The following is a 144179-nucleotide window of genomic DNA, read 5'->3' on the forward strand; positions in this document are numbered from 1 at the left end:
GAGAATCCTGTAGACGAATGTGTGTGGCTGTGTTCATAGCGGACATAAACTCCGGGAGTAAAATATCCCATTTCTTCTGTGATTCTTCCAGGTATTGTGCTATCATTGTTTCTATAACTTTTGTTTGCCCGTTCTACGGGATTTTCCTGCGGTGTATAGGGGGGAGTGAACTTATGTCTTATTCCTAGTTCATCTGATAGCTGAGAAAACAATTGGCTAGTGTATTGGGTGCCGTTATCGGAAATTAAAATTTCAGGGGTCCCAAAGCGTAAGATAACCCTTTCCTTAAACGCTTGCCCCACTGTTTTGGCGTTGGCTGATCTTGATTGTCTATGAGGATTTCCTGTATCTTTTCCCGTGGTATACAGAGTTTCCAAGGTGAAGTGGTAGTTTGGTTATTCCTTCCCACATTATACCGGTAACATATTCTCAAAAATTTTGGTTTTAAACTGTTGGACCGGGGAATACCTTCCATGCCGTCGCATTAGTGTCTGAATAGCCACCGTATAATCTTTGAAACTTTCATTTTGACCCTGGGTCCTACCTCTAATCTCGATATCTAATTTTTCTCTGAACCTCCTCGGTAGGAACTGTAGTTCAAAGCACTTCAAAAATTCGTCCCAAGTATTCCACATGGATTTAGAATTACGGGTACCACAGGAGTGCTTTCCCTTTTAATAGTTCAGGTAAAGCTACAAGGAGATGTTCCGAATTAGTATTATATGCTTCTTTGAGCTCATTCAGTCTTTCAAGGAATAGCATTACATCTCTATCGCCATCATAATTCAAGTTCCATTTCCGTACCATATTGCATATACTTGTGCTATCACTGGAGGGCAAAGAGCTTGAGTTTTGTTCCGAAGTGCTTGGATAATTGACTCTAGGTGCTGAAGTAATGTTTAATTGATATTCTCCTTTTAGGAATTGACTAAGGATCTTTCGTTGTTCCTTTACGGTGTCAGCGGAGGGAAGGCGAAATTTTTTCAATTCTTCAATTAGTTCGTCTTTCTTTAACTGATAAATCCACGAGATCCGTGGATCCTTTTTATTTTGGGCGGTCGCGACACTCTCAGAGTCCGAGTCACAGTCTGACATTTTTGATAAAAGTTTTAGAGATTTCACAATTTTCATATAACTAGCAGAAAACAAATCTTAAAGTTCTTAAGTTTATGTGTGTTAATATTATAGGGGCAATATCCTATAATGTTCTTACGTACCAATAATAATGTTCTTATATGTACAGCCAGTGTTTCATTATAAATCTAATATATACAACTAATCACAATTCAAACCAGTGTTTCAACAAATTTTTAATAGTTTTTTTTTATAAATTTAGCAAACACAATGTCTCACAAACTGCACCCAAAATACTTTAAACAGTCCCTGTTCGGGCGCCAAAATATGTAAGGGGGTTTTCCTCTCTCTCACTAAACACTTCTATCCCGCGGGAAAAAACCCACCTCCGCACTAGTCTTTTGTAAGGGGATTCTATCCTGGGTCACTAAAGTAAAATGAGAAACACAGTTTAAGTGAAACACTGGTCTGCTTTATTACATCTATCCCCAGTCTATGTACACTATATACAAATGAGCTCTGATTCCTTAATTCTAATATTTACAACTTGGTGTTCCCTTGAGAACTCCCGCACTGGACCTGGAGCTGGATGGCCGAGCTGGGTATCGAACCACGATCTCGTCAGGTGCAGTCCTGGGATCGACTGGTAGCCCCCGTAAGCTCCTTAACCTCCGTTGAAGTGCTCGAGGTCTAGTAGCAGGCTTCGGAGATCAGCATAGCTGTCATGACTCTATGGTCCCCGGTTGAAACAGCAGCGTATGATGTCCCCTAGCTCCGTGTCCTCTCGACTGGCTGGCAGACCATCACATCCAAAATCACGACTCCTACGAGTACTTCTGATCAGGTAGCGATCCTGCATCAGAATGAATCTGAGAACATACAAACTCTCTTTATATGTATCAGATAACATGTGGAAGGAGTGGGGGGGCCATCCCCATCCAACCACATCTGTTATTAATGACATCGGTGGCTCAACACACGCCCTTCCGATGTTCCGCGGGCTCAACACGCCCCTGCGGAGATGCCGGTGGCTCAACACGCCCGTCCGACGAGTACCGGTGGCTCAACACGCCCGTCCGGTGTCCCGCGGGCTCAACACGCCCATACAGGGGTGTCGGGGGCTCAACACGCCCGTCCGGTGTCCCGCGGGCTCAACACGCCCATGCGGGGGTGTCGGGGGCTCAACACGCCCGTCCGACGAGGTACCGGGGGCTCAACACGCCCATACGGGGGTGTCGGGGGGCTCAACACGCCCATACGGGGTGTCGGGGGCTCAACACGCCCGTCCGACGAGGTACCGGTGGCTCAACACGCCCGTCCGGTGTCCCGCGGGCTCAACACGCCCATGCGGGGGTTGTCGGGGGCTCAACACGCCCGTCCGACGAGAGGTACCGGGGGCTCAACACGCCCATCCGGTGTCCCGCGGGCTCAACACGCCCATGCGGGGGTGTCGGGGGCTCAACACGCCCATCCGACGAGGGTACCGGGGGCTCAACACGCCCATCCGATTACCCGCGGGCTCAACACGCCCATGCGGGGGTGTCGGGGGCTCAACACGCCCGTCCGACGTAGTAGTACCGGGGGCTCAACACGCCCATCCGGTGTCCCGCGGGCTCAACACGCCCATGCGGGGGTGTCGGGGGCTCAACACGCCCGTCCGACAAGGTACCGGGAGCTCAACACGCCCGTCCGGTGTCCCGCGGGCTCAAAACGTTCATGCGGGGGTGTCGGGGGCTCAACACGCCCGTCCGACGAGGTACCGGGGGCTCAACACGCCCATCCGGTGACCCGCGGGCTCAAACACGCCCATGAGGGGGGTGTCGGGGGCTCAACACGCCCGTCCGACGACGAGGTACCGGGGGCTCAACACGCCCATCCGGTGTCCCGCGGGCTCAACACGCCCATGCGGGGGTGTCGGGGGCTCAACACGCCCGTCCGACAAGGTACCGGGGGCTCAACACGCCCGTCCGGTGTCCCGCGGGCTCAACACGCCCATGCGGGAGTGTCGGGGGCTCAACACGCCCGTCCGACGAGGTACCGGGGGGCTCAAACACGCCCGTCCGGTGTACTGCGGGCTTAACACGCCCATGCGGGGGGTGTCGGGGGCTCAACACGCCCGTCCGACGAGGTACCGGGGGCTCAACACGCCCATCCGGTGACCCGCGGGCTCAACACGCCCATGCGGGGGTGTCGGGGGCTCAACACGCCCGTCCGACGAGGTACCGGGGGCTCAACACGCCCATCCGGTTGTCCCGCGGGCTCAACACGCCCATGCGGGGGTGTCGGGGGCTCAACACGCCCGTCCGACAAGGTACCGGAGGCTCACCACGCCCGTCTGGTGTCCCGCGGGCTCAAGGACGCCCATGCGGGGGTGTGGGGTCTCAACACGCCCGTCCGACAAAGGTACCGGGGGCTCAACACGCCCATCCGGTGTCCCGCGTGCTCAACACGCCCATGCGGGGGTGTCGGGGGCTCAACACGCCCGTCCGACAAGGTACCGGGGGCTCAACACGCCCGTCCGGTGTCCCGCGGGCTCAACACGCCCATGCGGGGGTGTCGGGGGCTCAACACGCCCGTCCGACGAGGTACCGGGGGCTCAACACGCCCATCCGGTGACCCGCGGGCTCAACACGCCCATGCGGGGGTTGTCGGGGGCTCAACACGCCCGTCCGACAAGGTACCGGGGGCTCAAACACGCCCGTCCGGTGTCCCGCGGGCTCAACCCGCCCATGCGGGGGTGTCGGGGGCTCAACACGCTCGTCCGACAAGGTACCGGGGGCTCAACACGCCCGTCCGGTGTCCCGCGGGCTCAACACGCCCATGCGGGGGTGTTGGGGGCTCAACACGCCTGTCCGACGAGGGTACCGGGGGCTCAACACGCCCGTCCGGTGTCCCGCGGGCTCAACACGCCCATGCGGGGGTGTCGGGGGCTCAACACGCCCGTCCGACTGGTCAGGCCGCTAGGGCCCGACTGCTTTGCCAGCTCCACGCCTCCTGCTTATCTAGTGAAAGAGTTGTGGTGGGGGTTGCCTGTTATGGTGGGGGCTGGCTAGCAGTAGGGCATTGCTTGATTTATTATACATTTCTAATCCCACCCATACAAATTGTCTCATCTCTTTCGACCTTCCACGTCCAAGTACGGCCTTTCCCCCCGTTACTACTTGGGGACCCAAACACTTCGTTACACTCTCCCATTTTTTTTCTAAAAAAAATTAAAAGGATAATAAAGAACTCAAAAATACTTTTTCTCTTTATAAAATTGTTTTCCCTTTTTTTATTTCTTTTTATACACACACAATCTAAGAACTTTTTGTCTGTCTAAGAAAAATAGAAAACCAACATAAGATACATAAATTAACCAACTTTTGCTTAACAAATATCAAAGAATAAAAAATAACATCTTAATAGTAATAAAATCAACAACTTCTTAATAATAGTAATAAAAATCAATAATAACTTTTTAATACTATAAACACAAAATAATAACCAAGAATGTAAGGTTATTTCTTCCAGTACTTGGATCCTGTTTGTCGGTCCCTGTACTTCCTAGTACCTTTCCCCAGCCGCTTCACTTTTCTGGTCCGCTGCTTCCTGTCTCTTAGCCTCTTCTTCGTTGTTTTCTCCGTTGAAGATGGATCTCTGGGTTGGGTTGCGTTGGGTACCGTGATGGCCATTGTATCCTCGTCCAAAACGTCCTGCCTCTCCTGAGAAGGTTACCTCTCTGGGATCGAGCGATGTTTGCTGAATTACGGTTGGTCTGTTTGAGGATGCCGTATGTCCCCCGAGCACTTCAATTGGCTTCCCCAGTTGAATAACTGTTGCTCGGTGTTGTGGGTTGACCTGGTCTTCTGCTTCCTTGAGGTCAAGGGACTCACTGTCGTGTATTGATAGGACGTCCCAGTCTGTCCCCAGTTCTTCCTGGATGTTGGAGGGTTGATGTTTGGGTTCTCCTGTGGTCACTTCCTCTATGATTTCCTCTAGGTCCTTTAGAGTCAGAAGCCTATCCTCTTCCTGAAGACACAATTCCAATGTTGCGGCGGCATTGTTTTCCTTCCTCCTCATCTTCTGACGATGAGATTTCCATATAACGTTCCTCCATTTTAATCATCGGTTTTCTTGGAGATGGCCCTTCTGTATTTTTTTATTTTTATTACCTGTAAACTCCGGTTTGGGTGGATCGGCGTCTGTCGGAGTCTGGGAGGGATTGGGCACGAACATCGGTGAGGTGCTGCGTACTATTTTCTTTCGACCCTTCTTCACTGGTGGGGCTTTAACTCCAGGGATATGGGGAGGTGGTTTTTGGTGAGATTGCAGTTTTGCCGCTCTTCAGCTCCTCCGCAATTACTCCCCTTAACCAGGGGATGTCACTTTGTGTGAAAGTGATTGTGCGGTCAGCTGTGTAGGCCTCAGCGGTTATACACAAAAATACTCCGCAGTCCACTGTGTTATATTGTTTGGGGCCTGCCTTCCCCAGCAGTTTCCACTTCTTGGTTAGTAGAATTTCGTTTCTTTTGTTCAGTGCTTCCGCACTTAAGTATTCTGTCAATTTCTCTATGGCTGCGGTGTGGTCCCCATGAATGCTGTCGAAAACGGTAATTTGTTTTGTTCGCATGTCTATTGTTATTAATACCCAGTGTCGAATGTTCTCTACAAAATAGGGCACCAAGAGCATCTCGAAACGAAAAAAAATGTCTACCTTCTTAGTCCACCTGGCGACTGCACTGTACTTCTCGGAGAGAACTTTCTTCATGAAGTTGGTGTTGTACACAAAGATGGTGGGCCATTGGGACCTGGTTCCCCTCACTTGTAGTAAGTTAAGGTAAGCCGTAATTACCTTATCGCTAATTCTCTCGTTGTTAACGATCGCCGCATAATCCTCACTTGTTAGCTCCATTGATGGTACTTGTAGTAGCTCCAGACTTAGACTGACTGTATTTCGTCTATGCTAGTTTTAATCAATCCTAGATTATCAGTTTCAGGTCTGGACAGGAATGTTCTTATCTGTTAATGCCATGATAACCCAGATGCCACTAGTTAAAAAAAAGCTTATACTTTAAATTGATTTGAATACTTTCTGTTTTCTTTTTGCTCCATTTTTTTTGTTTTTGTTTTTTTTTTTACGTGGATTTCAAATCTTTGACATGTATTTTCACATGCTTGCTATTTTTATTGACTTCGACTACTACCGGTGAGAGGATTTTGGTAATAATGTGGGGACCTGTATATTTTGGTAGAAGTTTGGCATTAATTGACTGTTCCGCTGAGGACAGGTGTCTTTCTCTACAATAGACTGGGTCTCCGACTTTCGGTTTGTACGGACGCCGGCGTAGGTTGTAATAGTGTCTTTGGTTATCATAGGACCTTTCGAGATTCCTTCTTACCAAATCATAGATGGTTTTCATTTCCGGTGGTAGTGATGTAGGCTCAGTAGATTCCCCGTAAAATTCTGGTAGCGTCAACATTTTTGGAGTCCTTAGTTCTCGACCGAAGTTCAAATAGGCGGGTGAGAATCCTGTAGACGAATGTGTGGCTGCGTTCATAGCGAACATAAACTCCGGGAGTAAAATATCCCATTTCTTCTGTGATTCTTCCAGGTATTGTGCTATCATTGTTTCTATAACTTTGTTTGCCCGTTCTACGGGATTTTCCTGCGGTGTATAGGGGGGAGTGAACTTATGTCTTATTCCTAGTTCATCTGATAGCTGAGGAAAACAATTGGCTAGTGTATTGGGTGCCGTTATCGGAAATTAAAATTTCAGGGGTCCCAAAGCGTAAGATAACCCTTTCCTTTAAACGCTTGCCCCACTGTTTTGGCGTTGGCTGATCTTGATTGTCTATGAGGATTTCCTGTATCTTTTCCCGTGGTATACAGAGTTTCCAAGGTGAAGTGGTAGTTTGGTTATTCCTTCCCACATTATTCCGGTAACATATTCTCAAATATTTGGTTAAACTGTTGGACCGGGGAATACCTTCCATGCCGTCGCATTAGTGTCTGAATAGCCACCGTATAATCTTTGAAACTTTCATTTTTGACCCTGGGTCCTACCTCTAATCTCGATATCTAATTTTTCTCTGAACCTCCTCGGTAGGAACTGTAGTTCAAAGCACTTCAAAAATTCGTCCCAAGTATTCCACATGGATTTAGAATTACGGTACCACAGGAGTGCTTTCCCTTTTAATAGTTCAGGTAAAGCTACAAGGAGATGTTCCGAATTAGTATTATATGCTTCTTTGAGCTCATTCAGTCTTTCAAGGAATAGCATTACATCTCTATCGCCATCATAATTCAAGTTCCATTTCCGTACCATATTGCATATACTTGTGCTATCACTGGAGGGCAAAGAGCTTGAGTTTTGTTCCGAAGTGCTTGGATAATTGACTCTAGGTGCTGAAGTAATGTTTAATTGATATGCTCCTTTTAGGAATTGACTAAGGATCTTTCGTTGTTCCTTTACGGTGTCAGCGGAGGGAAGGCGAAATTTTTTCAATTCTTCAATTAGTTCGTCTTTCTTTAACTGATAAATCCACGAGATCCGTGGATCCTTTTTATTTTGGGCGGGTCGCGACACTCTCAGAGTCCGAGTCACAGTCTGACATTTTTGATAAAAGTTTTAGAGATTTCACAATTTTCATATAACTAGCAGAAACAAATCTTAAAGTTCTTAAGTTTATGTGTGTTAATATTATAGGGGCAATATCCTATAATGTTCTTACGTACCAATAATAATGTTCTTATATGTACAGCCAGTGTTTCATTATAAATCTAATATATACAACTAATCACAATTCAAACCAGTGTTTCAACAAATTTTTAATAGTTTTTTTTTATAAATTTAGCAAACACAATGTCTCACAAACTGCACCCAAAATACTTTAAAACAGTCCCTGTTCGGGCGCCAAAATATGTAAGGGGGTTTTCCTCTCTCTCACTAAACACTTCTATCCCGCGGGAAAACCCACCTCCGCACTAGTCTTTTGTAAGGGGATTCTATCCTGGGTCACTAAAGTAAAATGAGAAACACAGTTTAAGTGAAACACTGGTCTGCTTTATTACATCTATCCCCAGTCTATGTACACTATATACAAATGAGCTCTGATTCCTTAATTCTAATATTTACAACTTGGTGTTCCCTTGAGAACTCCCGCACTGGGACCTGGAGCTGGATGGCCGAGCTGGGTATCGAACCACGATCTCGTCAGGTGCAGTCCTGGGATCGACTGGTAGCCCCCGTAAGCTCCTTAACCTCCGTTGAAGTGCTCGAGGTCTAGTAGCAGGCTTCGGAGATCAGCATAGCTGTCATGACTCTATGGTCCCCGGTTGAAACAGCAGCGTATGATGTCCCTAGCTCCGTGTCCTCTCGACTGGCTGGCAGACCATCACATCCAAAATCACGACTCCTACGAGTACTTTCTGATCAGGTAGCGATCCTGCATCAGAATGAATCTGAGAACATACAAACTCTCTTTATATGTATCAGATAACATGTGGAAGGAGTGGGGGGGGCCATCCCCATCCAACCACATCTGTTATTAATGACATCGGTGGCTCAACACGCCCTTCCGATGTTCCGCGGGCTCAACACGCCCCTGCGGAGATGCCGGTGGCTCAACACGCCCGTCCGACGAGGGTACCGGTGGCTCAACACGCCCGTCCGGTGTCCCGCGGGCTCAACACGCCCATACAGGGGTGTCGGGGGCTCAACACGCCCGTCCGGTGTCCCGCGGGCTCAACACGCCCATGCGGGGGTGTCGGGGGCTCAACACGCCCGTCCGACGAGGTACCGGGGGCTCAACACGCCCATACGGGGTGTCGGGGGCTCAAACACGCCCATACGGGGTGTCGGGGGCTCAACACGCCCGTCCGACGAGGTACCGGTGGCTCAACACGCCCGTCCGGTGTTCCCGCGGGCTCAACACGCCCATGCGGGGGTTGTCGGGGGGCTCAACACGCCCGTCCGACGAGGTACCGGGGGCTCAACACGCCCATCCGGTGTCCCGCGGGCTCAACACGCCCATGCGGGGGTGTCGGGGGCTCAACACGCCCATCCGACGACGGAGGTACCGGGGGCTCAACACGCCCATCCGATTACCCGCGGGCTCAACACGCCCATGCGGGGGTGTCGGGGGCTCAACACGCCCGTCCGACGTACGTAGTACCGGGGGCTCAACACGCCCATCCGGTGTGTCCCGCGGGCTCAACACGCCCATGCGGGGGTGTCGGGGGGCTCAACACGCCCGTCCGACAAGGTACCGGGAGCTCAACACGCCCGTCCGGTGTCCCGCGGGCTCAAACACGTTCATGCGGGGGGTGTCGGGGGCTCAACACGCCCGTCCGACGACGAGGGTACCGGGGGGCTCAACACGCCCATCCGGTGACCCGCGGGCTCAACACGCCCATGAGGGGGTGTCGGGGGCTCAACACGCCCGTCCGACGAGGTACCGGGGGCTCAACCACGCCCATCCGGTGTCCCGCGGGCTCAACACGCCCATGCGGGGGTGTCGGGGGCTCAACACGCCCGTCCGACAAAGGTACCGGGGGCTCAACACGCCCGTCCGGTGTCCCGCGGGCTCAACACGCCCATGCGGGAGTGTCGGGGGCTCAACACGCCCGTCCGACGAATGGGAGGTACCGGGGGCTCAACACGCCCGTCCGGTGTACTGCGGGCTTAACACGCCCATGCGGGGGTGTCGGGGGCTCAACACGCCCGTCCGACGAGGTACCGGGGGCTCAACACGCCCATCCGGTGACCCGCGGGCTCAACACGCCCATGCGGGGGTGTCGGGGGGCTCAACACGCCCGTCCGACGGAGGGTACCGGGGGCTCAACACGCCCACGTCCGGGTGTCCCCGCGGGCCTCAACACGCCCATGCGGGGGGTGTCGGGGGCTCAAACCACGCCCGTCCGACAAGGTACCGGGGGCCTCAACGAGGTTGGGGCTTCACGCCGTCTCGCCGTGGTCCCGCGGGCTCAAGACGCCCATGCAGGGGGGGTGTCGGGGGCTTCAACACGCCCGTCCGACGAGGTACCGGGGGCTCAACACGCCCGTCCGGTGTCCCGCGGGCTCAACACGCCCATGCGGGGGTGTTGGGGGCTCAACACGCCTGTCCGACGAGGTACCGGGGGCTCAACACGCCCGTCCGGTGTCCCGCGGGCTCAACACGCCCATGCGGGGGTGTCGGGGGCTCAACACGCCCGTCCGACTGGTCAGGCCGCTAGGGCCCGACTGCTTTGCCAGCTCCCACGCCTCCTGCTTATCTAGTGAAAGAGTTGTGGTGGGGGTTGCCTGTTATGGTGGGGGCTGGCTAGCAGTAGGGCATTGCTTGATTTATTATACATTTCTAATCCCACCCATACAAATTGTCTCATCTCTTTCGACCTTCCACGTCCAAGTACGGCCTTTCCCCCGTTACTACTTGGGGGACCCAAACACTTCGTTACACTCTCCCATTTTTTTTCTAAAAAAATTAAAAGGATAATAAAGAACTCAAAAATACTTTTTCTCTTTATAAAATTGTTTTCCCTTTTTTTATTTCTTTTTATACACACACAATCTAAGAACTTTTTGTCTGTCTAAGAAAAATAGAAACCAACATAAGATACATAAATTAACCAACTTTTGCTTAACAATATCAAAGAATAAAAATAACATCTTAATAGTAATAAAAATCAACAACTTCTTAATAATAGTAATAAAAATCAATAATAACTTTTTAATACTATAAACACAAAATAATAACCAAGAATGTAAGGTTATTTCTTCCAGTACTTGGATCCTGTTTGTCGGGTCCCTGTACTTCCTAGTACCTTTCCCCAGCCGCTTCACTTTTCTGGTCCGCTGCTTCCTGTCTCTTAGCCTCTTCTTCGTTGTTTTCTCCGTTGAAGATGGATCTCTGGGTTGGGTTGCGTTGGGTACCGTGATGGCCATTGTATCCTCGTCCAAACGTCCTGCCTCTCCTGAGAAGGTTACCTCTCTGGGATCGAGCGATGTTTGCTGAATTACGGTTGGTCTGTTTGAGGATGCCGTATGTCCCCCGAGCACTTCAATTGGCTTCCCCAGTTGAATAACTGTTGCTCGGTGTTGTGGGTTGACCTGGTCTTCTGCTTCCTTGAGGTCAAGGGACTCACTGTCGTGTATTGATAGGACGTCCCAGTCTGTCCCCAGTTCTTCCTGGATGTTGGAGGGTTGATGTTTGGGTTCTCCTGTGGTCACTTCCTCTATGATTTCCTCTAGGTCCTTTAGAGTCAGAAGCCTATCCTCTTCCTGAAGACACAATTCCAATGTTGCGGCGGCATTGTTTCCTTCCTCCTCATCTTCTGACGATGAGATTTCCATATAACGTTCCTCCATTTTAATCATCGGTTTTCTTGGAGATGGCCCTTCTGTATTTTTTTATTTTTATTACCTGTAACTCCGGTTTGGGTGGATCGGCGTCTGTCGGAGTCTGGGAGGGATTGGGCACGAACATCGGTGAGGTGCTGCGTACTATTTTCTTTCGACCCTTCTTCACTGGTGGGGCTTTAACTCCAGGGATATGGGGAGGTGGTTTTTGGTGAGATTGCAGTTTGCCGCTCTTCAGCTCCTCCGCAAATTACTCCCCTTAACCAGGGGATGTCACTTTGTGTGAAAGTGATTGTGCGGTCAGCTGTGTAGGCCTCAGCGGTTATACACAAAAATACTCCGCAGTCCACTGTGTTATATTGTTTGGGGCCTGCCTTCCCCAGCAGTTTCCACTTCTTGGTTAGTAGAATTTCGTTTCTTTTGTTCAGTGCTTCCGCACTTAAGTATTCTGTCAATTTCTCTATGGCTGCGGTGTGGTCCCCATGAATGCTGTCGAAAACGGTTAATTTGTTTTTGTTCGCATGTCTATTGTTATTAATACCCAGTGTCGAATGTTTCTCTACAAAATAGGGCACCAAGAGCATCTCGAAACGAAAAATGTCTACCTTCTTAGTCCACCTGGCGACTGCACTGTACTTCTCGGAGAGAACTTTCTTCATGAAGTTGGTGTTGTACACAAAGATGGTGGGCCATTGGGACCTGGTTCCCCTCACTTGTAGTAAGTTAAGGTAAGCCGTAATTACCTTATCGCTAATTCTCTCGTTGTTAAACGATCGCCGCATAATCCTCACTTGTTAGCTCCATTGATGGTACTTGTAGTAGCTCCAGACTTAGACTGACTGTATTTCGTCTATGCTAGTTTTAATCAATCCTAGATTATCAGTTTCAGGTCTGGACAGGAATGTTCTTATCTGTTAATGCCATGATAACCCAGATGCCACTAGTTAAAAAAAAGCTTATACTTTAAATTGATTTGAATACTTTCTGTTTTCTTTTTGCTCCATTTTTTTGTTTTTGTTTTTTTTTTACGTGGATTTCAAATCTTTGACATGTATTTTCACATGCTTGCTATTTTTATTGACTTCGACTACTACCGGTGAGAGGATTTTGGTAATAATGTGGGGACCTGTATATTTTGGTAGAAGTTTGGCATTAATTGACTGTTCCGCTGAGGACAGGTGTCTTTCTCTACAATAGACTGGGTCTCCGACTTTCGGTTTGTACGGACGCCGGCGTAGGTTGTAATAGTGTCTTTGGTTATCATAGGGACCTTTCGAGATTCCTTCTTACCAAAATCATAGATGGTTTTCATTTCCGGTGGTAGTGATGTAGGCTCAGTAGATTCCCCCGTAAAATTCTGGTAGCGTCAACATTTTTGGAGTCCTTAGTTCTCGACCGAAGTTCAAATAGGCGGGTGAGAATCCTGTAGACGAATGTGTGGCTGCGTTCATAGCGAACATAAACTCCGGGAGTAAAATATCCCATTTCTTCTGTGATTCTTCCAGGTATTGTGCTATCATTGTTTCTATAACTTTGTTTTGCCCGTTCTACGGGATTTTCCTGCGGTGTATAGGGGGGAGTGAACTTATGTCTTATTCCTAGTTCATCTGATAGCTGAGAAAACAATTGGCTAGTGTATTGGGTGCCGTTATCGGAAATTAAAATTTCAGGGGTCCCAAAGCGTAAGATAACCCTTTCCTTAAACGCTTGCCCCACTGTTTTGGCGTTGGCTGATCTTGATTGTCTATGAGGATTTCCTGTATCTTTTCCCGTGGTATACAGAGTTTCCAAGGTGAAGTGGTAGTTTGGTTATTCCTTCCCACATTATTCCGGTAACATATTCTCAAATATTTGGTTAAACTGTTGGACCGGGGAATACCTTCCATGCCGTCGCAATTAGTGTCTGAATAGCCACCGTATAATCTTTGAAACTTTCATTTTGACCCTGGGTCCTACCTCTAATCTCGATATCTAATTTTTCTCTGAACCTCCTCGGTAGGAAACTGTAGTTCAAAGCACTTCAAAAATTCGTCCCAAGTATTCCACATGGATTTAGAATTACGGTACCACAGGAGTGCTTTCCCTTTTAATAGTTCAGGTAAAGCTACAAGGAGATGTTCCGAATTAGTATTATATGCTTCTTTGAGCTCATTCAGTCTTTCAAGGAATAGCATTACATCTCTTATCGCCATCATAATCAAGTTCCATTTCCGTACCATATTGCATATACTTGTGCTATCACTGGAGGGCAAAGAGCTTGAGTTTTGTTCCGAAGTGCTTGGATAATTGACTCTAGGTGCTGAAGTAAATGTTTAATTGATATGCTCCTTTTAGGGAATTGACTAAGGATCTTTCGTTGTTCCTTTACGGTGTCAGCGGAGGGAAGGCGAAATTTTTTCAATTCTTCAATTAGTTCGTTCTTTCTTTAACTGATAAATCCACGAGATCCGTGGATCCTTTTTATTTTGGGCGGTCGCGACACTCTCAGAGTCCGAGTCACAGTCTGACATTTTTGATAAAAGTTTTAGAGATTTCACAATTTTTCATATAACTAGCAGAAAACAAATCTTTAAAGTTCTTAAGTTTATGTGTGTTAAATATTATAGGGGCAATATCCTATAATGTTCTTACGTACCAATAATAATGTTCTTATATGTACAGCCAGTGTTTCATTATAAATCTAATATATACAACTAATCACAATTCAAACCAGTGTTTCAACAAATTTTTAATAGTTTTTTTTTTATAAATTTAGCAAACACAATGTCTCACAAACTGCACCCAAAATACTTTAAACAGTCCCTGTTTCGGGCGCCAAAATATGTAAGGGGGTTTTCCTCTCTCTCACTAAACACTTCTATCCCGCGGGAAAACCCCACCTCCGCACTAGTCTTTTGTAAGGGGATTCTATCCTGGGTCACTAAAGTTAAAATGAGAAACCACAGTTTAAGTGAAACACTGGTCTGCTTTATTACATCTATCCCCAGTCTATGTACACTATATACAAATGAGCTCTGATTCCTTAATTCTAATATTTACAACTTGGTGTTCCCTTGAGAACTCCCGCACTGGACCTGGAGCTGGATGGCCGAGCTGGGTATCGAACCACGATCTCGTCAGGTGCAGTCCTGGGATCGACTGGTAGCCCCCGTAAGCTCCTTAACCTCCGTTGAAGTGCTCGAGGTCTAGTAGCAGGCTTCGGAGATCAGCATAGCTGTCATGACTCTATGGTCCCCGGTTGAAACAGCGGCGTATGATGTCCCCTAGCTCCGTGTCCTCTCGACTGGCTGGCAGACCATCACATCCAAAATCACGACTCCTACGAGTACTTCTGATCAGGTAGCGATCCTGCATCAGAATGAATCTTAAACATACAAACTCTCTTTATATGTATCAGATAACATGTGGAAGGAGTGGGGGGCCATCCCCATCCAACCACATCTGTTATTAATGACATCGGTGGCTCAACACGCCCTTCCGATGTTCCGCGGGCTCAACACGCCCCTGCGGAGATGCCGGTGGACTCAACACGCCCGTCCGACGACGGGTACCGGTGGCTCAACACGCCCGTCCGGTGTCCCGCGGGCTCAACACGCCCGTCCGATGAGGTACCGGGGGCTCAACACGCCCGTCCGGTGTCCCGCGGGCTCAACACGCCCATGCGGGGGTGTCGGGGGCTCAACACGCCCGTCCGACGAGGTACCGGGGGCTCAACACGCCCATACGGGGTGTCGGGGGCTCAACACGCCCATACGGGGTTGTCGGGGGCTCAACACGCCCGTCCGACGAGGTACCGGTGGCTCAAACACGCCCGTCCGGTGTCCCGCGGGCTCAACACGCCCATGCGGGGGTGTCGGGGGCTCAACACGCCCGTCCGACGAAGGGGTACCGGGGGCTCAACACGCCCATCCGGTGTCCCGCGGGCTCAACACGCCCATGCGGGGGTGTCGGGGGCTCAACACGCCCATCCGACGAGGGGGTAATGGTACCGGGGGCTCAACACGCCCATCCGATTACCCGCGGGCTCAACACGCCCATGCGGGGGTGTCGGGGGCTCAAACACGCCCGTCCGGTTGTCCCGCGGGCTCAACACGCCCATGCGGGGGTGTCGGGGGCTCAACACGCCCGTCCGACGAGGTACCGGGGGCTCAACACGCCCATCCGGTGACCCGCGGGCTCAACACGCCCATGCGGGGGTGTCGGGGGCTCAACACGCCCATCCGACGAGGTACCGGGGGCTCAAACACGCCCATCCGATTACCCGCGGGCTCAACACGCCCATGCGGGGGTGTCGGGGGCTCAACACGCCCGTCCGGTGTCCCGCGGGCTCAACACGCCCATGCGGGGGTGTCGGGGGCTCAACACGCCCGTCCGACGAGGTACCGGGGGCTCAACACGCCCATCCGGTGACCCGCGGGCTCAACACGCCCATGCGGGGGTGTCGGGGGCTCAACACGCCCGTCCGACGAGAGGTACCGGGGGCTCAACACGCCCATCCGGTGTCCCGCGGGCTCAACACGCCCATGCGGGGGTGTCGGGGGCTCAACACGCCCGTCCGACGAGGTACGGGGGCTCAACACGCCCATACGGTGTCCCGCGGGCTCAACACGCCATGCGGGAGTGTCGGGGGCTCAACACGCCCGTCCGACAAGGTACCGGGGGCTCAACACGCCCATCCGGTGACCCGCTGGCTCAACACGCCCATGCGGGGGTGTCGGGGGCTCAAACACGCCCGTCCGACGAGGGGTACCGGGGGCTCAACACGCCCATCCCGGTGACCCGCGGGTTCAACACGCCCATGCGGGGGTGTCGGGGGCTCTCAACACGCCCGTCCGACGAGGTACCGGGGGCTCAACACGGCCCATCCGGTGTCCCGCGGGCTCAACACGCCCATGCGGGGGTTGTCGGGGGCTCAACACGCCCGTCCGACGATGGGTACCGGGGGCTCAACACGCCCGTCCGGTGTCCCGCGGGCTCAACACGCCCATGCGGGGGGTGTCGGGGGCTCAACACGCCCGTCCGACAAGGTACCGGGGGCTCAACACGCCCGTCCGGTGTTCCCGCGGGCTCAACCCGCCCATGCGGGGGTGTCGGGGGCTCTACACGCTCGTCCGACAAGGGGTACCGGGGGCTCAACACGCCCGTCCGGTGTCCCGCGGGCTCAACACGCCCATGCGGGGGTGTTGGGGGCTCAACACGCCTGTCCGACGAGGTACCGGGGGCTCAACACGCCCGTCCGGTGTCCCGCGGGCTCAACACGCCCATGCGGGGGGTGTCGGGGGGCTTTTCAATTTCAATTTTCAATTTCAATCTTTTTATTGTCGTAGACATGTATTACATGTATGACAAAAGTCCAGTAGTACATTATTAATAAATAACATATAAAAATACAATATTTGTATGAAAGTCAAGCTGTAGTAGGAACTAATTTTACATTAAAATAATAAAAGAATACAAATGATTATTAAAATTAAAATAGAGTTTAGGCTAGGAACTCCCCAACCGAATAAAAACAACCCTCTAATAGGTATTCTTTTAGTAGTTTTTTAAAAATTGTTTTTTCAGTTATATTTTTTTAAATGACTAGGGAGCTTTCCAAAAAAAACCTAGCCCCTGAATTTTGAGGCAGTCCACCCGCCAGAGCCGAGCGATGTTGGGTTTGTCGCAGATCTACTCGGGCTCGCGTGTTTGTGGTCATGTATAGCAGCTCCATCTACTACATTTTGCACAATGAAACCTTGCATAGATAATGGTCTCGTAAATATACAAAGATGGAAAGGTCAAAAATGCTGTGCTCTTTTAAATGCATTTCTGCATGAACTTCTGCGAGATATGCCAGCCACAACACGCACAATTCGTTTCTGTAATACGAAAACCCTTTTTAGTAAGTACTGAGGTGCCGAGCCCCAAACAAGAAGTCCATACCGCAACCGTGACTCTACCAAAACCAAAGTATATTATTTTTAATAACTGAACATGGCGATATTTTACAAACTGGGAGATCAGGAAGGACGATGAAGACAAAAGAGGCACACACCAAAGTTTATGTGGGATCGCCAAGTCAAGTCATCGTCCACCTGAAGTCCCAAATATTTTACTGATAATTGGTGTGTTCTATTTTTTCTTCGTTTATTTCAACACATGGAGGCTGAAGATGATTATTTTTTTTAAATTCTGTTAAATTGTGTTTTTTTGAAATTAAGATGTAAATTCAGATTATTTTAAAAATTGATAGGCCTGTGATAAGACTACGTTTACTGTTAATTTCGAGTTCTTCTGTACTGTAATTTAGAAAATACGAAGGCAATATCATCAGCGTACATAACGGTATTTTTCGTGGTTTTATAGTGAGCACTAAATTATTTATGTTAAAGGTTTAAACAAAAATTGGTCCAAGTACTGATCCTTGGGGGGACTCCAAATGTAATCTCAATCAGTTCCGAGCAGTGGTTATTGAGTTTGACAAATTGTTTTCGATCCCTAAGATACGACTCTAGCCACCTCAGTATCTCATTTGCAAAACCTAGGCGTTGCAAAACCCTCCATCAGTCTGTCATGACTGACACAGTCGAACGCCTTAGTCAGATCCATCATTACACCAAGTGTCCGCTGTCTTCTCTCCAGTCCCGTGACCACATGGGATATAAAAGTCGCCAATGCCTCACCAGTAGAGCGGCCCTTGACAAAACCGAACTGCTTGTCTGTTAGAATATTGTTTGTGAGCAAGTACGGTGATAATCTATTTAAAAAAATAAGTTCAAATACTTTACTTAGACTTGAAATTTGTGTAATTGGTCGGTAACAGTCAAGAGACGTACTGTCCCCTCCTTTGAATACAGGTATCACTAAACTAGTTTTTAGTAAAGGATGGAAAAGTAGCTTGCTGGAAAGAAGAGCTTATTATAACAGACAGGGGTTTACATATTGCATATGCACAAGCCTTCAATAATCTATTGGATATGTCATCAGCTCCACTTGAATTCTTATTTTTTAACATTTTGATGGCATTTACAACCTCAGCATGGGCTCACAGGATGTAAGAAGAAGGGATATTCCAATCTCGCCAAGAAATGATCATTATTAAGTGGTGGTTCAGTTGATTTTTCATTTAAATTAGCTCCAATTGATACAAAATGGTTATTCAATATATTACATACTTCCTGTTTATCTGATTCTATTCTGTCGTTGATACGTACATAAATGTTATTATTAGCATTGCTACTATTGTACTTTTCCTTTATTAGCTTCCATGCATCCTTGCTTTTATTAGTTGATTGCGATAGTATGTTTTTTAAATAGTTAGCTTTAGCCTGCTTAATTGTTTTAGGAATATACGTTCTTGTTACTTTTTATAATGAGCTTTATTCGCTTCACTGTTATCCAATTTTAAAATTTTCATGTAATGTTTTCATTGTTTGAACTTGACACTTTAATACCTGTTGTTACCCATCCTTTATCCTGGTTTCTTCGACCTTTGCGTATTGTGTTTCTTAGGGCAAGCAAAATCAAGAGCATAATTAATAATACTTATGAAAGAATTAAACTTTCAAAAGGCCACATTGTTTTGTAAACTAATTTAGAATGTTATAAAAGACATTTTCCCGTCGCATCTGGTTATGAGAATACATCTTCAACGAGATTACACTATATTTTGTTACATATTTGTCTCTGACGTCGAAACGAAGTAAATAGTTTATTTGAGCTTCTTCTTTGATAATTCTTAGGATCAATTCAAGACGGACATGATTCCCCGTATTTTAGGAGTCAAGACAGTGACAGCGTCAGATACCAGATACTGCAATAAGAGGAAGGTGAAATGGAGGTAAACTCAACATTCACATAAGTCTGTTGTTGCACCAGAGTAAGAAAGCCAACAATCCCTAATAAAAGTATTGTATATGTAACGTGTTAGATTATTGATTTTTTATTTGTTCAATAAAATTATAAACAAAATTGGTGCGTATGGTTTGAAGCACATTTAGGCATTTCACTTGTGCTTCATGTAGACTATGCTTGTACTTTGAAATAATTATTGGTTGTGTAATCTTTTTTCCATTATGAACATTATAGAAATATTATATATGGGGTTAATATCTTTCTCACCTTAAGGTCAATACTTTTATGCTAATTACTTACGGTCGTATTACAACATATACATCTCCCTTAACATGTTGCACTTTTATACGTTGCATGTGGTTGGAAGATACACGGATTGGTAAAAAATACTGAAAGTTCAGAAAGTGTTTAGAAAGGTCCAACAAGTGGATTTGATATGAAATTATGAAAATATATTGGTGTCAAACTGTACACTATAAAATCCTTAGAATTCTTAGAAACCATCTATTTCGCTTCATTTTGAAGTATTAGTTTATTTCACTCCCATTTTTTTCTATTATAATCAATGGTTAAATATTTCCAATATGTTGGTATATTTCTATAGAGAACGCTTTCATACAAACTGAGAGGAGATTGTAAAAGTATATATTTCACATCACCTACCGCGTGCAGTTGTTGATATATAAGGGGGATTGAGAAGCTTCTCTGCTATTAGAATGATCAGTAAATGACGTAATGGAATCATTTGTTATTTATGTTTCACCCTTGGCTTCTGAATTGCCTTTATATTTAAAACCATCTTGTCCTCTTACGTCAGCGTTAGTGTGTCCTCTATTATCTTCAAACTCATTATTCATGTATATGTATAAACATTGTCTTATTGTTAATTAAGTTATTATGATTTTCGTAAGATAAAAATATACCTCCTTTAAGACTTTTATATATATATATATATTATATATATATATATTATATAGTATATATATATATATAAAGTCTTTAAAGGAGGTACATTTTTATCTTAAGAAAATCATAATAACTTAAATTAACAATAAGACAATGTTTTATACATATACATAATGCACTCTTGTAACCAATTCCCTTGCGGCCCCCTCTGCGGTGATTTGTGTTATAGTGCTGACTCACGGGGCAGAACTCCTATCACGAATAAAATGAGAGCTATAGTGTGACAGCTATTAATAATGTACGAGATTCAAGACTTCTGCAATTCTTTGAGAATTAATGTAAGCTTTGACGCGCCTCTAGATTTAATAGTGAGATGCACCCTTGTTATTGTTTTAATGTTGTTGACAACATTTGATGATAGATATTCTATAAAGAATATTGGGCTGAGTACGCGCACGTCAGAGACATTGAATATGTCGCGCGCAATATAAATTTCTCTACTAATTCTAAGAGAAGCTAGTTAGCAAGCTAGTTTGTCAACATGAGATATTCAAATCGCGATTTCTGTCTGTGAATTTGACGATAACTCTTTTATTATTGAAAGACTATGGATTTTTTATTAGTTTTAGTATCTTGTATTACGCAAAACTGGTTTTACTTCATATCCATAAACAGATAATTCATGTCTCGTCTGTAAGTTTCGCGCTGTTCAGTCTTTATGTCATAATCATCATTAATGTGTCAAAAGGATGCAATTAATTGTAAGTAACACAAAGACTATCTGGTGTCGCTATGCGCAGGAGTAAACAAGTAAGATAGTCGCGTCTTACTGTGGCCCATTACATAACTCTCATAAGTTTGAGTAGTATATAAAATGCTCACTAGAATCTTGAATGCTATCTAGCATGACTGTAAAGGTCTCCGGTTTACTATTATATTCAGATGTGATGTTTTATCGGTGAGTATTATGCTACACTCTAGGTACGTTTATAGATTGTACAGTAATATTTATTTCTGTAACTGTAAGAGCTCAGAAGCTTGCAAAAGGCTGAAAGAGAAGGCAGTCATGATACATCTTAATATGTAGAAGAAAACTTAAATATGTGACATTTTTGTTGGATTTGGTAATAGTCTGCAATAAATGAAAAGATTAAAAACTTGAATTTGTAAACTCATATTAGCTAAATAAGTAGAATCCTTAAAAACTATGTTGCACGGATCTTAGTAGATGCATGCGCAAAATAGACTAGACGGTTAAAGAATTCATTTATGCACTATTACCTATCCTTGTCTCATTTGAAGATAGTACTGCCCCGAAATAGGTAAGAGATGGCGATACAGTATACTAGAAGTGGCTGACCGATCTATTGCCATCGTCTTCGCTAGAAGTAGACGGGCTTCGCTCTATGGGAGACATCTGAAGACATAGACGCGATGTAATTGCGCCATATGCTTGAGTACATTTCGATTCCTTTCACGGTATGTATGCCTAGACTTTGACCTCGCCCTGCATCTTAGTAATTGAATGGAAGAGATCTAGACGATTATGTGTAAAAACTCTGATTTCCATTCCTTGTGTAATAGAACTTACTGAAGAATTGTTACCTAATAGTTCGCAGTATCCATACTCTCAGTTCTATTATGACAGATAACTCAGCAAAGATACTCTAATGCAACTGATATTTGGCACTTCTTTGCAATATGTTAAGAACCAACGACAGGACCTATCCCAAAGGAATTGGATAGTGTAATGTGTTCACTCATTCTATTTATGTGTCCGTATACGATGAAGGTCAAATTTTGTGAAGAAGCCGCCTTTAGCTACAGATACTAGGCATTAGACACGGACCAGTTGCTGTATGCTATATTACTAGACTAGTTTGAGTATAACGAATCCTAACTACTCTTCTACCTAATAGAGGTAAGATACACGCTAACGTGTATAAATCAATAATCGGATGGAAGTACATGCATCACTTAACCGTCAGACTCACAAGAAAGTCTAGGGCGTGTATTGTCTGCAACCTCTCGCATTGAAGTTTGAGATTCCAGCAGACTATTTAGAGATCAGACTATGTGATATTAGGTGTTGATACTCGCAAAATCTGATTACAGAATGAGAGCATGGTAAGTTTAAAGGGAAGTCAACTTATTCCAATATGCATTATTGTTTAGTGTTAAGGAGTATTGATGTTATGGTAGATACATGGCAATATTTCACACCACTTGTCATATGTGTCCACCTCTGTATTTCTAGAATCGAGGGTGTATGTACCACTCGGCAATTTATATAATGTGTGACTCAGGTATTGTGCCCGCGCTTGACTGTATGATCTTCAGCTAGGTAATCTAAAAGGTCACTCGTAACAATAGCATAGCGAATTGAAGTACTCTCCAACTCGGTATGATGCATCTCAGTCCTGGCTACTTCTACTGTATGACTCGACCATGGCATGATGACTAAATAAAACCTGTCCTTATGTCTGCAGCTGAGTTATATTGAGAGCCCAGGCATCGAATGTGAAAGAAGGCGCCTATATAGATAAATCCTTATTTGCACCAGTATAGATGACTCGCATGATAAAGATTAAGTGCTACTCAACTCAGTACTGGTATTGACGTTTATTTCTTATATGTCAATTATTAACGCGATGGAAAATATCTCGCGCTAAAAAGAATTCAGCAAAGGTAACATATAAATGCTATGCATTAAACAATAAATTATGTGCTTTAAAAATCACCTTCATAAAAACCTTCACAATCAAACCGTTTTAGTCCCAAAATGAACAATATCAAAATGTTGCAGTTGTTCAATAGTGAGTGTGCGTGAGCGGTCACAACTACTAGAACACATGGTTGTAAAAATTGTCTCCCATGTCTTCCCACGCAATATGTTTGTGTAGGTCTATATGTGAGAGCGAGAAACTGACTATCTTGCGTTCACACGCGGGGTCGTTCACTTGTTCGATTTGAAAAGTATAGCGCGAGTAATATATATGGTTGTATATCTTGTGATGTGAGAATGACTCTTCGCTCGCTAATTTTGTACCCTTCTGTGAATGTGTGATCCTTAAAGTCCTTGATCTCATTCTGGTGCACCTTTCCTCCGAGCCAAATAAATATGAGCCTCTATGGAGCAACTCGTGCGTGCTAGTTTTTGATATAGTTGTGTTTTAGTGGTCTTACCGATATGATCTTATTTGTAGTGTTTAAATGGGTACTCATAAGTTAGTGATTATTTCTAATCTTTACTGCATGGAGAGTATCTAATAGACCCTATTACAAGTAAAGAGAAAGCACTCATGATCGATAACATAGTCCAGTATAGTGCACTTTATGTCGAAGCCATCTACTTTTACTTCCTAGCACTCGTGCGCCATGTATAGGAAGCATTGGGGAGATGTACGATGATATAGAGTAAAGAATGCGTATGTTAATAAGCATGAGAAAATGTGTAAGAAATTGCCATGTAATCGTTTTGCATGTATTTCATGCTGGTAATTCTCAGAATGCTCAAAATGTCTCGGAACTGTAAGACTTGAAAGCCTTTGAACCTTGTCTCTCTCAACGATAGTATTGTATTCTGGTAGATGGCTATTATAGTTACTGCTCTCGATGTCTCTCACTCCATGCAGTGAAATGTACTTGTTAACCGGATATTCTGTCTTGATGAGAACGCGCTGTTTCCTTGATGCTAAGATTGCCCAGTAGGGCTATGGTAGGAGTTTTTGCAAAACCGTGGGTAAGTGATACGGACAGAATCGTTCGTGAGGGGTTATTGTTGTTAGTAAGTAGACAGAACTCAGGATCAGCGCGAAATCATCTAATGGCATGCAGGTAGCGTCGGTCGAGCGACAGATTGCTGCACTGATTGTCCGCAGTCTTTCAAGTTAGTGCATTGTACGCCGTTTTTATCGACCAGTTCTAGTCTTATGTAGTAAGGTTTATGCGAGTTATGAGTTTATGTTTCATGCGATCTGTCAAAGGAAGTAGCGCTCGCTGTCTGAGATCGATTAAAGTGTATAGGAAGCCAAGAGATAGTGACATAGTTTAGGTGAGTTGCACGTTCATCCACGCTGTAGCGAGATTAGTATGGGTCTGCCTAATAATACACTAAATGCGAAAACCCGAGGAATAGCTCTACCTATAGTCGAGGACGCGTAAACCTGTGCATTACCAGAGATTGTGATGTACTCGTAACTTTGAAGTCAGGTGATTCTAAGCGTTACTGCTTCGGTATTAGACTGCTGTTATTTATAGGCTGATTGCACCAGACAGTGAGTTACAGTTCATGACGTGAAGTGCCCTGTGTGCTGGTAGATTGTTTGCGACTAGACTGTTCTGGTTATCAGAGTTTAATGGAGAGGACTGGATTGTGGTTCCACATCATCCTGGCTGATATGAAATTCTCGATCTCTTGGAACAGCTCTTACTATTGTATTCAGTAGAGAATCATTCGCTGGGCCGAGATATATAGTGTCCATATTCATCTCTCGCTCTTGTATGGTGTGTATTGTCTGATTGTTGCACGCGATTGGCTGCCTTGCTCTTATATCTAACTGCCAATCGTGTCTCTCTCACATGTCTGTCTGGAACTCTATCCTGAGCTCTGATGGGTTCTCCTATGCATTAATGAAGAACTTCGCACTATTCTACTGCACGTGATGTTGCGTTTTGTTATATTTGTCAGCACTCAGCCACGCCTTCCTCTAAGACCTAGGAGAATTGTACTTTGATTAGTTCACGCTGTTTTGGGCAGGTTAGAGACTCAAAGTTATTGAATTGCTTAGTTATTTATAAATGATGTCGGCGCGGCTCGATTGTGCCAGTATGTGAGAAGAAGAAACTGTGAGTCATTGCTGAGCGCATCAACGTCTTCAACATAGAGACGAGGAGATAAGTCTAGTGAGCGTTATACTGTGCGCTGCGACTATGTTGTAGTATTGATCTGACTTGTGTTTAATGATGATATAGACGGTCTTTATCTTTCTAGTGCATGATAGCGAATGTGCAAAAGCTGGAAATGTAGAGTTTCGCAGGATTGGCAATGGGGACTGTGAGGATGTTTTAACGAAGGAAACGCTGGAATGAGTCAGTCATTAACGTAGTAGTGCTAGACAGAGCTCGATACAAGCGCAGATGTTTGATGAGATAAATATTTGTGCGGCATGACGGCGAGGAGAGGAGGTACGCAGACTCGGGTGTATGGGGCATTAGAGCTAATGGCCGATAGATGGAACCGTGTCTATCTCCCTGGTTATCATCGTACCATCTGTTCCGCTAAGCATGGTGTGCTGCGCATCGCACATGTATGTTAATGTTGCATATGAATACACTTGACACTGTTTTAATAAAGAGACAGTACTTATGTAGATTGAGTATTGACAGTGTGTATATATTGGCCCTACGACTATCTGATAGAATTCTATAGATAGTTGCTCATCGATATTGGTGGGGGATATGCTTCATCTACTTAGAGTGGTATATCATACTAGTCGGTGTCTGTAGTAGTCAAGCTACTAGCAAAAGTTCGCCTATGAGATTGGTGTTGTTATGGCTCAGGTGTACCCTACTACATGCGTCCAATAGAGTCAAGTATCACCTCGATTGAGAAACAAGATTGTCCACAGCAATATCGTTGTCACACCAAAAAGGATTCTGGTGAATTTATAGAGTTTGCCACAAGCTTCAAAGGCTGTGAAATTTCCTCTCCTCCAAAGCAATAGGGGTCTGGCGATTAGCTGTTTCTAAGTCAATAGTGGAATATAATTTGAAAATTGTTGAACTAGGATATCAATTTTCGGTAAAGGACAGGCGTTTTACAAGGTGAATTTGTTTATTGTTTAAGAGTAGTCGATAAAATATCTTTCTTTTGATTTACACTCCTCATAACCAATACTTGCGCACGTCATTGAGAGTAACTTTCTACAATTATTCCTTCGGATAGTAATTTGAAAATTTCAAAATTCATGAATTTGAAATCTTTCTGCGAGAAGGATCTTGATAAAGTTGCGAAAGGCTTGCAATTTGGTGTACAGTTAGAACACAACTTTGTAGAATGATTGAAGCTGGTATGGAATTTGAAATTTTAAGAGTTGAGTTTACCGCCAAAAGTAATTTCAATATCTCGGCTTTTCCAGAATTCGTGGCCAATCATCTCGTCTGGCGCATAATTCTTTTAAAGAACTTAATTTTAGGGTAATGAAAACTCGATACCTTTAAATCTGTATGACACAACCTTCAAGCCTGGAAGATCAGTGGAAACTTTTGAGACTCGGCCGACTTATATTGTTGCGTACATTGCAAGTTAACGTAACTTTGGGAACCGCCTGTGATAATGGGACTGATAGCTCGGTGTTACTCAGTTATACTCCAAAAAGGGCCTTGCATAGGAAAAAGGATGTCTTGATCTCATAGCGGTCATTTAAGGAATAGGGCTTTTGGAATTAGCTTGAAATACAATAACCTCCAATTTTTATCACACCGGTACTAGTGGCGTCTCTCTTGCAGAGCATCTGTTACTTGGGTGAATAACAACATTTCAAGTAAGAAGAGGGTGGGTGAGTCTTTGGACAACATTTTTTATCTTCAGAGAGATAGTGCAGATCTACGATAATATGAAATCGGTCTGGAGGAGCGGTGGCAAGGCAAAGGTAACTGAGGGCTAATGTTCGACACATAGCGTGAGTATAGTGTACCCAGACTGTACAGTTGTGTAAACATGCGGTGGAACAGTGTATTTATCCGCTTGCCTGTGAACATACCTACTCTAAGGAGAGGGCCTGGTTTACTGTATCACTAAGATTTAGAATTTTATTTTCTAACAATTTGTGCTTTTTGCAAGAGGATTGAAGTCACTGATAAAGGAGTCTCTAACAATGTTTACAGAGTTACAGCCTTCGTTTAGCGTTTGCAAGGATTTCAAAAGTATCGAGTGTAATAGACTCGCCATTTTGTTGTCCTCAAATGGCTGACTGGGTGTCTAGTGAATACCTTACTTTTCTTAGTAATATAAACATGATCATGTTTAGTCAGAGCCTCTTGAAAAGAAGTGCATTTATCCATTCACTCGTAAGTATCGGCTGCGACATTGCAATCCTAGATTATTCACCCTCAATGTATTTGACGAGTTCTAGAAAGGTGGGACAAAAATATTTCTCCAAAGTTTACATTTCTTTTCAGCGTTAGGTGAGTTGTTATCAATTTCGAAACATTTTGGCTTGATATACTTGTCTATTAGCTTATACGAAAATATAAGGGAGCTTAAGTTTTTTAATTTAAGTTCCGATACAAAATGTGAACTAACTTTGTCATTTATTTTCAAGTATGATTTATTATTTTGTGATTGAAAGTAAAACATTACTTGAACTTTATTCTATTATGAGAATATATTTTATTCTAACTGAGCCTTTGATTGTGTAACAGTCAACGAGAAGATATTCCATATAATTCTAAAATATGCCGCTACCGGAAACTTTGAAGTTGTGCACCGTATTATCTAGCTTCAAATGGAGGATTATAAATAAATTGAAGAAAACTATTAAACATATTACATTAAATCAACTCTAAAAATACTCAACCACTTACATTTGGTTCATAATGAGGTAATTACAAGATTAAAATGTATTCTTGTACAATTCTGATCAAAACCTTTAGCAGCGCTATATATTTGCTTTAAAAACAGAACTAGCTTCACTGAACAAACTTTCTAACACAAAATGACCATTATGGATGTAAGGTCTTGCCTATTTCTGAAAAGCCAAAGGTGGAGTTTTCGTTTTTAGTTTGTTTGCTCATGTAAGAAATGTTTTAGTTGGTTTAATATTATAAGCTATAGTTTGCATTAAAATCGTATTTTCTTATTAAAATTTACATGAATTTTTTATTTATTTTTTTTAAATAGTAGAAAATATAACAGGGACAATAATATACATTGCAGTAGTGTAATCTTTTTGGTGTTCTCTGTGAATAATATAATAAGTACTCACAAGAGTGTCATAATGCAAAAGAAACCATGGCTAGTTCGACCGAGGATCAGTGGATTATTTAATATTGCTTGTTAGTTTCACACTAGAACTTAATGTAGTTCACAAAAAAAATATTGATGCTCGTAATAACTGATAATAATGGGTAATTTTAGGTTCAGTTGTGGATTATTATCGCAGTTGGCATTGGCAGCATTGCATAGCCAAAGACAAAAAAAATCTAGATTAGAGATGGTTTGGAACATAACATTTTATCAAAATCAAATCAAATCAGTGACGTGAATGGAAGTTGTTAGAATGGTAGTACGTTCATAGATATTTACTTGTTAAAAATGTGATGTTTGGTAGTTTGATGATTTATAATAACTGGTAAGTTACCAAGATTTGGAGCCAACATACAATTTTCAAACCAGATGTTTGTAATAGTTGCTTTGTAACGAGGTTATGTTTTACACATAGCCTAACAACTGAAGGCATGTTTTTCGTTCAGACCAAGACAATACGGTAAATTGGTGACGATACATTTTTAAGAAATCCGAAATCATGTATAAGCGATGGTTTTTTTCCGTAATTTTAGGACACCACTAGATTTGAGTAATAGACTAATTATCTTTCTATGCTAATGTAGAAAGGGAGCATTTAGGGTGAGGAAACAAGTTAAGCACTCCGGTTGTTCTGACAGACATGTAGTAAGGTTAGATGAATTTTTGATTAGATTAACTAAGTTAAAATTAAAGTAATGAACCCTGGTTTGCTCTCAGGTCGGGCAATTGGTCCTTGGGTAGGTCCAAGACTAGACTACAATAAAGGAAGGAGTGCTGCCTCCCACTAATAGTTACATCACTATCTATCCAACTGGAGCAGCAGTATAATAAGCGGCCACCAACACAATCGGATTTTAATTATCAAATTTCAAGACTCCAAAGGACTAAACTGTCAAAGACTAAAAACAAAGTGTACCAAATAACGTAATAGATATTTCAATGAACATTATGGTTTTGCATGTTGTCAATCTTGGAAATTAAAGGGGTAGGGTACAATAAGCGGACCCTGTTTTTTATATCGAAGAATGGTACTTTGGGATTATACCGACCACACCAGTATGAAGAACACAAAAATATAAATTTATAGAAACAAACATGATAGAATGAAAAAAACAACTCTTTAATTACAAACTTATAACGATTATCAATTGTTAATGGGGTCACATTCCGTTTTATGCCCCCAACGCTTAAACTTTTTTCAGTGAACTTTATAAAAGAAGAAGAACGTTATAAAACAATGTAGTTGAGTAACAGAACTAACATTCCATCAATCAACAAGCATTTCCAGGTATTGTGATCTGTATTGTTGTCGCTGTTATCTTATCTTTCTCTAGAATCCCAATTACGGCAGGCCGCGCGGCATCACATGATTATTAAAAATTTTTGCACGGTACATAATTGCCTTTCCATTACAATTCAATTTATATTTCTGATCAGCCCGTCTAGAATTTGATATTTTACTGATAGGTACTATCTCGAGGGATGTTTTTCTTTTGTTGACATCAGCGCGGGGCAGCTGATGGCCGGAGGCACTTGCATTTTGGGTGGCGGAGTGTGATCAAGAATAAAAACAAGTTTTGTGTTTTTTTTTTTAATAAAGAGTTTAGTTTTTGTTGGGTAATGTTTGTTTTTGTTTAATTTTTGTGTTTGGAGAAATGTAGAGATAAAAAACAGAAGTACAACAAAGCGACGCACCAGCTGAACGGGCGGCGAGACTCTGCAATAACGTTATCTACTAGACCGCTCGACTTTGACCTCTGTCTGCGGATGGGGAGGGGTTGCGATAAGACAATTCCTGTTTTATATTGACGAAATATTGTTCTAAGCTAATCTAGTAATCAGTAGAAGCAAAATGTCAAATACGATTCATGTCTGGGTGTGGTCGGTATAATCCCAAAGTACCCGAAGAATATAATCATCGATACCTAATATTCGCATATCGAATCATAGACTATCAATCGATATATAAGTATCTATAGTCCCCCAATAACAATCATATGTTTTAAATTAATATATGAATTTAATGATATAACAAATAATAAATGAACATAACCAAAATCAGGGAAACTCATAATTTTAATTAAATGAATCAGAACGAGAACAATCAAACAGCAAAACTCATAAATAATTAAGAATTGAATTAAGAAAAACATGGTACTTTGGGATTATACCGACCACACCACACCCAGACATGAATCGTTATTTCACATTTCGTTTCTACTGATTACTAGATTAGCGTAGAACAATATTTCGTCAATATAAAACAGGAATTGTCTTATCGCAAACACCTCCCCATCCTCAGACAGAGGTCAAAGTCGAGCGTCTAGTAGATAACGTGATTGCAGAGTCTCGCCGCCCGTTCAGCTGGTGCATCGCTTTGTTGTACTTCCGTGTTTTACCTCTACATTTCTCCAAACACAAAAATTCAACAAAAACAAACATTTACCAAACTAAACTTTTTATTAAAAAAACACTCAAAACTTGTTTTTATTCTTGATCACATTCCGCCACCCAAAATGCGAGTGCCTCCGGCCATCAGCGCGGGCTTCGACAGCACCTTCGGTGCTGCCCCGCGCTGATGTCGACGAAAGAAAAACATCCCTCGAGATAGTACCTATCAGTAAAATATCAAATTCTAGAGGGGCTAATCAGAAATATAAATTGAATTGTAATGGAAAGGCAATGATGTACCGTGCAAATCACGTGATGCCGCGCGGCCTGCTGCCGTAATCAGGATTCTCGAGAAAGATAAGATAACAGCGACAACAATACCGATCACAATACCTGGAAATGCTTGTAAGTTTGTAATTTTGTAATTGAAGAGTTGTTTTTTCGTTCTATCATGTTTGTTTCTATAAATTTCTATTTTTGTGTTCTTCATACTGGTGTGGTCGGTATAATCCCAAAGTACCAAAAACATTGGGAATAGAAAGATAAATTAGAACATAACAATAATTAGAATAGAAAACGGAAACTTGTCGAACTATCTAAATGTTTTCGCCTGGGTAGCAATTTTTTACTGCTTTTAAGAAATGGTTGAACGCGTCCTCTTCAGAAAATCGTACCTCTCTTCTATATAAATATTCACAGAGGTGATCTGCGAGAAGGTCGGCTGGGATACCACTTCTTAGACTGCGTTTTACGGCTCTCCACGAACTTTCAACTGTCTGAATGTTGGCACCAGTTGCTGGGTTTTGAAAGTTTTTCACTATGGTTGATAGTAAAATGGACAAAGCCACAATCACTTAATCCAAAATAAGCTTTCCACATATCTGGTTGTTCCAGGCTATACGTGTTTTAGTACGAGAGGAATGAGAGTTTTAACATCTCGTTTGTTTTCAGGACAAATCTCTATCCTATATCTACCCCCACTTTTTGTCCTTCCGGTATAGTTTCTATTAAACATAGAATCCAGGTTCCTTCTACCAACCTCCCTTTGTTATTTTTTACGTTTTCCAATTTTACACTCATCAATTTCCACCACCACTCCAGGACCTCCATTCTTTTCTTCCCTATTAAACTGATCATCAATCCAAACAAAACACACTTCCCTGCAAAACAACAGCCAGTCAGATATCGTACTTCTTGATGGACTGTGTAAATCCAAACTACACTCAAGAATTAAAAAATCGTAATTTGTCTGATTTCTGGAAAAGAAGTACATTAAAGTCACAATATTGCACAGTCCAAACTTTGACCTTTCAAAAAAACTATTCTTCAGTGCGATTTTACTATAATTGTGTCCACCATTACCTTTTTTTTTGCATCTGAAGACGACCATGTTTGCTCCTATCACAGTTACATTTGTTTCCTTTCCACTAATATCACATAATGGATTCTTAGGCACTAACCCAACATGTTTTATCGTCTTTTAAAGCAATTTCGTGAAGCTTCCTAAGATTGACAGCCATTTTTTAATAAACAATGTTACTTATGTGAAATTAGAAATATTACCTTACTTGTATTATTTGAAAGTGTTTACAGCTGTTCATATATACATTATTTAAGTTAATTGTTCAAAATAATTAATTAGTGTCGATTGGTTATATCGATGGTTATGATTAAGTAATATTGTATTTCGATATAAAAAATTGGGTCCGCTTATCGTACTCTAACCAATTAAAGTATATTATTTGGTAATATTAATATAATTACAAATTAAAATATAATATATAATTTCGACAAAACAATAGCATTTAATTACCTTTAGTATTTTCAAGGATAAACGTGACTGTTTGTAAAACAAAGAAGACACGTACGTCACTGTTCTTGCCGTTCACTAGTTAATAACGACACATCATTTTAATTACAAATGTATTTCCAAACACGATTTTACTTTGAATTACTTTTGAGCGAACTGAATTAAGTTTTATGCTTTTAAAATTATATTATAGCGAAAAAATAAATGTATTCTTTTTAGATTGTATTAAATAACTAACTATATTTAAACAACGTTTGAGCAGCGTAGTACTTACGATTACTTTAGCCAATCTGAAATGGCATTTCTGCAGGTACTGATGCCGTCAAAAGTACATTCAATAATAATTAAAAGTAATAGTTGGTTTGATTTCAGCTAAAATAGTATACGATTTTTCATTATATTTATAACCAAATTCAGAATGTTCAAAAAAGTCTTCTCAAGGTTGTTTTTACATACATCATGTTTGTTCTTACTTTTTTTCTAGTTTTCATCTTGTCAATACAAACTGGATAATTCGGATTTAAAGGAGCAAGGTAACCATTTGGGCATCTTGTAACCATTTAAAACATTGCTCAGTGTTTATAAGACTATTTTGAGCCAATATCTGCATATTCATCACCATTGTGCCTGTCATCATTAGCCTTCTCTTACATAAACAAAATAACAACAGCTGGTAATGACGTTACTAGTCTAAATAAAGAAAGCTGGCAATGGTTGTTTATGAATATGTATAGGTCAAATGTCATATTTGATGGTATCGATAATCATAATCCGATTGTGTTGATGGCCGCTTATACTGTAGCCCCAGACGTCCCCTCTAATCCTCGTGTGTTTATTACAACTGATTGATCATAAGCATGCAAATCATTTGTTAGTTGTATTGTAACATATAATTGTTGTGTCATCGGATATTCTAGCAATTACAAAAGAAAAAGTGGTATATTTTGGTGTGTTGTGCAAAGGCCACTATTTTTGGAAGAGTTTTTCATACTGCGGACCTACAAAAACTACATTATAAAAAGAACAGGCTTTATTTGACTTACTGTGAAAATTACATCTTTTTGTTTCTTATTTTCTGCTTCCCAAAAGTAAACGATGTTGGCGAGAAGGAGGCCATTCTGTTCCTATCTACTATTTACTGCTACACTATATAAGTACGTATCTAGGTATTAAAAATATAAACATTTTATGGGTGCTCACGTGATCTGAGTTTGAATTTAGGTAGTATCTTGATGAATGTGATTCTTTTATCGCCAAGAGTGCGGTTCGGCGCTACCAAAGCCCACACTGATTACCTGAGGCATTTCCGATTGGTACTTTTCCGACTTCAGATGACATGCTAGATTGTCCAACATAATCTAACGTCAGAAAAGTTGAACAATCTGGGACATGATCTGATATCGGGAAAGTACCAATCTTAAATTCCCCCTGGCCATCACTGCAGGCTTCAGCACCACCCAGTTCTTCTGGTGAAACATGAAAAACATCCATCGAGATAATACCCAATTTCAAACTCAGATTACGTGAACCTAACATGAGCTTTTAGGATAATGTTTAATTGATTCACATTACCTAAAACTATTTAACCATTAACCCTGCAACTGGCTTTAAGCGATTATCGACGCATTAACTACATTTTCAAATGGCACTAGGCCTAAGTCTTTTTCAACACATTAACTATGTTGTAATATGATCTATGACACCAAGTCTATTTTTACATTGTTTGAACTAAAACATATGTAAATTTCAAAATAAAGATCCACAATTTCATATTATACCGTAAAATATTCTATAGTTCCATTTATCATGTATGGCGTGTATACTTAATTACAGCGTTAAGAACAAGGTCAGCTCTCATGCTTATATGCCTTTACACCACTGCAAGGTTTTAAAACCACTTTTAACATTTTCTTAAAATAGTATATTTTCATTTTTAGAGTAAGTGGTCATAAACCATATATTGCATAATAATTTAGGGGAATCGGGTTTCTGGGTGGGGGCAATAATAAGTGAAGAAAGGGTAGGTGTAGGAAAAGGGAATAACAGGTTTATCAACATTCATGTAAGTTTAGGTAATATCTTATTGCCCGCAATGACGGTCATTTGCATTTCCGATTGGTACCTTCCCCGACCTAAGATCACGTGTCAGATCGTCCAACATAATCTGTACCGGAAAAGTTGGACAATCTGGGACGTGTTTTTACCTAAGTACCAGTCGTTAGTGAGTGATGCGAAATTTTACTGCATATTAAATATAAAAGTTAGTGCCACAAGTTCGCTTTAAAGTCAACAATTGTGTCAGAATGGACAGAAAAGATGTGTTTTCTTTTATTTCGTAATGAGAATTTAAGTTCATTGTCAACCATTGTCCTGTTACCTAGTCCCAGGTGAGTTTGTAATATTTAGTGAATATTGGTGATCAGCCTTTTGGAATATTATATTTTACTGATGGGTACTATATCCAAAGATATTTTTCATTCATTGCCATCAGCGCATATCTAAATGTTGAAAAACTAAGCATATTTACACCAGCATCTGTAAAACTGGACCTCTGCATTAACAGCCAGCATTATGTTTATTTACGTTTTCAATAAGAGTTAAATAAAAAGAAACAGACCACGCTGATAGCTGGAAGCAATAACCATCAGCTCATTTTACTAATAGTTTCTTTTACAACATTTTTCACCTTTTCTGAAACGTAATTTTAGTAACCTATTCACTTCTTATGTCTTTTCTTTTTGTAAAACATCCTCGGTGATGTCCTGTACTGATGGTAACAAATGAATAACATTGTATTTATCAGTAAAAATTCAGAATTCTTAAAAGCCTGATCACAAACCCAAATGCTTGAGAGGTATAAAAACTCACTTAACCATTACATCACACATAACACTCCCATTATGCAATTTCCAAATACAAGACAAAATTGTCAAATTTTGTAAAATAATAGTTATATTTTTGGTTTTCTTTTTTTTTTCCTACTTTTCATTTGACCTAATTTAACATTATATAAGCTTATCAGCAAACAATACATCTCAATATGAAAATCATTATGGGTGACAAGTGTTTCCAATTACCCCCAATTCGTGCAATTTAAGTTTTGAAGAATTAATTATTATTTTTTGTAATGTTGTCATATAAATTGTATTTGCAAAATAAATAATTTGCGCTAGTTGTTAAAAACGCCCATAAACATTATATTTATAAAGTTATTTCCATAACTTTTTCCTTGGTTCAGAAATATCCTTATTGTAGTCTATATCAACTAAGCTTATTTTTTTGGAATTTATATTGAGTTGGATCTTCAATGCTCTACATAAAGTCAAATTCTAAAGCAAAATAATCCTAACAATAGGGTTAAAAAGTTCCTTAGAAAAACAACAAAACAAATTTTAACTTTATATAATCATAAATTTATATAAGATTATATTATGAATTTTTATGTAAAACTTCTATAAACGTGCTGGTATTTTGAGACATGCCTCTGGTAAAATATTTGGCAGTATTGGAAGAGACAATGAGCAAATTATTTAGGATAATTACAGATGTTAGGAAGAATAAAAATAAATAAGAACGTAAGTTAAATTCTAAATTCAAATAAAGAAAAACAAAGCTACCTATTCTCTGTCCTTATCTACTATACTTATTACCAACTACATTGAATCATTTACATGGTCTCAGCTTGAATTTTGGTATTATCTTAAGGAATGTTCTTTTTCTACTAGAATTGCAGGATACCAACGAGGCTTGCACTTTTGGCAAGGGACATTGGTAATCAGTATTTCCTGCGCCAAATCGTCCAAAAAGTAATGATCAGAAATGCCGTTGGTCGGTACAGGAAGAATATATTGCATCAGTTTATACTTTAGTGGTACAACTACCCTCACACTTCTAGCAAAGAATGAAAACATCCCTTAATTATCTAGATAATATATTTGTACTAAATCAAAATTCCAAAATATAAAATTTATTTATAGATTTCTCTGGTTTCAGAAAATATATAGCTTGACGGACTTATTTTATATATTTTTGTTTTTTTTATATACTTGCAAAAGAGAATTGTTTATGATAATTGACATTACCCAGTAACATACTATATTACAACAACAATTTTTCCTTACATGAAACAGTATTATATCACATCAAGAGTTAGTAATAACATATATTGTATCAATAACAAGTACAAGTACAGTCCAATTTTTTTAACCATAGACTTGGCCGCGGACTACTAACCTGCATGAAAAAGTCAGTCTCGCTGTGTTAAAACTGTCCCGGCGGAGTATGAAAACGGACTGCAAAATTCAGTGACCTTTAAGAATCAAGATCTTTATTAGCCATTAAATAATTTTTACAAATTACAATAGGCTTCGTCAGAGTAAGTCTAGATTTCCTAAACCTATATTATGTACTAGAACAATGTTAACAATTTAAAAAAGGTTAACTAAGATATAAAATTTTCACAAGACATATACTCTTCAATTGTATAAAACACATTACACTTAAGCCACTTAGATACAACTTTGTAAAACTCATTATTTGGCAACAATCTAATTGAAACAGGTAACTTATTAAAGAATCTCAACTGTTGGTATTGGTAACTTTTCATTGTTTTACTTAATCTAATATTTGGTGCAACCAGGTCTTGTTTGTTTCTTGTTTGATAATTATGCACTAAACTGTGAGTATTAAAATTATTTATATTTACTTTAACAAATATTAAATTGCTATAAATATTATACAAGTTGGTAAGTGTCATGATTTTATATTTACAAAAACTTGCTCTGCAGGATTCTCGATTAGATAACCCAGCCAATACCCTTACTGCCTTCTTTTGCCATGTAAAGGATTTTTTTGCAGCACTAGAATTACCCCAGAGGCGTACACCGTAACTTAAATGGCTGTGAAAGAGACCAAAATAGGCCATCAATAAAACATCCGGGCTCACACAATACTTTAGTTTCCTTAGTAAGAATAACACTCTTGACAATTTCTTATAAAGGCCATCGACATGTTCATTCCCAGCAGAGTGTACTGTCTAGGGAAATACCAAGTAGTTTAACCGATTTTAAAAAGTTGTCATTAATTGTGTCTAAATTATTTTTCAATGAAAAAAGTATACTCTCAGTCTTACTATCGTTTATAACCAGATTATTGGCAGAATACCACATTTTCGCTAGTTCAAATGAATTGGTGAGTTGAGAATTAACTTGTGAAACACTAACATCAGAGCATATCAATGTTGTGTCATCAGCATATAGCACTGATGTTGAAGGTACATTATAACTAAAATCATTTGTAAACACTAAGAATAAAAAGGGTCCAAGGACTGAGCCTTGAGGTACCCCTGTACTTACATTTAACACATCAGAAGAACAGTTATTTACACATACAAATTGTTTTCTATAGCTAAGGTAACTTTCAAGTAGTTGCAATTCTTTATTCCTAATACCGTAAAATTCTAACTTTTTACACAACACTGAATGTGACACTAAATCAAATGCTTTGCTCAAATCAATTAAACTACAGCCAGTAACAAGTTTTTTTTTCAAAGCTCTTGAGAATAATGTCAATAACAGACTCAACGGCCATATTAGTGGAGTGATGAGGTCTAAAACCAAACTGAAGGGGATATAGCAAATTGTTAGATACAAAATAATCATACAGTTGCTTCAAAATGCAGGATTCAATTACTTTACTTAATATGGGGACAATTGCAATTGGACGATAGTTCTCAGGGTTATTTCTGTCACCTTTCTTAAAAATAGGTGTCACCTTGGCAAATTTTAAACACTGAGGAAAACTACCTTCAAGAAACATGCGGTTTACAAGATAAGTAAGTGGAACTAATATTACATCTATTATACCTTTGATTACATAATTGGATAAACCAAATACATCCTCACTTCGAGAGTTGCTCATCTTGTTAACTACATCTTTAACAGTTTTTTTGTCAATTGATTTCCACCTGAAGTCATTTTTACATATTTCAGGGGGGGAAAATTCCTCAACAGATCCGCCCAATTAACATTATTTGACATGTAGTTTACTGTGTTAATTTGTGTATTTGTAAAATAATTGTTCAATACATCTGCAGAGAGAGAATTTTTTATTGTGTGTTCAATATGCCCTGATTCTTTCTTAACAATTTCCCAAGCCTTTCTACATTTATTTTTTGCATTTTGAATCAATTTATCATTGAGACTTATTTTAGCTTCACTGATAGCTTTGTAGTACAATTTTTTAAACTGCATGTATTTATTCTTGTCAAGTTGGTCTGAACTTAATTTCCACTTATCATATAAGGCGAGCAAGAAAGTGCGCATCAACCGGAGTTTGGGAGTAAACTGACTTCTTGTTAAGTGATCACCTGGTTTACAACTTAATTTGACACTAATCAATGGACAATAATAATTAAAATGAGTTACCAACATATCTACAAACATAGAAAAAACACCATTTACATCATCGAAATTACTTAAACCTGACCAATCAACACCTTTTAAGCACTCTCCTAAGTCATACAATCTATCTTGTGAAATGAGACGCTTTTTATATGGTTTGTTCTCACCCTTCTCTTTTGAAGTGATTGAAAGAGAAAAACTAACAAAAACACCTGCATGGTCAGAGATTATGTCCTGTTTAAGCAAGGAGCAACTATACAATTCCTTGTTGATATTAGTATACAGATTATCCAAACAGGATGTGTTTCTTGTTGGCAAGCTATTCGTGTTGTATAAATTTACTGATCTAAGAACGTTTAAGAAGTACTGCACATGTGGCGTATTCTGTTCTAAGATATTAACATTTAAGTCACCAGCCAGGGCAAAAAACTTGTGGGGCTTGGTCATTAAATATACTAATAGGTTTTCTAAATTATTTACAAAAGCATAAAAATCAGAATTGGGAGTTCTATACATACATACAATAATAAAATTATATTCTATCAGCCTAATTACAGAGGGTTCACACACAAAATCAAGACAGTATTCAGAGACATCAATTAGGCCTACTTCATATTTCAAAGATTCCTTTAATAAAATTGACGAGCCTCCGTGAATGTGAGGAGGTTTGCGAGGTTAAACGAGGTTAAGCGAGGTTAACGCTTCCTCTCGCGATTTAAAAGTGAAGCCAATGTCGTACAATTCTGTAAGATGCGTCAAATTAAAGCTCTTAATATTGGCAATATATTGGTTACATTTTTAAATATTAAAAAAATTTCGAAATAATTTTGATTATTGTTTACATTTTACATAGCGTTTAGAATGACAAGAAAAAAGTAGTAAGCGAGGATTTTTTTAATTTTTTGGTCAGACAAAATTTGTCAGCGAGAAAGTTGTGTGAAAATAGATGAATATTCTTTTTGTAATTTTTTCATTTTTTTATTGGAAGTTTAGTTTAGCCTGTAGTAGCATATGAAGTGATGAGTGAACGTTTCTGCCGGAACTGTAGTTGGCGCATTGGCTCACTGATACCGTATTAACTCAATAAATTAGTTTATTGTGCAATAAAAATACCTTTACGAAATAACCAAGTTAATTTAACTAATTTATTAGTCTTAAAATATTGTGGGTTTAATTGTTATTGCAATTATATACTTTACCCGTAGCAATAACTGTATTATTTACAACGGTGTTAACTCACTTGTATTCTATGTTTAACTAACTATTAATATTGAGCAATTACAACAATTAGTATAATGATTGCATTCAACTTTTTTGCATTAAAATAATATTCTTTAATACTTACAGTACTTTTTTACAATGGAGCGGCGAGTTCCTCCACATCACTGGCGTCACTATCCTCTTCACTATCGCTGGTCTCAGAATCACCGATGTTTATTATAAAACTTTCGGTTGCGTCATCTACTAAATACTCCAAATACTCATTTTCCACTTTTATTACCTTATCACAAACTTTTTTCCACTCTTCTACAGATATAGCATCCATTTTATTTTTACACAACTGAATTGTATCGGCTATTTTATTGGTAACATTTTTCTGGGCTAAAAAGTTTTTAACTATTCCCCAAATCATCTCGATTGGATTAAGGTCCGGGTGGTATGGCGGTAATCGAAGAACTGAATGACCGAATTGATGGAGGAGGTTATCAAAAACAAAAATTTTGTATCTGTCCTTATGGAGTTTTATTAGTTCGTACAATTCAGGTTTTAGTAATGAAGAGTCGTATTCAATTTCATGTTCATCCAACCATTTAGTCATATCAGCCTTTTTCGAGTTTGAATTTGGAGCTTTATTTACTTGTACGTTGTGATAAGAAGCATTGTCAATGACAACGACCGAATTTTGTGGAAGGTTGGGAATTAACTGTGTTTTTGTCCAAGTCACAAAGTTTTCATGGTTCATTTGCATGTGATAGTCACCTTCGGTTGTTCCAGCCTTCCAAACTAGATATGCATTGCGAATGAAACCCATGTCCCCTCCTGCGTGGACTATAATCGCTCTATCGCCTTTACTTATATTACTTTTGTAACCCTCTAAGCTACCATCACACCAACCTTTTCGAGTAACGTGAGTAGACAAAACATAAGACTCGTCCATATATACGACTGATTTGTTTTCTTTTCTGATTTCTTTTATTTTTTTCAAATAATCAATCCTCTTAGCTCTTATTTCATTCCGTTCAATTAAGATTTTTCTGTTGTTTTCAATTTTTTTTCCATTTGAATCCTAATTCTTTAATAATTGTTCGAAGACTTGATACACTACCTTTGAAATTTAAATCTTCTGCGAGTGTGTTTTTTAATAACTTTAGTGTTCGAAGACTTGATACACTACCTTTGAAATTTAAATCTTCTGCGAGTGTGTTTTTTAATAACTTTAGCGAAGGAAGTGAATGCTCGGATTTGTAAAAATTGTAAATTTTTCTTCTTATTAAACATTTGTCAAAGTCGTCAATATCTGTGACGATTTTACTTCTTTTCTTTCTCTTGGGTGTAGCAAATGAGCACGTTGTATCATCCGTGGTGTCAAGATCTTTCTTCTCTTTACGAATTTTCTTCACTACTCCAACCGAAACTCCGCAAGCTGCCGCTGTTCTTTCTATACCTTTCTTTAACGGTATGTGGTTTGGCTCAATAGTTTCGTTAAGCATGAACACGCTCACACATCGCCAAATTATTTCTCTTGCCTGACTGTGAAGTTTTTTCCCTGAAGTTACCTTCGATACGAATGTTTCCATTATATAGAAGCCCGCACTAACCTAAAACACACTCCAGTAAGCAAAACTTAAAATGTTAAAAATAAAATTCGCACTAAGTTATAGGCTAAGCAATTTTCACGAAGCGCTCGTCGAGGTCGCTGCAAGTGAACTGGCAGGCAGGCAGGCAGTCGATATAGAACAATAAATATACCATAGAGTTCTGTGTAACGGTATATAACTTTACTGACAGTATGAGAGGTCCGACCGTCTATTCGCATCTATCCCGCTAGTCACAAGCGTGTGACCTTGAGCGTACGTTTGCAGAAAGCCCTTTACAATCCACCCGCACCGCACCCCTCGCCTACCACCGCTCTCCCAGCTCGAGTCTACGGTTAAAAAAATTGGACTGTACAAAATTATGTGGTATAACTCATCATATTTATGAATCTGGAAAGTGTCAATTTTCTTACATGTCAAATATTTACAAGTTAGAAGCAATTGTTCACTTAACTGCCTATATGGACAAGATGTGGTGTGGTAGTTTTGTAGTTTTTAATTCTTATCCATCATGGAAACAATACTGTATTTGAAATAAAGATGTTGAAACTTTCAAAGAAGGTGCATTGCAATGATGAAACATATCAAATAATCAACAAATCAATAATACTCACAAAATTGATTTATAAGGAGTTTTGTGTGTGTGATGTATTGGGATTGAGATAATTTTTAAAATAGCTTTGTTCAGGTAAAATAGAATGATTAGATTCTTGGAATGCGCTTTAAAATCGTAAAAATTATACGTGACTAGCTTCTCTCCACTGGTTTATTATTTTTAACATAAACAAACTAATTCAAATTCATAGGCATTTTAGTTCATACTACTGAAAGAGATCTAAGAATTACTTGATCAACAAGCCTACTAAAGAATATAAAATGTTTCAGGAAATGAGTAACACAAGAGATGGCCGCGGAAGAGGTAATCCTTGGTCAAGAGGTCGAGGGAACAACTCGTCAAGGAACCCAAGTCAAGGCGATGGCCCCAATACAAAGAAATCTAAACCAGGACATGATGCACAAAAACAGAATCAAAATTTATCTGGTTCAGCCAGTGAAGATAAATTTACTAAAGCAAAGTTACAGATGAAAGAAGCAGCTGCAAAGCACAAACTAACTGGTTATGAATCATCTTCAGAAGAAGAAGAACTTGAAAGCGAAAATATTTTGGGTAATCGTAGATTAAAAATACTCTTAAAAGTAGATTTATAGTGATTTTTTTTTTTTTTTTTTTTTTTTTTTTTTTTTTTTTTTTTTTTTTTTTTTAGTGCCTGCGTTATAAGATTTTGGTTATTGTGTGTATGAAGATCCACTATATCCCGCTTTATAGGTTTTTTGATATACTGTATATATAGCAAGACTCTTTTGAATGAAACAAATTTTCAGTATAATGTCCAGTTTGAATTATTCTGCAGTAGAATGTCTGATCAACCCTAACTAAGAACAGTCAGTTGAGTCAAGCAAATAGTGTGGTGTCACTGGGTTCCTTGCCCCCGTGCATAAAAAATAGACATTGTACCTTCAGCATAGTTTTGTTAAATCAATATAACATCTGTTGATTAGATACTTTATTATTACTTTCTTATACTACTAGATTGAACTAAATAGGAGAAGACTTTAATAAGCGGCCTACACTCGTTATTCAATTGCTATTATCGAACAATTCGATATATTATCCAACTTCCATGTATGTAAAAATCGTACACAATAAGAGTTACAATAAATCACCGTAACAAGAAGAATCTCGTACATTACAATTTTATTTTAAATACACAAATTTTACAATAACATTACAAAACAACAAAACCAACTATGGTCTAGACTTTGATATTAATGGAACCTTACAATATTTATAACTTGCCCAGCGTGATATCAATAAGTCGCTTTTGTGAAATGGAGGAAAGAATTCTCCCCATGGGTTACTAGGAGCCGAATCCATATGTTGAAGCTACTTAAACAAATCTCGTCACTTGTGAGAAATATCTTACGTATTTTCCTCACATTCATCGCCATTTTCAAAGTCTCAAAATATTAGTTACTTCTTGTTGTTTATTGTTTATATTAAAATTACTCTAACTAATAAGTTGAAATCATATAAGTTAAATAAATTGTAATATCGAATTATAATTCCAATAAAAACAATCGAACCATTATTGATAACGCCAATCAAATAACCAGTGTAGGCCGCTTATTAAAGTCTACCCCTAAATAGTTCCTATCCATTTCAAATGCATATAATGTTGGTAAAATTTTACATATCAAATATAAATAAAACTTACTAAAATACAAACTTGACACTCCTAACACTAAGCTTACATAGATTACGAAACTTGGGTTATTTTGAAACAAAACACTAATTATTTGTTTTATTACGTAACTCCTGTGAATGAGAAATACTTATCAAAAACATGTTTAAATGATAACCACTTGACTAAATAATAACTTCAAATAATATTACGTACTTGCAACAAGTAGCGTGAACAAACTAACCAATACGTAAACAAAAGCAAAGAAATTACAAAAATTAAAATGGAATATGAAATTCTTCTTCTCTTCAACTTGTATCAAAGAGTTAAAAGTACCATACTTTATACTAATCGGTACATTGATTTTATCTGCTATCAAATGCTATCATTGCTTTTGTCGAAAATCATTATAGTTACTTTATAAAGTGGCTGCAGCGACGGTCACCAGTGTTGTTGACAATGATAGACCGTTGCTGCAGTGATCGTCACCAGTACCTCAGTTAATACAGGTCAGTTCAAGTTTGTTTCAAACAATGTTGATTTTAGAACATGTATAATTTCATCAAAGAACAAAAGCCTATTATTTTTCCAGGTTTCTTTTTTAATTTTATATTTTATTAAATATATGAAGGACATCTGTATGACCATCTAAGCGAATTTCATTAGATATTAGAATTTATATTGATCCTTATACTATTCTAATAAATAAAATAGGTTTTATTATCAACAAGTGACTAAAGCACAAACGTCCAAACTATTACAGAGGTAATATTTACAATTAGGTTAATTCCAAAACCTACTCGTATCTCATAACCATTCATTGTCCTCATTTGTTCTTGGAAAGTATGAATATGTGCAAACCTGATACAGTACAGGTATGTCCTTGTTTTCCGATCTCTATTCACTATATTATCCCTGTTTCCTTGATTCGGTTTAGGGATTTTATTAATATTTGTATGCTTAGTCGGTAGTGTATCTCTCATCAGTACAAAACGGACTCCCTGCCTCTATATCTTTCATAGTCCTCAAAAGAGTTGATCTTTGTGTCTGGTGCCTTGCTTTGCGATTGTATTTGCAAAGGTCACGGTTGCAAATGTGCTTGCTTGTTTCCCAACACTGTAAACAGTCCCTCTATTTATACTCCTTCAGCTATTCTGTAAATATGCTTGGCTACAAAAAGTCAATGAAAACTCATGTCAAGTAACATGTGCATACATTAAATTTTTGTTTATTCAACTTAATTTTATAGTTTTTTTATAGCTTCTCTTTTAATTTTATATGTCACATGGGGTAATTTGATGTTTGAATTTTTAACCCTTTGTACACTGTAGCAAAATATTCTGCTGGTCAAATCTAAATGTTCTAAGTGCAGTGTATTTCAGTATATCAGAACAATGCATCATAATGCTATATTAGTTCTACAGAATTCCGTCAGAATGCATGAAAGTGCTTCAATGGTGTTTTAGTGTGATACAATGTGCAGCAGCGTGACTCATCATAACATCTGGTGACAACTCAAACTTTTGTTTGTTTATTTTGTCAGTCTGGGCACGCTCTAAGTGGAATACTCACTCGTAAGCTTAGTTTGTTTGTAAACTGATACTAGACATTGATTGACTGTTGTGTGATGTTATCTGCCTTGAATAATGTGTCTATTCATAGTTTGATATAGCTTTTAAAGTTATATTTGATTGGTTTTTTTTTTTTTTTTTTTTTTTGTTATTTTACTATGCAACCGTAGCAAAATATTATCTTATTATCCTGTATAAGTATTTTATAATTGTTTAACTAGTATAATGTTACTATAATTCCTACTATATTAATAATAGCAACTAATAAAGGTTAAATATGATTGATTCATGCAAAAATCTTATTTAAAATGTATCATACTTCAAGGCAATTTTAGTGTGCCTATCTTGAATTTGTATTTTAAACTTTTAAACAATATAAAATTACTTCTATGCCAACCTGTAGCAATAGTATAGTTATGTAATTATAATGATACAGTAAAAATCTGAATTTTGGTTTTTTTCAGTTACTATATAGTACCCCTGCAGTGAATAGATATTAACATTTTAAAAATAACATGTTTTAATTAATTAGGAAAACAATTAAACTAAAATAAAAAAACTTGTATAATCTGAAATTGTTTATTGAGCGTTACATAGATATTAAGTTATTTCTTTAATCACTAAGCATATAAAAGCTGATCTGATCACACAGGTCAGCTCTGCAATTTTAACTTGGCAAGAGCGGATGGCCCAACCAAAATCCCACCATTGAATGCAGTAAATTTAAATAAAAAAGAACCTTCTTCACCTTTAAACAGACTTAGCCAACAGGAAACTGGCGTGAAGCTATACACTGTGGAAGAAGTAAAACACAGCCTTATAATAACTTCAACTACATCCTGACAAACGCATTGAATGATACCTGTCCTTGATTATAATATAAGAAAATGAAATCTAAGACCAAAATAAAAGGTCCTTCGTGCGATTCATCTAAAACCAGATTTGTGGGAAGCTAGGGTACAGGGTACAATATAAACTGAGACAGAAGAAGATAAAAGGAATGCAAGTCAACTGAAAAGGACTATGATTTATAACCTGATGGAACACTAAGACGACAAGCCACAGCCATAGATCAATTCTGAAAGCCAACGACAAAGCAAAAAGCAGTGTGGAAAAGATAATACAACACAGAAAGAAAAATAAAGTAGAAATGAGAGCCACATCACTACAGTACTCGTGAGCATCAGTAGGGCAAACGCACATCTCTAGACCCATAAACACATGATGGCGAGATCATTTTAATTATACTTTTTTATAAGTGTTGCAGATGAGACGTGTACAAAGAACGTAAACAGCCTTGCAACCACAACAACTGTCTGTAGAGACAGAGACCTGAACTGATCCTCACTAGTTCTTGCCGCCACAAATTGTGATAGAGCGCGTTTATAAGACTATTAGCTCTAGAAACCTAAAACCTCATCTGGGTATTGACGGACTATATCGATCATAAATTAATTAAGTGACCTGCAAGGTGAAGAACTAGTTTAGAACCCATCATGGTTGAGTTTATAAATAAATCATATCCTCAGGGACCTTTCCCAAGTCGCCTTAAAACTGTCAAAAAGTATAATCCTAGAGTTTGTAACAAGGGATCTACTTACTCATAGCACTCAAACTACAGGGCCGCGATTTCTCTAATAGCGACGCTTTTCTAAACTGATAGAAAAAACTGACGTCTTGCTGACTAGCTCTTTACACCACCTATCTAATAGAAATGGACTTCTCCCAAGCCCAACATACAAACATGGATTTCTCCTGGCAGATCATGTAAACTCATCGTATCATCTTCATGTCTAGAAGTCATGTCTTTAAGTGATACAACTTAACAGAATATATCAACTTACCTGTTGTCGTGTAGAGAACAACTTGAAGTTTGGTACACACCACGCCATTTTCCTGGGACTATATGCAAGGCTTTCGACTCCCTTAATCTGACCTCTTATGAGAAATTGTGCCATGCTAGGAATATCGAGGCTCAAGGCTCATGACTGTGTCAAAAGCTACCTCGAGGAAGAAATAAATAGTGAGATGAGCTATGTCTTCGCCATGCGCAAAAACCATTCAATCAGGTCAAGTCTCAGCCAGAGTAATCATCCGAGGAGTTCCACAAGGGGGGGTCCGTACTGGGCAGCAGTTCTCTTTATCCCTTTTACACCAGTGACTTGCACGAATGATATGCTGTAATAGCTAGTAGCAATGCATTATGTATGCAGACGGACACTGTCCTACTCTTAGTGATGAAAACCCTAATCAGCTGGGATCAGTAGCATGGTACACATAGCTTTTAACATGGCAGTCCAATCAATGTCATCAAAAATGACCTTGTTATTAATGAGAAAAAAGACTCAAACAGTTAATCCTGTGAAGGGGGGGGGGGCACAAAGACAAGACACATGTCGACTACCCGAATCAGAAGATAACAACAGTGACAAAATATTTAGCGTATACTAATTGACCGTACTCTCTGTCCTGGACACCCTCATTATAGACCACCTCTGTAACAAGCTGAGTTACAGGCCTCTTTGTAGTGAGAAGAATAAAGTTGGATAAAGCCAATGCAGACCTGCAGAACTGCATACCACTCACTATTTGAGAGTCATCTTGCGCTATGGAGCTTCAGTTGGGCTTGTGATGTTGTGCTGCTGTGCTGCTGCTAATGCTGCTTGTTGCTTGCTGCTGTGGTTGTTCTGTGTACTTGTGCTGTTGCTTGCTGTGCATTTGATGTGCTGCTGCTTTGTGCGTGTGTTGTTGGGTGTGCTGCGTGTGTTGTTGTGCTCTGCTATGTGTTGCAATTTGCCTGTTTGTGCTGTGTTGGTTGTTGCTGTGCTGTGTGCTATTTGTGCGATGTGCTGTGCTGTGGTGCTGTGTGTGCTTGCTACTGCTTGTGTGCTTCGCATGCTGTTCTTGCCTTTTGTGGTGTGCGTTGCTTTGCTTTTGCTAATTGCTTTCTTGGTGGTGCTTTGTGCTTGCTTGCGTTGTTGTTGTGTGCTGCTGCTATTGCTTTGCTTGCTTGTGCTAGGCTTGTCTACAATATCAAAGCACAATCTGGATCGACTATTGATCATACAAAAAACGTGCCATAAGACTACCTGGCCGAGCTTCAGCCCAGCAGAAAAGCTGTTAGAGAATCGTCAAAACCCTAAAACATTCTCACAGTTAGTAAAACTTGTGTGTGTTTATGGAAACAATTAATTACACCATCATCTAAAGTCATCTAGACAGCCTTTGAAAACAGCTAGGCCAGATGCATCACTACAATACCCGGACATAGAGCAAACTACTGTCTCCTATCCACCGCCGCTCCACTTGACAGAAAGAAAGACCAGCTATCGCTGGAGCGAAACATGTGGATACGCCTCTACCTTGCGCAGCTGAAGGACATGTGGGAGGGGACGCAACGTTTCCATGATAAGAGGCTCAAAAATGGCTAGTGGCCAACCGATTCTACACGATATCAGAATTATGAACGGGGATAACAGCAAAACAGATTTATCACCATTACAATCAACCTAATGTATAAGTGCATATCACAATTTGTTACTACCTCGTAAAACTATGTATTTATGACGCTAACCACTGTTTTGAATGAACGTGTAAAATAAAGAAGTATTGTCATATTGTCTATTGTCTAGTTAAGTTAGGCGTGATGGGGTGGGAGGGGGGAAGGGTTTAACTTTAATGTAAACCATTTACCCTCATGTAAGTAAATGTTTGCTGTAAATGCCATAATATCTTATTTTATTTCTATTATATATAAAAATGCAAATAATAAATAAAACGCCCTAATATCTCACTAATGATTTATTCGATTACATTTTTTTCTTTCGCCAATTAGTTTCTCTTTTAATCTTAGAAAAGTAAAGGAAGCTTCTAGTTTAAAGTTGTCTAAAATAACAGTTCAGATATAGATATTTTAGATATAGTAGACATTAGAAAGTTTTTATATGGAAAAGCTTTTGTAAGTGTAACTGAGTAACGCACTTTTAATAACGGCATTTTATTGATTTAAGAGGGTATACTCAGCCAGATATTTTTCAGACTAATGTATTGAGTGAAGCATGCACCTGTCTAGGAATAATTAGTGGGAGAAGAATTTAGTAGTCTATACAATACAATACAATACAAATTCACTTTATTCATAATTTGTACATAACATGTAACAAACATAAAATGGCGTCAGTTTATAATACCATACATTACAATAACCATGGTATCATAAGATAATACAAGGTGCATAATGCCTACTCAATCTACAAAATTTTTTATTCTAGGCCCATGAAAAATCGGTCATTATAACAGTTATCATTATGTACAAGATTACTTTGTGTATTTTACATTTCAGTCCTTAACACATTCACTGCTGAAAAATAATATAAAACTCATGCACTATGCTAGAATATTTTGTTACAAATTATCATACCTTGTTTGTCATTAGAATCCAGAAACAGCATGGAAATAATTCTCCGGCAACAAAATGGCGGCGCCGGTGACGTTAAGTTTTTGCCTCCTATCGGAGGCGTCCGCACATCGCACTATTCTTCATGTGCCTCCGATCGGAGGCGTTCCGCACATGGTACATAAATCCATAGGCCTCCTATAGGATGCTTACCCCCAATGACACGTGAAACACGATATATATTCACTATTGTTTAAGTAATCTTAGAATAAAATGTCACTAACCTAAATACAAAATTACTATTTACATATCTACATGTTCATGAACTGGTTTAGTTCTTCACGGAGTATGCCACTTATCGAAGCAAGCCAAGGCACATAATCCTGGCTCTCCAGGACACTGAGCACAGATATATACAGTCATTGTTTTTTTTCTTGTCCTTTGCACACTGCCTGCACCTCTTTCTCAAGAACCTAGTTCCTTGTGTGTCCTCTTCTTTCAGTTTTTGATAGCACATGTCTGACAGTAAGAGCTTGTCGGGGGCGAAGTGGTGGTGTAGCAACATTTGTTGTCAGCAATCTTTCAATGACTGCAATTCTGAAGGAATACAAATTTGTTTTTTTTCTGGGATTTGCTACAAGATACAATTTGAAACTGTTTATCATGACCATTTGTAGAAAATGAATAAACATTTTCTTGTACCATCGTAGGCTTTTGTGCTCACAAGGGTAATAGCTCATTAGCTGGTCATGTCTATCAACACCTTTCATGTGAGCATTGTAATACACAATGGGCAATGGCTTTTGTCGTGGTTCACCATACCTATTATTAGACATTGCCCAATCATTTTCGAATCTGGTAGAAAATATACAATACGTTGCGTTTATCACGCCATTTTCCTACCATTACGCCGTCTGCGTAACGCTCTATTTTTTTCTCCTTTTTTCAGTTTAGCTCCTACTACTTCTGCAGGGAGATGACTTCTATTTGTCAATAAAAATTCCTGTGCAGTAGGTATTATGAAAAAGAAGCTCAGAAGCCAGTGGAAAACTGTTATAATAGTTGTCCATATATATAAAATGTGGCCAACCCCTAATTTTCCCTCCATAAGGTGCATCACAACTTTTTCCGGCATGCCCTTTTGCCACTAAGCTCTCCCCCTTTCCCAGAATAGACCGTAAATGCTAAACAAAGGCCATCAGGCTCACATAAAGAGTACACTTTGATGCCGTACTTATGACGCTTTCCAGAAATATACTGTCTGAAAAGTAGACGGCCTCTCCATAGCACAGTACCTTCGTCTAGGGAAAGTTCACAGCCAGGGTAATAAACTTGTTTCATTTTATTATTGAAATAATCTATTAGAACCCGGATTTTTGATAGTCTGTCATCAGTTTGTTATTTATTGTCTGAGAAATGGAGACATCTAAAAATTAATAAAAATCTATCTCTGGACATTTGTTCTCTTACGTATTGGAAATTGAACATTTTATCAGTTTTCCAATAGTCATTTATCCTATTGAGTCGGACAGTTTCCCATGTGAAAAACCAAACCTATAAATATTTTTAACTCAGCCACAGTGAGGTCTGACCACTTGTTTATTCTGGAATTAGGTTGTAAACTGTCTGAAAAAAATACTTCCCAAGCATACGCATTTGTTTTGTCAACTATTGTTTGTAAAAAAATCATCATCTAATAAATAATCCCACCAACCAAAAGGTGTATTATCTTCAGGAAATGGAACTAGTATTTTATTTTCCTTTGTAAAAGGTATATCTTTCAAACCTGCAGTTCGGGGTTGCCACTGTGGATCGTATACTACATCACCGGGATCAATGTCATTGATGGTGTCGTCCTCCTGGTCAGACGCGGCATATTGTTGGGCTTCGTCGAGGTCACTGTCATGGCGGATCGGGGTATCCAAGTTATCCGAAGCTTCTGACTCACTAGAATAGTCAATATCGTCACCACTGTCTAATAGCATTCGGTCTATTTCACTACTTCGTTATACTCGTTCCATGATCACAAATAACAGAAACTAATACACTAAATATATACACTGTGCATCATCAGTTATCTCAACCAGCCTAAACAAAGAACAATACGCATGTCAACTACAAGCTAACAACGAAACAACTGGCTCACACAACCTCTGAGGGAACAATGACTATTGAAACATGCTATTGCCGAATGCCTCCGATCGGAGGCGGACGCACCCGACGAGAGGCCTCCAGGCCTCCGATCGGAGGCACCCGCAGTGAATGTGTTAAGGCTACTAACTAAAGACAAAAAAACTCATCAAATGAATAAAGTGGTCAACTAATCAAATACTGCTGTAGCTTATTTTTTAAATTTTTGAAAATTGTCAATTGCTAAAATATCTTTAGGTAAATTATTGTAAAATCTAATGCCTGCAACTATTGGTTTTTTCCTTGTGAACTGCAAATTAATCTGTGGAGCTGCCAATTGATTACGGTGTCTAGTTAAATAGTTATGGAAGGTGCCTAATCTAGGTAAGCTGTAATTAGCTTTCCTTACTTCTAATATCGTGTCCATAATGTAAAGCCCATAAATAGTTAAAATACCTAAATCCGAAAATATTTTGTTTCACTGACTCCTGTCTCTGTAAATTTAACATAACCCTCATAGCCTTTTTTTGTAACAGCAAAATACTTTGCAAATTAGCATTACTGGTTGCTCCGTACAAAGCAACACCAAAACAAATATGCGAGTGAATATGTGAGTAATAAACCATTTTTAAAGTTTCCAGATTACAATATTTTGAAATTGATTTTAATGCGTAAAGACCAGAAGATATTTTTCCTTTGAATTACCTGTATGTGACCATCCCAAGTTAAGCATTCATCCAATGTCAAACCTAGAAATTTAATTTTATCTACTCTTTCTATTTGTGTGTTCTGAACCTCAATTTTTGGCTGTGGACTGAGTTTTTTTTGTGTGTACAAAATGAAATATATTTAGTTTTTATCTGCATTAAGTGACAAATTTTTTTCACAAAAATAATTATATATTGATGTCATATTTTGGTTTGCTATATTTTCTATTTCGTTTAGAGATTTATGAGATATAACTAGGTTTTACAGTCATCTGCATACAAACACATCTTACTATTTAAATTTAATACAGTATTCGGTAAACCTTTAATATAGCACAGAAATAATAAGGGGCCAAGTATAGAGCCTTGAGGGACTCCATATTTAATTATTTTCATTTTTGATTTAACAGAGGTTAGTTGCCCATTCTGAATATGAGGAAGTTCAACGTATTGTTTTCTCTCTTTAAGATAGGAAATAAACCAGTTTCAACGGCACACCCACAATTCCTAAATGTTCTAATGTTCTAATAAGAGTAATATGGCAGACTCTGTCAAATGCTTTGCTGAGGTCCATAAATATACCGAAAGCACGATTACCCGAGTCCACAGAATCCAGAACTGACTCCACAAACTCAATTCCAGCAGTGATGACAGATCTACCCGACCTAAACCCATGCTGCTCCTCCTCAAATAACCCATTAGTTTCTAAGAATTCCACGAACCTAATATGCATTACACGCTCAAATATTTTGGAGAAGGTTGGCAGTATTGACAATGGACGATAATTAGTAGGATCAGTTGTACTACCTTTCTTAAAAAACTGTTTTTATTTTAGAAATTTTCAGTTTTTTTGGAAATATTCCACTCACAAAAGAAGAGTTAATAACATGCATCAATAGTTTAATCAATAGATATTTTGCATTTTTTTAATAATAGGCATAGGGACATCGTCATACCCCGCAGAGAATTTATTTTTAAAAGATGATATGACTTTATCAAGTTCGATTTCGCTTAAAGGCTTTATACGAAGCTGTTTGATGGGTGGATTTTGAGTATTTAAATTATTACTATTATGTTAACACAGATAGGGAAATTTTGAACTATACTGTCATCTACAACATTTATGAAGTGACTATTAAATATTTCACAAACTTTGTATGGATCGGAGCTCATTTGGCCATCTGCAATCAATCTAATGTCATTGTTTTCTTTCTATTTTAGGTTTTATTTCTTTATTTATTATTTTCCAAGTAGATTTGCAGACATTATCAGAATTCATGATTTTATTATTTATAAATTCCTTTTTTGCATCAATGGCATTTAAATATCTTTTTTTTTCTTTCATTAAGTAATTCTTTTGTAGCTCTATCTTTTGTTAACCTTTACAGTCTGACTTAATGCAATTAATTCTTCCTTTTCTTTTTTAAGTTCATAGTTTATCCAATTGTCCTTATTAATGTTATCAACCCTGGATTTTACTAATGGAAAACACAAATTAAAATAATACATAAATATGCCGTAAAAAGTGTCATATTTATGTTCTACTGGAGCATTGTACAGATCTAGCCATGTTTCTGAAGCTAATTTTTTTAAACAAATAAATCATTATTTTCTTTTGTAAATTTTCGTTTTAGTTGTGAAATTGGCTGGTTTTTCTTTTTTATTAGGATAAGCTATTTCTAACAGCTGAGCATCATGATCAGATAGCTCCGTGACCAGACCAGAAACCGAAAGTTGTGACATCATATTAGTAATAATATTATCTATACCACTTTCAGAACCAATGGTAACCCTTGTAGGAAAAATTGACAAGATATTGTATGTTGTGTTGAATTAAAGTATTCTTCAATCTATTATGGGCTGAATTCTCCTTTAAAACATCTATATTTATGTCCCCTGCCAGAATTATATTTTCATATTTAGTAAGTAACATACCTAGAGCAATGTCAAGCTTATTCAAGAACACATTATCATACATTATGCCAGGAGTTCTGTACAATCCAACTATAATTATTGACAAATTGCCTAGTTTACCATCTACTGCACAACACTCAAATTCTTTTTTCACTTATTAATTCTGTAATTTTTGGAATATTAACAGTTTTTAATTGTGTACTACTTTTGCTGTTAATAAGTATCATAACTCCTCCTCCTCCAAAAGTTTTGCGACAGAAAAATGACTTTATTGCGTAGTTGTTTACTGTTGCATTTATTACTTCAAAATCTTGCAATTTATGTTCCGAGAGAATAACAATATCTGGATTAATTTCTTCAAGTATTATTTCCAAAGCAAGTTTACGGGAGCTGAAATGTTGAATATTTTGGTGGAGGATTGATATTTTAGATTTATTTTGAACTTTAGTTTTTATTTTAGAGAGAGAGGAGGGAGTTATTCACATGGAGGTGAGTTTTTAAGTTTGAGGCAAGAGTTGGAATGAATTGGTCCAAAAAATCTGATTGCTGTTGCTGAGGACTGACATCCCGGATTGAGGTCTCCGTAGGGAAAGACGTAGAAGGTGGAGTCTCTGGGTGTAATGGTGTCGATATCAGAGGTAGGCCCTACATCAGATGCTGCACCAGGATTCCAGCTGGATGACAGGAGAGGACTCTCGTAGGCAATAATTATCAATGCCTTGTTGAAGAGTGTTTTGTTCATCTGTGGGAGCTGAGCTGCTTCTTTTAGATAACATACTTGCAATCTTCCTGGCAACTTCTGCTTTCCCTCGTCTATTTAGATGGAGCCCATGAGTCGTGAACAGATGTCTAGGCAACAGATGAAGAGGAAGTAGGTTTAATCCTGAATTTTTCATTGCATTCATTTCTAGTTCTGAGTTAATTGTAGATATCTTTACGTCCAGATGAGAAACATCATGCCTCATAGGAATAGTGCCTAATATTAAATTAGTGTGCTGGGTTTTATTCATGAGACTAATCATATCTTTAACGAGGCTGTTTACTTCTGTAATTTTCCACACTATTGGTCCCTGCCAGAACCAAATGTAGTCGCCACCTCCCAGGTATTCTCCTAACTCTTGCACATCTTCCGTTACTTTTCTTAAAAGCCAGCCCCTGCTTCACAAACGAACAAACATTGTAAGTTGTTCTTTGTTTCAATAAGATGTCCTAAGTCACGGCCATGGCTGTCCGATAGAATGATTACATTCGGTCTGTTGGATTTACAGTTATGTTTGGGCAAAGTCTCAGGTGAATGATTATTTACTTTGTTTTTGTTTTGCTTTTGGGAAAAATTTTTTCTGTCTAATAACAAGTTCATCCTTATCGCTGAGGGTCAATGGTTGCAAGCTGACTATAGCGGTTTTCTGAGAAAAAAGTCTGAACTAATAATATTAGGAGTTAAAGTCAAATGTGATGTTGTCCTGATTGGTGATTGCTTCACAATTGGTTAGGCCTTAAGGGTGGAAAACAATTGAAGCATTTTTTATTGAGATCTCTCTGCTTATTTATTTCTATTTCTGTGTTTTTTAGATCTTGTTGAAGAAGTTCAATGATACATTGAAGCTCTTTATTTTCTGCTTTAAATTTGCACAGCTCTTCTTTCAAAATTTTTGTGTGAAAATCTTCATTGTTTATCAGATATTGTACTTTACTATGGGTTTCATCAAATTGCGCTAAAAGATTGTTTTTTTTTCAATTAGGGATTGTTCAAGTGAGATACATTTATCAGTCAGGGCATCGATCTGGTACTTTAGGTCCCAAATAAGAAGGAGTATTCACTGCTGCATCAGTTTTACCATTTCCCGTATTAAGGTTTTTTGAAATAGTTTTTATTGGTGTGGATTTGCTGTTTTTTGTGTGATGCAGGTGTTATTTGATAGGAAGTTGAGTTTGTTTTATTTTTCGTGGTAGGAGTAATATATACTATTCCAGCTTTGTTTTGTTTTATTAAGTTTGGTTTCCCAAGCTTTATCAATGTCTATCAAGGCTTGCTTATAGTCTTTTTTGGTGTTTATCTGTCACTGCTTCAAGAGTAAACTTCATTTTGTATTCTTGGAAATGACAAAGATCACCCTTATTGAGGTGTGCAACTTCATTAGTGGCAAAAAATTTTACTTTATATTTAACAACAGTTTTGTATGATTCTGTATCAATTTCAATAACTTTTGCAGGCCAGTGAGGAAAACCTTTAACTTTGCCAAAAACCAAGTCATTCACAGCAAAAGAAATGTTAATAGGCATTTTACTTTCTTTTTTTTTACAACTAAGTTAATAAATCAAAGTCAATAATTATAACATTGTGAACTTACAAGTTCACTAATAACTTGTAGTAAGCAGTGTAGTTAGCTATAGCAAAAGCCTATATGGTTTGAAATGATAGCATCATTAATAATGGGTATAGTATAATAGGGTTGACCTTGAACTATGTTCAGATGTTCAAACAGCTCAGTCAAGTGTTAGACAACAAGAATCATCTGGATGCAACCAATGTCAAATGTAGTGTACCTTTTCCTGTCAAGCAACAGTCTTTATTACAGATAAAAATATTTTTTTTTAGTGTCCAACTTGTGTTTGTTGAATAGATTGTTTAATTTAAGCATTAAAACTAATTATGTTGATTTTAGAAATGATGCTTTATTAGTGTTTTCAATCAATATTCAGCTATGTCAAAAACATGTGCTTTTGCTAAACTTGAAGTAAGTACTTTTTAATATTTAAATTTAAAAGCTTATTTATAGATAAAAAATAATGTTCTTTGGATCAAATTGTAGATAATACTCATCACAACATTCCGAAATACACCCAAAGTATGGAAAGGTTATTAATAACATAAAAACATGTTTAGAAAAGATCACTACTTATTAGCCACTATCCACTGTCATTGTTAACACCTCATTCATTTTCTTATCAGTCTTATCTATTTTTCTTATTCAGTCTTATCTCCATAATGATATTGACAATCAAGAGCTTACATCACAATTGCACACAGAGTGTAATATTTTTAACAAAGAAAGTTCTTGATACTATTGATTTGTTGGTTGTGCTTTGTTGTGAGTTTAGCATTTTGTTGTTGAATAGGTTCAGTATTGAAGTCATATGCATCACTGGGAGGAACCAATGAGGATCTTGGACGTACACAAAACTTTCTCGAAGATGCATTCCAGTCTGGAGCTGCTATTTGCTTGGTCTGCATTGCAACAGTGAAGAGGAATGATCATGTATGTACACGCCTTTAATTTTTCTATGAAATGGGAATAAATCTTTTTGAGAACCGGGAAAATTTAAAAAACAAATTTTTTCCTTTCCAAGAACTTATAAAATCAAGACATAATTTGATGGCAGTTTCTTGAATCAAGAACTGATTAATCTCAAAACATCATTATTGTATGCGACGTGGATCGTGAAATTATGAGTGAATATAGACATATGTTAGTGAGCTTCATCTGAGGGTAGTCTCCACTAGTGTAGTGGAGTTTATCTTTTTTTTGTTAGTTCTATTCCTGTGCCATGGTAAACTCTCCCCCCCCCCTACATAAAAAAAACATGCAATAATGCATTGGACAATTAAAATCATTCCAGACCTCGGCACTAAATGAGCGGGGTACGCATTAAGCGGTAAAGTGGCAGAGCAGTAGTGACCGCAATACAAACTTTTATGTGTTTAAGTATTATTCAGTCACCAAAGTGGGGTCACCGGATGAAGTTGACCAACTCATATTCTTCTGTGAAAATAGTATTTTGAAAAGACGTGTTTTAGATAGATAGCACAGGCCTAAAATGTATAGTGTTCACCATATAAACCGGCTAAGAGTTTGGTTTGTTGAATAATATAATATGTTTGACGGTTTGATAGGAGGTGCAACCCGGTTTTTTGAGTACACCAGAATTTCAGTTGAATTTTTATCAGGCCTGATAAGATACCTTTTGGAGAAGAAAATAGAGTAGGGGAGCTTGGGATGCTAAATTTGCAGTTACTAAAGCGTCATGGGGACCTATTGGATCCCCTATATAAACTGGTTTTTGTTTGGATTGTGTGGTCCTATAACAAAAAAAGTTCATGTTGAGTTTGCCATTTTAGTGGGGTGTGAGCGTGTACAAATTTTCAAAAAGGTAAGAAAAAACATTCACATGGAAATATTGAGCCTGTCAGACATTCATATTGTATACGTTATATTATTCTGATAACAGAGAGATATTAATCTGACGAGTAATGAGTGGAACGTTGTTGTAAAAGAAGTAGGAAAAGAAAGTTATTTGACCGTGTCAGATATTCAGAGGGAATGTTAAGTGAAATAAAAAAAGTGTCCTATTCAGATGTCTGACAATTTGGGCGCGACCAAAAGTCATGACAGATTTTTTAAGATGTAATAAAAATGTGACCTTGAAATACTCGAGCGCGTCAGACTTTTATACAGACTGTTCAACTCCGAGCCACTATACTTTTAGGAGATTCTAACCAGGGCTACCATCAAGGATGAGAATCTGTAAAAGCGTGCATTATGCATGAATTTCGGATTCCGAGTAGCATACATGGGTATGCGTGAATTTTTATATTGTCCCTGGAATTTTTATTAGGGACAGATCGTTTCCAATACTCAATACCGTGGCTCTTTTCACTCGATTCTGATACCAACAGAAGTGCTTAAATACACTTCAAAAATCACGATTTTACAGTAATACAATCACTGATATGGGATAGCTGAATCTCTAAAACAAAAATAAGTCTTTTCGCAGACGACAACTGATTGGCAGTACGCAACTTACCGATTTCATGTTTGTACTTTCTGTATGAACCTTTTAAGGTTAATAAATAATACTCTGACTATAATTAGTATTTTTATATTTATTTTGGAGCATCGTCAAGAGTCTGCTCCATCTATTCGTGTACAAAAACAATCGGCAGTGCACAAATTACCGATTGATGAAACATGTTTATGTAGTTCTTGGTGTATAAGAATTATTTTAAAACATATAGTAACAAAATACCTTGATTTATAAGTAATATTTAAATTGATATTCATATTTCTATGTCTATATTTGTCAACGCGATCGAGTCTGCTGGTTCTATAAGCGGACGTTAGCTGCTCAGCGGAAAACAGGGAATCGCTAAATTTTATTTTGTCTATACGTTGTACTTTGTGTTGTAAATAAATAGATTCTCTATAAATGTATATTATATCCATACATGTTTACGTACATTGAATATATTCCGAAAGCTTCTTTTATATTCTACAATTTGAGTTATTTAAAAGAAGATTTAAATTATCATTTAAATTGTAAATAATTCAATTAATAATTTTTTTTTATAGATTCATTCCCCGAATCTCTGCAAATAACTTTGAAATAGTGAAGGAAACAGGATTTTTCCGGACATTCGCCATCGTTCAGTGAAACAAGAAATCAGTAACACTACGTTTCGAGATCTGCAATCTGATCTCTTCTTCAGGTAAAGAACTAACCTAATACATAATTACAAACTAGGTTAAAATAAACAAATCTTACCAAAGCGTTGTGGCACGCCTAAATTTAATCGGATCTCAGAAGCAATGGATACCCTCAATTAGTAATAAATAAGTGCAAACGAACCAGAAGAATCATTCCTGAGTCAGGAAAATAGAATTGTGATAAATTTTCGTTTATGTCAATCCCTTATGTGCCGGGATTATCGGAGAAAATTAGAAGAGTAGGTAGAAAGTACAACATTAGAACCGCGTTTAAAACACACAACACTCTTAGACAAAGTCTCGTAAAAACAAAACCAAAAAATGGCACACAGCATTCCAAAAACTGTGTTTACAGTATAAAATGTAGTTCCAATAGGGAATACATAGGCGAGACAAAAAGACCACTAAACGTAAGGATAAAAGAGCACAAGAAAACACGAGAAAGGGTCTCACAGAAAAGTCAAAAATTGCACACCATTGTTGGTCGGAAGACCATCATATGAATTGGGATGAAGCCAACATAATACATCGGGAACCACATTTCTTCAAAAGGAAATTAATTGAGGCAACATACATTAGATTGGCAGACCAACCAATCAGTCAACCATCAGTCGAGATTAGGCCGCTTTGGTTGCCAATTCTAAAAAATTAAGTAAAGAGAAAACCAAAAGTATCAAACGGATCAGATATTTGTAATAAACCAATGCAGAGTCACAATATGGTTTTAAGAAGTTCATCTCGCATGAACCAATAATAACGAAAGGGCCCATTCCTGTACCCCTTCCCTTTTATTTCCGCCATCTTGTTTTAGCCAGCCGTGACGATTACCATTGGCTAGTCCCTCTGGTCAGTCGTAGGTGGTTAGTAGACAATTGAAGACGTATTGTGACCTGTATTCCGTAGTTCAGTTTTAATGATTAGCGTTTTGTATAGTTTTTTATTAAGTGCATGTTTATAGAGTTAGTGAAGTTGACAAACAACATGTAGGTTGTGATTCCTGACTTAGGCGTGCCACAACGCTTTGGTAAGATTTGTTTATTTTAACCTAGTTTGTAATTATGTATTAGGTTAGTTCTTTACCTGAAGAAGAGATCAGATTGCAGATCTCGAAATGTAGTGTTACTGATTTCTTGTTTCACTGAACGATGGCAAATGTCCGGAAAAATCCTGTTTCCTTCACAATCCTTCCATCGTCAAAAATAACCTTCAAACAAAGATTTTGAAATAGTGTGGTATTCTTAGGCTTAGGCTTGCCCCACTTCCCAAAAGGATAAATTAATTAAGTAAAGTTCAGATGAAAGTATTTCATGAAGTGTCAAATGGATTGACCTTATGTACTGGTGAAAATCATTGTCTTTTACCGACAGTTCGTCCACCGCAGACCCCTGACCCGCAATGCTGGACTGCAGTCTGCCCCACAGTAGTGCTTTGTTGATATTTATGTGTTATCTTTTTTTCCCGTATTGGATACTTGAATTTTCCAAACATCACAGAAAGGAAAGTTATTAGATTTAAATGATGTTATTGCATCAACACATCGAAAGACGCAGAGATAAAAACTAAGGAGCTTAAATTAAGTAATAGCGATAAATCGTCACCGAATTCCTCGCCTATCGCTAGCGACGAATATGCTAGAGCACCTCAGCTTTGTGGCATTCTTGCAAATAGAGTATGTTGGTGATGATAAACCGTCACAGTTTCACTCAGCGTAAGGGTTAATGACAGTATTACAGTTTTTGACGTGACAACGTCTTAAATTAGGTTGCGGCTTGGAGTCACTCATGAAAAAAGTGTAACGCCCGGTAACGTTACGATGCCCGTCCAGTGGTTCCGCCGCACGGGATCCGCACGGGATAAAGCAGATAACTGTGGGTCCGCCGCACGGGATAAAGCAGATAACTATGTTTATTCGTGAAAATGTGGAGTGCTTAGATTCGTCATTTACAACAACTACAACAATAAAGGTAAATAATTGTACACTGATATTTCATTATCGTAAACTATGATTGATTGATTAATTGTTAGATTGACACAAAAGTTGAGAAACTGAGTTTATAGGTTATGTCATACTATTGACAAATGTTGATAGTGTTAAGTAAATTATTAGTTTAAATCACTCTGCAATCAATCGTAATTCAGTCGATTGAGAAGAAACAGCGCGTATTGCTAGTCAAACATTTAAAATAACAAATTATAACCTCTAACCTGTCATAACAGTGCGACCAAACAAACGAACTAAACCGACCAATCACCACGCGCGGAGTTAGAATTTAACTGTGTTTAGCAAGAATTTCAAATTCCAATTTTAGTAAATGTTTTATTCAACTTTACCATTTACAATAACAAATTTTAATTAATTTCAAATTATGTACAATGTTTTAGTAAACAAAATATATTTCTATAGTTAAAATTTGTGCAATTCTTATTTTCATTCAATTCCTTGTTCCTATTGTGCAATTTAATAATATTCATATCAATAAATATTCTACCGAGAAAAAGACGTTGTCACATAAAATCTTCGCCCGTAAAACCGACTTTACAGGCAACCATAAATTTTTTTTTGTTTGGTTTGAAAATAGACATGAGAATCAGAATTTGTTTACCCGGAAAACCGGGAATTTGAAAATAGGTTTTTAACTATTTATTTTAATTCTATAGATGAGTGTTTTCATTTTAGAATCAGTGTGAAATGGTTTGAAAATTTAGGTCCTATCAACGACACCTGACTACTGGTTTCATTACTTCAACACTCATCTTCAGGTTAATAATAGTATGATTTCATCACTCTGTGGAGCATGTCTAGTATTTTAGAATCAAACACTTAAATTAAACACTATGGTACATTAAAAAATATGAAAATTTATATCTAAAGAATAATGCACTTTTTGAACAATATGTATTTAAAAAACGGTTTTCTTAAAAATAGTTATGTGTTGTTCAGGACCTCAAACAAGTTATCTTACTTAGTAAAAGAGCAGATAAGAAATAAGGTATAAAACAATAAAATTTGTTCACAAATCATTACGTAATTACCATCCAAGTTTTTTTATGCTGGATAAACCACTCAATGTTAAGGAATATTTGCAATAACAACAAAGCTTCATTTCTAAGTTTACATACATCAACCAAATAATCAACAAAAATTAAAGTTATAAAATCAGTTGAACTGTATTTTTGAAATAAAGGGAAGTCTTTCGCTGAAACATTTTAAAATCTGTAGATCTGTCTACAAGGAAATTTTCAACCTTCTTATTCAACAATTGTACAGGAAAACTCTGCAATAATAATAATAATAATATCTTTATTGTAAAATACAATAGAATTATTTTACAAAATCTAATAATTAACATATACAGAAGTAAAATCACCTGAAATTTATTTCCTATAGTCAACACTACTTTTTGCTACTATATTATACATAGTACTTTAAAAAATATTCCAGTTACTTCATCAAAACTGTAATAAGGAAAATAACTAATCAATTTCTAATGGAATTCAATTTATATTATATATATATATATATATATATATATTATATATATATATATATATTTACATTCATTAAATTTGTATAAATGGCAATTGCCATTTATACAAATTTAATGAATGTAAATAGAAGTAATTTGACAGGTATTTGGTCTTCCGATCATATGTTAGTTTGGTTATTTAAACACATATGTGAAAGAAACGGCCAAATACAAAATAATTGAATCGTAAAAAGTGAGGGCTCTGTGGTGTAATGGTAGCACATTCACCCGGCAAGTGAGAGATCCGGGTTCGAGTCCCGGCGGAGCAAGTACTTTTTGCGATTCAATGTTTATTGAAATAAATATTGAAATATATATATATATGTATATATTTCTTGTGTGCGTGTGTATGGAGCTGAACACCTCCTAAACGGGTGGACCAATTTTAATGAAACTTTTTGTGTGTCTTCAGGTGGATCCGAGAATGGTTTAGATTCACAATTCGGTCCAATTTAAATTGTTTATATAATTAATTTTTATTTATAAATAAATTGTTGTTGATCTTGGAATATTTTACATTGGATCCGCCAGACTGCGCTACGACACCTAATACAAAGTGAACTGTTACTTAACAGCTGTTAACACTTTCAGCTTAAGTTCAAGGAAGAGGCAGAAAAATTTGCTTACATTTAAATTGTAGAAAATATTACGTTATTATAAAGTGCTTGATCAGTAGTGTAATGCAGATTGCAAAGATGAAGTTTCACCAATTGTTCTATGTAAACATTATAATATTACAACATAGCCATAATGATTTTCTATTTTAATTCCAGATTTTCCTGACAGTTTGTGCTGCTATCAAATTTGTGTGTTGTTTTGTAACATCATGTAATTATTGTGTGAGTGCTAATTGTAATAATACATAAATAGAGATTGAAGATGTTTGAAGTGCATAAAAAACTATAGTTATTTATTGAAGTTATTGAACTCATTTTGCAAATTTATTGAAGTGAGTATATTGGTCGCATAACCTCAAATAACCTAAGTAGCATACAAATCAAAAGGTTGTTTTTCTATGTGTGAATAACTATTTTTAACAGTTTAGATAATCAAGGTTTAAACTGATTGGATTTAAAATAATTTGTTGTAATTTACATATTTAATCTGCAGTCAAAATTGGTCACATAAGTTCAAATTAAGTAGCATACAAATCGCATGTGTGAATAACTATTGTTAATAGTATAGGAATTGGTTTTAAATTAAATTCTGTTAGCCAGTTCCGATACTATACTGTAATTTTAAATAACTATAATGAAATTCGGTAGTTTAGATAGGTTAATCAGAAATATCAATAATTCGATTTTGATGGTGGGCGCTTTTTATACTTCAGGCTTTAAATAACTATAATCTAATTTGGATCATCATTTTAGTAGTTTAGATAGACTATTCAGAAATATCAATAATTCGATTGTGATGGTGGCCACTTATTATACTTCAGCCCTATAGGGAATACTTATTTAGTATTTTAGATCATTTAAATTCTGTTGGCCAGTTCCGATACTATACTGTAATTTTAAACAACTATAATGTAATTCGGTAGTTTAGATAGACTAATCAGAAATATCAATAATTTGATTGTGATGGTGGCCACTTATTATTCTTCAGCCTTTAAATAACTGTAATCTAATTTGGATCATCATTTTAGAAGTTTAGATAGGCTATTCAGAAATATCAATAATTTAATTGTGATGGAGGCCACTTAATATACTTAGGGAATAGGTACTTATTTAGTATTTTAGATAGTCTACGTTGTTATACATTTTTATCTTTATGATCGAAATTGGTTTTCGTTGATACATTTTCTTGATTGGAGCACAAGGCAAAGTCCTTAAAAATACTGGAAATATCTTAGACAAAAAACTAATTTTAACAGACCGAATTTGATTCTTTATAGCCTAATTAGTTTATGTAGATTCATCCATATAAATTAATTGTACTGAATAACTTATCAACACCTAGCAAAAACCACGAAAGATAGAGGTAGGAAATATGATACACACTTGTATATGCACTCGAGAGGGTCACGAAGGAATGACTATCAATTATATCAGGAGTGTTTAGAATATGATAGAAAAAGAATACGTGATTACAGTGTACTGTTTTTCAACAGGAAATTGTGTGCAAAGCCACAGGCAACTGCTAGTTATATTTATATTCAATTGTATATTATTATGAATGTACTTGACGCACGCATGCAATCTTATAATTCTTTACGCAGTAATGATTATTATTATCATTATTGTTTAAAACTGAATATGTTTATCATTTTTAACAATTTTATTAAACAAGCACAAAAAGATGTGAAAATATGAAATTGGTAATGTAATGGCAGAGTTCATTCTCTTGCCACAATCATATATATTTAAGATCTTCCCTCAAACCATTGCAACATAATTGCCTTAGTTTCCTGTGAAATTGTTTAAAGTATAAATTTTAATGTCTTTAGTTATATTTATATGTTGGTTTAAAACACTTAACATGCCCTACAGAGTGATGACATTTTAGTACAAGGCGTGTTTTTTAAGTAAGAACCGTTTTGAAATTTTGCTGCTGTTGGTGTCCTGCATCTGCACACTGTCTACCTACAACTGTTAACAAACCCCAAATGTGATTATGGCAAAAATCAATTGTTTTTACATTTGTTAATGCATATTTCAAATTCCCCTGTCAATTGAGAATCCTGTAAAGTATGTGTTATTTGTTTTCGTAGCGCTAAAGACATGAAAGCAGTTGAAATTCACCAATAAGAATTGCTAAGTGTATGGAAAAAACATTATGACTGGCATTCAAATAGGTAAGAGCTTAAAAAGATGGCCAAAAGAATGTTCATGATGAGAAACGGAGTGGACGGCACTCAATAACAATGTCTGTCCACATGCGGCAAAACAAACACAAGATCTCATCACAGCGTTTTGCTAGGAGCAATTTGATAATCCCCCAAACAGCCTCAATTTAGCGCCCAGTGACTATCATTTATTCTTTCATCAGAAGAAGCAGCTTGAAGGTTTGGGCCGTTACAACAGCAATAGTGTCAAAATGATCGTGTTGCAGTCGCTGATAAATCAGGTGGCAATCTTCTGCAGTAACAGTGTACAAAGCCACAAAAGTGGTCAATTCAATGTGGTTGGTCATTGAGTGCAGAGCTATTGTGACCTGTATTCTTAGTTCATTTTTAATAATTAGAACCCACAAGTGACTCAAAACCAGTAGTCAAATGAGAAACTGCATTGGACCACTTGGCAGTTAAATTAATCAGTGATCCAAAGTCTAAAAACATGAAAAAGAGCTACAATATTGTATTATAACTAAATTTTGAATTATCTTTGTGATATATTGTTGTATATTGATGGCACAAATCTTTTTGATGTACAAATAATATAATTTAATTGATAATGAAGTTGAAAACGGGACTAAATTGTAGTAGACATACAACCAAAATATCTATGATGTGGAATTTGGGGCTGTCCCAGCTATTACAACATGACTCTGGAAATAGCCAAAAGTTAATAAAAAAAAATAAAATGTTTTTGTAATGAACAAAGCTCTACTATATTGAGAACTCTCCACCTATCTGAATTAAATTACCTTCTTGTGAATATAGCTAGTATAAGCTTAATCAATATACAGTATGTTAGTAATGTGTATACAAGTGACACTATTCTTTATGTTGCATGTATAAAAAATTAATAGACTATTTACTACCCATGAAAATTCGCCAATCTTTTTTGTAATTAATTACCCCAGGTTAAATAAGAAATTGAATTACTTAATTATTTGTAATAACATAGATAATTTTAAATCCATCAAGTTTCTGGCCATCAATATTCAAGATAATTTAAGATGGATTACTCGTACTGATCATGTTGCTACTCAAGTGGCAAAGGGTTTGTTTTTGTCAAGAGTGTTAAAAAATAATGTATGTGTTGATGTTTTTTGAAGTGTGTACTATGCTCATATTTTTAGCTGTTTAAGTTATGGAATTTCTTTAAGGGGAAATTCTCCATCTGCCAAAAGACTCTTTATTTTACAAAAACAGGCTGACAGAATAATTGTAATATTCCTTCCATTGAACATATTGTAAATCACATTTTATCAAACTTGGAGTTCTTACACTGCCATCTATGTATATTTTATCTGTTTTTGTTGTTTGTGAAAAGTATTATAAGTAGTTTTCATGATCATACTGCTGTACATGATCATGACACTAGGAACAAACATAGGCTAATCAATGATAGCTGTACATACAGATGGACCCAGAAGAGCTTTCAGTATCTGGATATTAAATTTTATAATGTTTACCTTTGAACTTATTCAAGTAATGTATTGAAACAATATTATTAAAGAACTGTATCTACAGTGTAGAACAATTTTTAGACTTAAATGGCTATGCCTAAAAATAATGTAGCCTAATTTAAAATATTTTGACCATTGTCATACATTATTAAAATAATGTGACCAACAAATAAAGCTTTTGCTTGATTGATTGATTTATTGAATTAAATCAAGTTAGTGATATGAAAAATGCATCTGTGAGCATCTTCATAGAATCTGATTTCTAGTGGCTCTGTGGACAAATATCAGACTTAGTAGTATCAGACTCCATTATCTAAATAGCAGTGATAAAGATCAACTAGTTCTTTATTACTTGGAAATTCACTCTATTGCATAGATCTATTTTGGTTGATTTAACTGAAAAACTTAAATTACTTTGGTTTTATTTGAAATTACTGCCAATTGTTCAATAACAAAAAAGAATTAGTTATATATTTAAGGGGATTTTCAATGCCAATGACAGTTTTAATTAATTACACTATAGTTTTTGAAAAAAATCCCATTCTAATTAAAAGTTTTATTTATTTTTTTGCTATTGCGGATGCACATCACTACTACTCCGGCTGTTCTAAAGTCAATAGATGAGATGTGTCGCAATGAAGTTGTTAACAACGTGTAATATCACAAGATGTGTATCATAGTTTAACACATTGGTTGCGTCAGACGCACATCACTACTACATCGGCTGCACTAAAGTCAATACATGACAATCAGACAATAGACAATAGACAAATTCTTTATTTACAAATTCTTTGAGAATTGTAACTCGTCAAAATTTGTTACAGATCATATAAATACAATTGCGTAGTTTACAAACAATGAATTTACAGGTAAATGTCCAGTTTGGTTGTTAGTTTTGCTCTCTGTTCAGGTATTCTTCTAACGAGTAGAATGGATTTTGCAGCAGCCACAGCTTCACCTCCTTCTTGAATTTTGCCGCACCATGTCCCTTCAGGTCTTTCTGGCAGGTGGTTCCACAGTTTTTAAACCCATGTAAGAGGGCTTCTCCTCAAATAGAGAAAGTCGATGCCCAGGAAGATGAAAATCAGTCGCTCGTCTTGTGTTGTAATGATGTGTGTTACATCCTCTGGGAAAACCTCTCTCGTGCACACAGGTTACTGCCTCCAGCACGTACAAGGATACAACACCGTCAGAAATTGAGAGGTTGATAAAAGCTGGTCGACAACTCTCTCTTGGCTGTAAGTCAGCAAGTGTTCTCACTGCTTTTTTCTGTGTTGCCAGCACACGTTGGAGATTTCCTGCAGATGAATTACCCCAGACCAGGAGACCATAGCGAAGGTTCGATTCAAATAAAGCAAAGTAGGCTGTTTTTGCAGAGGGTACATCACTTATTTGATTTTATTCTTTTAACAACATACAGTCCAGTACCTAATTTCCTGCACAGGTTGTCCAATGTGCGTTGTCCATTTGAGATCTTCATCTATTGTCACTGACTCCCAAGTACTTTGCCTCTGATGCTGCTTGGACGTTAGGCAGGTGCACAGTTTGTTCCTTTTTTGGGGCCCAATATGAGTTGCTGGTTTTAGCTTCATTAACTACCAGGTTATTAATATGGCAGTACTGTACCGCCATGTTCATTGCAGTGAATGACTCTATCTCCAGGTTTTCTGGGGTTCTATCGGCTAAAAGTAGAACGGTATCATCTGCATACATCAGAGTTGTAGCAAATTCATCTAAGTACTTAGGTAAATCGTTCGTAAATAGAGTAAAGAAGTACAGGACCCAGAACTGATCCTTGGGGGACGCCCCTTAGAACTGGAAGTGGACTGGATCTGATGTGTGCAGTTTTATTGTTTTGAGTATGCCGGATTTCAACTACCTGTTCTCTATTGGTTAGGTAACTCCTGAACCACTCAGCTTCAGTGCCCCGTACTCCCATGGTATTTAGTTTGGTCAGCAGTTGTTCATGGTCAAGGGTGTCAAAGGCTTTGCTTAAATCTAAGAATATTGCTGTTGTTGTATTTTTTTAGCTTCTATTTGATCTATTACGTATTCAATAAAACTAATTAAAGCTGTCGATGTAGATTTTATTTTTGGTGAAACCGTGCTGTTGATCAGTAAGCAGATTATTGTATGTCATGTAGTTTAGGAGACGATTAAGCACAATCTTTTCAATAACTTTAGAGAATGTTGAAATTTGCGAGATTGGGGCGATAGTTTTTGATGCTTCAGACTGATCACCTTGTTTAAAAATGGGGATTACTTTAGATAGTTTTAGTTGATGTGGAAATCTACCAGATTGGAAGGACATGTTTATTAGAGTGGTTAAAGGGTAGGCTATTTCATGTTTACAAGCCTTCAATAACTTTGGTGAGATTTCGTCAATTCCTGCAGAGACTTTAGCTGGCAGTGAGTTGATCGTTTTGATGACTTCTTCAATTGTTGTGTCATATAGATAAAAAAGAGCGAGTGTCAAGCTGCTGAATAGGACTAGGAGTTCTGTTCTTTAGAGGTTGTTGTTTAAAATAGCAGAGTCAGCCATGGTCGTAAAAACAGTGTTGAAATGTTCCACAATTTGCTGAGGATCGTTGATAGTTTTATTGTCAATTTTAAGTTCTTTCAGTCCTACAGACGATTTCTTGGTTCTTCTTTCATTATTTATAATATTCCAAAGGGCTTTAGTTTTATTTTCTGAACGTGCTATTTCGGTGTCGACCGTTGACTGACGTCTGAGTTCTTTTATCTTCAAGTCATAATTCTTTTTCTTAGTAGCAACTTCCTGCTTGTGTTCTAATGAGCCCATAAGAAGATAACGATCATTGGCACCTAAGAATTCTTGCCTCAAAGTGTGCAGTTCAGGGTCCCATAGTTTTTCTTTGCCTTTGCATTGCTTTATATTTTTTATAAGGACATGTTTGGTTCAGTGCTGATGTAACGATGTTAGAGAAATTTTTATAAGCGATTTCAGTGTCATTACAGTTGATGACTCTTTCCCAGGTTTCATTAGACAATGCCAGTTTTAAATTGTGGATATTGTCATCATTAAAATTTCTCTTTTGTCCTTTAACATTACCAGTATCTTCTGTAAAAAACATTGAGCGTGCAAATTTGGGCTGTGTGGTCAGAAATCCCAGAATTTAAGATCTTAATTGACACGTCATCCCTTTTTTGATTAGTACATACACAGTCAATTGATGTTTGTGACTGTGGTGTTATTCTAGTTGGAGGAAGAGCGATTCTTGTCATGTTGTAGCTAAAAAGTGTCTCATCAAATAGCACTTGGTCATGTTCGAGTTTAAGGCAGTCGATGTTAATGTCACCTATTAAAACAATTGGGCTCTTCCAGGTTGGCACCGTGTCTAACACTGAAGCAATCACACCCATGCTCTCAGTTAGTGAGCTCTGAGGAGGACGGTAGATGCCCATTATATAGACATATTGGTTTTAAAGTTTTCACTCGCACCAATGGCTAATCTCGCACACAAGTTCAATACTGAAATTCTGCACTTGTACAATTTTCCACCTGATCGCTTAGAGATGCTTTACAATAAATTGCAACACCTCCCTTCAAATGATTTTGTCGACTATATTCTGCTATCAAACAGAAATCTTCAAGTCGAGTGTTACTGAATGTGATCTTGAGTCAGTCCATGTTCTGTTAGTACAATTAAGTGTGGCTTCACTATTTGGAGAAAATGGTTTAAAACGGTCAATTTTATTACTAATTCTATCTACATTCTGATGAAGGACTGTTAAATGATGTATAGACGGTCTTTTTGAGAAGGGATTTCAATCAAAGGACTGGTTATGATTTTAATTTGCTGTTTGTCATGTTGCTGTGGCATAAAAAATTGTGTGGTTGGTGGACTTCAGCCTGCACAGGAGATCGAGGATGAAAGATAGGCATGAGTTATTTTTCTCTGTCAAGCAGTTGTAATGCTTGATCATGTGGTCCTTGAAAAACACGATGTTTTTTGGCAAAAAACTCCTCACATGTCTCATCCTTGGCTCGTGGCTTTTGAAGTTAAGAGGCGGGCTTTTAAGTCAGTTTTGAAGACAGTAATCCGAGCAAACCACTGACGTATTTTCTATTTGCTTTGTTAGCTTGGAGTTAGATATCTGTGTTGCAGGAGCTACAACTTGATTTTGATTACTTGACCTATTTTTAGCCATTTGTAGGGATACACTAAAATGGGTCTTTGTTTTTCTTTTATTTCTGCTAGAGTGTATGCGTGCTGTGGCCAGTCCTTGAATTTTGTTGGCATAACTCTGAAAACTGGTTCTGTAGTGCTTTCACTGAGTTTTCCGTTTGGCTCTTGGCGGCTTTTTCAGGCTTATCATATCCTGAATAAGAGTAAGGTTGTTTGATTTCCAGAATTTTGTACCAGTAACTGTGATTGTATGTTTTTCTGTTTGAGTTTCCGAGTTTTATAAATTTTTGATTTCCTTATCTGAGTCAGGATTCTCTTGATGAGACCGTTTAAAAGATTTTTTTAAGGTTGTATGTAATTGTTTTATTTCTTTCTCATAGTTTAAAATTGCCAATTCTTTTTCCCTATCCTGTTCTTCGAAGGCTTGTATAAGATTGGTGTGTGATTCTTTTTCTCTACAAAAATTGAAGTTCAGCTTCCTGTAAAGATTCAGCTAACCTGGAATTTCTGTTTTCTAGGGGTTTGAATCTGACTTTCAAGTTCTTCAATGTTGGCCTCATATTTTATTTTCTCAAGCTCAAAAGTGACCCTCATGTGCTGAGTTAGTTGAGAATTCTTCTGTGTCATATCATACAATTCTCTTTTAAGATTTCTATTTTCAGCTAACAAAGCATTTCCAGCTTCAGCAGCTAGTGTGAGGGATGTTTTCCAAGTCGTCAGGATCTTGAAGATTTTTTAATCTTATCATGAACTTCCTCTATCTCATTATGAAGTTCAATTTGACTAGTCAATGGCAGAGATTTCGACTTTGGAGACGTTTGTTTGAAGAGTCTTTTTTACAGGTGACGCATTTCCAGTGATTTATTTCAGTACAAGTTTATTTTTTTCAGAGCTTTTTCGCTGATACTTTGGCAGCCAGCATGGTACCATAGCTGACCAAGGACCATTGCATTTTAACCCAGAGTATCTCACACCAACTGAACATGTGCCACAGGGATATTTTGTGGGCATTCTGAAATGTCAAAAAGAAAAATGAAAAGGTTAAGGTGTCAAACTAAAATCAATTCTTTAAAGTGTGGCTACTTCTTTATGTCGAGAACTTAAAATTCAGATGTATGGATAAATCAGTTTTTTAAAGTTTGGCTGTTTTCTTTATGTCAAAAATCTTAAAATTCAGATGTGGATAAATCAGTTTTTAAAAGTTTTGGCTGATTCTTTATGTCAAAAATCTTAAAATTCAGATGTGGATAAATCAGTTTTTAAAAGTTTGGCTGTTTCTTTATGTCAAAAATCTTGAGGTTCAATTGTGAGGATAAATCAGTTTTTAAAAGGTTGACTGTTTCTTTATGTCAACGAAGTCCAGGTCTAAAATATACAATATAATTTAGGTTGATTTGAGGTAGTCAACAACCATGTCCGAAATGTAACATACTGTGAGCCAGTAAATTACTTAGTGTAGTTTGTCATACAGCTGCGTCTGAGGTCAGAGGTTGCAGTGTCAGCAGGTGGCGGGCAATGCTCCCGTCTGTGTGGCACACTTGCACTATCTGTCTGGCTTGCCAGCCGTATTATTCAATTGGAATGTAATACGTGACTGTCAGGTGTTGACGTCATATGAGTGATGTCATATGGTTGACTAAATAAGGTTATGTGCTTATACTCTATATTTCAGTTATGCTTGAAGTTAGTTTAGCTTAGTTGTAAATATAACTTTATTTTGTAAAAAGAGCTTTTCATAAGCTGTGATATCTAGATGTGTATGTGGCTGTAATATATCAGCCAGCTCGTTGTCCAGGTGTTTGTGGCATCACTATCCAGAACAGCTGTGTGAGTGTGTCAGTAAAATGAAAAATTATCTTGAGTCTTGAATCAGGATGTGTCAAATCATATGTAAAATGACTTACAGTACTCCAGGTAAGGTGTTGATAAGAGGCAATTTGTTGATTTTACCTAAAACCTTCACTATTTTACTGTTTCCCTGGGACCACTTTCACTATCAGTATTGGCAGGTAGCCATTTTGTTTTTTTTTCACTGTTGACCTGGTGTTGCATTGAAGGTGTTAACAACATGTAATATCACAAGATGTGTATCATAATTTAACACATTGGTTGCGTCAGACGCACATCACTACTACATCGGCTGCGCTAAAGTCAATACATGACCTGTGTCGCATTGAAGGTGTTAACAACATATAATATCAAAAAATGTTTATCATAGTTTAACACATTGGTTGCATTAGGCGCACATCACTAGGCTGTCCTAAAGTCAATAGATGACATGTGTCGCAATGAAGGTGTTAACAACATATAATATCACAAGATGTGTATCATAGTTTAACACATTGGTTGCATTAGGCGCACATCACTACTACATCGGCTGCGCTAAAGTCGGTACATAACTCATTTCACAGTAAAGGTGTGAATTATGCTGTGTAGTTTTACATTTAACTCATATAATATAACCTTGTTAATATAGAAAATCCTTTTTCTGCAAACTTATCTTTTGATTCAGGTTTTTTTTATTTGCCAGAAAATGTTAAAGCAGCAATAACATTCATTGTTGAGATTTGATTGGTTGCAATAGATTTGCAATCATAACATTCATCAATCACATTCATTGAGTGTGTCTATTCTGACTGATCGTGGTTTTTTTATTATATTATTTTTATAATTCAATTCTTATCAATTTTCTTCCTTACATAGTTACTTTTATAAAATATGCCCATTAGACCTTTAATATAGTGGAAAATTACTTTAGCCCAAATGATACATGCAGTAATGATTTCTTATAAATAGTGATATTTAAATTATATTTATAAAGCAATAAATTATTAATTAGTAAATTTAGTTATGTGTCCTATAATATACACGTCGGAGGTTGAATGTAGAGTATAGATTGAGGATAGGTGATATTGGAATCAAGTTTCCGAGTCATCTTATAACCTCTGTCGACCTGCAACTGGAAATGGTGTCCACATATTATATTACATAGACAAGACTGGAAGAATATTTAAACAAATATTTAGAGAATAGACTCACACATTAAAATCAAACCTAAATAAATATAAAATAAATTTTATTAAATATTTTGGTATACCAAACCATTCATACCAAAGCCTTGAAAATAGTTATGAAATTTAAATTTTGAAAGAAGAGATAACAAAGTGAGTACCAAAGAAAACTAGCAAATTTTAATTATTTATCTGAAGGAACCTTAAAGTTTGCTTAATATTATCCATATTAATTATAAAAACCCTGTATAAAAATATACATGTACATTAAAAATGACTTTGGCCGAATTGTACAACATATCAGTAAATACATTTAAAATGTTTCGAGTTTACTTTGTTATAGACATATTTTGTAGAATGTAATTAATTTAATACAACTTCATCAGTTGGAGACATACAGTTGTCAGATATATACATGCTTAATGATTAACTTTGATTTTCAGATATGGAGTTGTGGAAACTGTTGGGGATTCTTCCATCTGCTCTGTGTACAGAGATGGGCCAAAGACAGCATAGCTCATCAGAAAGCTGCCCTGGATGATAGACCAGCTGGCCAGTCTACTGCAAACATTTCTTGGGCATGGTATTAACTTTGGTTAATAATCTACCATCTTCAGTCAATAAGTCATAAAGTTTGAAAGAGAATGAGTTTATCTTGATTGGCTGTATCTTAAACAACCAACGACCAACTATGATCGACATGGCTTCTTTATTACAGTCTGCCAGTTTTTCAACAATCTAATGCTATCTTATTTGTGTTTATGTTATTTTCCTTATTGATTGTTTCTAAGGTTTCTGTTATAATCGTTGGATAGTAGTAGATAATTTTCACAAGTACTTTTGTTTTGTCAAATTATATTGCATGTTTAATTTTGAAACTGTGTTCTGCTATAGTTTTTCCATATCTCGATGTTTTGTACTCACTCACATAGATATTAAACATTTTGTCTCCCCAATAGAAGCTGAATCACAACTACATGGAATCTCATAGACTCCCGGCGTAACCGTGGAATCATGTCCACCACTGGTCTCAAAGAGTTTTTCAATTTTTGAGCTGGCTTAAATACAGTTTTAATATTGTGTCTTCTTTATAGGCTCCCTATTTGATCAATCGTTCCTTGAATGTAAAGAAGATAGGATGGTTTTTATGTTCTTCATTTTAACATGGATCTGAACGTGGTACATTCCAACATGTAACTGTTATAATTTGTTTTTTTTAATGCCTTATTAACCCTTTCCACTCAAATTTCCTGGACCCTGTTGTTTCCTTGTACTTGAGCAAAAATGCATGGCTTTAAATATAATAAAAATAAACTTATTTGGATTAATATATATATATATATATATATATATATATATATGTTTTGAACATAGATTCTTGTTGGTCATTTTATTGAACACAAATTACCAAACAAAAAGAAACTAAAAAAATTTATAATTTTTATTGTACTATACCAAAAATGTGCAAACTTTTACTAGAAGTACATTTATATGAATTGTAGAAATGTTTATGTTAACATTAAGATTTAAATAGCCATTAATGGTTTTGGAGAGCACCATTGTCACAGGTGCAGATGATCAGTGGTTGGATGGCAGGTTAGAGCGTTTTACGTTCAAACGGTTAAGTTTAAGCAAATTTAATAATTTATTGTAATCAAAGAAAGCTGCAAATTATTACAAACAGAACGGTTTATTTTAATAGAAGAATTCAGATATTATAAATAATTAAATGATATTATAACGATATGATTCAAATATTGGAGAATATTTTCAAATATTTATTTTGAATTGCTCTGTCACAATAAATATTTAAAAAAAATATTTATAGTAATAATTTTTTTTTTCTTTTTTTTTAAAAAAAAAAGGAGAGGCCGATCTCCTTTTAAGCCTTATTCTGTCCGCCCTCATGGGCCACTGGCCTGTGCGAGGATCTTATCAAACAGAAGAAGGGGGAGAGTCGATACAGTACAAGGTCAATGGTACTGATAAAAAGTGCAATGGTCACAGACAGGATTTGAACCTGCGTTATCTCTAACTCAGACCCAAAGTCCAACGACTTAGACCGCTCGGCCATCGGCACTCCCACCAAATTAGCTTAACAGTAATAAACATCACCTTAAAGGACCTTTGGACAAGAGTAAGAATTGTTTGTTTTGTTAAAGAAATGGGCTGTAGATAATAAATTAATTTAGGAAAAATAAAAATATAGTAAAAATATTTGCAGAATAAAAATAAATTTCAAATGCTTCATGTTTCAGCCCCAAATGCCGTAAAGCCTATTCACCAAATGAAATTCCTCATCGTTACTTCTGCTTCTGTGGTCGTACTGAAGATCCCACATTCCACCCGTGGTTGGTGCCTCACTCTTGTGGTGAAACTTGCAACAAACCTCTACAGCCAGCTTGTGGTCATTACTGTCTTCTTCTTTGTCATCCAGGTAAAGCACCTATCTAATTTGTCTTCTTTTTTGTCAAAATTGATTTTTTTTGTATTGTCATTGTAACAATACCAATTAATGAAAAAGTAGATTTGTATTAATGGCTTTATATTTACATGCCAAACTAAATTTTCTTATAAAAATTGTAAGACTCCTGTCATTTACAATCCCTCCTTGTTGTAAATAAGTAGAGGGATTCTATAATTATTGTAAACAGGTAGAGGGATGCCAACATTGTTATGGACATAGGGAGAGATGCAAGCATTGTTATGGACAGAGATAGGGATGTCAGCATTGTTGTAGACAGGTAGTAGAGATGCTAGTATAGTTGTAGGCAGATAGCAAGACCCAACTGCCATACAGACATTTGTGTTTTTACTAACTCGTTATGTTAGAAAGTCTATTTTCCTGCAATAATTTTTATTTAGTTTTTCACATTTAAATAGCCTTTGATATCATCAAGAAAGATAATTTGTAATTATTTCACTTAGAATAATGAAGCTTATTTTTATAGGCTAAATTTGAAGCTCAGTAGATCTGAAAAACAGTACTAATTTTGGTACCTGTGTTCATAGAGAGACGTAAAAGTCTTATTTTTGCTCCCATAATACACGAAAAAGGCAATGTGTAATTTACAACGTCACAGCTCGAACCTCCAACAGTAAATTGATTATTGATAAAATAGGTTGAGTTAATATTTTTAGGGTTGTTAATATTCTAAAATCAGGAAATCGAGCTTTGCTCGGTATTTTTTGCTTGTAAATCGTGTTATGGGGTTCGTTTTATTATATACTTGTCCGCAAAAGATAAAACTATAAATGCCATGGCTATTTATTGTTCTGTCATCTTCTGCATTAAAGGATTCTAGAACAAAAGATATGTTTATGTTTCTTATTTTTTTATGAAACTCTTCCGAATATGGGTGATGGTTTAAAAGAAAGACTGATTTATTTGAAAATTTATTAACCCTTTTAGCCCCGGCGTCCGATATATCGGACAGAGGTGGTCTAGCTAAAATGCCCAACGTCCGATATACCGGACGTCTCGAGAATTTAATGTAGCTGGCTAATAATATGTCCAAATGCCATCAGTTTCGGTATAGTAGTCGGTGAAGAAACGGGCTACATGCAAAAAACAATAAACCTTCCAATTGGCATCGTATTTCGTCGTCATTGACCGTAGTTTATTTGTCGATGTCAGTTGTCAGACGACTTCAGTTGCATTGTTGTTGTATGCTGACTTATAACCTCAATTAGTTTGCGTGATTGAAAGCGGTTGTTTTTTCGTGTGATTTATTGTATTATTAGTAAAAAAACATGAGTAAACGTCGTAAAGAAAAGTTACCAGTGAGTGAAAACACTTTGATAAACACTGGTACTTTGGGATTATACCAAACACACCCATACATGAATCTTTATTTGACATTTTGCTTCTACTGATTACTAGATTAGCGTAGAACAATATTTCGTCAATATAAAACAGGAATTGTCTTATCGCAAACCCCTCCCCATCCTCAGACAGAGGTCAAAGTCGAGCGGTCTAGTAGATAAGTGATTGCAGAGTCCCGCCGCGCGGCCTGCCGTAATCGGGATTCTCGAGAAAGATAAGATAACAGCGACAAAAATACCGATCACAATACCTGGAAATGCTTGTTGATTAATGGAATGTTAGTTCTGTTACTCAACTACATCGTTTTATAACGTTCTAAGTTCATTGAAAAAGGTTTAAGCGTTGGGGGCATATAATGGAATCTGACCCCATTCCCAAAGTACCATAAAATGTATATATTGTAAATATTATTTCTTTTACTTTTTTGAAAAATTAAACAAGTTTTAGTCTTACAAACCATTACAATTAGTTTGTGTTATTTTACAATTGTTATTATTTCAAAAGTGCAAAAACAAGTAAACATATCTGTATACTTCTACTGACGTGTATGTGGGAAATATATGAAGAAGTGCTTATGCAGCAATACAATTAATTGGATATATCTCCTGCATTTATCAAGGAAAGTTCTTAAAATTTTGTGTGTGTAGTAAGAAATATGTGTACAACAAAATTGCTTCATTTTTCAGGGGCTACAATTTTTTTTTCTACCCTTTATGTATGTCCAAACTATAAAAAATAAAAAAAAAATTATGTATTATTACGCTAAAAAAAACAAATCATTCTGTAAAAGTACTTTTTAACTATTACATCTAAGAGTACACTTATTTGTGAACAATTTAAAACAAAAAGCTAAAAATTATCTTCAAAAATAAGAAAACTAGATGAATTTTCCCTCAATTCTGCACTACGGTCCCTTATCGCCATGGGCTTTCTGGCAAGTCCATGGAAAAAATGGCTGGGGTTAAAAGGGTTAAAATTCGTCTATGCAAACAACAGTCACCAAAAGAATTTCTATTTATGCAATTATAAAACCATTCCTCAGGGAAATGCAATGCACCACAATAGATACACAAAATTTCAAATGGACCTAATGTGTGATACTGCACAGATGCAGTAACGGCACATTTATATGTCGGTAAATAATGATTAAGTTCTAAAGCCCTACAACATCTTTGTTCGTCTAATCAGTATTCTCGTTGCTCATCATTTTCGGTAGCTACACACTGTGACGCACACTACCGTATATCTTGTAGACGTCGAAACATCTAAATCATGAAACCTTTCTGCTCGTATAATGTTAGTTAAGTTTTGAAGGCATTTCAATTTAGCAGTATGTGTGGGACAGAGTTTATGAAATAGACAAATATATTTAAAATTAAAAGGAGTGAAATTATTCATTAACTTATATTACAATAAAAATTTCCTTTCGGTTTGAACCTCTCGTTTAATTTATACCAAAATTTTTATTTTTAGTGAGGATTAGCTTACTACTCTTTTTACGATACTTCAGATGTCATTTACTATAGAATGTGAACAAAGAAATAAAAAATGTATGAAAATTGGCTTTGTAGCAGTTTTTTATTGTTTGAAAACATGGATAAAACAACGTTTTCTAAAAATGAAACCTAATATATATGTACACATATATATATATATATATATATATATATATATATATATATATATATATAGGGGTAGCAGTAGTCTCACACACTGTCATCTCTGTAATACTTGGTTGACAAAGTAAATCATCATTTACACCAACTTCATGTGCAGGGCCATGTCCACCGTGCCCAAAAACAGTAAAGAGCACATGCCACTGTGGCAAGAGTGCGCCAAGACCACAGCGATGCAGCAATAAGCATTGGTCGTGTGCCCAAGCTTGTGGACAGCTGCTAGGCTGTGGCAGGCACCCTTGTGAGCAGCATTGCCACACCGGTCCCTGCCCCGAGTGTCCTAGACGCTCTACTCAAGCTTGCATGTGTGGCCGAGAACAGCAGCTACGAGAGTGTGCCAGTCCTAGCTGGCAGTGTCAACAGGTTGGTGGGACACTTCTCATTATTCTAGTCTTGTTTTATTTATTTTAATAGTTAGTATCAAAACCTTTTTTTGAAAGTTACGCTATTATAGTACTGCTTAATTGACTTTGATGTATGTAAAAAAGATGAGTCCTCCTGAAAAAATGAGAATACAATTTAAAGAAATATGGGTACAAAGGAAATAAATTATTTTCAATTTTAGGGTGCCATTGTGCATCCTGGAATACAACTAAATAAATATTATTGTATCATATGTTGAAAGTGTTATCCCACAAAGTTTTACATTTAGCAAATATAAAAACCAGTTAGGAATAAGAAGTATTTTTTATTTAACAATTACCCTTCTTTTCCATGTTTCTTCTTTCTCCCTTCCACCCCCAAACCCACACTCACCTGGTGATGACCAAAGTATTATCATGTACAAGGTGTTGCAAGTGTAAGTTCTTACTGAAATCACTCATTCCAGTAACAATCATTAAAACTTATTATAAAATGCATATGAAATTAGAACGAAAACTAGAAGATAAAATGTGGAAACAAATGTAATTCTCTTCAACCTCCTTTTAGACAAATTTTCTGTGGAATGTAGATTTGATGTAACTGGAGACAGAAATTTGGCTAAAAATGTGTTACCATTAGAGTTTTTTTTTTTTTAATTACCAATTTTCCAATTATATTGGAACAAAATTTGTATATTATATTGGAAAATTACCAACAGCCTATATGTCGTTAACGTAACCGATAGCAAAAAATCCATAAGAACAAAAAAAGCTGCAAATTTTAACGGATTTAATTGTATGTACATTTAAATTTTCTGCAGGACCAGCGCCTACTGAGAAATAGACGGTAAGCAAGAAAAAGGGACCTTTGTACCTCCTCTTCTGCCACGCCTAGAGTTGAGGACATTTAGTATGTAGTTGTACTTACCAGCTACCCGGAACAACGTCTTATAGTTTGTTATTTTGCTTATTGGCTTTGTTCTAGACCCCTCATTTATCCACGTGGCAGTGTATGTGTTTTATTGTCACTGCACTTTTAATAAATAAAGCAAGGGTATTTTCTGTTATTGTCTGAATTGTATTCTATTATATGTATTGGTTGGAGGTAACCAGGTATTTACCAATTTTAGTTTACCTCTCAATTTATGTACTTAAATAAATATTTACAGTATAAAATATATGTATTTTTATACTGATATCTTAATATATTTATCATGGTTTTAATTTTTTTCAAACATTTAAACATTAAAATTCATTTTATATTTATAATAGAAAATATACCTATATTTTCCAGAAAGAAGTCATATACTCTGGATGGCCATTTAATAATCTATTAAATTAACCCATTGCGGATCGTATTGTTTTGGCACGCGGGCACGAATTAATTTACGGTCAGCGGCAGCACAAACAGCAATGGTGTGCCGCATTGTATCGCTCGCTATTGTATACTAGAACATTCAGCTGTGAAGGTATTCGTTCAGATGGAACATGGGCCTCTTGGGGTATCCGTGATGTAGGAACGATAACACGCGAGCAAGGTTCCGGGGTGGCAGGGATGATACTAATTCATAGTCTAAATAAAGCGACTCAGGCGAAGCGATTACAACATCCGGGCCATTGTCTAGACTAAACCCGCTAACATGTACGTCTGCGTTGTTTAGTTCTGTGTCACTAACCTCAAAAGCATTATAATAACAACTAAGGAAAACACCCAATCAGAAGCGCTAAAAAGCAGAGCGTAAACTCATATGAATGATTTTTAAACTTCGACATATAACTGCGATCTGTAGGATATTTATAAAACTTTTGAAAACTCTAAACGTATACCGTTGTTAAACACTCTTAGTTGACAAGTGAAGACAATCGCCCGATCTATCAGACATTAATAGAACTATTTGGAGGGAAACTTAAAAGCAGACCGCTTTTGCGACCTGAGCTCGTCATCGTTAAGCCAGGCCGCTGCGTGACGAGCCCAGCTCGTCAGTGATCCGCAATGGGTTAAGGTAGAAGGTATAAAAATAACAAGTTGATTTGGTGATGAATTTATTTAAGTACAACTTACTCCAAAAAAAGCTTAAGTTTCAAGAATCGGGAATCGATTTTTTTATTCAAAATTGGATTTAAAATTTAAAAATTCTTTATTTAACCTTCATTAGCTCAACACTCATTTCAATCATTAATATTGAGAAGTTAAAAAAAATACAGCAGTAGTTCTGGATGGTGAGAAGCATTTTGTGTATTTATACAGAAATTATCACAACTATGCTCAAAATTACAAAATTGTATTTTTACATTTACAAAATATGAATGTAAAATAAAATATTGTCAGTATTTTCATACAAACTTAAAAGTTAACCGGCAACATAAAAATGAGGTTACAGCATATATCAGATATAACAACAGAATTGTACACAAACAAAAATACGATCAACTGTTTACAAGGGATGACTGATTGACACCATCACATGGCATTAAATTGGAACTGAAAAGAAATAATCAAAAGAGTAACTGCAAATATAATGGGAATAACGGAAACTACTTGAAAGTGTTGCTTATCATACATATTTAGGTGAGAGTTTATTCACCATGAAAAGTTATTGTGAAAACTTAAGCGCTTCATGCATGGCTAACTGCATTACTGCACATATCATGTAGTACGATCCCGAGTCCATTGCCCGTTTACTAGTCAAAGGGTTAATAATTTATTTTACACCTATTGTAAGCAGACATTGGATCACTGTGATACTGACTATTTACTGAGGGTTATTTGCCAGGTGTGCGGCAAGCGCCTTTCATGTGGCCACCACAAGTGTGAACTGGTGTGTCACAAGGGTCCCTGTGGGGACTGTCCTCGCAGTCTGCCCCGGCCATGTCCGTGTGGCAAGTCTCAGCAGATCCTGCCCTGCACACAGGACGTGCCGACGTGTGGAGACACATGCGGCCGAACCCTGGATTGTGGCATACACCAATGCTCACAGCGCTGTCACAAGGACAAGTGTGGTGTTGTAAGTTACTCTCATTTCATAGTGTCACTTTCGCAGTCCCAACAATAATAATAGTGTAGCAGGAAAACTCTCATCAAATAACATTTTATACCATAAGAACCTTATATAATAACTAACAAGTGTAAAGTGCTTTTCTGTAGTAAAAGCACTTTGATGTAATATGATGGAGTAATATGAATTTTTTTAAACTACGTATAAATAGATCAGGTAGATATTATTTAAGTGTTCATGGTTAAGAGTATCAGAGTTTAACCTGACTATTATATCTTGTTTTGCACATGTAGACATTTCAAATTCAAATTAATTATATTTCCAACGCCACAGATGAGTCTGCCTTGTAAATGTTGAGTTAAGCTCCAGTTCACCTTCCTCTGATGTGCCACATGTGAAGTACTTCTTGAGCATTCTTAGATCAGTAAATTTATACAACACGAATACCCTGCTGGAACAGAAAAAGTTACACTGGAAAATTTGCTATTAAAAAGAGAGGAAGAAATAATTAAGTTAGAAAGTTTAATTAATAAAAAACAAGGTTTCCTTGAAACAGAACATTACTCAGCCATCGGAATTTATCTTACCTTTGAGTAACAGTTTTCAGTTGCTTGGTGAAAATACGGATATGTGTAAGTCAGCTGATTATCAAGAAAGTGATTTCCCTCCTCTACAAACCCCTAAGTTCATCTCCAGAAAGCCGCAACGAAATAATCTAATCCCAAATGTTATCAGGGCAGTAGCTTCCAAAACACAAGGGCATAAAAAATACTGTGGTGCCTGCGAAAGAGGCAAGAGACATCCTCTCTTCAAACAAAAGTACAAGGGAAAAACAAAGTACCCTCGAGGAAGTGCACTGATAGTAACTATCAAGCAAATATTGACAATACACTAAATAGAGTTAGTATGAATGACCAAAGTAAATTTTTGATTTGTTCTGACAGTCATGGGAGAGATTTGGCTTGGTACATTAACAAGAATCAAAGAACCCGAAACTGCTGTTGGGTTTGTGAGGCCAGGTGGTAGGAGCAGTGAAATTCTAAATCACAGAAATATTACAAATGAGTTAAAAACCAAGAATGATGTCCTGGTGATTATTTGTGGCTCTAATGACATCTCTAAAAATGAGGCTGATGTTGCAATAGATAGTATGGAGAGTACAATAAAAAAAACTGGGAACAATAAAATTATTCTGGTTGACTTGCCAATTAGATACGACCTCCCGCTGTGGTCAAGTGTTAACAAACTGCAAAGAAAAACTAATATTGCAATAAAAGAGCTATGCAGTAAATATGATAATGTATCTATTGTGGAAGTAAGCAAAGCAATGAGACAGCTGCACACTCGTCATGGATTACATCTAAACTCAAAGGGGAAAAAAAAATGGCTAGCCAAGCAAATTTGTGACGCTGTTGTGGAAGTACATGAGGAAATTTCAACACCTATTAGCAGCAGCCAGTGACTATTGAAGAGGTTCTTCAGAGAAGCACCTACACCATCACCCCTACCATCATCCACCAGTCCAGTCATTACAGCGAGTACACCACAACTTTTTTTAGAAACTATAGCCAACAAGATGAAAGAAACCTAAACTCGGCCAATTCAACCTATGTAAGAACTTTAAGTAATGATGTTCACAATTTAATATTAGCACCCCCAAATAATGACAAGATCTCAAGAAATTCATTTAATATCTTATTTGGAAATGTTCAATGCTTGACTAACAAGTCCTAGAAATAGAAATGTGTTTAAAAGAAATAAATTTACTCGGTACTGTGCATAGTGGACGCATTGGCTTAGTGAAGACAATTTTGAACTCTTTAACTTCACAGGTTACAAACTCGCTACAATATTTTACAGAGTCTCCAGTAGTCACGGAGGTTCTGGTATTTATGTAAAAGAAGATCTAAAAGTAAAAGAAGTTGATGTTAAAGAATTTTGTGTCGAGATGCAATTCGAAGTTTCTGCAGTCAAACTCAGTGACCAAAAGTTATTAATAGTATCCTTGTATAGGCCCAGTGGTGGAAAACAATAACATTTTTTTTGAAAAATTGGAAAATCTACTGGATTTATTTGATTAAATTTAAGATTGACATAGTGCTGTGTGGCGACCTGAATATAGAAGCAAATGGGAACAATACTACAACTGTAAAGCTTCATAATCTCTTGAGAACTGCTGGCCTTTATTGTTCCAATTTTAGGCTTAGCCTGCATTGACTACACAATAACAAACATTAGACCATCAGACTACAACGTTAATGTTCTTGATCTTTTAATATCTGACCACAGTTTTTTATCCTTTAACATTTATGACCGGCTAATGGCAGCTTCAAAAGAAGTTACACAGGTTCAACGACTTGAAGACCTTTCAGACCATTACCTGGGCCTGCAGTTGAAGATTTTAAACTTTGTCTACAGAATATTGACTGGGTGTAAACTCTTAAAGGATTAAGTGCTGAAGAAATGTATAATAAGTTTCACAATGTGTTTATAGGCTGGATGAATATTTATTTGCCAATGAGGAACTCAAGAACAAATAACTTCAAGAATTACCATAAAACCTAAAGGTCTGCGCAACTGGTACACTCCTCAGTTGGCAAAAATGAAAGAAATGGTTATGTCACTTTTTAATATTTCACAAGCGACTGAAGATCCCAGGGATGCTAAAAATTATAAATTGGCCAAGATCAATTACAAGAGTGCTCTAAAAACAAGCTAAATTTCATGCTAACCAAGAATTTATTCAGTCCTCAAGCAACACTTGCAAAGCTGCGTGGCAAATTATAAAACATGAGACTCAACCGAAACAACAACAACATGCTACTCCGGATGCTGATTCTTTCAACGAATACTTCATTTCGGGTAGTGGATGAAATCCGAGAGAAAATCCCCGCAGCAAATACAAAGCCAGATGAGCTCCTAGAGGTGCAACACTTACCTTTACATCAGTCTTTCGCCTGGCAGCCTATAGAGTATAGTTGATATTGTGAAAGTAATTTTAAAGTTAAAAAGTTCCAAAAGCTGTGATATTTATAATGTTTCAAATAATTTAGTGAAATTGGTGTGCAGTGGAGTGAATATCCCTCTCACCATGTGTCTAAATGCGATTCTTAAAGAGGGAATCTTTCCTAGTAAATTAAAAGTGTCAAAGGTTGTGCCAATCTTTTAAGAAGGGTGATCATAGGGGTGTTAAATCGTACAGGCCTATCTCTCTGGTAGCAGTTTTTTCTAAAGTCTTTGAAGCCATCATTTAAAACCCAGGTTAACTTATATTTTGAAACAAATAATCTCTTTAGTTGTAGTCAGTTTGGTTTTAGAGCCGGGATGTCGACAAACGATGCAGTTGGGGGACTTGTTTTCGGGCGTCTTGGCTGGTTTCGATGCAGGCTTTGACACCTGTGCAGTTTTATGCGACCTCTCCAAGGCCTTCGACTGTGTCGATCACGACATCCTGTTGAGAAAACTTAAATTCTATGGTGTAACAGGCATTCAAAATTCTTTGTTTAAATCCTACCTCAGTTATCGGCAACAAAACATTTTTACTAATGGCAATCTTTCTAAATCTTCTGAGGTAAAGTTTGGCGTGCCACAGGGATCAGTTCTGGGCCCCTACTTTATTTCTAATTATGGTTAACGATCTTGAGTACAATGTGAGTTATAAATCAGTAATGTTTGCTGATGATGGTCACTTTTTTTACAACAGTAAATAATCAAAATGAAAGAGAGCTTAAACTAAGATGTATGATCGATGAAGCAGATGAATGGTATAAATCAAATGTTCTGTTGTTGAATTTAGAAAAAAACTCAAAATATGGTTTTCTCCTTAAGAGTCCAAGCTGATTGTAATGATAATGTGGTTTAATTTACTAGGTAATCACTCTGGATTCAAAGTTGAACCTGGCATTCTCATAAAAATAATGTATGTAAAAAAATTGAGCAGGGTCATATATCTCTTGTACCATTTGAGGCACTGTGTAGACAAACACTATCTTAGAATGGTTTACTTTGCCCTTTTTCAAGGTGTAATCACATATGGACTATTATTATGGGGTAATTGTAGCAGTATAAATGAAAGTATTGATTATTCAAAAGAAAGCAGTCAGAATTCTCAACAACGCCATTGTCTTGAGCACTGTAGACCCTTCTTTATTTGCAGTAAAATACTAACTGTATATAAATCTATACATTTTATCTTGTCTACTTTTTGCAAAAAATAATGTTAATAATTATGTCCTCAATGAGCATGTTCACTCTTATGCTACTAGGAATTCTCACCAAATTCATGTACCTTTTGCTAGGTTAAGTAAAACTAAATTATCTTATGAAATTGTTTGCATAAGGTTATTTAATAGACTGCACATTTCTGCTCATTATAGTAGCTTCAATAGTTTTAGAAATATTTTATACGATTGGGCTGTTGAAACAATCCTTTTTACAAAATTGACGAGTTCTTTAAAAGTGATATATCTAGTCTAGTCTTCCAAAGTTAGTCTGTAGGTAGTTTTAACTGTATATGTTAATTGCTTTTTATTTGTATGTATCTGTATGACGTAGCCAATTGTACAAATATGTATTTAATGGCCAAATATATGACTTATGACTTATGACTTATGCTAACAAGAAACACATCCTGTTTGGATAATCTCTGATCATGCAGGTGTTTTTGTTAATTTCTCTCTTTCAATCACTTCAAAAGAGAAGGATGTGAACAAACCACATAAAAAACGTGTTATTTCACAAGACAGGTTGTATGACTTTGGAGAGTGCTTAAAAAGTATTGATTGGTCGATTTTATGTAATCTCGATGATTTAAATTTGTGTTTTTTCTATGTTTGTAAATATATTAGTAACTCATTTTAACTATTATTGTCCATTAATTTGTGTGAAACTAAATGTATGTTTTTAGTGTCTTGAGCGTGCCAAGAAGAGATGCCGTTGTGGATTGCATACCAAAGAAGTTCCCTGTCAGAAGGAATGTTTGTGTGAAACTAAATGTATGTTTTTAGTGTCTTGAGCGTGCTGAGAAGAGATGCCGTTGTGGATTGCATACCAAAGAAGTTCCCTGTTAGAAGGAATATTTGTGTGAAACTAAATGTATGTTTTTAGTGTCTTGAACGTGCTGAGAAGAGATGCCGTTGTGGATTGCATACCAAAGAAGTTCCATGTCAGAAGGAATATTTGTGTGAAACTAAATGTATGTTTTTAGTGTCTTGAACGTGCTGAGAAGAGATGCCGTTGTGGATTGCATACCAAAGAAGTTCCCTGTCAGAAGGAATATTAGTGTGAAACTAAATGTATGTTTTTAGTGTCTTGAACGTGCTGAGAAGAGATGCTGTTGTGGATTGCATACCAAAGAAGTTCCCTGTCAGAAGGAATATTTGTGTGAAACTAAATGTATGTTTTTAGTGTCTTGAACGTGCTGAGAAGAGATGCCGTTGTGGATTGCATACCAAAGAAGTTCCCTGTCAGAAGGAATATTAGTGTTAAACTAAATGTATGTTTTTAGTGTCTTGAACGTGCTGAGAAGAGATGCCGTTGTGGATTGCATACCAAAGAAGTTCCCTGTCAGAAGGAATATTAGTGTTAAACTAAATGTATGTTTTTAGTGTCTTGAACGTGCTGAGAAGAGATGCCGTTGTGGATTGCATACCAAAGAAGTTCCCTGTCAGAAGGAATATTTGTGTTAAACTAAATGTATGTTTTTAGTGTCTTGAACGTGCTGAGAAGAGATGCCGTTGTGGATTGCATACCAAAGAAGTTCCCTGTCAGAAGGAATATTTGTGTTAAACTAAATGTATGTTTTTAGTGTCTTGAACGTGCTGAGAAGAGATGCCGTTGTGGATTGCATACCAAAGAAGTTCCCTGTCAGAAGGAATATTAGTGTTAAACTAAATGTATGTTTTTAGTGTCTTGAACGTGCTGAGAAGAGATGCTGTTGTGGATTGCATACCAAAGAAGTTCCCTGTCAGAAGGAATATTTGTGTGAAACTAAATGTATGTTTTTAGTGTCTTGAACGTGCTGAGAAGAGATGCCGTTGTGGATTGCATACCAAAGAAGTTCCCTGTCAGAAGGAATATTAGTGTTAAACTAAATGTATGTTTTTAGTGTCTTGAACGTGCTGAGAAGAGATGCCGTTGTGGATTGCATACCAAAGAAGTTCCCTGTCAGAAGGAATATTAGTGTTAAACTAAATGTATGTTTTTAGTGTCTTGAACGTGCTGAGAAGAGATGCCGTTGTGGATTGCATACCAAAGAAGTTCCCTGTCAGAAGGAATATTAGTGTTAAACTAAATGTATGTTTTTAGTGTCTTGAACGTGCTGAGAAGAGATGCCGTTGTGGATTGCATACCAAAGAAGTTCCCTGTCAGAAGGAATATTAGTGTTAAACTAAATGTATGTTTTTAGTGTCTTGAACGTGCTGAGAAGAGATACTGTTGTGGATTGCATACCAAAGAAGTTCCCTGTCAGAAGGAATATTAGTGTTAAACTAAATGTATGTTTTTAGTGTCTTGAACGTGCTGAGAAGAGATGCCGTTGTGGATTGCATACCAAAGAAGTTCCCTGTTAGAAGGAATATTAGTGTTAAACTAAATGTATGTTTTTAGTGTCTTGAACGTGCTGAGAAGAGATGCCGTTGTGGATTGCATACCAAAGAAGTTCCCTGTCAGAAGGAATATTTGTGTGAAACTAAATGTAAACAGATAAAGGACTGTAACCGACACCCATGCAATCGGAAGGTATCTTTTCTTGTTACAAACTATTAAATTATATGTTTAAAATAGTACACATAAAATCGAATAAGAAAGTTTGTATGAACGTATCTTCTATTTATCTTTGTTTAGTGTCTCTCTGTCCGTATGATTTTTGTTTAAAAAGTCATCTCAAAAACAGTTCATAAGAATAGAATAAAACTTGGCATTCGTGTAATGGTAATAAAAGGGGCATTAATCAAAAAATTTAAAAAACTATTCGTTTCCATTACTAAACCTTATTTCAATTGCAAGGGTTTCTACCAAAATTGGTTTATATATTGTATAGGATTAATATTAATTGAAGATAATAACAATGGTGATAAACCTGAGTGACAAGAGCCTCGTAGTTGTCATAGTCACATTATGGATACATCAGATCAAATCAAATCAGTTTTTTATTGCCGGAACATTATACAACGCATGGCAAATGTCATATTTTTACTGGCTAAAATTTTTGTCAAACACACCACAAGAAATCTCATTCAAACATACAATTTTGCAAACGTACTTACATCCATTCATTCACCAATTATTCCCACTTCCAGCGACGAATTTAGTCAGTCTTTTTAATTAGTGGTCTTCCAATCATAAGCAAAAAACTCGTCAACATTATAAAATGTTTGTGACACTAAAAAGCGTTTCAAACGAGTTTTTAACACTTTGAGTGTTGAATTGATTTTTAATTGAATCTGGTAACTTATTGACGAATTGAACACCTGCCTGTGAAGGCAAGCGTTCATAAACCACCATTCTGTGTCTACCAGTTCGGTAGTTATCTCTGCCTCTAGTCTCATACACATGTATGTCTCGGCCTTTCGTCATGGCACATTTAGACATACAAAACAGAGTTGTTTCCAAGATGTAGAGACTGGGCAGCGTCAAAAGTTGCAAATTTTTGAAGGCTTCCTAGCACGACTCTCTAAATTTCAACTTAGCGATAATGCGGAGCGCTTGTTTTTGCAGCTTGAACACTCTCAGGAATTGATTGTTTGCACAAGCTCCCCACAACACCAGCCCGTAAGTTAGGTGGGGGTAAATCAAGCCATAATACGCCATCATCAGAACTTGAGTCGGGCAGTATTTGGCTAGAGACCTCAAAACATAAATGCCTGAGGCCAATTTGGAGCAAACGTGGTCGATGTGATCGTTCCAAGTCAACCCTCGATCTAGGTATATTCCCAGGAATTTCGAACAATATACTTCTTCCAGCATAGTGTCAACCAACATAACAGCTGGCTCGTCATGACTATCTACTGGTCGTAAAGCAAAATTTATAAAATTGGATTTTGCAGAATTTATTTTAAGATTGAGGCTGTTAAAATTTTGGACACAGTTGTTGATTTCAGCAAAACTCTGCTGTTCCAGAGTCAATTTTGATTTGTTAGTGAAACAGAGAGTCGTGTCATCAGCATACTGCACTAGTCTTCCGTGCAGAAGTGATGAACTTACATCATTGACATAGATCAGGAAGAGAATTGGACTGAGAATTGAGTCCTGTGGGACACCATAACTCAGGTGAATTGGTTCAGATAATTTATTTGAAATCTGGACACTTTGAGTTCTGTGGCTTAGAAATGATCTGAGCCACTGGAGAGGCACGCCTCGGATACCATGAGATTCAAGTTTGTCAAGCATTGTAACATGGTCAACACAGTCGAATGCTTTCGATAAGTCCAGGAACACACTCAATGTGTGATCCCGACGTTCTAGTCCCTCTACAACCATGTCGACAAGATTTACAACTGCGTCTATTGTCGACTTGCCCTTCCTGAAGCCAAACTGGTCTTCCGATAGCTGGTTGTGTTTATTAAAAAATTGAAGCATTCGTGTCAAGAAAAGCTTTTCGAATATTTTGCTCATAACTGGCAAAATTGAGACAGGCCGGTAATTTTGTGGGGATTGGGGATCATCTTTCTTGAATATAGGGGTTACTTTAGCGGTTTTGAGGAGTGAGGGAAAAACTCCTTGTTCAAAAGAGAAATTTACTAATTGGGTTAATGGTCTCACAATATGCTTTGAACAATTTTTTATGAGCTACGTTGACATTGAATTTAAATCATTTGTTTTTTTGGCTGGGAGCTGCTGAATTATTTTTTCAAGCTCTTCCTCAACGACAGGTGCTAGTGCCAGAGAGGCTACTGGACACTTCCTACGTGTTGGGATTCCTTGTGGGGGTGATGGGCAAGGGCCTTGCTCACAAGCAACAGATCCGAAGAATCTGTCAAACCTATTTGCAACCTCCACCGCGTCCTCCACAAGTCTATCACCACTTTTTAATTTGATTTGTTTGTTGCATGATTTGTTTTTATTGTTGATGATGTCCCATGCAGTTTTAGAAATATTTTTGGAAGATATAATTGATTTGGAAACATCATATGCCTTTACAGCTTGGATAACTTTTCTATAAATTCGTTTGTAATTTCGAAAAAAAAAAACCGCTTGAATTCTTCATTTTGGGACGTTTTTTGGATTTCTGAGAAAATCTTTAGAAAGAAGTTTTTCTCTAGAAACCAAAATTCCTTTAGTTATCCATTTCTTGTTTACCCTTTTGGGACAAACTTTTATGGTTTTGAGTGGACAGTACATGTCGAGATGAAAGTTGAGTGTATCACTAAACCTTTTAAAATGCTCATCTACTGAATGAATTGAATTTTGGTGTTTCCAATTTTCTTTAGAAAGGGAAGTGTTGAGAAGAGCGATGTTTCCTGGCCTTAAGTCTCTTATTGTTTTTGTGATTTTGAGCTCCCTCTCAATTTTTACTCCACTAATTATAGCCTCTTGGCCATAGTGGTCCGAGATAGCTGTATTGACCACGGACACTGCGACACTTGATAGATTGGAGATTATGTTGTCAATTGTCGATTGTGTTGAATGTATCACACGCGTTGGCATTTAGACTAACAATTCTAGGTCAAATGACCTTAACAAGTCGACAAATCGTTTGATGGAAGGATGATTAGTGTCCATTGCATTAATGTTGAAGTCACCCATTAGGACATAATCCTGTTGATGGCTAGTCAAATCCATCAGTAGGGCTTCAAAATGTGTAAAAAAATTTTCCTCATTGCCATTGGGAGACCTATATATTCCGATGACGGTTAATTTTGATCTGTTTGAATTGAATTTTATCCCAACTGCTTCAAAATCTTTTTCGATAGTTTTTATGGGTGAAAATGGAGAAAAAGTATAATTTTTTCTAACAAAAATGCCTACTCCTCCTCCTTTGGAAAGTTGTCGGCAATATGAATTAGCCAATGTGAAATTTGGAATTTTGCATAGGTCGATGTTCTTGTCATTAAAACCGTTCTCAGTTAACACAAGTACATCTGTTTTCATTTCTGCACACATCAGTTGAATTTCGTCAAGCTTGTTAGTGGCAGATTGGGCATTTTGGTGAAGCAGTTGGATTTGAATCTGATTGAGCAATTTTTAACTCGTTTGTATTTGTTGGGTAACATCAGTCAATTTTGTTCGTCGGCCGGCCGTGGGGCCCCTAAAAAAAACAGAATTAACTTTGACCGAAGGCACCGGCGATGAGGTGGCAGGCGAACAGCTGTTGACGGCCTCGGCAAATGTCTTATTGCCAGGACGTGTCATCGCGCCTGCTGGAGATGGCACCAGCGCGAATCTCGAGGAAGCAGGTCCTGGCGTCATAAGTAGAGGAACTGGTCTCGATGTAGCTCCACAGGCTGCACTGCCGTTGGAGATAGTGCCTCCGAGCTCAGTTGTTGGCGATCTTGAACAGGCAGTGAAGACAACGGAGTGGAAGAGGCAGCATGAGCAGGCGAGGTTGGGGGCCGGATGGTTGGTGACTGACCGAAACGATCAAGACACTCCAACAGAAGCTCAGCCGGCAGTCGCTTGCCAGGCAGTCGCAAGTGCATACCGTGTTGGGTAAACCAGCGTCTTCCGATCTCGTTGAAATTTAGCACCTCTATTCCTTTATATCGAACAGACAGCTCCTCGATGTAGAAGTTAACAAGGGCAATACGCTGGTTCACGGCGTGGTCCATAGAGAGACCATGTCAATGCGGAACAGTTGACACGATGACGGCCGACGAGCTGAGGCGAGCAGTTAACTGTCGCTCTAGGTGCTCGAAGATGGTATAGGACTCATCGGCGGCGACATCGTTTGTTCCAGCGAACAGGACATAGCAGCTCCCAGGCGGAGGTAGACCATTATCAGTCACCGTCAGAAGCTTGGCCCCCGGCCTGCAGGTGCCGCCCACCCTGGTCGATGGACTCACGCACTGTCGAACAAGGCCGCAGATGACGGACATGGCTGTCACCCTCGATATACACCTGGTTATTACCTGGATGATGGATGTGCAATATATTTGAGATGGTGTTCCTGTGGGTATTTTTTGTTAATTTGGATTTTGAATTTTGGTTTTTTTGAACAGGTTTTTTATGGCGCTTATGCTCGGATAAAATATTTTCAGATTTTGGGTTACTTTTTTAATTTCTTTTTGATTTATTTTGTACCACCACCCGCCCTCGTTTTCTGAATCGCTCCGAGTCTTACTTTTCTTCACCGTTTCAGCCTTAAAACACTCCAACTCAGCCTCCAACACCTCCACGGTGGTCTTGAGGCTGGCAACTAAGTTGCGGATCTCACTGCAGCGCGGGTCTTGGCAGGCAGTAGACGACGACAGGTCACATTGTACGGCGCAATCAGCTGTACGGCCACCAGGAGTCTTGATCGTCGACAAGTTCGCTACAAACAGCTGATCGGTGAATTGGAGAAGACGTGCGTCCGACTGAATAGAGTGGTCGAGAATTTGTTCTCGTTCAGTCGTAAGTTGGTCGATACGCCTCCTCAATTCCAAGTTTTCGGCTTCCAACCCACTTGAACTCCGAGGAAGGGCAGAGTCCGAGACGGCATCGGGCGATGATACAGCAGGAGATGGTGACGAGCGTAGCGGGTGACGGGTAGCCAGACGTTGCAGTTTGTGTCAGCGCCTCAATGGGAGACCTAGGGTGCGTTGGAGAAGGCGTCGTAGAAGAGCGGGGCATAGTGGTCTCGGCCGCGGGTGGAGTAGCCGGCAACGATGAGCTCATCCGCGGAGATGTAAGGGCTCTCATCGTGACAGGGTGTGGATCCGAGTGTTTACAGTTGACTGTAGTAACGGTCGTCCTCTCTGAATTAGATTTAATTGTGGCTCCACAGTTCCTTCCCAGGCAGCGCCAAATAATTTCTCCAGACTTTAATGAGTAGCTTTCACGGTATTTATTATTGTTAAACAGAACGTTTGGTTTCCCATTTTTTGTGAATTCAATTTTTAAACTCATGTCAGAAGTTCTAGTTAGTTAAAAATAATCAACGCAATAAAAACTTTAGAGATAAATAAATAAATAAGTAGATAACAATTATATAAATAAGTAACAGATGATAAAATATAAAAAGTGTAATAAAATAAAATGGGTTTACTGAATTAGCAAAAAGTTTAATCAGGTACTAGGACTCGAACCGGCGAACTCAGGTTTACCGTCCCAGGACGTTATCGGTATAGCCACCAACGTTGATAAGATAACGATGCAATTCACAATGATAGGACACTCCGTAGATCGATAAAAAACAACGTGGATGTATTACGGTCGGCCTGTCTAACCTTGTTAGTTGAGTTGTTAGGCTAACTACGATCTGTTACTTACTAGCGTGATATGATATAGTCCGATACACTTATTAATTCAAAAAAATGTATTTAAATACTAAGTTACTCAACTCTGGCCACTATAGATTACACTAAACTGCTTTAATTAAATTTAAAGTATGGAGCGTCGTTAACGATGTGTATGCAGTGTAGGACCAGGCCTACCAACCATGATTTGTAACCGAAGTTAGCACACACAATTTATGGAATAAATTAAAATATTTTGAATACAACTTACCTCTGGTACCTCTTAATTCATGGATTTCAGTCAAGATGGAATGAAAGTCCTGAATAGTTAACCCAGGATAGTTAATGTGTATCTCAAAGTTCCAGTATTTTCAGAGATTCCTAATTCATGGATTTCAGTCAAGATGGAATGAAAGTCCTGAATAGTTAACCCAGGATAGTTAATGTGTATCTCAAAGTTCCAGTATTTTCAGAGATTCCTGGAAACTTCAAACAGACAAATTGTCTAATTAGCCAATAACAGTATGTGACAATTAACCTCATCTGGAGAATATAAGAATCAAGAATCTTTGTTGACCATTAGGCAATTACACAGAAAATTACAATAGGTCTCGTCAGTTCTCTATACTATACAGTCTAGTTGCCTAATACAAAGTACTAAACATTTGTATGAGGGTAATTCGGAAAGTAAGGTCCGATTCACGTTAACCAGACAAACAGTAAGCGAGCAGCGAAATGCGCATGCGGCCTGACTCCCGGCATGCATTGCACGCAGAACGACGCCATTTGCAGTGAAATCGTTGTAGTCTGCTGTTGTCTGTGCCTTTTTTAAGTGTTTAAAACTATTGAACGTCCCGCCGACTGTGAAATACGGTCTGTGATATGGTTTTTGACAGCAAGGAACGTTTCAGCAGCGGATATTCATCGACAGATAAGTGAAGTGTACGGTCCAAATGCAATGAGTTGCATCAAAGTGCGGAAGTGGGCGAGAGCTTTTAAAGATGGACGGGAAAATGTCCATGACGAACCACGATCTGGTCGGCCGTCAATGATCACCGAAGATTTGGTGAAAGCCGTAGATGAAAAAATTCGTGAAGATCGGCGATTCACTGTTTCTTCATTAGCAATAGAATTTCCAAAATTGAGTGGAACCACATTGTTTAAAATTGTTTCTGAAATTTTGGATTTTCTCAAATTGTGCTCACGTTGGGTTCCCAGGCTGCTTACTGAGGAACACAAAAAAAGAAGAATGGGTATTGCTCTTGAATTTTTGATCCAATATCATCAGGGAGGTGATAACCTTTTAGACCACATTGTGACGGGTGACGAGACATGAGTTTCTCACATAACCCCAGAAACGCCAGTCGATGGAGTGGTGTCACTCGACGTCACCGGCATTTGCGTCGTCACTCGACGACGGCGGCCGACCTCTATGACACCGGCATTCAAAAACTTATAGATCGTTATGACAAGTGTTTAAATAAAAGTGGAAATTATGTAGAAAAATAGTAATTGATGTCAGGAATCAAATAAAACAAGTTTTTTGAAAAAATCTGCTGTGGTTTTTTTTTAATAAAAAAACGGACCTTACTTTCCGAATTACCCTCGTACTTAATAATATTCAACCAATAGAAGGACAGGGTGTACAATCTTTTCACTTAGTTCTGAGTTCAAAATGAGAACAACATAGCCTAAAATTACAAAAATTAATAAAATAAAATTTTTAACAGAACTAAGCCCTAGCTATTTACATTTATCCCCTCAAAATCATCACAGGCCAAATACTCTTCAATGGTGTAAAATTCCTTTTTCTTTAACCAGTCACACAATGTTGGTTTGAACCTTGATAATGGCAAGTTTTTTAAGGTAGTGGGGAGTTTATTATAAAGTTTGAGCTGCTGATAGTAGTGACTTATAAGATTTATCAAGTCTAACATTGGGTGTGATTAGATTATCTTTACTTCTGGTGTCATGGCTGTGGATATTACTGTGAGTCTCAAACATATTCAAGTTTTCCTTTACATGGACCACATTTTGAAAAATATAAATACAGGCCAAGGTCAAAATATGGAGCATATAAATGGCATACACTGTAATATAATGATGTGATACATTACTATGCTTGTAACATATTATGAATAAATAAAACTTGTATAATTTATTTCACTTGTAGCCACAATATATTAGGAAAAATTATGTGTGGCACTGAGTAAATGTGTGATCTTGTAACACTGGTTTTCTTTAATAACATCTTATAGAAAAAACCTCTAAACTAAAAATATTTGGCCTATTGAGTATTTACTAGCACAGTGGAAAACAATGTACAAAGTAACATGGTATTCTCATAGTTCCATAACAGCTGTAACAACCAAATAATGTATAGGCTGCCAAATAAATGTGTGATCTTGTAACACTGGTTTTCTTTAATAACATCTTATAGAAAAAACCTCTAAACTAAAAATATTTGGCCTATTGAGTATTTACTAGCACAGTGGAAAACAATGTACAAAGTAACATGTTATTCTCATAGTTCCATAACAGCTGTAACAACCAAATAATGTATAGGCTGCCAAAGAAGTGTGTTGTCTCATCATTTTTCAAACTATAATAAGTACTTCACAAAAAAATCAATCAAACTTTATAAGTTGCCTGGATCCCTTTCAACTTCTAAAGTGTTGAAAGGAATCTTGGGAATACAGTCTGGTGTGCAGTTGTCAGAAAATATATATTATTATAACATGTGAAAAACTCCTAAATCTCGCTGAAGAAATATATTTTTAGAAAAGGCTGTTCCCTTCAAAGCATGTCTCTCAATCAAGAAGCAAAAATCCTATTTGATATTATAGAAGATGGAAAATGTATTTACCACAGAACTTCACAATTATATTTACATTTTGTTCACATTAATCAACAACATTACTTTGAAATGTGACTTGATTATTCTATATTGATTAGTCATCACGATCATATGCTCCAGAGTGTACCTGAACATGTTTTCAGTGCTGTGATGGCAACTGTGGAGCGTGTGAGAAGCCGTGTGGTCGCACGCTGGGATGTGGCCACCACAAGTGTGCGTCTGTGTGTCACCGAGGCCCCTGCTACCCTTGCCCCCTCACAGTGCAGGTCAAGTGTCGCTGTGGAGCCACTGCCATCACAGTGCCCTGTGGTCGCAACAAGAAAACTCGCCCTCCTCGATGCTTCAAACCTTGCAGGTACAAACACCTACGTCTGTTCATCTATATATGATTTTAATACTTGTCATTTACTGTAGAGTAAATAAAGTAAATTTGAAATATTTATTAACATATAGTTTTTCTTTTGGGTATATCTAATCTGAATATAAATAATAAACAATTACTACTAAAAGATAATCTTATTTTTTACAATTCATTAGCATTGAGACAGTAAAATCTGAGTTTCTGACGTGAAACATTTAATGGTTTAAGACGGCTTATTTATAATACAATTTTAAATTTTAGCCTCATGTTCAAAGCAGAGCCTCAGATGCGCTGCTGCCGAGTCACTAGCATTCCCTTTTAACTAATAATTTTTTAAAAGACCTTACATTTCCATTATACTTGTATACATGAACTGTAAATGAACAAAATCCATGTTATGAAAACCAGAAAATAATACTGTTGCTGATAAGTGTATAATTGTTTGAGATTTGTAGAATGAACAAAGGCAGTGACAAGCAGATGTGTAATCCATTTTTTTTTTTTTTTTTTTATTCTCTTATCATTTTAATATTGTTGAGCTTATACTTTCATTTGCCGAAACTAGACACAAAATAGCTTGATACCCCTAACTTAATTCCAGAAAATTAACATAAAAACTTAGCAATAATCCTAGATTTTTTCCTGAGTTTTATTGGGACTTTGCTTATGTGAAATTGTAGTCATCCTAAAGGAATTTTAGTTTTGTTTGAATAGTTATGTCTTTAATGTTTAAATGCTTCTTTTTTTAACAATTAACTGGTCACAAAATATATACCTAGATCTCTTCTAGGAATATATTATAGGATCTCTTCTATACTAAACGTTGGAAGAAATGTGTTTAGTTCAGTACAAACATTTATCCTAGCTTAATAGGTAGTTGTGACTGATGAGCACATGGAAATTAACAAAACAACATTCATATTTAATTTAAAAATCATGAACATAATATAGCGTACATTACTAATAAGCACATAAGTATACCAGTGAACTCTAGTGATTAGTTTCTGTTCCAATCAGAATACCGCCAGACTGCCACCACACCCAGAGAGACCCCCATCGTTGTCACTTCGGCTCGTGCCCGCCATGTCGCCAGATCTGTGACTTACCACATGACAACTGTCCGCACTCCTGCCCCAAGACCTGTCATTCAGCAGTTCTCGTCAATGTGCTGGATAATTTCAAGCCTGCTGGGCCTTGGGAGAAAGTAAGTACAGTGCAGATAAAATTGACTAATTTATCTGTATCCAAACTCATTCTATTAATATTTTAGTATTCGCATGCATTTTTGGCAAAATCAATTCAAACATTTAGTCCTAGAAAGGCTAGGTTAATTGCTTCCTCAATGGGTTAAATGTATTTTAAACTTAGGGCATAGAAAATAGAAACTGCAAACAAAATATTATTTACAAAAGTACAGCAAATTTGTTGATTTGCTTATCTATTTACAGGTTTTCAAACGCAAAATATGATAAAACCATGTTTTCATGGTAATTTGCGTAATACCAGTTAGCTGTTGTCCGTGAATAACCACAGTAGACTCACGCCACGCATAACAGTATGAACATAAAAGTCTGATGATTATTTAATTTTGGTTATGTAATTACAGTTCTGAAAATTCAAAGTACGGCAAAAACATGTTTTAGTGATCAGTAATTTGTGTAGTCTGTCAATACGCTGATAATTTATGATGCGGCTCTGCAGTTTTGTTTGTCGAATTCCATCAATAGATTCTCAAATCCAAATTTGTGTTGGGTTGAAGTTGAATCTCGAATCCACAGAATCTCCATCACTTATAATATGTATATAAAAGTCGTGATAATTTTTAAATGCCTTTTCTAATCAATCGATTGATTAACCCTCTCCCGCTCGCATTGTTTCCAGGCGCTCACGGTGTTTGTAACCTCAAATAATTCGCCCTGCCGGTCGGGCTCGGTCAAAATACACGGCGTCTCAACTTGCATACGTTCTGTCATTGTAATTAACTATAATTATATATATTAATTATTTTACTATATATTGGTTCAATGAAGTTGATTGTACGAGACCAGGGAGGGGGCACACGGACAGCTGGGCGCCGGGTTGTTTGTTGCGCAGTTACTTGGTGAAGGTCATTGTCTGGCTCGCCGTCACTGCCCCTGCCACTGTGATTACTCCGAACTACATCCTCAATGTCACCAACCACTTCACAAAGCTCTGATACATCACTACACTCACTTGAATCGTCGCAATCACTACTAATAACGAGATCGATTTCACTGTCACGAAGTGTACGACTACAACCCGCCATTGTTTCCGCACAACTAATATAAATAGCAAAATAATGGAATAAATCTACTGTAAAAGTAAAGTAAATGGTCTCCTGATAGCAAACAACCCGTAGTAGTACAAACTATTGCTACTCGAGAGCAGCACATATCGGCTCTAGTAGATAAAGCAGTGCGTGCCGATCTGTGCCGTTTAGGCTGCAGTGGCTATAACGTGGCCGTGCCGATTCATGCCTTGCGAGCGGGAGAGGGTTAAGTGAAACAAAGTTGTCTTAAATGTGTAACATTATTGTCGATGTGCAATGTAGATAATTATTGTAAAAATATATTGATATGTTGGCCTTTATAATTAGGTAGATGGTTCAATATTTTACTGCTACGTGTCAGATGAAACAGTATATCGTATACACAAAGGTTGGCTAAGTACGAGAGAACTGTGTTGGGATCAGATTTATAAATTGATTTTTTTTTTTAAACAAACAGTGTTACAAAAATGGAAAGCACACTTAGTCGTGTAATTGTGATTAATTTTCATTTCTTAAATTGTTGGAAGTAAAAAATTTCCAAGACAATAATTCTAGTATACAGCCTGTTAAGTAAGTTTAAACGTCAGCTACAGATAAATTATAAAATCAATTGAGGTTGATTTACTGATTATAGATTTACAAGATCATTTCTGGCAGATAGTTAACTGACGTAAAATTATTTCTTTCATATTAATATGTCTGCTAAGGCAATAATTTACCTGGAGAAATGTATTCATAATAGTAGCAAAACTGTATTTAGTGCATCTCTCCACGTCTCTACAGATAGTATTTAGTTTTCTTGTCCTCTCCAGTTTCTGCTGTAGGAATTAACATAACTTTGCGGTCTAAAAGGTCCTTTTTAGGACTAAGCACGGAGACAAACAGTCGTTTTCCCTGAGAATAAAAAAAAAGAAAAAACAACTTTGCACTTGTAAAGATCTTCAATGGAAATTATATTCAGCAATTAAAATACTGCTTGTAAACTGACCTACTGTTGATTAAACAAAATTTTCAGTCTTAGTGGGTTCAAAAGGAATAATCAATTCCTTTCTTTACTCCAGTAACTGGCTGAACTGGTATCACGTTCAGTTGATTAACCTATCCTATCCAAAATTTTTCAATTCTTAATGAACTTTTACACTTACCTTGATTAATCCTGCGATTTTGACTGATTTACTGGTTAGTTGACTGTCGCTAGATGTATAGTAAACTGTTGATAGGTTGCCCCCCAGCTGGAGCTGCGGGCTCTGCCCTGTGGAGATTGCTGGGACTCTGTCTCTGTGTCCTGTCTGGGAGCTCACGAAGTGACCAATGTCCCGTGCTACCGAGCCAGACCGTACCCGTGTGGGCGTCCCTGTGGGCGCAGACTGCCATGTGGTAACCATACTTGCAGTGCCACTTGTCACGAGGTCGTCAAAGCAGCCAATAATGAGGTAAATTGATTTCATTGTTCGACTCTTATGTACTTTACTTTCTACCATAGTTATGGTTAAATTTGAGGGTGTCAATGTTTGGTAGGACGCTGGCACTAATTGTGAACCTTGCTCGAGTAAATGCACATTCTCACGGCCCGAGGGATGTACCCATCCTTGTCAGGAGGCTTGCCATCCTCCACCGTGCAAGCCCTGTCAGCTGATGCTGAGGTTCCGTTGCCACTGCAACCTCAACCAGCTCTTCATCCGCTGTGGTGAGTGGACTGACGCTTCAGAGGAAGAGAGAGAGAAGATGTTGACTTGCGGCAACCAGTGCCCTAAAAATGTAAGTGCCCTACACTTTACCTTAACAAAGCATTGTGAAGGAAAGCATTTTCCAGGATATTTGCCGTGCAGTGATAAAAATGATTAAGTAACACTATGTTTCAAGATCTGCAATATGATCTATTCCTTGGGTGAATAACTAACCTAACACAGAACAAATCATACCAGAGTGTTGTGACACGCATAAGTGAGGTATCGCAACAACCATATTGAGTGTCATCTTCATTCTCACTATCTCTAAAACATGCAATTATTTTTATCAAAATACTAATTATTAAAACTGAACTAAAGAATACTGGTCACAATAGGCCTACACTGAACAACCAACCACAAAGAACTGGAGAGGCCAGAGGCCAATATTAAATGGCGATCATCATGGCAGAAACAAGATGGCGGTAAAAGGAAACGGGAGTTGGCTGGTTTGGTTCATTCTAGATGAATTTATTAAAATCATATTGTTACTTCCCATTTGTAAATTACAAATCTCTAATCTGTTTAATACATTAGGTTTCCTTCTTAGTTCATTTTTCAGAATTGGCAACCAAAGCATCCTAATCTCAACTGATGGTTGACTTATTGGTTGGTCTTTAATGTAAGGTATGAATCCTTGATTATTTCCTTTTTAACACAATGTATTATTTTGGATTAGTCCCATTCACACAATGATCATCAGACCAACAATGATGTACATTTTTTACTTTTCTGTTAGCCCCTATCTCGTGATATCTTTTTATTCTTTTATCCTAACATTTAATGGTGGTAGTGATACAACTCACATATGTTTTCTGTAATACAACTACATTTTATACTGCAAACACAGTTTTTGGAAACCTATGTACCATTTTTTGTTTGGTTTTTACAAGACTTTGTTTAAGAGTGTTATATGTTTTAAATGTTATTATACTTCTAATTACTTTCTACCTACTCTTCTAATTTTCTTTGATAATCCGGGCGCATAAGAAGTTGACATAAAGGCAAATTTATCTCTATTAATTAATTATTAATGCAATCATTGAAGATGGAATTTTAGATCATACAGGTCAAGTTTGCAGCATCTGCCAAGGAAGGGAAAATAGTACAAAAAATTCCCTTAGAATAAACTACTGTTCACAGAACCTTAATTGCTTAAGGGATGAACTAGCTGTAGCTGGGGAATATTGTTACCATGTGTATTAATGCTCATAATGCTGAAGAAGCTTATCAACAGTTTTTGACAACTGTGACAAGAGCACTTGACAATGCATTCCCAAAGAAAAGAAGAAGACCAAAAGCACAAAGTTAAAAATAATCTATGATGATGAAGCCCATAAGCTAAAAAAATGAATATCTTTTTATAAATATGAGATGGAAAGTAGTACTAGCGACAAGGAGGAAATGGCAAATATAAAGAGAAATTATGATTTTAAACTCAGAAATCTCAAACATAATACCACTCAGGAACATATAACCAACTCGACCAACAAATTAAAGGCTGTCTGGAAAATTTATTATAAACTGAGAAAGAAACACAGGATACTTGTCTTCACTTGGATGAACCAGATTTACTTACTGGTCATTTCAATATTTATTTTTCACAAATAGCAGAGCCAAATCTTCATGAAAACAAAAACCACCTGCAAAATGTAATTCTAGCTCATTCAAACAATATTCCAACTTATCATTGTTTAACATTTAACTTTACCCCTTACTGGTGAGAAAGAAGTCCTAGAAGCAATAAACTCCTAAAACCAAAGTTATCTTTTGGACTGGACGAATTCCCATCTAAAGCAACAAAACGGCAGCACCTCTAACAAGTATAATCAACAAATCATTCAGTCTGAGCCAATTCTCATCTGCACTGAAAATATCTAAAAAAAAAATACCAAAAGTATAAAAAAGGTTCATCTAACAGATCCAAAAAAAACTATCAACCTATATCACTCTTATCCACATTTTCCAAAATAATTGAATTGTACTGAGAAAAATGCTCCTTAACTAAAAACCAGCAGGTTGAGTTTATTACAGATCAAATAGAAGAAAACAATGCCTCAGCTGTTTTGCTAGACTAAAGTAAACCATTGGACTATTTAGGACACAAATTGATACTGCATAAACTCACACTAGGATTTCAAGACAGGGTCAGAGATTGGTATTCAGGTATTTAGAAGGACGTAGACAAATTGTTGAAGTTCAGACAACAAACAGCAGTAGACAGAATTGTCAGATCCAAGCCACTTTCAGTGAAAAGAGATGTGCCTCATGGCTCAGTCCTGGGTCCTTTCATGTATGTTCTTTTTACAAATGACAAAACTGTAAGGACAATAATGTATGCAGACGACACCACCTTGCTTTTTAAGAATGAAAACGTTGTCTGACATTACACAATAGATAAAGCACTCCAGTACTTGCCTCCATAACGACTTAGCAATAAACCCATTCAAGACAATACAAATCAATTTTAGTCGCAAACATGAAGAAATTTAAAACATTCCCAACATCAGCAGCAAACTAAATTTCAGGGCTTAACAGTGGGTGGTGGGTGACCTTTCCTGGACCATGTTGACGTACGAGGGCTGCTATTTATATTTATGGCCTAAGAATGAAAACACAAGCATTTAAAGACAAAATCTATTTTATTGTTTTTCAAAATATTCTCCATGAAGATCAATACACTTTACCATGCGTTGGAACCAATTTTCAAAGCACTTTTTCCACTCCGATTTAGGTACTTCTAAAACATGGGTTTTGAATACAGAAACTCCTTCTTCAGGTGTAGAAAACCGTTGTCCACGTAGTTTTTTCTTGATGTTCGGAAACAAAAAGAAATCATTAGGTGTCAAATCAGGGCTGTACGGCGGATGACCCATCAATTCAATCTTTTGCCTTGTCAAAAACTCCGTTGTTTCAGCCGATCGGTGGCAGCTCGCATTGTCGTGATGCAGAATGATGCGTCTTTTCTTTGACTTTTCCCGAAGTTTCTCAATGACTTCTGGCAAACAAATAGTGGTGTACCATTCCGAATTAACCGTCTTACGTTGCTCTAATGCCACAGTCGCCACATGACCGGTTATGCCGAAGAAACAGGCAACCATTTGCTTTGATGTGCTTCTTCCACGAACAACTTTGGTTGGATTTGGCTCTTCTTGAAAGACCCATACGGTAGATTGCTGTTTTGTTTCAGGATCATATGAGTATATCCACGATTCGTCACCTGTGCAGATATTATAAACTGCTTTTGATGCACCTTGAGCGAATTTCTGCAACATTTTCTTGCACCAATCAACACGAGCATCCTTTTGCGCGTTTGTCAGGTTATGCGGTATCCAACGTGAACAAACCTTTTTCACATGCAAATGTTCATGCAAGATCTTATTGATGCTTGTCATACTAATGCCTAAAGAAGCCTCAATCTCGCGATATGTTACATGACGATCATGTTTTATCAGGTCATGCACAGCATCGACGTTTTCTGGCACAACAACCGTTGTTGGACGACCTTCACGGGATTCGTCCTTGAGTGATTGTCGGCCACGATTGAATTCGTTATACCAGTTTTTAATGGTGCTGTAAGAAGGTGCTTCATTACCATATAAGGAATTAAGTTCATCTAAGCACTGTTGTCGTGTCAGGCCACGTCGAAAGTTAAGAAAAATTATTGCACAAAAATGTTCACGAGTTAATTCCATTTTCTCCTAAGATCACTTTTTCAACGTACTATCACTAACACTAACAACAATAAAATGACAAAATGTTTTCGTTGAGGTTATGTTTAACAATGTGAAGGTTGCACTGGAAACATCAGCTGATGCCTAGCAGCAATCAGTGTTGCCAAGGCCAGAAATATAAATAGCAGCCCTCGTACTAAGTAAGACACTTAGCTCTCTAGAGTCTATGTGGTTCGTAGAATTAAATGGATAGGAGGGCTGGTGGCAGCAAAGTTGTTGGAATCCCACATCAGATATGGCCTGATTGTGTGGAGAGGAACTTCCGAGCACAATCTCAAAAAAATACTTGTCTTTTATAAGAAAGCCATAATAGCAATTGCCAGCCTCGCCCCAGTGTCAAGCTGTTCAGCAGGCAATTTATCAGCGACAAGGTGAAATCGGCAAGGACTGAGGAGCGCTCTCATACATACCAGCAATGGCAAAACAGCTGACAACAAGACACCCATGGACGTTGGACTGCCAGACATATCAAACAAGTCCAACCGTGGGTAGAATGGTGGCATGTTGAGGTGGAATACTACCTCACAATGTTTTTGAGTGGCCACGGCTACTTCCGGTTGTACCTACACCAAATGGGCAAGGCCGTTTCGCCGGATGGCATTTATTGGTCAGGCATTCCCGACGACGCGGAACACACTTTTTCCGCTGCCCGCATTGGGAAAGGCCCTGCCTTGAAGTGACTCAAACTTTCGGTATGATTTCGGTGGACACGGTCTGTGACCGGATGTTGGAGGGCGAGGACTAAGGATGCTGCTGGTCCAGCTTTGCACAGGGTATATTTTGCGCCAAAAAAACTGATCTGGACCGGAACGCGGAACAAATCCAAGATCCAAACGGCTAGGTAGGTGCGAGCCCTCTGGGCGTAAGCCAAAATTAGGCCTAGCCTGAAGTGTAAAGCGATAAGTGGTTTCCAGGCTAGAATCCTAAGAGTAGAGGAGGTTTTTAGTGGGTATTCTAAGTAAGTAGGAGTCCCACACTACAGGCTGGCCACCTGTGTGCATAAAAGCATTTTCCTGCCTATCTCTCAAAAAAGAAAGTGTCAAGCTGTAGAAAGGCTTACAAAAATCTCAAAATCTTGACAGTCACGGCTCTGTACAATGTTGCAGTGGTTCTGCATATTGATTAACTGGAATTGCCAAGAGGTGAAGACATCGATGCCTAGAACACTCAAAGAACTGCAGGTCAGAAATTCTACAACTCATTACCAGTGAACCTGAAACGCCTACAAGGAACAACGTTTTGAAGATAACTGTACAACTGGCTTATGGAACGAACAGTCTACACGATTCAAAAGTTCTTCGCCCTGACATTGTAAATCAAGAATTCAATCTATTTTATTATAAACTTGACGCCATTACATTTCTTGAAGATTTTGTAAATAAAGATTTTCTGATTTACTGACTCCAGAGTAATTCATCTGTTTTGTTTGCACTTGTTTATTACTGAAAATGCAAGATCTTTGATTTGTTTACTGTTTCCGGGTCGTTGTTTGAAGTTTGTTTTTGATAATGGAAGGATTTTGAAGATATATAGATAAAATAACTGTTAATACTGTAGTTATTTAACTCTTTACTGTGCTGTATACATAGTATCCATTTTAACTATGCCACCATTGTTATCTCAAAAATGACTAAATGTACACGAAAGTTTAAAATGTGAGATTTCACCTGCTTTTCTGTGGCAATTAAAAATATTAATTTAGAATTTCAAAATTTAGCCAGCATTTTCCAACATGGTAGTCACTTTTAAGATTTCTTAAGGAACATTCTGTATTTTCTTGTAATTTTGAACCATCAACAACACTTTTTTATTCTAGCCAATTTTCTTTTTAACTGACTCATATAGAAGCTATAGCCTACTTAAGTTTTTAAAGTGAAATATTTTGACAAGTTTAATAAGCTTTTGTTAAAATAATAAAAAAGTAAATAACATTACTGTAAGCAAATAACATTCAAGTGGACTGTTAGTATCATGTCCAGATTTATTAATAAAATTTTAGTGTAATTAATAAATTGCCAACATCAGTAAAAAATTAAATACTACAAAAGTAATTACCTCTATAACCATTCACATTACAATTAAATTCAATTTCTTTTATAATTTTCCCTATTATTCTTAGAGTTTACATATTCTGAAGTATTTGTATTTAGGTCTGGCTTTTTTCCTGTTTTAAAGCAATGTTCTGTTACGAACACTGTACCAAGAAATATTTATTTGAGTAGTATTCAATTTATCTTACTAGTGTTGACAACATTTGTAAGAAATGGGGGTACGTGGTCTGTCCAAAAAGTATCCGACCGCCGAGCAGTAGGTGGCTGCGGCGTAACCGACCGGCTCGAACCAGTTATTGGAGGGGAGAGGCGAGCCTACTCCTTCCCATATTAGGCATTGAATACGATCCGGTCACTCAGTGAGTCACAGCGCTCTGTTTCCGTACAGTACTGCCGTGTGTGTGTGCGCCGCATTTCAATATGACTGAACGTGTTGAGCAGCGCATTTGCATTAAATTTTGCCAAAAACTTGGCCATTCAGCATCAGAGACAATTACTATGACACGGAAAGTTTATGGTGACGTGTCTATGGGTGATACACAAATAAAAGAGTGGTTTAGGCGGTTTAAAAATGGCCGCATATCAGTGGAGAGTGATAACCGAACTGGCAGGCCTTCAACGGCCAGAAACGCTGAAAATGTTGAACGTGTTCGTGCAGCAATTAATGAAAACCGTCCATTGACTGTCCGAGAGCTGGAAGAAGATTTAGGAATACCAAAATCGTCAGTTTGTAAGATTTAAAAATGAACCGTGTTTCGGCAAAATTTGTTCCTCGGCTGCTGACAGAAAACCAAAAGAACTGTCGAGTTGAAAACGCACAGAACAATCTGGATTTGATAAAAAGTGACCCAGGGCTATTTAAAAAAGTTATTACTGGTGATGAGTCATGGGTTTATGGCTATGACCCTGAAACAAAGGCTCAATCTTCACAGTGGAAAACTCACAAAGAGCAACGGCCGAAAAAAGCAAGACAAAGTCAAAGCAATGTCAAGACAATGCTGACAGTTTTTTTTACCAGGACGGCGTTGTTCATCACGAATATGCTCAGTCGAATATGCTGTCAGTATATGGACAGTGAATAAGGAGTATTATCTTGAGGTCCTAAGGCGGCTACGAGATGCAGTGCGAAGGAAACGACCTGAACTGTGGACAAGCCGAGACTGGATCCTGCACCACGACAACGCACCAGCTCATTCCTCAAATCTTATTCAGCGTTCTTTGGTCAAACACGACATCAACCAAGGACAGTTCCTTGTGACTTCTGGCTATTTCCGAAATTAAAAATTCCTTTGAAAGGAAAAAGATTTGACGATGTTGAACTAATAAAACAAAATGCGACGAAGGACCTGTTAGCCATTCTGCAAAATGAATTTAAGGAGTGTTTCCAGAAGTGGGAGGAGCGTTGGAATAAGGTAGTGGCTTGTGGATGGGAGTACTTTGAAGGGGACCAAATTGCCGTTGCCGCCGAGTAACGTCAGTTCATGCCAGACGTCAAGGTTGGATACTTTTTGGACACTCCTCGTATATACATAATTTTGTCATACAAGTAACATAGCATATTATATTTTCTTTTATATTTTATTGCAATACTACAGTACTTGCACTTACAAAACCTAATATTACTTGCTAGAATATTTTGTCTTGATAAAGAATGCAACATACCTTTAAAGGCCATTATGACAAAAAAAATTTTAATATTAATATATTTATAGGTCCATAATATCATAAATTAAATTATAATAGATGTTTTAGTAGAGAAGTACTATAAATGATCACTTCCTATTGTCTCCAGTACGAGTGTGGACACCGATGTAGCCACAACTGCCACCCTGGTGAGTGTCCTGATGCTGACCTCTGTCGCCGGAAGGTCAAGGTCACCTGTCCATGCCGCAGGATCAAGAAGGATGTGCAGTGTATCACCGTCAGGACTCAACAGGCAGTTCTGCAATGTGACAGTTTGTGTCAAGAAAAGGAGGAACAAGAAACCCAGGTGATTGTTACCATGCAAACTTGTTACTTCACATTGTTAACCCTAGAACTGGCAATGGTGTCACTCTGTACTGGCAGCTCTGTTTTAACAGCCTTCCAGACGTTTTTTATAATGAATCACATTTCATATGTTAGTCAACTGTTAGTCCAAATATAAACTATTATATGTCAATGTATTCAAAACTATATGGAGAGCATTATAATAACAATATCCTATTGTTTCCATGGAAACATATTTTTTTTTTTTTTTACAAAATGTAAGAAAACATGTTTTTGGACATTATTTTTGTAAATATTCCGTTGTGTAACTGCTTAGCACTAAGCTTTACATCAAAACTGTAAATGTATAATTTATTCAAAATTTTGTCCTGATTCCAAAAATATATTATTATTGTAACTTTTACCTCAAAACGTATGTGTTACAGGGCTTTGTATGAAAAATCATGCGTATTTACTTATTTTCAAAAATGCATAGATTTCTAAATAAATATTATTTTTCGTGGGTAAACATAATCTCATGACTGCATTTTTACTCATATAAGTATGACAGATAAAACAAAAATAAAATAAAATAATAAATTTTAATCTTACCCTATTTACATATGTACAATATATACAAAGTTTCATTTTTCACTCAGTGTCACTAGATTTATCAGTCTCTAAAGTTTTCACCCGTACTAAAACTATAACCTAGAAAGCTAAAAAAGCAATAATTACAACACTAAAACACTATAAAATAAAATTTCCACAAATACTATTGGATTCGTAACCTCAAACACAAAACCCGGCACTTGTTTACAGTTTCACAACAATATGGTTGACCCGTACTAGTTCACGTCAGCTATCCATAGAGAACGATGTTTTTCGGTAAACAAAGAAGACAATAATCGAAGTAAGAACAGTAGATCGGTACTATAGTTAATGCTGTTCCAGAATATATCAAATAAAAATCATTTATATGACCTTAATTGCCTAAAATTTCAATAACTGTACATGTCTACTGTAGCGACGAATATTCGTTTCATACCAGCTGGAGGGTTAAGAAATTATGCTTTTTTATGAATACAGGTGAAATTGTGATTCAGTATGAACAATTCCTCATGTCATGTCATGTTTCAAACCGTACTCTTAACCCTAGAAAGCTAAGGTTCGTAAAAAACACGTTACAGCTAAACATTCATCAGGGAAGACTACCATTAATAAAAACATTTTTATTTTCAAAAAAGGGCTTTAATGAGAAAAAAGTAATATAAAAGCTTACTTACATCAAATATAATAGTTTTTTTTTTCAATTGAAAACTTAACAAGTGCAGTCCACACACCACTTCCCTGGGTGTTCGCCACACACTGCCTTTGAGCAGCGCCGGCAGAAATGGGAGGTCATTCGTCGAGTTTTTGAAGGTCAAAATGCACAAATCTTTCTTCCCTGGACAAGTTGAGGATCTATTTGGGCAGCAGGAATATCAACTTCCAGGATGCTGGCGATAGATTCGCGTAGACGCTTTGGCAAAGTTGTGATGCGATTTCGATGTTGAAGCCAAGGCTTGACAAGTTCACAGTGCAATTTTTTTGCAAAATCACGTCTCGAAACTGGCTTTGAGCCCTGAGCAACCATGTTATGTGCGTAAATTGTGTAGCAATTGACTAACATTATGTTAATCATGCCATAAAAAACGCACAATGGCCATCTTCTAGTTTTTCGGCTGCACGACATGTTATTGCACATCTGGTCAAGACTGTCAACGGCGCTTTTGGTTGCATTGTAACATTCGATAATCTCTGGCTCCTTGCTCCTTGGGTTGATGGATGGTTGCTCATGAGTAGTTGAGAGCAACAACATGACTCTCTTACTCTTTGCTTTGTACGACACCATTGTTTTATGTCCGTCAAAACAAAACATTGAAGACCCAACCGGTCGATCTCCAGCTTCTTTCATCTCTGGAGGTATTTCAGGATTGTTCCGACGTAGAGTCCCAACTAAAGTCATATTTATTGGTGGATTTAGAAGTTGTGTTGCTAATGAGATCGAAGTGAACCAGTTGTCCATAGTGAGGTTCCTATTTGAACCGTAGACGCATTGTGTCAGCTCCTTTACGAAGAACTCGGCTTGTGGTATATTTCTGGGAGTGGTTCCTTTACCAAAATATGGCATCGCATTTATCATGTATTTAGAACCTGTATCACAATCCATCACAATCTTGATTCCATAATTTGCTGGTTTGTTAGGGATATACATACGAAATTTACAACGACCTCTGAATGCCAATAGCTGTTCATCAATTGTTAAGTATGATCCTGGTTTGTAATTGTCTGTACAAGACGCCACAAACATCTCCCAGACTTCCCTTATTGGAGCGAAGCGATCTTGCCTACGTCTCTCATTCCTTGTTTCATATCCATCAAATCGAAGGGCCTCCACTAAAAAATCAAATCGCGCACAGCTCATTGTAGCCAGATAATGGTTACCGCAAAATTCTGCATTGAATAGTTCATTAGAGGGCATGTGATTATTTTTTTGACTTGCCGTCAAAATCAGGACACCTAAAAATGCATCAAACTCCTCTCTAGTAATTTCTGAAATTGTACTTGTAAAGTTGGTGTAATTTACTTGTTTTCTTCTTATTGCAGAGTTAGTGTGACTTATAATACTGTATTTCATATTATCTGTACAAAATAATGAAAACACATCCAAAGGGTTTGTTTTGTCTCTTGCATTAACAGTTGGACCAGGCCGAATATATACTATATTTCTTGCAGATGCTCTGGTATTTGTAGGTCGTGATGGAATGTTACTCCACAAGTGTCCGTTCCTCCCCCGCATACGCTGATTAGGACATATAAAGTGATGTGGATCACGAGGAACTGGTGGTGGTCCATGAGCTACAGTTGGTGGTGAAGCAGGACGAGCTACGGCTGCTTGAGGTACAGGCACTAGTGGTGAAGCAGGACGAGCCACAGCTGCTCGAGGTCTAGGCACTGGTGGTGAAGCAGGACGAGCTAAAGCTACCTGAGGTCTAGGCACTGGTGGTGAAGCAGGACGAGCTAAAGCTGCCTGAGGTCTAGCCACTTGTGATGAAGCAGGACGAGCTAAAGGTGCATTTCCTACCTGAGGAATGTCTGTCGGTGGAGGATGACCATGGCAATAAGCTGTAATAACAGCATTGATAGTTTCATCTATAGTATCCATAACTATCCCTTGTGTAACAATTTTAGCTGTTCCAGTAAGTCTTCATTATCACTAGCAGAACTAGTACCTGATGGTGAATAGTCCGGGTCAGCGTCTGAATCATCACTGTCGTCTATACCGGAGTAATATCGTTGCTCAGTGGTTTCTTCTTCTTCAGACATAAAGTCATCAGATAAACTTTCATTCAAACATTGTAGAATACGTTGTTCCTGATCCGTATCCATTTTGAGAGTTCACCAATAACTATATTACATAAATATTTACAATTATCACATACAAAAACACATAGAAACACTAAACTTTCGTACATATGACGAGCACGTAAAACACTAAACTATCGTCGGCAAGACGACACAATGCTATTGTAAAAACAACGTACAAGCTAACGTTTCGTCTCCACGACTACGCATTCGATATATTGCACAAACTATACGAGCGAGATGGCTGCCAAACTACTCACGGACCCGGCGGAGGGTTGACTGACCTTACGTGGAGGGGGGCACGTTCAAACAATAACTTAGTGTGGCACACTCGAAAAACTGTATCACGTCGTCACAGTGACGACGCCTTAGCTTTCTAGGGTTAATAAATACAGAACAATAATTATTAATGAAGGCATAACTTGACTCAACATAAATTTGGATTGACGCCACGGGTAGTAAAAGACATAGCAAACCTCATTGTCAAACCGTTGATGTATACAATACACCTTTGATTTAATGAAGGGGTGTTTCCCTCCATCTTAAAAATAGGAAAAAAATCTCACCCAATACTAAAAGAGGTAAAATGGTCTCGTAAGAAGACATCGCCCTGTCTGCATCATACCAATATTGGCCAAAGTCAAGGAATCAATTTTACTACGCCAAATACTGTCATTGGTTGAATTACATAATCTACTAAATGATCACCAGTACGGATTAAGAAAAGGCAAAAGCACAGTGGACTTAGTGAGAGATGTGCTCCAAGGACTGGAAAATCAGTATAAGGTATCATTAAGCCTCTTCGACCCATCAAAAGCCTTTGATTTTGTTTTTCATTCATACCGGACACCTGATACAATATTATGAATTTTATACTCTCAATTCGTAGCATTATTGAAATATCCTTCCTTCGCCAAGGTATATTAATTCAGACTACAGTCCATCATCTTGCTTTGTTTGTGTGATCTGTTGTTTTAAGACCAAACTTAATGGTTGTTGGAAAGTAAAAGCTCAAATATATACAGGAACACAGAATAAATAAATACCCTCATAACATTTAAAACACAACATTGTGTTTTGTGTATGATCGGTGAATGTGTTGGATCGGTTGCGGAAATGCTTTTAACAACCGTTTGTTTATTTGTTAAAAATTGTATTTGTATATGTTTGAGTCAAATTTTTCGACAACCGTCAACTATTGGTTTCAAGTGACTGACGATGATCTGATCTATCCTGAAACATAGGAAGCCTCAGGGCAACTTCAGGCCATTACTGTATTCCAAATATAAGAATTCATTACAAAAATCTTAGATATTTTACTACAAATATTTATATAGTCAATAATTGTATTGAGCTTAAAAATAAAAATCATTTATTTTTTTATATGTTGTTGGAATCAAACTTAAACTGGGTTGTGTATTTTAACTGTATCTAGTTGTAGTGTAAACTACTGATCAGTCAACAATAAGAATTTTCTATAAAATCTTATCTTGTGTGACATTGTCTTAACATATTTGCACAAATATTAAAACCTCCTTGTTTGTAATACAGAAACGTCTTAAAGAGGAACAAGAAAAGAAGCGCAAAGAAGAAATACGCAACAAAGAAGAGCTGGAAAAATTTGAAAAGAAGATGGCAGGTCGTAAGAAACACAGAGACAGACGAGTCCTCGATGATATTGAAGAGAAATCTTTGCTATCACGTTATTGGCTACCTGTTACTGCCACTTGTTTAGCTATTGTTGCTATAACTGTTGCCGTGATGCTCAAATGAATGGCCTTAGTTACATTCTTATTGTACTGACTGCTGATTAAAAATCTTTCTGAAAAGGTTTGTTATTTTTGTATAAACCCAGTAGATGACAAGTAATTACTCATAATTTAATGCTAATTCTCAATAAAGATCTTTTTTTTTTTTTTTTTTTCGTTAAAAAATTGACAAATTTTAAGTACATTGTATAGTTTGTTCAGAGCAATCTGGATCTAATATTCCAGTTTTTATCTTGATTTTAACACCTCTCGGATGTTAGTGTTTGCTAAAAATAATATTAGCAACAAATATATATTTATAACTTAATATTAAATTTTCAGTATCTTTTTTAATCTTTTTTAAAATCAAGCTATCACAAGATTCACAAGAATAATTTGACTTCTCAGTGTAGTAGAGTGTTCTATTCCAAATAATACATTGTTTTCCCATTTCACTTTATTAAAGAATCTCGTTGTCTTCCCAGAAGTTATTAGTTATAATTTGTAATTATTTTAAGTTAAATATTTTTGTACAAGATTTTTAAGCTAATTATAGTCTTTTAAACTTATATCGTGTAATACTAGGGGTGTACTATCGTAAGTCAGGATGGCAAAAATGGGCTATACTGATTCCCTTGAGTGAATCATTTGTTATTGAAAAAGCAAGCAAACTTGATGACAATTGAACATTATTTACTGATATAAAGGCAAAGCTAAGGAGACAACTGATTATGTACCAGAGTTGAGAGATAGCATGACTAACCCAACGCCAACACGAAGTCCTAACATTGTCAACACCAAGACTACAATTCTTGGACAATGAGAGGACAGAACAGAACTTTAGAGTTCAGTGACATAGTTCTGACTGTCTTCCGGTAATATTCTGGGGTGGAGCATCCCTATCCCCTACCATGTCACATCCCAGATAATTCTGGGTCTCAGCCTGTGACAGACCCCCTATGCCCATTATTATGTTTTTCTGGTCATAATTTAGGTTCACCACGGGTGACCACTCAGGGCTGAATTTGTATCTAACAGGATTATTGCTTTATACTATACAGTGGTTCATGAGTGGCAACCGATATCCTGAATTATGGTTTTTGTCAGATTCTTCTATAGCATCGTGTTCCCTTCATATTCTGAGTACATAATGCTTTTCTTGTAAGGGCTCAGACACCTGTGGGCTCCAAAAAAAAACCGTTTGAGCTTACCCTCATCTAGATGCAGAACATAGATATGCTAATCACATTTTTCACTCCTAGTCACCTGTAGGATCTGAGATAGGACACTGTATAATGTTGATCCCAGACAGAGATGTGTCTATTCCTGCATTTTTTGAAAAGTCTCAAACTCAAGAGAACTTCATTTGTAATTTACTAAGCCCTTTACAGAAATTACTTGGAAATATTTTCTCAACAAAGTAAAAATAATTCATTATAAGATAACTGCCTATCAGGTCATACTGGTCAATATTGCATAGTTGATTTTCCTAAAATACCTAACAATAGAACAATATAACCTAAAATCTATCTTAGCCCGGAACCTGGAAGAATGTTACACAATCGAACAACATTAATAACGCTTATGATAATTTCCTTAACATTCTCACAAGGACATTAGATCTTGCCTGCCAATTCAAGACCAAGACAAAGCCACTCTAAAAAGAACACAATCTATAATGAAGAAAATTTAAACTTACAAAAGGAATTTATTGATGTGCAGGATAAGTTTAATGTCTCAGGAAGAATTGAAGATAAATCTGAAGCGAATTGGAAGAAGAAGGCGTATGATCTGAAACTCAGAAGAAAGCTAATGCAGCCTAACTATGCACTATTTGAAAGTCATCTCAGGTATGGGATATCAGCATAGAGAGGATCAACTCAATTTAACCTATTTAAAGTCCTCAAAATTCAGAAGAAAACAATATGGTTAATAGTCAAGCTAGGACTGCCTATGAAGGCTGAAATGAAATGTCATGCAAAATGTCAAGTCTGCAGACAATAAAAGTTTATACAAGTTACCCTAAAACTATGTTGAATGTGTTAGGATAAATTAGATTACATGTGTTAATAAGCTACATGTTACAATCTTTCATGGAATTGCTGAGTTTGTTTACAAATTTATTTATTCTGTTATTTTTTCTGTTTCCATTGTGGTTAAACTTACCCGTAAGACCAATGAAAATACTCACTAATGCTCAGCCAAATCCCAAGGCGTGACATGCACCATAATCAAACTCAATGTTTCTCATATGGAAATTAAGATGCATGCACAATTTCTAATCTATAGGTCGTCTTCAAGATCTTTTGTGGACAGAGAAGCAGACAGAAATGACATTTTTCCAGTTCCTCCATTTATAGGCTTTACTAATGCTCCGTCAGTGAATATTCACATCTCTAATGGCTGTTGAGATGAGCAGAGTAGACCAAGAGTTACTTTATTGAATTTTTAGTTTGTCTGAAAATTACCAATTTAGAGACTTTTTCATTACCATGCACGTATTTTTTAGTCGTACATCCAAATAATCTTAAATGTTTTATGTGCGTAAAACATGATAAAATTACCCCTTGTTTTTTAGTCATGTCCTACGATGTTATATAAGGAATGACCATGACTGTTCATACTAACTACTATTTCTCCGAATTGGTGGCTTATTCATTGGGTCACATTAGAACTATGTAGATCGTTCACACAAATTTATGAATAAATAAGTCCTTTGGAATAAAGAATGGCCTCCATCCAAGTCTCAACCTATGATACTCATTTTTACTTATAATAATATGATTAACAAGTTATTTACACGCCCTGCTGTTTGTGCACAAGTACACACACTGTGGCAATTTGCTCACATCTTGTACAAATGGCTATACAAATAATAAAAGTTAAGCAAATCTTCTAAAATGTGAGCAAGTTTTTCTGTTAACTCATTGTCTGTAGTACATAAGGATTTTACATGGAAGTATTTTTTCTAAATTAAAAAATATACATTTCCTTCAACATTGCAAATGTAAACGTTGCTTCTTGTACTGTGACTACATGCAACGTTGCAACTTGCCGCTGACTTATTCTTCTGCCACTATAACACAAACTAATTAAAAATATTAAAGGATCAACAGAATCCTAGTAAAAAATATATTAAATATACTCCTCTTAGCAAATTTCTCGTATCAGTCAAAAACAACAGTCTGCCATCACATCCTCGTTAGCAAAATGTTCACACATTAATGTAATGATACTAGACCGAAGACCGACTGCTGCAGATTCCTTTTACCCAAAATAGGTAGTGGAGGTAGGAGATGAGAATAACATGGATGCTCCACTCACACAAAAAAGAAAGTATTGAGGAAAATCTGTCTGCGGCATTTTACCACAAGAGCTTACTGCAACGTTGAAACATTTTCAAACTGAATGGAATAACATTTTCTGGTAAATGATTGTGATAAGACTATGATTTGGCTGAAGGCAACTTTGGCAGAAATTAATGCATTCAGCAACAATAAAAGATATATAAATAAATTCTGTATTACCTTTACAACAATATTGTTGGTAGCAATGTTACAAACACTCTAATAGTAAGATATCTCCTGTTCATTGAACATTTCTTTACTAGTACTCCATATTAAATACTTGTATGGTAAAATGACTTTAGAGACTGAAAAAAGAGAGAGATTCAAGGTACCAGATACATTTTTTATGATGGCACTATTGTAAAAGTAACAGAATTTTGTTACAATTATTGCCATTGTTCAGCAATACACTTAATCAAGTAACACTGTTTCAAGATATGCAATCTGAACTCTTCCTCAGGTCATGACCTAGCACTTAACTACTATCTAGGTGAAAATAAACAAATCTCACGAACGTGTGACACTCATAAGAGAAGACTTCTAATTATTAAAACTTAACTAAACAATACAGTCACAATAACTCCTCACTCAGTAACCAAACAATGACAACTGGGTTAATCTTCACATCTGCAGTCAGTATCAACTGATATATATAAAATCCTGTATTATTTCACAGTGTTTCAGGTGCCAATTAAAAATTTAAAAATATAAGTTTTGTTTTATAAAGGTCTTTAAAATTATATATAACATTACATTTGAGAGACTAAAACAAAACCAACATCTAAGTATCTTTACACACTCGATATGTGAAAATAATTAAATTAACTACTCTAAGAATAAGAGTATATTTTTGGGGAAAATTGTTTAGTTCACTACTCTAGGATAATTCGTTAGCACAATTGGTTTCGAACACTTCATAATGAAACACCATGTATTATTCAAATTTAAAATTCATTTATTTTCAGAAAAGCATTAATTACATTGTAGTATATGTAGTAAACTTCATATTATAGTTCAAATTTAAACCAAGATGTTTCAGATTGTTATTACAAACAAGTTTTTGGCATTGACATTGGTTGTTACCCATCAAACATTCGACTTTATGACAACGTAATAACAGTTCTCTATAAATATTAACATTAAATAAAATAAATAAATATATGTTTATTGCCATCTTACAAAAATGCATCAGCAAAGTCAAATATACACCTAAGTGGTATAGTCTGGAGGCAATATTATTAATCCAACATATAAACATTTTTACCAAAAGTTGCCAAGAATTTCTCTCTTCCACCTATCTTCATACATAATAAATAATACAATTTCATAAATGATACAACGGAATAAACTTAGGTACTAAACAACATCCTGATCAATCCCTATTACAAACTATTTAAAATGGACTGTAAAATTGTAAATAAAACTATAACCTATAATATTAGCACCTATCTAGAAAGTTAAAAACATTAAAATATTATACAATTAAAACATTAAAATATTATACAATTAAAAATATTGATTATAACCCTTGGATTTCTATATGTAATAGCTTTAGTTTATTTCCCATTAATGTTTATACCATTATAAAAAGTATTTAACAACTAAATTTAAATCTTTCTGTACATATATATTGCCCATCGACAAATCTTTATGAGTCATATAAAGAATATTTCATCTTCATAATGCAAGATTGAGCTGTTAAATTTCATACTAGCTAGATCATTTACATAGATGTTAAATAATGTAGGTGATATTATGCTTCCCTGTATAAGACCACTATTTTGAATATAACTACCACTAATGTACTGAATTATTACTCTGCTAGTTCTCTATCTTCAAAGTAGTTTGAAATAACCCTAACAATGTATTTCATTTCCAATATCCTTCAACTTCTGTATCATCGTTTTATAATTAACTAGGCCAAAAGCTTTTGACAGGTCTGCTGCCACTGCTACAACAAATGTTTCTAATGCAAAACTTTATTTATATCATTTGTTAGAGTTTCCAGCTAATTGATTGTTGATTTCTTACTAATAAATCTGAATTCAGCTGGATTAATTATGTTAAGTTTAGCAAGATAGTTTTGAAGTTGCTCACAAATATAGTGTGGTATTATTTTCATTATTACTGAAATAGAGCCCACTGATCTATATCAAAAACCTTCTGTTTATTTCCATTTTTATAAATGGGACATAATTAGACAGGTAATTTTCATTTTCTCTGATATATTACCAGAGTCTACAATCCTATTAACTAAGTTAACCAGCACATTCTTTGGGTAAAATATATTATGTTTTATACTTCCTTAGGCCTAATTCTATCAGGACTTGATCAAGAGTTACCATTAAATTTACTTAATGACCTATAAATCAAAATATCATTACATTTAGATAATTTCATTATATATATATATATATATATATATATATATATATATATATATATATATCGTATGGGGGACAAAGGCAGCTATCCATAAATAAATAAATTAAAAATTACAATTATTAAAAAGTACGTAAGAACAAAGTTCTTGAGTCATAAATTAAGAATAATATTAATATTAAGATCTCCCGTCACAAAGCTAAATCCAAATTACTGAGCCAGTTTAGAGACCCATCCTCTAAACCACTTAGACCAGCCAGACCACCAGAAAACAATCGCAAAGGGCAGTCGTTTACAATGTGCTCCATTGTCTGAGAGTTTGCGCCACAATCACACGTCTGGTCGTCAGTAATACCCCACTTAAATTTCCAGTGATTGTTTCTCCCAACCCCAGTTCGGAAACGATTCAATAAAACCCATTCCTTTCGAGGAATTTCCAAGCCACCCGCTGCTTTCGTAGGATCGGATATCAAGAACTTGTTCCGTCCATCGAATGATTCCCAGGATGACGCCCAGTTAGCATTAGGCGTAAAGTTCTCCTCTATCAACTGGGATGCTGTTCGTAGTGATGGCTTGCGTGATTTGAGCCGGCTATCTTGCTGAGGAAGGTCGCGCGTAACGGGCAATTCGGGATTGGACACGATCTTATTGAACTCTCTCAGAAGAGCCTCTTTGCGTCTAATCTCAGGTGGTGCTATATTGCTCAGCACTAGGAGCCAAGGTGTTGGTGTTGCCAACACCATTTCATAATCATTCGTTTTCCTGTTAAATAATTCTCGGATTTATGTTTTCTGTTAAATCAAATGATTCCCCTACCATCTCTTCACTAATATATTCTACTGATGTTTTAAAACTCTGAAACTTTCTGCTATGGCTTGTATTCCATTATCCTCTTTAATTTGAAAATTCGTTTTGATTTTATCTAAAATACTTGAATTTCTTTTTGGGAGAAATTTACTGATTATATTCCAAGTTTCTACCATTACCAGCAATGTTTTAAAAATAATATTTTAGCTTTGCCTCTTTGATCGTAAAAGTTAGTCTGTTCCTTGCACTTCAAAATATTTCCTTTAGGTTTATATTATATTTATCACTTTTTAATTGCTGCCAAATGTAATTTTTATAATCTGAAAGGTTTTTTATTTCTGCATTGTACTAAAAGTTTGCTGATTTCATCCCCTTAATGTTGATAGTTTTTTGTTTTGGATTGACAATAAACTTTTCTAAGGATTCAACAATAAATTTATAGATCTCTACTGGGTCTTGAATGTTTATTATAGGCCATCTATAGATCATTTTATTATACATGACACCAACTGCATTTTGTAAAAAGTGTAATATTCTGTCTAATTTAAAAGTCATCATTAAGTTCCAGGATTTGTCAATGTAATTAGTTTTATTCTATTCTAAAATATATTATTAGGAAGAACGATTGACGATTTACATTTTCTTGTCAATTTTAATTTTAAGCAGGACAAGTAAGTTACTCTTCTGTTTAAAATCAGATGTGACAATTGTTTCTCTTTTTTTAGATTTAAGATTTATATAGAATTATAAACCCATTTTTTACTTCACTGTTCCCCTAAATAATTGAAAATTTTAACAGAGAAATATTGATATTGTAAAACGGAAGTTATTTTTTTGTTTAGCATCTCAGGTTTTTAAAAAAAATAGTGTTTTTTTAAAAAATACATAAAGATAAATTTCTTATTTCGTTTACATTATTCAATAAAACATTTAATGCAATATATAATGATTGTTTTCTTATCAACGAGATGTGATCTGCTGGAATAATTTAATTTATTTTCTTAATTTATTATTATTATATTAATTAATTTAATTTTCAATTTTTTTAAATTTATTAATGTAAGTGACAACATTTATGTTTGCCATACTCAGTTTAGGTTCAACTGCCAGGTATAAGCCAGCCTGAAATTATCTCTCCTGAACTGTGAGCCACCATGCTCACTTTCAAGGTATTCTAAAGTCTGTTAGTATGTATGGTAGTGCACTGTTTTACATCAGAGTGAAAGGTCTCAATTCAAGGTAGATCCTAAACATACTCAAGTGAAAGGGTCTCTTTCAGATATACTGGCAATGTCGTCTGCTCTGTCACTGAACTTTTTGTTTTTATTTTGAATAATACATAACTGGATTGTTTTTGCTATTTGAATTTCAAATGAGACAGCTTCCTGCTGCCTTCTCTCTAGTATCCACATAAAGAATGCTGCTTACTGCAGTCTGGAACTACTAGCATAGAAGATGTCATTATATGCATCTTTAACATCTTAAAATTAGTGTTGCCAACCGTTCAGACTATTCTTCTTTACTTCATTTTTTAGGTAAGCAGTTAAGACAAACACAACACATTTTTTTGCTCGGGATGACCAACAATTTATATTTACTTTTACTAAAGACCCAGTTTTACAGTGTTTTGTTTCACAACTTCTACAAATATTGTATTCTTTAAAAACGGATTCTTTTTTGTTACAAATTAAACACAGTGTTGTTATATTCCACCACAAAGTAGTCGATACCCCACTTTTCATTAACACACGCTCTCTACGAACTCTTCGCTTTCTGGATAAAGACATAAATGAACTAAGTGTTGCAAAGAAAAACAAACCACAACTGTAAACTATAAAAGCATTGTTCAGTCGACCGGGGCATCCAAATGGAGTAAATAGTTGACATATGAGGTGCCTCGTGGACGTGGGGTCGGGATTCATAAAACATTAGAGAAGTAATATCAAGCCATAATTTAAAATTTAAATTCAGTTAAAATAGACACCAAGGATTGTCATAGTCAGAGAGTTGAGAAAATCATATTCCTGGTGAGTTTAGGTGGGCAGGCAAGAATCAAAGAACCTAATCCAATTGCACTATATTTACCGTAAGGTGAGATACTCATACTTGCTGGTCTAACCTTCTATATTTTATGTTATCCCAAATTTTTTTATATGTTAGAAATAAACTGATGAAATTATTAATACGCGTAGTTATAATTCGATTAACTCAGTTACAATAACAATTCCATTTTATAAACTTTTTTTAATAAGTTGCAAAAGGCTAATATAGGTAACTCCTAAGAATTAATCAATACAGAACAAAATAAAATCAGTTATTACTTCAATATCAGAATTGTGGGTTTTGGGCTTTTAGGCAGAATAATCAAAATTTAATTTTGAAAAATGGGAAGAAAACTAAGAATTATTAAATTTAGAATAATAAACAAAACTAATAATAGTAAAATAACGAACTCACAAGGACAAGGATGTGGAAGAACTGCTCGTAGTCTGCCTGTGATGGATCCGACTCCTCAGATGATGGTATCCAGTAGGATGTAACGTCCTTTGGATGCTTGTAGAAATTATGGGAAGATCAAAGGGTTAATTGGGTTCCACTGACAAAGTGTTGCTTAAAATGAAGGAAAGGTAAGTTTTAGGATAAAAATTAAACTCCTTGCGGGCCATCTCCCTGACGTGACCAAAAATGGTAGTTACTTTTAAAAGTAGATTTATAGGTGCAGTACCGTAATTATGTACCAAGTTCTATTGCTATACCTGCAATCGTTCAGGAATTATCAAGCCCGTGCGGGATGTTTTACACCTGTTATATATCTTCTATGCTGTCTCTTAAAACTTTGTTGTTGAAAACATGTACAATTCTTTGACTTGTTTTATAATATGAAATAGGGTTGATTAACACTTGTATATTTCTCAAACGTCTGTGTAGTATAATCGTTTGTGTTTTATCACAAGGTACCTCGGGTCACGTGACAGGCTTCGCTGATGGTTTTGTACGCAACAAGTCCATACATGTGTTACTATGTCACGTGTTAAAATGTTATTGGATTGTACTCAGTTTGTTTGAAAATGTATGTTTTGTGCGCACAACTTCAAGTCTATACATGTGTTACTATGTCACGTGTTAAAATGTTATTGGATTGTACTCAGTTTGTTTGAAAATTTATGTTTTGTGCGCACAACTTCAAGTCTATACATGTGTTACTATGTCACGTGTTAAAATGTTATTGGATTGTACTCAGTTTGTTTGAAAATGTATGTTTTGTGCGCACAACTTCAAGTCTATACATGTGTTACTATGTCACGTGTTAAAATGTTATTGGATTGTACTCAGTTTGTTTGAAAATGTATGTTTTGTGCGCACAACTTCAAGTCTATACATGTGTTACTATGTCACGTGTTAAAATGTTATTGGATTGTACTCAGTTTGTTTGAAAATGTATGTTTTGTGCGCACAACTTCAAGTCTATACATGTGTTACTATGTCACGTGTTAAAATGTTATTGGATTGTACTCAGTTTGTTTGAAAATGTATGTTTTGTGCGCACAACTTCAAGTCTATACATGTGTTACTATGTCATGTGTTAAAATGTTATTGGATTGTACTCAGTTTGTTTGAAAATTTATGTTTTGTGCGGATTTCCCGTTGCCATCATGACTATTATACCGATAATGCAAGTGTAAAAATATTTGCTAACGCTCAGCCAAATCCCATAGAGTTACACACACCATCGTCGAACTCAGTATTGCTAATTTATAAATGAAGCTTCTTCCTCTAGATATTGTGTAGACAGACAGACAGAATTAAAATCTTATGTCGAGTGATAGGCATCGCTAACGCTCGGCCAAATCCCATAGAGTTACACACACCATCGTCGAACTCAGTATTGCTAATTTATAAATGAAGCTTCTTCCTCTAGATATTGTGCTGACAGACAGACAGAATTAAAATCTTATGTCGAGTGATAGGCATCGCTAACGCTCGGCTAAATCCCATAGAGTTACACACACCATCGTCGAACTCAGTATTGCTAATTTATAAATGAAGCTTCTTCCTCTAGATATTGTGCTGACAGACAGCGAGAATTAAAATCTTATGTCGAGTGATAGGCATCGCTAACGCTCGGCCAAATCCCATAGAGTTACACACACCATCGTCAAACTCAGTATTGCTAATTTATAAATGAAGCTTCTTCCTCTAGATATTGTGCTGACAGACAGCGAGAATTAAAATCTTATGTCGAGTGATAGGCATCGCTAACGCTCGGCCAAATCCCATAGAGTTACACACACCATCGTCGAACTCAGTATTGCTAATTTATAAATGAAGCTTCTTCCTCTAGATATTGTGCTGACAGACAGAATTAAAATCTTATGTCGAGTGATAGGCATCGCTAACGCTCGGCCAAATCCCATAGAGTTACACACACCATCGTCGAACTCAGTATTGCTAATTTATAAATGAAGCTTCTTCCTCTAGATATTGTGCAGACAGACAGACAGAATTAAAATCTTATGTCAAGTGATAGGCATCGCTAACGCTCGGCCAAATACCAGAGAGTTACACACACCATCGTCGAACTCAGTATTGCTAATTTATAAATGAAGCTTCTTCCTCTAGATATTGTGCAGACAGACAGACAGAATTAAAATCTTATGTCGAGTGATAGGCATCGCTAACGCTCGGCCAAATCCCATAGAGTTTACACACACCATCGTCGAACTCAGTATTGCATCTTCATAATATGAAGTCTGAGACAGATTGCTCTGATAGAATTGAAGTTATAGATAGTCGTCGCACATCCAGCTAACGCACACACACACCATCGTCGACACAATATCGTGAACTCAGTATTGCTAATTTATAAATGAAGCTTCTTCCTCTAGATATTGTGCAGACAGACAGACAGAATTAAAATCTTATGTCTCGTCGAGTGATAGGCATCGCTAACGCTCGGCTAATTATATTGATTTACTACTCCCATAAAATATTATTCTGTATAAACTTTACATATCAAAGTCGTAATTAAAATTCTTTTACTTTTTGCAGTTATAAACATGGTAATAGACCATGTAGGCCGGATATTCTTGTTGATATGCAGCGGCCGATGCGGTCAAAGTAGCCTAACCACGAAATTCGGCCAAGGTCTAGATTTGTCTGTTATCGCTGTGTACAGGCTTCACAACGTTCAATCCCAACATTTCTAAATCAGTTAAATAACATATTGCTAATATTGCAAGAACAAAATTTACACATAACGTAGCCATGGTAGGAAGCCTAGATTCAATTTGATTTAAAAAAATGTACTGCCTTACTAGATTTTAAACTTTTAAACTTTTACTGTTAATCAATTTAACATTTTGATATGCTGTAACGATGTCATTGAAATAAATAACCCGTGTGTTCGCCACGGGAAGTTTGCTAATATCTCCCAATTGAATCTACAATGAGTACAGCAAAACCGATGTATCACTTTAATCTGGGAAACCGTATGGATGTCCAGGAGCGACACATTAATAACCGCAAATATCAAGATATTGGGGTGTAAATCGATTGGTCTAGTCTATTACGGAAGATGACTGTTGGAGTTGTCGAGGCTCTCTAAGTATTAAGGTATGCCAGCCTGGACATATAGGAATGCTAGCTACCCCTTCCCACTTTGATACAAGAGACTGGAACAGAGCTGAACTCCTCTTCCTCCAAGGTGACATGACTGAGAAATGGTGTTAGCTACCCCTTCCCACTTTGATACAAGAGACTGGAACAGAGCTGAACTCCTCTTCCTCCAAGGTGACATGACTGAGAAATGGTGTTATCTACCCCTTCCCACTTTGATAGAAGAGACTGGAACAGAGCTGAACTCCTCTTCCTCCAAGGTGACATGACTGAGAAATGGTGTTATCTACCCCTTCCCACTTTGATAGAAGAGACTGGAACAGAGCTGAACTCCTCTTCCTCCAAGGTGACATGACTGAGAAATGGTGTTAGCACCCCTTCCCACTTTGATACAAGAGACTTTAACAGAGCTGAACTCCTCTTCCTCCAAGGTGACATGACTGAGAAATGGTGTTATCTACCCCTTCCCACTTTGATAGAAGAGACTGGAACAGAGCTGAACTCCTCTTCCTCCAAGGTGACATGACTGAGAAATGGTGTTAGCTACCCCTTCCCACTTTGATACAAGAGACTGGAACAGAGCTGAACTCCTCTTCCTCCAAGGTGACATGACTGAGAAATGGTGTTATCTACCCCTTCCCACTTTGATACAAGAGACTGGAACAGAGCTGAACTCCTCTTCCTCCAAGGTGACATGACTGAGAAATGGTGTTAGCTACCCCTTCCCACTTTGATAGAAGAGACTGGAACAGAGCTGAACTCCTCTTCCTCCAAGGTGACATGACTGAGAAATGGTGTTATCTACCCCTTCCCACTTTGATAGAAGAGACTGGAACAGAGCTGAACTCCTCTTCCTCCAAGGTGACATGACTGAGAAATGGTGTTAGCACCCCTTCCCACTTTGATACAAGAGACTGGAACAGAGCTGAACTCCTCTTCCTCCAAGGTGACATGACTGAGAAATGGTGTTAGCTACCCCTTCCCACTTTGATACAAGAGACTGGAACAGAGCTGAACTCCTCTTCCTCCAAGGTGACATGACTGAGAAATGGTGTTATCTACCCCTTCCCACTTTGATAGAAGAGACTGGAACAGAGCTGAACTCCTCTTCCTCCAAGGTGACATGACTGAGAAATGGTGTTAGCACCCCTTCCCACTTTGATACAAGAGACTTTAACAGAGCTGAACTCCTCTTCCTCCAAGGTGACATGACTGAGAAATGGTGTTATCTACCCCTTCCCACTTTGATAGAAGAGACTGGAACAGAGCTGAACTCCTCTTCCTCCAAGGTGACATGACTGAGAAATGGTGTTAGCTACCCCTTCCCACTTTGATACAAGAGACTGGAACAGAGCTGAACTCCTCTTCCTCCAAGGTGACATGACTGAGAAATGGTGTTATCTACCCCTTCCCACTTTGATACAAGAGACTGGAACAGAGCTGAACTCCTCTTCCTCCAAGGTGACATGACTGAGAAATGGTGTTAGCTACCCCTTCCCACTTTGATAGAAGAGACTGGAACAGAGCTGAACTCCTCTTCCTCCAAGGTGACATGACTGAGAAATGGTGTTATCTACCCCTTCCCACTTTGATAGAAGAGACTGGAACAGAGCTGAACTCCTCTTCCTCCAAGGTGACATGACTGAGAAATGGTGTTAGCACCCCTTCCCACTTTGATAGAAGAGACTGGAACAGAGCTGAACTCCTCTTCCTCCAAGGTGACATGACTGAGAAATGGTGTTAGCACCCCTTCCCACTTTGATACAAGAGACTGGAACAGAGCTGAACTCCTCTTCCTCCAAGGTGACATGACTGAGAAATGGTGTTATCTACCCCTTCCCACTTTGATACAAGAGACTGGAACAGAGCTGAACTCCTCTTCCTCCAAGGTGACATGACTGAGAAATGGTGTTAGCTACCCCTTCCCACTTTGATAGAAGAGACTGGAACAGAGCTGAACTCCTCTTCCTCCAAGGTGACATGACTGAGAAATGGTGTTATCTACCCCTTCCCACTTTGATAGAAGAGACTGGAACAGAGCTGAACTCCTCTTCCTCCAAGGTGACATGACTGAGAAATGGTGTTAGCACCCCTTCCCACTTTGATAGAAGAGACTGGAACAGAGCTGAACTCCTCTTCCTCCAAGGTGACATGACTGAGAAATGTTGTTAACTACCCCTCTTCATGGATCTCGACAGGAGGCGGTCCGTATCAACCATACCTAACCTGAATACCCTGTCAGCAAAGCAAGCCCAAATGTCTTTTTAGAACTACTGTAAGTGGAATGTTAGTTTTCTTTGCTTTATTTTTCCTAAGAGAACAAAAACCCGATGCTTCACGAACAAATTCCTATTTAAGAACAGGATTGTCATACGCATATTCTTTTTAAAGGTTAGCATACCAAACACTCCTGTGATAAGCGGAAGTCATAGGAAGATATTCCCATCTCCTTATCCATTTAGAATAATTAGACTTATAGTTTAAAGAGCAGGTTTTGAGGCCCTCACTTAGAGAGTGAACCCGTGATTATAAATACCAATGTCATTATTTGACTTTCTCATTCGATTAGCTCAAACAATTTCAATAGCACTTAAAAGTGACGTAGCAATGGTGAGAAATGTTGATTCAATGTCTTCTTCTTAGTTTAGCGTCTGGAATCTGACACAGGCTTGACTCCTGTCTCTCCTGTCTGACACAAAACATAGGAGCAACCATGTGGAAACTGCTATGTTTGAGAGAATGATGTTTATAATATTGTTTTAAATTATTGTATATACTGATTGACTAATAGTACTAAGTGTTAACGGCAAATTTTAGCTGTAAACCATATACAGTTTTGAGGATCTCATTAAATGAGACAAATTTTGTGTGTCGAAGTGAGAAAGTTTTACTCGTTTGTAGATGACTTGACTTGCCTGTTTTACTACATTATTTACTTTGTTATCGTCGAAAGTAAATTACAGTTCTCGTGGTTTCTGTTATTCCATCACAATCCATTCAATAGCAATTACGTAAAAATATACAAGCATAACTTTTCGAATTATTAAGCACTCATTTCCATTTTGTATTTATTTATTAAATTTTTATTTGGAAAGGTACTTCCACTTGACGTCTATATATCTAACAATTTATCTATATTTTAACGATCTGTGAATTTATATTCAAAAGGTGGTTTAATTAATTTGAATTCGCTTGTTTATCTGCAAGTGTATCCTTAAATAATTTTGCCACGACTTAAACGTGAAGCACATAAAAGTTTTTATTCTTCGTTTCTGCATGTACGTAAGCTATTGTAATAAACTTCCACTCGGTTTTAGTAATTTGGAATTAGTCTTTGTACGATTAAAGTGCTTTTGGTGCTGGTTGTTTTCAGTTAATTATTGCAAGATTGAACAGAAATGTGAACTGGTCTAATATAAATTATTACTTCTTGTGTCCTTCAATGTATTCATTAATAACATGCGAACTAGAGTATTCATTGTGTACTCTCCATAGTTGGTCCATCTACAACTTAACAGTTTAGTTATGATCTAAAAAAGATCGGAATATATATTTCTTTTATTTGTTGATAGTATAGGCCAGGGCTGCCCAACCTACGGCCCGCGGGCCGATTCCGGCCCGCGAGTCAGTTTTATGTGGCCCGCCTTGTTGCCAAAACAACCAAATTTGTTTACAAGCATTTGAAATATTAAATAAATACAAATTTTGAGAACCAAGCAGTCCAGCCGATTTCACGTAGAACGAGCCGTATTCATTTGGTGGAGTATGAGTGTTGAAAGAAGTAAAGTAGTTTCAGACAGATTTCACTGACTACGGTGGTGGCTGCCGGCTGGCGAATAGAGCGCGCGTAAAGCACGGCACAGCGCGCGGTGCGGCGACGTAACCCCTACCCAACTCAAGGTCACCACTCGCCACGTAATTTGTATGTCCTAGTATCCTAGTAGGATTAATTAAAATCAATGTATTCAATTTATTGGTGACTTTTTTATTGTTCCCTCAGAATTAGAGCAAACATCCAAAAGTCTGGGTTTATATTTATTTCTACTAAAAGAACCTAAAAACATAATATATTATAAACCTTTACCTAACAACTAATAAATAATAAGAAATTACAATAATCAGGAAACAAGGGCCAAATAACCTTAAAACTCATATTTTGCACAAGATTTCTGGAACAAACCCCGGGCAATACGTTTTGTTTGGGGTTCCAAATCCCCTGGGATGTTGGCCCGCCTGGCCATAAAGGCTTTACAATGTGGCCCTTGGGTAAAAAAGGTTGGGCACCCCTGGTATAGGCTATGGATGGTATAGGTATCCTTTAATTTCGCTGTTCATTGTCATGTTTCATTACTATAACGCGTTTCAATTAACTGTCCTAAAATGTCAATTTATATAATAAAACCTGTAACTATACGAGTATACCATGAAACATTTTTATTAATTACGGAAATGACTGTCCGGGAGAGGCAAGGCATTTATACAAGTTACACACTTCCCTAATATCCCTATCTCATGGTTGTCAGGAACAGAGCAAATAACCAAGTTTACAACCATGACACACATTCAAGGTTTTATACAATGGCGCGATAAATACAAAGAGCTTCCCGTATCTAATCTACCTTTCTGCAAATTGTCTTTCTCAGACTAACAGTTTTAACAAAGGAAATGTACAAACTGTCTTTTTACAGTTAACCTACATTTACATACCGGTACCGTATATTAATTTTATTCAGTGTAGCACATTGAGCAGAAACAATAGGTTTCGAAATAAATGCGTATTGTTTATTTTAAGCATCGCCAATTTCCACTTATTGCTTATATGAACTAAAACATAATCAGCTTTTAAAATTCACTTATTTATTAGAATTATGGAAAGCAAACCAAGTTCCCTTTACCAGCAGTATAAATTAACAAGATAGAGGTTAGCAAGAGTCTAACAACAAAACTACAATGTTGACATCTTCACAGCTGAAAATTCTCGCTATATGACGTCACATATCTTATAGTAAAACAATAATACCGTGTAAAGTTAGTTTTAAATGTCGTTGCAAAGATTTTGCTACTAGCTAATTACTAGTAATTTCACCGTCGCGATGGAGTTACTACCTCACAGGAAATGGAGGCTCTACTTCCCGGCACCTTCACTATGGTGCCAATTTAAAATGTATTAATAACGTATTGATACAACCAAAAACTATTAATAATTACGTACAATTTGATTTATAAGGTTGTAAACATTTCGCCTTAAATGTTCAATTGTTTTGTATTGGAATACGTTGTAAACAACCAACGTCAATATGTAAATTTGAGTTAGCTCTAGTTCACCTTCCTCTTATGTGTTTGAAGAGATTCAAAGTCACTGCCGCAGAAGCTATGCGAGAAATAAGACGCACTAAGAGGAAGGTGAACTGGAGCTAAACTAAAATTCACATTGAATCAACCCTTCCCAACTTAGCTACGTTATGTGTACAACTCTCGGTTGCTCCGCCGTGCTCTGGGATCGTGTCAGAAACATCACATTGCACTCAACTGTGCACCTGATAACACTTCCTCACCTACATTGTACTATATTTTGTATTCTAGGTGTCTCTGATGTCGAAGTATGTTTCGACAGTCCAACAAAACTTGAGAATCAGTACTGGTATGGAAACTTGCTTCGATCACAATAGTATTGTTATTATATTACGTAATAACTGTACAAATTATAACAGTTTTCTATACTCAAGTTGACCCACAAAGTGATAGTTAACCAAAAGTAAAAAATGGTATTTTTGTCCATCACCTGTGATGCTTAAGGGATTCCAAGCATAAAAATACCTCAAAATTTAATAAACGTCAAAAATATTACATTTTGGGTCCTCAGTGCCGGATATTCTCAAAAATAGCCAATTTTCCGAATGCAATCTCAATTTATAATTTTTTGACGATTTTTAAGCCCAAAAAGGACGGCTCTCGTTACTTTGTGACAAAGATCTGAAACATCAGCTGACGCACAGTTGTAATTTTTCCAGTGCACTTACGTCTAATGTTTCTATTGTTTCAGTAGAAATTAATGTAAAAGCAGAGCTGTTTTTTATATTTAAACTTGACAGTATTAACGTGTTGAGTTATTGCAATACGAATTAAATAAAATGTATAAAATTTTATTTTATTTCCCGGGTGATAAAAATTCATGTTCACCACACGGAGCAAAAGTGTCTTTAGGCCCTAAATTCTGTTTCCGCCTCGGCTTCGCGTAGTTTGTAAAACACGATTGCGGACCGGAAATAACCACTTTAGCTCATAGTGACAACAATAAACAATTGTAACGCGTTAACCGCGGGGGACACCCTAGAGCGCGTGCCGTCCTATTAAAATATTTATAATTTCTCAAGATAGAGCTGCAGGGAAGATGTTAACAACACGTATTCATAGTTAGACAGTTATTGTACAGTTGCTAACCTACACATATTATAGCTGGACAGTTATTGTACCATAGTTCAATACGTTGACTGTGACAGACGCCATTAAATTACTTATCATCACTCAAAATAGAGCCGCAGTCGAGTTGTTAAGTGTCTAGTCGTCACATTAGCGTTTATCAGCGCCACACATCTACCATTAGTTATTCCAAGTCAATTAATTATAATTTGTCTAAAGTGGGGCGCCACCTAAACCCGTGGCCAAGGGTGTAAACAAGTGTTGATACGGCCCTGACCATAATCATCAGATAGTTGTGAAATTATAAGTAGTGCATATCATTACAGCTTTCTTATTACTCATAAACACTACTACAGGCAGATTATAACTTGTTGCCCGAGGTTACCGTTGATCTTGGCAGGCTCGAAGTTCAAGGGACACCTGGTTCCCTGGCCGCAGGGCTGGTTGGGCGTAGCCACACTGCAGCACCTATCTAACTTCCTCACTTAGCTTGTTTGCTTGGTGTTTTATGTTCTCGGTATAAATCATTAAACATTCTATTGATTGGGCGTAGGCACGCTGCTGTGTAAAACGTTAAACATTCTGTTGGTTGGGCGTAGGCACGCTGCTGCACCTATCTAACTTCCTCACTTAGCTTGTTTCCTTGGTGATTTATGATCTCAGTGTAAAACGTTAAACATTCTATTGATTGGGCGTAGGCACGCTGCTGCACCTATCTAACTTCCTCACTTAGCTTGTTTCCTTGGTGATTTATGATCTCAGTGTAAAACGTTAAACATTCTGTTGGTTGGGCGTAGATCCGTCGGACCTCTACACAAAGACGTTGGTCCAAGCGGAGCAGATCATCCAGCTGATACTTTAGGACCGTTTCAGCCAGGCGTAATCAAGGGCCTTTCTATATAGGTCCTGGGTTCTGGCATAGCGGATGACCCTCCACCTAGTCCTTTTGGACCTCCTCGTTACAGGGTTTGTCGGCAACCTCCTCTGATCCTCCTCGGGAAGACCCTCGAGCATCCTACTCTGGAGCTTCTCCACCAGACCGTCGAGCTCATCCCAAATGCCCCACCTACCCGCTAGTCGCCTAAGCATTTCACGACCTCACACAACGAATCCACAGACCTGATGTAATTGAGGACCCCCTCCCAGACCCCGTAAACCGGAATCGGGAGAGGATGTTCGCCCTGGGAGGGGGGTTCACCGAGACGAGCCCCACCGCCAGCCCCAGGTCGGGGATCTATTGTCCCCTCTTCAGAAATTGATTCATAGAAAACCCCACGACTGGGGACCGTCAACCCCTGTCCAACATTTGCTAGCGGGTTACAGGTATTTCGCTAACCACCAGTAGTGGGTAAAAATCACCACAAACAACGTCATTATTTTTATGCAGATTTTCTTGTGCTATTTCGTAATTCCGGTCAGCTTCGCCTCCTTCCCAGGGAACTCCATGCATAACGCCGCCTCCCACCGGAGAACTGCGCACCGGATCCGTCTCCCGCTGAGAAATTTAAGTATCAAATTGATCTTTTCCTTCTTTTAATACTATTTCTTTCTGTTTTATGTTCATATTGGTTTCGGGTACGCTCCGGCCACTATTACCCTGGAATCCAGGAACACCGGAACCCTCAGGCCCAGCCTCGCCAAAGTCCGAAACACTGACATCAGCTCTTCAAGGTAGGTCCACTTCCAATAGGAGTTTTTCCTTTTCTGGTAGATTTTTGTGATTTGTGGGTAATCCTAATGCTTCCTATTTTTAAGGTCCATTCCCATCCAGTTGGTCATCGTCCAGTATGTCAACTCTTCCAGGTGTTTCTTCAGGTAATGTTCTTTCCATTTCATTGTCATTTATGGGTAATTTTAATGTTCATTCTTTTTAAGGTCAATTCGTCCAGCTGGCTGCGCCCGGTTTGTCACTGCCAGGTAAGTAAATCCAGGTAAGTCCATTTCCAGGTAAGTCTAAATTAGGTATGACATTTTCAGGTAGGTCTGCAGGTTCGTCTTGTTCAGATATCATCAGGTAGGTTCTTTCCAGGTAAATTTATATTGAGTGTTTCATTTCCAGGTAGGTTTGTCAGGGAGTCACATCAGGTGAGTCTTTACCGGGTAAATTCAAATTGGGTGTATTCCAGGTAAGTCCATATGGGAGTTATATCCAGGTAAATCCTGTCTAGACCTCGCCCTAATGTATCCAGCTCACTGGGGACAGTTCCCTGCCACTCGGGGACCGGGATCACCTCGCCCTAATGTATCCAGCTCACTGGGGACAGTTCCCTGCCACTCGGGGACCGGGATCACCTCGCCCTAATGTATCCAGCTCACTGGGGACAGTTCCCTGCCACTCGGGGACCGGGATCACCTCGCCCTAATGTATCCAGCTCACTGGGGACAGTTCCCTGCCACTCGGGGGTCCGGGATCACCTCGCCCTAATGTATCCAGCTCACTGGGGACAGTTCCCTGCCACTCGGGGACCGGGATCACCTCGCCCTAATGTATCCAGTTCACTGGGGACAGTTCCCTGCCACTCGGGGACTGGGATCACCTCTCCCTAATGTATCCAGCTCACTGGGGACAGTTCCCTGCCACTCGGGGACCGGGATCACCTCGCCCTAATGTATCCAGCTCACTGGGGACAGTTCCCTGTCACTGGGGGTCCGGGATCACCTCGCCCTAATGTATCCAGCTCACTGGGGACAGTTCCCTGCCACTCGGGGACCGGGATCACCCCGCCCTGAGGGATGCAGCTACCAAACACTTCGTTGATAAGTGCAGGATGGATACATTGTACAAACGTTTTGTTAGAACAAAGAATCATTTAATTTGGGAAAATTATAGAATTGTAAGATATAAAGTTATGAGAATTTTGAGAAATGCTAGAAATCGGCACTTAGAGTCGATATTGCAGCCAAATTAGTATTACTTATTTATAGTTTCTATTCAATCAATATTATACAAAAAAAATTATATTAAAAACCAAGGAGTTGGAAAAATGTGTCTGAATTGCAGGATACTGTTGTAGAATTAAATGAACTGAATAATTAATTATTTGGAATAAATAATAGTATAAATAATGATTTTTACAAAAATCAAAGAGATGTAATGTTAACAGTAATGATTTTGTATTTAATGTATCGTATTAATGCGGATGGTATCCATAAGATGTTATCAGATATTTCTTGATGTGCAGTAGGCGGTGATTGAATTCACATAAGGTTTTTGATTAAATTAAACAGTTCTTATGTCATACCTTTAATTGTGCTTCAATTGGTTCAGTTTATCCATTGGGAAAAGTCACTAGTTTTGCCTTTACCCAAAGCTAAGAAAGAGTCAAAGTGAATGTAAACACTATAGGTCCATACATACTATTTTGCGTTCTGGGTAAAGTATTGGACAAATTAGTGTATCGTCAGATTTTTGGATTTGTAGATAGTAGTAACATTTTAAACGTGTACCAATCTGGATATAGAATATTTTCTAGTACTCAGACTACTTTGGTCAAAATCACTGATGACATAAGATATACTATAGATAAGAAACAGGTCACTATTTTGATGTTACTTGATATTAGTCGTGAATTTGATTGTGTAGATCACAGGTTATTGTTATCTATTCTAGAAGGGTATAGTTCTCGTTTGGAAGTTGTTAAATAGTTTGAAAGTTATTTGTATAGTATATATCAACTGGTAGAAACTCGTAAAGTCTACTAAATCTTTCCGATTGGTTATTAAATACAGTCGGTGTCCCGCAAGGGTCAACGATTTCAGCACTACTATTTTCCCTTCACATAAATAAAATTACTAATTCTATAATTTCTGTAAGTCCATGGTGTTTACCGATGATTTGCAGTTGTATATTCATTGTAACATTAATAGTATTAATAATGCTATTCAATATATGAATTCTGATTTAGAAGGTAATTTTATATGGTGTATTGATCATGGTTTGCAATTAAACGTAACTAAATTTAAACCAGTAATAATTGCATCATCTCGAATGTTGCTAAGTATTGGTTATAATAATATAGAGTCTGTGGTTATTAATGGAGAACTTATTAATTTTGAAAAATCAATTATTAATTTAGGACTTACAATGAATAGAGATCTGTCGTGGAGCTAAAAAGTCAATTATGTACATCAGAAAATATTTCAGTGTTTCTATCAATTAAGAAGATTATGTTTTTGTCCCCTTTTACACATTAGAAAAATGTTCGTTGTGTCATTAATATTTCGTTTATTTGATTGTACGTCTGTGTCTTATTGTGATTTAATTAAATTATGAATTGAATAATAGGTTGCTTGTATCATATATATTTAATTTAGCTCTCAGTATTATGTGCAGCTTGGTTGGGTGAAAATTAAAGAAGAAAGAGAATATAACATAAATAGGCTTTCTTCAAAAATAATAGCGGCTTCGCACGCAAATTAGTGCGCTTTGGACGTGTATGGGAACTTCTGTGTCGAGTGAATTATATTTCCAACGCCAATGTTGATTTTGCCTTATTATCAGGATTAAGAAAAACAAGTTTATATTTATGGCCATTGTATTTATTCAGATCTTAGTAATTTCTGTGCCATAGTTTATTTGCCTTTGTTTTCCCTGTTAAGGAAATAAATATTCATTCACAGGTCATACAGGTCTATAGTGGTTCTGTAAAAATATTAGTTGTTTGAGTGTTATTTATTACCTACTTTTACCTTTCGCCATTGTAATCAACTTCCAATCTAAGATATTTCTGGTGGTAAGCTATTTAGTTTTACTTTGTTGACCTGATCAAGAATATATATATATATATATATATATATATATATATATATATATATATATATATATATATAAGCAGTTCTGAGGAACGTACTTCTGTCAAAAGATAACTACGATGGGTTTTGTAACAGTCTTTAAGTGTATAGTAAAAGTTGGATAGTAACTTTGAATTGTATATCTGCATTACAGTACTGCACAGTTAATATTTGCTAAAACGTACAGTTAAAAGTATATTTTTACTAAAACATCTAATATCTTTTTACGTAAATACTTCCTTACTCAGTGCTCAACAATGGTGGCAGAAAAGGTTGAAATAAAAAGATTTGTCTATACAACTATCAAGCTTGTTTCTATTTCATCACTATACAGGGTGTCCAAAAAGTCCCGGATAGGTTAAATATTTTTCAAAATACTTAAAATAGAGCTACAAAACCTTACACAAAGTTACTGGACATAAAAATCTATTTTATCACATACTCAGTGATCCGCTACTTCCTCAGGGGGGCGGCCCGCTAGGAGTCAGAAGAAAATCTTAAATGTAAGCATAGGTTGATATGAATATCAAATAAAAGGTTTTTATTATTAAAGTACAGAGCCGCAAACCCGACCTCAAACGGATAACCGAGTCAAAAATGACAGCCGTTCAAAGATGGCTAGAGTTTGCAACTTAGGCAAAAAGTCTCGGGTCGGTTAAATATTTAAAATAGAGCTACAAAACCTTACACAACGTTACTGGACTAAAAATCTATTTTATCACTTATTAAGTGATCCGCTACTTCCTCAGGGAGGCGGTCTGCTAGGAGTCAGAAGAAAATTTTAAATGTAAGCATAGGTGATGGCATACCAAATAAAAGGTCTTTATTAGTAAAATAGTTAGGTTAGGTTAGGTTAGGCCTTGTTGCCACGATCAAGAAAATCTGTAAAAAAGTATAAATTTATGGCCATTAAAATGTACTCCGGTCTCAGTGTATTTTGTTCCGTAGTTGATTTTGCCTTACTTCCCGATCAATGAAACATATATTATTACAAGTCTGAAAAGTCTATTTCTGTCAAAAGACAATTATCCTGCAACCCTAAAAATGTCAATGCATATTTCAGTTAAATCGGTTCAGTAGTTTTCACATGATTAATTAAATACACACATGCGTATAATAGTATAGATTAAAAATACACTACAATTGCCAATTTTTTAAGTTTCTTGTGAACTTTCATCATCCAACAGAAAGTTAATAATTTTATATAAACAAAAACTTGCAACTTCAAATAACTAAAGTGAAAAAAATAAAACCAACTTTTTAAGAATTTATTCTTAAAACTTTAAAACAAATTACATTAAGAGTCACACATTGATCCAAAATGGATGTATCGCCACTTACTGAACCGCATTCACATTTTATGTTTCCCGTTTGCTATCATGGCTCTTAGAACGATGTTCACAAGAAGACAAGAACAGACTTAAAGGCAAGAGATCACTCTGCATTAATCGCTACCCTCAAGTCACTTTCCTTCCTTATTCTGTCACTGGAATTGTTAGTTGAAGTCTTGCCACGTATTGTCGCAACCCATTTGTCTCACTAACACGACCAATATTAGAAGTGGTGAGCTTGTATATTTGAGTAAGAAGGACCCGCCCAAGCAGTCTTAAACATCCTTGTCACTTACTCTCTAACTCTACAAGTACAGCTATAGAAACGCCAAGAGCAAATATTTTTGTCTATAAGACGTATTATGATTATTTCAGCTAATAACTTAAAGGTATAAACGTCGATTTAGCTAATCAAATATTAGCCGATATTTGGAACTGATGGTGACCAGAAACTAATCGACTGTAAGAGAAATAGAAAGCGAAGACTTTGAAGCATATCCGCATATTTTACATTGCTACCAGCATAAGCAGAAACAAAGGTAGAAAACTGGTTCCAACACAACACAAACTGGTTCTTACACAACCGACACTTTTTCAATTCACACGACAACGCAGGAGATGTGGACAGTTACTTCAGTTCTGGTAGTCCACCTAATGGTGTTTTTGGCTGTCGATGAAAATCATACTCGTGGTTTCCTTAAACAGCCTAGATGTTATACTCAAAAACACCAAGAACTTTGCGCCCGGAGAAGACTAATTCTTGCACAAATCAATCATGCATCACGTAAAGACAATGCGATTGAGCCATCCTCAAAACACTGGTTGTCTCTATTTGACTTCTTGCTCAGTACGAAAACCGTTCAACGTACTGGGCTCATAGCCTCGTGAACCCCGGTATGGCAATCACCATAGAACACAATTATCACATTAAGCCACAGCCACCAGGTCACATGCAGTATCATGGCAACCAGCTGTAAAATGAAAACCCCGAATGTCTTATTTATATCATGCGTATTCTTGTTTGAAGGCGTTTAACTCGAACAAAATAATCAAGCATTGGAACAAATAACAATGGACAAAAGAAACTTAATTCGAGTCTAGAATTTAAAGGAAAGACGTCCATCCATGAATTTGAGACAATGATACCCGAACTCCTCCCGTCTAGACAACCACTTCTTCCATAAATACTTATTTTACATCGAATATTACGCTAAAGCAAGTAACTTAAAGTTAACACAGTTTCTATAGTGATACAAAAACGAGACAAACTTTAATACTGTATGACGGTCTCAGCACAATCATCGCCAAAGCAATGCTGACACAATATATATTAGGTCCATCTCAATAAGGACCCTATATACTCGTAGTATATACAGGGTGATTCGGGTACTGTTATTGACACTTTCTGAGCTTTTTGTACTATAAAAACCGTAAAAAGTTCATATAAACATAGGTCCGAAAATTCTATGCTACTTAGTAACGGCCAACAAACGATTTCAACCACAATTTAGTACCCGAGCTTAAATTATTATTTCCTGGCAGCTTGGGAAGAGGGATTTAGTAAAAAATGCAGTTTTTGTATAATGGTTTTTGACATGAATAATTTAATAAAGTTTGTTCCATAAGTGTATCTCTCTTATTGTTTAAGGTGTACTATGTAAAATACAAAAAAGAGCATTCGAAAAACGATTTTTTTATGTTTAAAGTACAATTAATTTGTTAAATATGTAATAAAAACATTTTACAAAGAAACTAGTAGAAATATTAGTACTGAAGAAAATTATGTACAATAAAGCAATTGCAATGAAATAATAATTTTTAAAATAAAATGTTACTACCAACACTCATTGTATAGTAAAACAAATTAACGAATTGAATGACAGAAAATTATCCGTACGCTTAGTAATGTTTAAAGTAAAATTTAGAAAAAGTTTTCAAAAATCTAGCCTTGTACTTCAATACATTTGGCAGCTCGCTTTCGGATTGAGTAGATTTTCGGATTGATTGTGTAGCCCTCCGCAACGCTGCATGGATATTCTTGATTTCTGCGGTGGCTCCAGCAGTACGATCCAACAACTCTTTCTGTATGTATATTGGAGTGCCGATGGCCGAACGGTCTAAGTCGTTGGAGTTTGGGTCTGAGTTAGAGATAGCGCAGGTTCAAATCCTGTCTGTACCGTTGCACTTTTTATCAGTAGACTACAATAAACCTCGTACTGTATCGACTCACCCCCTTATTCTGTTTGATAAGATCCTCGCACAGGCCAGTGGCCCATGAGGACGGACAGAATAAGGCTTAAAATGGGATCGGCCTCTCCTAAAAAAAATATATTAACTTTTTCTGGTGTACTAGATTCTTCATCCAACCCCATACACAGAAGTCTAACGGCGTTAGACCTGGTAATCTTGGCGGCCAGATGTGTGGTCCACCGCGACCAGTCCATCGCCCGGGACAGTTACGTTACGTGAGAAGTGGGCAGGAGCACCATCGTGCTGATACATATTGCATCTTGATGCTAATGGAACATCTTCTAGTAATTGTGGTTGCTCTAAGGAATTCCAGATAAATGTTGGAATTTAGATGTGCTTGGAGAATGAACGGTCGTATTAACTGATCGTAAAGGAGGTCACACCTATGTTTAAACTAAATCTGAATTGAAAGTTACATTCATTAGTGCTATGTGGATTGCCTTCTGCCCAAGTGTGTTCATTGCGAAGGTCATTCATGCCATCTCGAGTAAATTGAGCTTCGTCCGTGAAAAATGCATTTGTGATGTTGACGATTCATAATTAACGAGTTAAAAATTATAAACGAAAAGGAGGATCGGTTGGTTGAATTTTTTGCACTGTTTGCTTATGGTGAGGAAACGTGTTATTGTTACGCAAAGTCCTCCATACCATAGACTGAGACACTGCAAATCGCCTGGAAAGGCGTCGTGTACTAACACCCGTATTGCGTTAAGTAGCCACGATAATAGCTTCTTCGATATTGACATTGTTCTGGGCAGGACGGTCGCGGTGAGTACTAAATGCTTGTAAGGATGTCCGTTTCTCCTGAAGGTGCGAAAAGTTTCA

General features: G+C 37.4%; 1 protein-coding gene across 1 annotated transcript; it reads left to right on the top strand.

Moving 5' to 3' along the window:
• The first annotated feature begins 28360 nt into the window (after positions 1–28360).
• On the top strand, positions 28361–116491 carry LOC124356590 (NF-X1-type zinc finger protein NFXL1-like). Its single transcript, XM_046807685.1, has 14 exons — positions 28361–28510; positions 42489–42771; positions 57685–57824; positions 75476–75615; positions 77291–77469; positions 80635–80897; positions 83671–83901; positions 90499–90630; positions 99267–99478; positions 100502–100688; positions 102995–103207; positions 103293–103532; positions 111079–111276; positions 116214–116491. Exons 2-14 carry the CDS (start codon positions 42492–42494, stop codon positions 116433–116435), a joined length of 2637 nt encoding a protein of 878 aa, XP_046663641.1. The 5' UTR covers positions 28361–28510; positions 42489–42491; the 3' UTR covers positions 116436–116491.
• Positions 116492–144179: the final 27688 nt, after the last annotated feature.

Source organism: Homalodisca vitripennis, chromosome 1 (genome assembly GCF_021130785.1).
Source record: "Homalodisca vitripennis isolate AUS2020 chromosome 1, UT_GWSS_2.1, whole genome shotgun sequence".
NCBI classification, from domain to species: Eukaryota; Metazoa; Arthropoda; class Insecta; order Hemiptera; family Cicadellidae; genus Homalodisca; species Homalodisca vitripennis.

Excerpts from the sequence above, each read along its gene's own strand:
- LOC124356590 (XM_046807685.1), top strand. The coding sequence starts at position 42,492 with ATGAGTAACACAAGAGATGGCCGCGGAAGAGGTAATCCTTGGTCAAGA. Across the intron at positions 80,898-83,670 it reads CTAGCTGGCAGTGTCAACAG|GTGTGCGGCAAGCGCCTTTC; the intron begins GTTGGTGGGACA and ends GTTATTTGCCAG. Across the intron at positions 103,208-103,292 it reads TCAAAGCAGCCAATAATGAG|GACGCTGGCACTAATTGTGA; the intron begins GTAAATTGATTT and ends AATGTTTGGTAG.